This window comes from Lutra lutra, chromosome 5 (genome assembly GCF_902655055.1).
Source record: "Lutra lutra chromosome 5, mLutLut1.2, whole genome shotgun sequence".
Taxonomy (NCBI): Eukaryota; Metazoa; Chordata; class Mammalia; order Carnivora; family Mustelidae; genus Lutra; species Lutra lutra.
The window spans coordinates 148089577-148233755 of NC_062282.1; the positions used below are offsets into that span (position 1 = coordinate 148089577).

Below are 144179 nucleotides of genomic sequence, written 5' to 3' on the forward strand. Positions count from 1 at the left end.
CTCCACTGAGCCACAAGGCGCCCCTTAATGTCTTTTTAAAAAGACATTATAAATAAAGTCTTTAAAAAAAAAAAGGGCACCTGGGTGGCTCAGTGGGTTAGGCCTCTGCCTTCGGCTCTAGGTCATGATCTCAGGGTTCTGGGATCGAGCCCCGCGTCAGGCTCTCTGCTCGGCTGGGAGCCTGCTTCCTCCTCTCTCTCTCTCTGCCTGCCTCTCTGCCTACTGTGATCTCTGTCTGTCAAATAAATAAATAAAGTCTTAAAAAAAAAGACATTATATTAAAAAAAAAAGACATTATCATGATACTACATGCTCATACATGATGTTTACAGTCAGTACAGGTTTTTTTCCCCCACTGTTACGGACACACCACACAATTATTCATAAATCAGTCACTCTTTTAGGGGACATATTGTTCATACTCTTTATACACGTGTACCTGTATTTTTCTGGGGTCAATAAATTATAATCAGAATTTCCTAACTGAAAATCATGCACATGTAAAGTGTCGATCCTGGGGGGACCTCAGTGGCTCAGTCGGTTAAGTGTCTGCCCCACATCTGGAACCTACCATCACCAAGCTGAGAGCCTCGGGCAGAACAGCTCCCCATCTCTGCAGCAACCTTCTCCAGCAGTGTCTTCTGTCAATCCAATCCTGTCTTCTTTATGCCTCCCGGAGAGTCTGCAACATGTCCTCCATGTAATGACAGCTCTTGTCTTCTAGCATTGCTGTAGTATTTTTTTTTTCTTTTTTTTTAAGATTTTATTTCTTAGAGAGAGAGAGAAAGAGCATGAAGGGGTGGTGCAGAGGGAGAAGCAGACTCCCAGTCCCGATGCCAGGACTCCAGGATCATGACCTGAGCCCGAAGGCAGCGGCTCAACCAACTGAGCCACCCAGGTGCCCCAAGCATTACTTATTTTTAAAAATATATATCCTGTTAATTGAAAGGATTTGGGGAGGTGGGCCTCTGGGCTCAGGCTGACATCACACTCTCAGAACCGTCAAAAGAGAAACACTGGCTCTGGATCTTTACATAGAAACTCTCTAGGAAATTTTCCTCTTTTGGAAATCTCTGACCCCGAAACCCACCCGTGGGGTCTGTGAAACATCATGTGTACTGTTAGTTTTTCCGGTGAATGCCTCTAGCTGTGGGTCATGGAGCAGAGGATGGACATTTTTATATCACCCTAATGATGAATGGCTCGAAATCAAATCCTGACAGAGTATCAAAGACTCACATCCCAAACTCAAGGGTAAAAGTTCTCTCTCTTGAAAAGGTAGAACATTGAGCTTGTTTTTTGTTGTTGTTGTTATTGTTTTTAATGCAGAGTATATTTATCCTAGACTTTTAATCTAAAACCCACGGTGCCAGAGAAAGAAAGCCTCCAAAGAATAAAGAATAATTTTTTGGAAGCAATAGAATCTCCTTTAAAAGCTTTGCTTGTTTTAAAGAGCAGCAAAATCACCTCGTTTCCCATACAAAACTCTTTTTTTTAAAATAAAGATTTTTATTTATTTATTTGACAGACAGAGATCACAAGTAGGCAGAGAAGCAGGCAGAGAGAGAGGAAGGGAAGCAGGCTCCCCGCTGAGTGGAGAGCCCAACGTGGGGCTCGATCCCAGGACCCTGAGACCATGACCCGAGCTGAAGGCAGAGGCTTTAACCCACTGAGCCACCCAGGCACCACCCCCATATGAAACTTAAATCTGGACCCAGGCTTTCTGTTTTCTGTTTCAAGTCCTGTACAAGAGTCCAAGCAAATGTTTTGTCCCACTGGTGCCCTACCTTGAGCTTACCGCGGGATTTCACCTGCTCAAATCAGCAGAAGGGTTCTGGCCACAGAGCCCAGCCTCAAGGCTGGATCTCAGCAATGCCGAAAAGCAGAGTTGTTGTGGTTTTTTGTTTGTTTGTTGTTTGGGGTTTTTTTTTTTTTTGGTCTTTTTTTTTTTAATATTTTATTTATTTGACAGAGAGAAATCACAACTAGGCAGAGAGGCAGGCAGAGAGAGAGGAGGAAGCAGGCTCCCCGCGGAGCAGAGAGCCCGATGCGGGGCTCGATCCCAGGACCCCAGGATCATGACCTGAGCAGAAGGCAGAGGCTTTAACCCACTGAGCCACCCAGGCGCCCCTTTTTTGGTCTTTTTTAAGCACCCTGGTTCCCTACTTTGGGCAGTCTTTTTCTTCTTGTGTTTTCTTCTGTCTCCCAGCCCTTAAGAACGTTCAGATTCTTTATTAGATTTAGGAGCAAAGGAATGGCTTTAGCTTCAGCTTTCTACTGCTTGGAAAATGCCTGCTTGTTAACATACATGCTAGAATTACGGAAGCCTGGGGTGAGCAGGCAGGTGTGGAGCAGGTGCTGGGGACGATGTGGGCGCCCGGACATTCAAGCATGTGAGATGGTTAAAAAGTGCCCCCTTCAGCTGCACACCTGGGTGCCACTTCCAGTGTCTCCCTGGGGCTTTCATCCAGTTGTGGCCAAAACAGGGTGTTGCTTTTGTGCCTCTTAGGTTCAGAGATGAGGTGGATAAGAGTCAGCCAGGCCGTGGGCAGTTAACCGCTCAGAGATGAGCCTCTCAGAGGCCTCCAGGGGAGGAAAGTTGTGAGAATGGGTGGGACCTTGGGCCCCCCTCCATCTTCCTTTTTAAAAAATTTTATTTATTTATTTGAGAGAGAGAGAGCACGAGCAGGGGAAGGAGAGGAGGGGGAGGGAGAAGCCGGGAGCCTGATACGGAACTCGATCCCAGGACCCTGAGATCATGACCTGAGCTGAAGGCAGAGGATTAACCAACTGAGCCACCCCAGCTCCCCCTTCCTCTACCTTCTTCTTCAACCAAAACAATTCCTTATTTGTCCCCCCTTTTTTTCCCCAGTGTAAAATGTTGAAAAAGGGAGTTCTGTGTCCCAGTAAAGATGGAAAGTGAAGGTGATCATGTTTTCTGGAATGGAAAAGGGCTCTGCTTCCTTCTTCTCTGAGCTCAGGTGAGTTCAGTATGCAGATGCTACGATGAAATAAGTCTGGGTCAAAGAAGGCTTTGGCCAAAAGTCACATCAGGTCAAGGGTGATTGTGGTGGCCTACAGGAGGGGGCATGTACCTTCCACCCTTGGTGCAGGAAAGGTAACGTAGATGAGATACATTTTCGGTGACCATGGAAAATCAGGCTGTGGCAAAGGATATGTTGTATTTTAACCAACTCTCCAAGCCTCAGTGTCCTCATCTGTCAAATGGGAATGATGGCAGGCACCTCACAGGGCAGTGGGGACAATCGAACAAGTAATATATGCTAAGCTCTCTGTCCAGCGTTTGGCCCGCGGTCAACACACATGTGGGCCATTGTCACTAAGCATATGCTGGCCTGAGTCCCTCTCCTGTCCCTCATGGGGGAACCACATGGCACCCAGCTGGACAGGAGGTGCTGGATACCATTGTTCTTCTCAGCCTGTGTCCTGTGCCCTCCCATCTCTCCACCTGGCACCGTGTCGGGTGTACAGTGAGTTCTGAACGGGTTCTTGTCCGTTGCCTCCTAAGTTCTGCAGCTGAGCTCAGACACCCCCTTTTTCCCTGCAGCCCCCGAGATCCGGTGGCTCTACCTGCCCTTGTTTCTGTTTGCTCTTTTATAGAGAATGCCACCTGTGTCTAGGCACATTCTGACTTCTTTTTTTTATTATTTTTTTTAGAAAAAGAAATTTCTACAATTTGATCTTTTGGTCTACCTACATGAGGTCAAGGAAAAGAAAGGAGAAAAAAATCAAGTTTTTTTAAAGTGTACCTTTTGAGTCAACCCAGTAAGAACTTGTTTTTTCCTGCCCTTAAACTATAGGATATTGGGAGAAAAAAAAAAATGTGGTTTCACTTTGCTTTATATTCTCCACTTGGAAAAAGAGGAAAAAAATGGGTTTTTGAATGCAGTGGTGATTGTTGTGTTTTTATAAGATGATATCAATAAAGAGACATCCCATAAAGTGTATTTAATAGTAGGGACGTGAGGAGGATTGCATTTTTCTCCACCACTGAATGAATTTTAAGTTAAAAGTAGATCTGATATATGATGAATTTTGTACTTTATCAGATAGCAAAAGAAATCAGTGAGTTAAATCTTCAAATATGCATGATAGGTATTATAGTTAACGTTGAACTCACAAAGGAGTTTTTATGTTTAGCATATACTTTTTTTTTGAGATTTATTTATTTATTTGAGCTGGGATGAGCAGAGGGAAAGGGAGAGAAAGAAACTTAAGCAAACTCCCCGTTGTGCGTGGAGCCCGACGTGGGGCTCGGTCTCACGACCCTGAGATCACAACCTGAGCTGAAACCAACAGTTGGATGCTTAACTGACTGAGCCACCCAGGAGCCCCAGTTTAACTTATACTTAAAGGCAAATAAAAATGAAATAGTACAGTCACTTGGGAATACACTGTCAGTTTCCTAAAAATGAAACATGTACTTGCTATCATCTAACAGCTGTACTTATGGGTGTTTATTCCAGAAAAAATGAAAACTTACATTCACACAAAAACTTGCCCATGCATACGCTTTATTCACAATATATTGTCCCAAACTGGAAATGACCCCAGTGTCCTTCCCTGAGGCATGGTTGAACAAATCATGCTATGTCCATACTGTGGACCACTAGTCAGCCATAAAAAAGATGAATTCCAGATATATGCAGCAGGAATTCTGTGAAGGAAAGAAGCCAGTCTCAAAAGGTTACATACCCTCTGACTGTATTTATGTAACACTCTTGAAGTGTAACAAAATTACAGAGATGGAGAACAAATCACTGGCTGAAAAAACTGTGAAGGAGAGAGGTCTTAGCTATAAAAGGGTAGCACAAGGGAAGCTTGGGTTGATGAAGCCGTTCTGTATTCTGATTCTGGTGATAAAATTGCATAGAAGTGTACATGCACACACACACACACACACACACACACACACACACACACACCAGCATATAACACTGGTGATGCCTGGTGAAGCTCTTTGCCCTCTGCCAATATCAGTGTCCTGGTTTTGATGTAGAACTCAGCTCTGCAAGGTGGTACCATTGGGAGTACCATCCAAGCTGGGAAAAAGGCATGTGGGACCTCCCTGAATAGATATTTTCTAACTGCTGGTAATGCTCTAATTCTTCTCAAGATAAAAACTTAAAACAAAAATACGAAAAGGAAATACAGGAGTCCTGTGCAAGATCAATTTCCACTGCAGACGTTAGCTTTTCCTCAATAGACCTATCTAGAAAGGGAGCCTTATGGTATTAGAAATGATATACAGAACATGACCCTTGGGGGCGCCTGGGTGGCTCAGTCGGGTAAGCTTCTTTTTTTTTTTTTAAGACTTTATTTATTTATTTGTCAGAGAGGAAGAGAGAGAGATCACAAGTAGGCAGAGAGGGAGGCAGAGAGAGAGAGGGAAGCAGGCTCCCCGCTGAGCAGAGAGCCCGATGTGGGGCTCGATCCCAGGACTCTGGGATCATGACCTGAGCCAAAGGCAGCGGCTTAACCTACTGAGCCACCCAGGCGTCCCAGCCTCTGACTTTTGATCTTGGCTCAGGTCATGATCTCAGGGTCGTGAGATGGAGCCTCAGGGCTGGCTCTATACTCAGCACAGAGTCTGCTTGAAAGTCTCTCTCTCTTCCTCTGCCCCTCCCCCAACTCATGTGCTCACTGTCTCTCACAAATAAATAAATTCAAAATTAAAAAAAAAAAAGAAGGTAAGCTTTGGGGCTCAAAAATGTAACCCAACAAACTTTCTCTTTGACTTGTCTTTCTCTCCATCTGCACTTAGCACTTTACACAGATGGAGTTGATTTGACCATAAAAACTTGCTCTCCGGAGGGGAACCCTCCTATACTGTTGATGGGAATGCAAGCTGGTGCGGCCACTCTGGAAAACAGTGTGGAGGTTCCTCAAAAAACTGAAAATAGAGCTACCATATGACCCAGCGATTGCACTACTGGGTATATATCCTAAAGATACAAACGTGGTGCTCTGAAGGGGCACGTGCACCCAAATGTTTATAGCAGTAATGTCCACAATAGCCAAACTATGGAAAGAACCTAGATGTCCATCGACAGATGAATGGATAAAGAAGATGTGGTATATATATACAATGGAATACTATGCAGCCATCAAAAGAAATGAAATCTTGCCATTTGCGATGATGCGGATGGAACTAGAGGGTATTATGCTTAGCGAAATAAGTCAATCAGAGAAAGACAACTATCATATGATCTCCCTGATATGAGGAAGTGGAGATGCAATGTGGGGGGTTTGGGAGTAGGAAAAGAAAAAATGAAAGAAGATGGGATCGGGAGGGAGACAAACCATAAAAGACTCAATCTCAAAAAACAAACTGAGGGTTGCTGGGGGAAGGGGGGACGGGAGAGGGTGGTGGGGATATGGACATTGGGGAGGGTGTGTGCTATGATGAGTGCTGTGAAATGTGTAAACCTGGCGATTCACAGACCCGTACCCCTGGGGATAAAAATACATTATATGCTTATTTAAAAATTTAAAAACTAAATAAAAAAATTAAAAACAAAACAAAACAAAACTTTGCTCTCTGAAATAGTGATTGCATTTGAACTCCCAAGGATTTTGATTAATTTCTTAAAATCCAAGAGAGGGGCACCTGGGTGGCTCAGTGAGTTAAGTCCTGCCTTCAGCTCAGGTCATGATCTCAGGGTCCTGGGATCAAGCCCCGAATTTGGCTCTCTGCTCAGCAGGGAACCTGCTTCCTCCTCTCTCTCTCTGCCTACTTGTGATCTCTCTCTGTCAAATAAATAAATAAAATCTTAAAAAAAAAATCCAAGAGAGTTCCCAGCATAGCTGTTAAAGAACACACACACTTGTCCCTATTTTCAGAGAAAGAAAATGAAGCGTCAAGTTTCTCCCTGCATGCCTGCTCCATACTACAGATTTAAAATTCCTTATTCTCCACAGTTCTCTGTATTTCTTTCTCTTCTGTTTGATCCTTTTAATAATTGCATGAGGTGGGTAGAGGAAAGAACAGAAGCAGAAAAATCCCAGGCTGCTAATTTGACCATTCTTCGATGAACTGCCAAGATGATCACACGTCACCAGACAAAGGGGTCCCCAGTAATTCAGAGACTGCCCGCCCCCCGTTATTGCTCATATATTACACTAAAAGAACACAAAAATGTGAAATGACTTGACAACTCCCCCAAAGCACTATGCCGATGTAAACATTGTACTGTTTGGTCCATTCCATTCCGCAACATTTCATTCTGCTTGTTATCCTGTGAGGTAGGCATCTTATAGATAAAGAAAGCACATCACTCATAAATTTGCAAAGGAAGCCTAGAGGGGACTGAGTCTCCTCGTCTTGGCCCAACCAAGCTCACGGTGACTCGGCTGTCAGCTTCTGGAGCCGTGCTACGTGGTGTGAATCTCAGCTCCGCCACCTGTGAGCTGTGCCTTCCGGGCTGGTTACATGACTTCTCTGTGCCACAGGCCCCTCATCTGTAAATTAAGGGCAGTAGTAACAACCAGCAGATTCTGAGGATCAAATAACTTAATGGATATAAACCCCTTAGTCAGGAGCCACGGATAAGCAACAGCCTGCTGCCTGTTTCAGGAAATTAAGTTTTATTGGAACAGACCCACACTAGCTCTGTACGTGTTATCTGTGGCTCCTTTCTCACTCTAACAGCGACATTGAACAGTGCGACCGAGATCATGGCCCACAGAGCCCAGAACATTTCCCAGCTGGTCCTTTCAGAAAAGTTTGCCATCACCTGATTTAGTTCAGTACGTGGCAGAAGCTAAGTGCCGTTGTCCCTGTTGCTGTTAACGTTCACACTGAAGGCTTGGAGAACAGACTTCCCCATCACTGAGGGTCCAGCACCATTCATACCTCAAGGATACGTGTTCCAATCATAATTCACTTAAAAATCCCATGCACTCGGCCATGCCTTAGGCCTGTGTTGGGGGGAATCCTCCTGGTCCAACAGGTCTCTCCTTACTGAGAAAACTGCAGAGTCACTTTGGGTTAATCTTTGGGGGTATTTTTTGTCAAAAAATCTTGGTTTGGGGCAAAGTTGCAGCATGACTTTTCCGGGACACATCAACCAACGTGTTTGCAAGAGAGCGTGAGACAGTGGACTGCTCCCCCCCCCCCACCAACCTTCTGGCCACCTGCTGGGTCCCCATGGTCATGTTCTCTGGGGAGGGAAGCATCATTACCTAAAAGGCCCTGCTCTTTCCGGGGGACAGGTCTAAAGCTGAGGAAGAACAAAGGGGAGAGATCATAAACTCATCTGGATTTGCAACAGTTGGGAAATGAAATTCGGAATTCTGTTACTGGCCTAGGTAGATCTGGCTGAGTTCGTCTTAGCCTCATTCACAAGGCTGAAACAGATCTACTGCCTACTACCCACAGCCTGCAGGGTGAGCTATGAAACCACAGGTCAGATTATTTCCCTCCCTTGAGTAAACCTCTAGAGTCACCCACCGACTTCTCATTTTAGCATACCATCCAAATTCCTTGACCCTGCTCCATCTCCTTCTCTGACCTTAGTCTGCCCTGCCTCTCTCCACCTCACTCCCCTGGGCTGACTGTGGAGGCCTTCCTTGGTTGCCAACCCTTGTGCCTGCTTGGGTCCCTCTTGTCCCTGGTTCCTGCTCACGTTTTGGGTCTCAGCCCCAGCCAACTTTCTCTGCAGGCCACCCCCTGACATTTTCCAGCCCTCCTTCCATTTGAGGTCATTCATCACCCTCATCACCAGCTGAAAGGATCTTGTTGATTTGCTCGCTGACTCGGTGACGGTCTGTCTTCCTGCACTAACTAGCTCTGGGAGAGCCTGGAATTTCTCTTACAAAATCGGTACTTGATAAATAGTTGTTCAGTGAATGAATGAAATGGCGAGGTTTTTAACCCCACATAAAAACAAAACAAACAAAACGAAACAAAACAAAACAAAAAAACTGGCCGAGGTAGAAGATAAGAACGCTTCAGGGAACATTCATTTAGGTGAAGGAGCAGTATGTGGTTGGAGTACAGTCAAGGGACAGAAGAACGTGTCTACAGAACTATTTGGAATGTGCTTTCAAAATGCCTGCTTCTGATACATGCATCCTCTCTCTTGCCAGTTAGGCAAAGGACTTGGAAGGTCTGCGGAAATGTGTTTTAACCAGCAATGATACTCCTCCTTTTTAATCTTCCTCAGACTGCTGGGAAACCGAGCAAACGGTCGTAATTGCCCTGAGTGCTAAGTCCCCTGAGTGCCAGCAGGTCGCCATCCTCTTCCGTGTCTCTGGGATCACGCATGCTCCACAAGTCAAGTCCCTCCTTCAGAAGAAAGCACAAATGACACAAAAATGTTCTTTGAGCTTTTTGTTTATGGCTCCATTTCCTGTATTAAAAAAAAAATGTAAAGTTGGGGCACTTGGGTGGCTCAGTGGGTCGAGTGTCTGACTTCTGGTCAGGTCATGATCCCGGGGTCCTGGGATCGAGTCCTGCATCGGGCTCCCTGCTCAGCAGGGAGTCTGCTTCTCCCTCTCCCTCTGCCCCTGCTTGTGCGCTATCTCCCTCTCTCCCTCTCTCTCTTGCTGTCAAGTAAATAAATAAATAAAATCTTTAAAAAATATATGTAAAGTTATTAACATAGAGAAAAGACTGTTAAGGAAAATACCCTTGCACCTGACATTAGTTCTTCAATATTTTCACAAAAACTAAAAGTAGAATTATTGTAGGGAAAAAATGATGTCCATAGCCCTTGGAAAGCCCCTCTAAGAGAGTTCTGTTTCTTTTTTAAGTTTTGTTTAAGTTCTCTCTACACCCAGTGTGGGACTTGAACTCACAGTCACGACCCTGAAATCAAGAGTAGCAGACAGAGCCAGCCAGGGTCCCCTAGAGTTCTTTTTCAGTAATACTAATATTCAATAAACAGGGGTGCCTGGATGGCTCAGTGGGTTAAAGCCTCTGCCTTCGGCTCAGGTCATGATCCCAGGGTCCTGGGATCAAGCCCTGTATCAGGCTCTCTGCTCAGTAGGGATCCTGCTTTCCTTCCTCTCTCTCCTTCTGCCTGCCTCTCTGCCTACTTGTGATCTCTGTATGTCAAATAAATAAATAAAATCTTTTAAAAAATTAAATAAACATTCCACACAGAATCAGAGATGGAAAGAGCCCCTTCAATTACCTGCACCAGGGCAAACGAAGGCTGCAGTGAGAACAAGCATGGGGCCCTTCCAGATCCGCTCTGAGGACCAAGCATGTCCAGTGCACTGGACAACTGTACACAGATATCACATTGACAATATTTAAATTAACGTACAACATAAAATGCACAGGTCCATACATGTGGAAAGCTCTAGATGAACTTCACAAGTGAAAGGCAGAATTTAAGGGAATTCATTGAATTTAGAGAAAAAAATGCATTTTGATGTAACAAGCTCCTAAGTAGAGCCCTTTCTTTCTACTTCATACATTGTTTTTTCAGTTGTGCATTAAAAGCCTTGCTGCTTTATTCACTTGTTCATTCACTCATTCGTTCAACAATGACTTTTTTTTTTTAAGATTTTATTTATTTGAGAGAGAAAGAGTAGCAGAGGGAGAGGGAGAGGTAGGCTCAATCCCTCGATGTGGTGGTTGATCCCAGGACCCTGGGATCATGGTCCAAGCTGAAGGCAGACACCTAACTGACTGAGCCACCCAGGCACCCTGAACAGTGACTTCTTAACTACCGGTTACGTCCCAGGTTAAATTCTAGGCTCTCACAGAACTTACATACTGGTGAAGTGAGACAGGCAGTTATCAAATAGGAAAAAAAAAATTAATTCCAGATTTTAAAATGGAAGTTCTGAATGTCAAGCAAAATATCCAAAAGAATTATAGTCTTGACTAATCTTCAGTATTCTTCAGGTGAATTATTTAACATCTATCTGAACAGACCTAGGGAATATTAACTCTGGTGAGAATTCTGAATTTCACACAGACGCAGACTTGAGGGAGAATTTCAAAGTGGAGGATCACATTTGTACTGCACCGAAAGGATTGGGCTCGGATTTTTATGGAAGCGAAATAAATGCGGGGCATTTGTCCTCATCGTGGAGCAAAACGTATTTTCCAAATGGCGTTTATAACATAATATGGCTTTTTATGTATTTGGTGCATTAGAAAGATTCATGTTTTGTGGAGTGGCACATTTTGCGTTCTCCACAGGGCGCGCACTGAAGAAAAGCCCACCTGTACCCTAGAAAATGCGGGCCTTGTTTGCAGGTCACTTGGTCTCTGCTAGGTCCACGTGGGGACCTTATGTACACCCTGACCTCACTCAAACCATGCATACGGGAATCAAGGGGCTGGTTACCAGATGGAGAGGGCTTGGGGAGCAGGCAGAATAAGGGAAAGGAATTAAGAGGTTCAAACTTTCCAGTTATAAAATAAACAAGGCATGAGAATGAAAAGTACAGCCTAGGGAGTATAGTCAATAATATCGTAATAACTCTGTAAGGTGACAGGTGGTGACCACACCTATCAGAGGGATCATTTTGTAATGTGTGAAAATATTGAATCACTGTGGTGGACACCTGAAACTAATAGGATATTGTACGTTGATTATACCTCAATTTTAAAAATTTGTTTACGTGGTTTTTTTTTAAATTAACATCTAATGTATTATTTGTTTCAGGGGTACAGGTCTTACACACTTCACAGCACTCACCATAGCACATACCTCCCCAATGTCCAAAACCCCACCACCCTACCCCTTCTACCCACCCCCCAGCAACCCTCAGTTTATTTCATAAGATTAAGAGTCTCTTACGGTTTGTCTCCCTTCCTGGTCCCATCTGGTTTCATTTTTTCCCTCTTGGCCCCCCAGAACCACCCACCCTGCATCTCAAATTCCTCATATCAGGGAGATCATATGATAATTGTCTTTCTCTGATTGATTTACTTTACTCAGCATAATATCCTCTAGTTCCATCCACATCATTGCAAATGGCAAGATTTCATTTCTTTTGATGGCTGCATAGTATTCCTTTGTATGTATATACCACATCTTCTTTCTCCATTCATCTGTTGATGGACATCTAGGTTCTTTCCATAGTTTGGCTATTGTGGACATTGCTGCTGTAAACATTCGGGTGCACGTGCCCCTTTGGATCACTACATTTGTATCTTTAGGGTAAATACCCAGTAGTGCAATTGCTGGGTCATAGGGTAGCTCCATTTTCAACATTTTGAGGAACCTTCATACTGTTTTCCAGAGTGGCTGCACCAACTTGCATTCCCACCAACAGTGTAGGAGGGTTCCCCTTTCTCCGCATCCTATCCAACACCTGTCATTTCCTGACTTGTTAATGTTAGCCATTCTGACTGTTGTGAGGTGGTATCTCATTGTGGTTTTGATTTGTATTTCCCTGATGCCAAGTGATGTGGAGCACTTTTTCATGTGTCTGTTGGCCATCTGGATGTCTTCTTTGCAGAAATGTCTGTTCAAGTCCTCTGCCCATTTCTTGATTGGATTATTTGTTCTTTGGGTGTTGAGTTTGATAAGTTCTTTATAGATTTTTGGATACTAGCCTTTTATCTGGTATGTCATTTACAAATATCTTCTCCCATTCTGTCAGTTGTCTTTTGGTTTTGTTGACTATTTCCATTGCTGTGCAGAAGCTTTTATCTTGATGAACTCCCAACATTTCATTTTTGCCCTTGCTTCCCTTGCCTTTGGTGATGTTTCTAGGAAGAAATTGTTGTGGGTGAGATTGAAGAGGTTATTGAATTTTTAAAAAGATTTATTTATTTGAGAGAGAGTGCAGGCATGCACAAAAGGGAAAGGGACAGAGGGAGAGGGAGAGAGAATGTCGAGCAGACTCCCCGCTGGGCGCAGAACCATGTGCAGGACTCCATCCTACAACCCTGGAATCGTGACCTGAGTTGAAATCAAGAGTCAGATGCTTAAGTGATTGAGACGTCCAGGTGCCCCAATAAAAAATATTTTAATACATAAATAAACCTGACACACAATCTGACGAGGCGGGTAGGGAAACAAAAGGCAACAGAGGTAAGCAATTTTCCCACTGTTGCCACAGCTAGTAGTCAGCAAGTTTATGGACCCCACTCTGGGGACCATAAACGGTCAACCACTTTCCTGGGGTCTCTCTCTTAATTGGGAAATGTCCGTTAAACTTGAATCTGAATCAAGACAATGTTATGCGTCATTTGGCTGTTTCTCAAAAGTGAAGTGGTCAGACCCACTGGACGAAACTCTAGAGCCTTGGAAGGGCTCCTTTTTACAATGCCAGCAAAGGTGTTCGGTCTTCTTTGTGCCTTAGTCCCTCACTGTGGGTCATCATGCAAATGAAACATTGTCAATGAAGAATGCTCTGCATCGGAGGAGGGCTTCTGGGCAGAGGTATGAGGCATTGACACTAAGCATTCTTCTTTTTTAAAAGATTTTATTCTCTTATTAGAGAGAGTGAGAGAGCACAAGTGGGGGGGTGATGCAGAGAGAGAGGGAGAAGCACGCTCCCTGCCGAGCAGGGAGCCAGATGCGGGGCTCGATCCCAGGACCCTGAGATCATGACCTGAGCCAAAGGCAGAGGCTTAACCGACTGAGCCACCCAGGCGCCCCTACATGAAGGGTTCTTCTAACTTAAAATTTAATTATGAAACATTTCAAATACACAGACAGCTCTAGAAAATAATCTAACAGATGCCTGTGTAACCACCTCCGGGATTTTAAGGAGATGCTAAGTGCTGGGGAGAAAGTGGGTGCATTCTTTTTTTTTTTTTTTTAATTTTTTTTTAATTTTTTTTTTAATTTTTTTTTTAAAGATTTTATTTATTTATTTGTCAGAGAGAGAGAGAGCGAGCACAGGCAGACAGAGTGGCAGGCAGAGGCAGAGGGAGAAGCAGGCTCCCCACAGAACAAGGAGCCCGATGTGGGACTCGATCCCAGGATGCTGGGATCATGACCTGAGCCGAAGGCAGAGGCTTAACCCACTGAGCCACCCAGGCGTCCCAAGTGGGTGCATTCTTCTGCCATCCTAAGATCTCCTTCTCTGTGAAGGATGCCGAGTGACTGACACAGTCCTGGTCTCTTTGTCACGGGAGGTAGAGTGTCTGCCTTCCCTGGCAGGTTTATGAACCAGAATTACTCATGGCAACGGTTGTCCAATGCTCCCTCCTTCCTCTTGAGAGCATGTTTGCCGCCCAAAACCGTAATCTCTCCATGGCTTTGTGCCACGTAACAAGCCAAGTTTCAAAGGTGCCCATGTAGGGGTCCCTTTGGGGACACAGCCCTGTTGGTGACTGGATCAGTGCTTCTGTTTTGCGGTGGGGGGGGGGCCTCAGTATTTAGAATTCCAGAATTCCACATTTCCATCATCTGTTTAACTTAGTCATAAATGTGATCTTTTGTTGTTGATCATTCCGACTCTTCACCTTTCTTTTATTTGATTCAGAACTTCTGTGGAAAGAGGGGTGCTGTTTTGAGGGACCCCTCAAACCTCAGCATTACAATCTAACCATGCTAAGGACCCACCTTCTTTTTTTTTTTTTTTAAAGATTTTATTTATTTATTTGACAGAGAGAAATCACAAGTAGGCAGAGAGGCAGGCAGAGAGAGAGGAGGAAGCAGGCTCCCCACTGAGCAGAAAGCCCGATGTGGGGCTTGAACCCAGGACCTGGGATCATGACCTGAGCCGAAGGCAGCGGCTTAACCCACTGAGCCACCCAGGCGCCCCAAGGACCCACCTTCTTAAAATGAGTAACAGTTACAGGGGCATGTGGGTGGCTCAGTTGGTTGAGCGTCCGACCCTTGATGTCGGCTCAGGTCTTGGTCTCAGAGTCCTAGGATGGAGCCCCGTGTCGGGCTGCGCGCTCAGTGGGGAGTCTCTCTCTCTCCCTCTACCTCTACCACACCCCCACATAAATAAATAAATCTTTAAAAAAAAGGACAACAATTACAGTTACAGCTAAAGCTCCCCGCCCACCCCATTTGCCTTTTCTTATGCTGACCCCAACCCAAATGCTCCCTTTCCATACATGTTTCTGGTATTTTTACTATATCGGCATATGAGTGTGAACAATATTATGTTGCTTCATGTGCTTAAAAATTTTGTCAGATGGTATCATCCTCTGCACATTCCTCTGTAGCTTGCCTCTTCTGATCATTATCGGTTTTGAGATCTTTACCCCTCTCGATGGACCTGGAGACTCTTCCTTTCTGACCCCTCTGCCGTGTTTCATCGTGTGAGCCAACTGGAGTTGTGTTTCCCCACTTATTTCCCTCTGAGTGAGCAGTGCTACAGTTTGTTTTAATTTGAAGATCTAATTGGCTGTATTGATTGATTCAGGAGTCAGGCAGTGGCAGGGAGCCCCCCGAATGGTGCTGTCATTGATACTCACGTATCTGTTCCCGAGTGTAAGAGTTTTTCTAAGGCCGGTAGCTCTGTGAGTTACTACATGCTGGATAATATAACAGCCACACCCTGAAATCTCAGTGATGCAACATCTGGGAAGTTTATTTCTTGCTTATGTGAAGTCCTGAGTACAAGGTGGGAGTGAAGGAGGTAGGAGACTCTGTCCCAACAGAACCATCCCAAGACTAGGCTGAAGGACGTTCCGGCTCGGTTGGAGATCAGCCCGTTTGTTGGCATCTAGCCAGAAGATGGAGAAAGGGAAAGAGTGGGGGAAGGTACATAGCTCTTCGGCTGCTTTGGTCCAGAGAGTACACACCTGGCTTCTACGTACCACTGTCCACTGGTGAGAGCCAGTGCCCCTGCCTGCGAGCTAGCCAGAAAATACTGACCCCTGCCTACTGAGCATAGTGTTTCAGATGATGAATTAGAATCCCATGCACACAAACTTAGTAATTGCCACTTGAAATCAACAGAAAAGGGAGGGCATCTATGACAAGATATAGCCTCTATTTTTCCTAAGTTAATTCTGCTTGGTCTGGTTTTGGCCCAACACACAGAGGGTAGGATCTACACCATTGAAGAACAGCCAGTCCTCCTGAAAGTGGTTCTCAGTGGGGGTGCACATCCCTCAGGGCCAGGACAAGTAGCCTCGAACTTGTTCAAGGGGCCCCAGGCAAAGAGGAATGGAGCAGCAGAATACTCCCAGAAATGCGATCACAGAATGGTTTCCTTTAGAGAAGCACATCCTTATGAATTTATTAGACATACTTCTGCAAGAATGATTCACTTGTATCCCCTCCTGTACCAGTTTAGTTTATTTTTTTTTTAAATATGTCTATGTGAGGGGCGCCTGGGTGGCTCAGTGGGTTAAAGCCTCTGCCTTTGACTCAGGTCATGATCTCGGGGTCCTGGGATCAAGCCCTGCATCGGGCTTTCTGCTCAGCAGGGAGCCTGCTTCTCCCTCTCCCTCTGCCTCTCTACCTACTTGTGATCTCTGTCTCTGTCAAATAAATAAATAATCTTAAAAAAAAATATGTCTATGTGTTCTGTATGTGTTCTCTGGCATAGGGCCATGTGACCAGCTAATGCATTTAAATGTTTCTGGGCAGGGGCACCTGGGTGGCTCAGTCAGTTGAGCACTGGACTCTTTTTTTACACCCCCCACCCCCAGGTTGTTTTTTTGTGGGTCGTTTTTGTTTTTTTTTGTTTTTGTGTTTTTTTTGTTTTGTTTTGTTTTGGTTTGGTTTGGTTTGGTTTTTTGCTTCAAACACTGAAAAAGTCTTCTGGGCTCTCAGGACTCTTCATTTCAGTTCAGGGTCATGAGATCGAGGCCCGAGGGAGGTTTTGTGCTCAGTGGGGAGTCTACATGAGATTCTTTCCCTCTCCCTCCCCCTCTATCCCTACCCTCTCCCCATACCTGCTCATGTGCACACACTCGCTCTCAAAATAAAATAAAATAATAAGATAATAATAAAATAAAATAAATGTTTCTGGGTAGCCTGTCCTCAACCTAGTAGAGTACTCTGTTCCTTTGCCATCCTAACCTAAAGGGTAGTGTAGGAGAACCGCAGGGAAGGAGAATGGTGATAGTATCCTCTGGTGATTCTGAAACATACCCCAACCTAACACCCACACTCACTCCCTCAGCCACCCTGGGGGAATCCAATAGCTCTAAAGTAAAGATGCTGGCGGCCATTGGCCATGAAAATCTTCCCCTCAAGAGTGAAGTTAAACCAAATCAAAAGTAAATTCCACCATCTTCTTAATGGGCAAGAAGGGAAAACATTACCACCACTCTTTTAATCATTTGTGATCCTAGTACCATACAGTTGCGACATAAGTGGTTACTTTAAGGAGTCCCACTCTCCAAAGATTCTGGTGAGTTTTACCTTACATTTTTGTTTTCCCCACAACTTACGCATCAACCTTATCAAAAGGAAATTCGTGACAGAGCTCAACACTAAGAGACCAGGGAACAAACTCGGGGCTGGAAATAGTGACCTGGTTTCGCTAAATACTGCAGGAAAATTACAGATTTATAGGTCACTGTTTTGTTTTGTTTTTTTCCCTGCCAGAAGTGTCTGACTAAATTAGATGATGGCCTGCAGGTCCTTCACCTGTCTCTCACGCAAATAAAATTTCCCAAGAGTGCCCTTTCAGCCCTCCACGTTGGATGACTGGCACAAAGATATTTCGCCAGAATAAATTACCTTGTTTGTCTGTTTCAGCAGAAACTCGGTTCTCTCAAGTGAGGGATGTGGCAATATGAAAAATGTGCTCAGAGCCAAAGGTGAGGGATCAAATCCAGTAGTCTCTAAAAGGATCCTTCTGCCTCTAAGGCTCCAGAATCCTACGATTACAGCATGTGGAATGGAAATCAATGAGACCCACTCCCTGCACACTTGAGCAGATCGTGGGTGAGAGGTCTGCTAGAACTTCAAGACAACCTCAGATTTATTTTTAGTTTCTGCGAATCTTTCAGGGTTCTCGATTTCGGAAGCAAGACCCACTGTAGCTAGTTGAAGCAGAAAAAGAAGTTTGTTACAGGTTTCAGGTAAGCTGTCAGGGCTTCAGTGAGGGCCATAGCATCAGCCTTGGATGCTCCGAGACCAGGAGCCACGGGCATGTTACACAGCAGGATGGTTCCGAGTGACACCTCACTGTCCCAGGGCGGGGACAGCCTAGCTCTCATCCCCCAGTGGAGGGCACTGGAGGCTACAGCCAGCACCTCTGGCCGTGGTCCCCAGAGGGGCCTTCCTCTCCCTCCCCCTGCCACCATGGTTTCTGCTAGAGGTCCCCAGGAGGTGGGTCTGATTTGGTAGAACCTGGATCCTCCATCCTCAGATCGAAGATGTCACAGGAGGTTCTGACTGCTTTGGAGAGCAAGCGCTCTGAAATCAGGACATTCTCCAAATATAAAATGGGCTGAAAAGCAATGGGTGGCCAAAAAAAACCCATGTCAAATGCTCACCTGGGTAATGTAGCATCACTTGGGCTTCTGCTAGGTGCCCAGAAAGGCTAAGACACTCCTTGCCAGGGGACTTAATGACCCACTGGGTCAGGGTCTCGCCCCTGGGACATAGGCAGTGGAAAAGAGCCGGCAGAGAAATTCCTTTCCCTTCCTCTCTCCTGCCTTGATATGCAGCTGTTTTTTGGTCTTGTTGAACCCATCCCGGGAGATGGAGTATTAACCGCACACAACCAGTAAGAGGCTGACTGCAGCCTCTTTCGCATTTGCCCCGGACTCACTCCCTTCTCCCTCACTCTCACTTCCCTGGGCTTGCAGCTCCCTATAAAGAGACAGCTCATCAGCTTTTGCCTTGGGCTCTGGTTTCTCAGGGAACCCACGCTTGGAAGAGCAGCTTGTGGCAGATGCAACGCATTCTCCCTGCTCCTAGCTGGGTCTCCTTGACCAGCCTCAATTATTTTCCCTGGAAGACTAATAAGAGACGCTCGCCATAGCTATTGCTCATGCTGGAGGCTTCTCTCCTACTGTCTGTCATTTAGTGTTGCCCTATGTGCAAAAGGAGAGTTTCTCGTTGGGAGATTGGGGTTGAGGGAGTGGGGATGGAGGAATTCGCTTGCCAACTCACTCAGGATCCTGGAGAGTCTCCTAGCTTGTGGTTGAAACAGGCTCATGGTTAGAGACGTGCTGACTTTCTTTAGGTTCCCTAAACCAACCACTGTGCCCTTCCTCAAGCTGTTTTCTCAAAAGCTCTGCTTCCTCTTATTTCTACAACTCAGTGCTTCTCATCCTTGAAAACTAAGCTAGGGGTGTGTCTCCTCCTTAAGGAAACTCTCCCAAAGACCTGCAACCACGACTCCAATTTTTGTCGAGTTGTGTATTCCTGTAACACACTGTGCAGCATACGTGGGTCACAGTGGACTTCAGTGATGGCTCTACTAGCCCGTCTTCCCTCGAAAATGGCCAGCTTCTTGGGGGCCAGGACCGTGTCTCATTTCGCTTTGTAGCCCTAGCTTTAACCAGCATAACAGGCATGTAATGGTTTTTTAGGAAAAAGCTGTTGAATGAATGCATACAGTTTGCAGGATGACTGAGTAGTCCCAGTCAGAGTCCCTGTGTGATGTCATGCAGTGCCTGGAGAAATCCCCTTTCTGAGCCCTCCTCCCGGTGGGAGAGCAGCTCCGCCCTGCCAGCCAACTATGAAATAGTCCCACTGAGCTGTTAGATAGGCATGCATCGATTCCTGGATCCATTCAGCAACATAGATGCTAATAGTGCATCTCTATCAGGACTAGAGTTGCAACAGGACACAGATTGGAAAGATGAGGCTTCCCAGAGCTTGCATTCTAGTGGGGGAGGCACGCAAACATGGTAATCTGTATTCAGTGATTCTTTCTTTCAGCAAATATGTATTAAGGGCTGTTGGTTAATGGCAGAGACACAAGGGTGCCCGGTGGAGTAGGATCCCCCCCAGCTCACATCGTCACACGAATAGATCATAACCAATGGTGGCATCTGTTGTGAAGGAAAAGCAGAATGGAGGGACTCCAGATTTAAATGGCGCTGGAGGTGGTCAAGGAAGGCTTCCTTGGGAGCTGACATTCAGACTGTGTCCAGAAGGTTCATGACTAATAAGATGAAGGGAGGTTGGGAGGCTCATTCCTGACCAAGCCCCTAACATAAGCAAAGGGATGCTGGCATCTGGGATCTGTGATCTGAACGAGACCCAAGGCAGCTGGAGAGCCAGGAGGGAAAGAGAGGGAAGCAGGAAAGGTGGCCCGCACCAGATCATGCAGGGTTTTACAGGTCGTGGAAGGAATCTGGTCACACACAGGAGAAAATAATAGATTACAGAAGAGGGGCTGGGGTTGTTGGTAAAAAATTAGTTCACGAACTTCAGAGTTACTCGTCTCTATTCTTTTGTTTTACCTTCTGCTGTAATGTAGGTGAGTTTGGTCTTTTTAGATCACATGGAAATTGATAGCATTAAAAACTATTCCAGGGGCGCCTGGGTGGCTCAGTGGGTTAAGCCTCTGCCTTCGGCTCAGGTCGTAATCCCGGGGTCCTGGGATCGAGCCCCACATCAGGCTCTCTGCTCAGCAGGGAGCCTGCTTCCTCCTCTCTCTCTCTGCCTGCCTCTCTGCCTACTTGTGATCTCTCTCTCTGTGAAATAAATAAATAAAATCTTAAAAAAAAAACTATTCCAGTGACTTCCACTAAAAAGAACTCCTAGATTTTTGTATAACTTTTGGAAAAGTGACATCGATTTAAGAAATGAAACGTCAATTTGTATTTGAAAATCTGAATACGTGTAAATGTTTTTATTTATCTATGTTTCATACACCTTCCTACCCCTATGGCTGATATGTCTAATAAGGATATTCTAATTTTGATGCCTAAAAAATGAAAATTATTTTTCTTTTGCAAATAATCAAGTGTAGACTCTTGCTTTCTGTTTCTCAGGTGACACCTGGTGGTTAAAAAGTGAAATGCGGGTTTATGTAGTTAAGAATTCAGTGAGGTTCTCAAATTCTTTGCATAGGAAATCATTAAAGAATTTGAATTGAATTGGTTGGCGATGAATTTTGCTTGAATTTTTGATGTTGTATGATCCACAGTGAGTAGGCGTTATGGAATGAGATGTGATGGAGAGAACGGTAGTTCTCCCCTGGATTTGGCAGGCTTTCAGCCCTGCTCAAACCTGACAATTAATAGCTAGATTTGCTTTTGTGTTTGCTCTTCAAAAGGACTCAAAAGAGAAGCTGAATGAGCCAATCAGCTGCACCCAACCACTTCCAACATGGTAAATTATGTGGAATCATTCTTGCAACCCTAAGCGGGGAAAATCTATTTTTCTCTTATTTCTTCTAAGGTACCTTTGAATTCCGTTTGCTTGAACTTCGCTCAACATTTTTTGCATCAATGCTCATAATTGATTTTTACCAGCAGTTTCCTTTGTGCTGTTGCTGTCCATTGTTGGTAACAAGCATATGGTACGTTTACTACTATTACTACTAGAATTTGGAAGCTTTTCTCTTTTGTCTCTGTTCTGGAACAATTTTTAAAAAGCATCAGAACCTATTTGTTTCCTAAGATTTTGGTTAAGATTAGCCTGTGAAGTTTTCTGGGCCCAGTGTTCTTTGGGAGTCTACCAATTAAACTTTTTTTTTCCTTTTTCTTAGGTTTTTCATACTGTTTAGACGTTTCTCTTACCAATTTTAGCAGATTGTATTTGCTTAGAAAAAGTTTTCATTTCATCTGGATTTTTAAATTTATTTGCAGGGGCACCAGGGTGGCTCAGTGGGTTGAGCCTCTGCCTTTGGCTCAGGTCTTGATCTCAAGGTCCTGGAATCGAGCCCCACATCAGGCTCTCTGCTCAGCGGGGAGCCTGCTTCCCTCTCTCTCTGCCTGCCTCTCTGCCTACTTGTGATTTCTGCCTGTCAAATAATAAATAAATAAAATCTTTTAAAAAGCCTGTCAAGCTGGTGGGACAGGCAGTGCTAGCAACTTCCAGCTTATAACAACCCAGATAAATAGTTTTTCAGAATGTTCTGCAGGTAGGGATGGCTCTATGTGACTCAGTTATAGTTAATGATACATAAATGGAAGGCACTCTGTAGGGCTCTTAGGAGAGCTTCTTAAAGAGGAACGGATTGGGCCCCTGGGTGACTCAGTAGGTTAAATGTCTGCTTTCAGCTCAGGTCATGATTCCAGGGTCCTGGGATTGGGTCCCACATCGGGCTCTCTGCTCAGCAGGGGGCCTACTTCTCCCTCTGTCCCACCCCCACCCCCGCTCGGGCATGGACCCACTCTCTCCCAAATAAATAAATAAAATCTTTTTTCTTAAGAAAGACTTAAAAAAAAATAAAGGGGAACGATTCACTGTCATGCTCCTTTTGCTCTTTGCCTCTGTAGCAGATCTTGTAGGTGTACCTCCAAGTTAACCCATCTACACTGACAGCTTCCCACTTCTGCCCACGCCTCTCTGCTTCTTGGCTTAATGGCTCTCTCTGGGAGCTTATTTAGTCCTTGTGTGTGGCAGCCTGTGTACGCCGGAGTTTAGCGCCCCCAAAGAAGTCTTCAACCAGGGAATCTGAGGATTTGTTAGATAAATATCTCAGCTTCCCCATCCCTTGGTGGAGCAATTGTGAGAAATCTTCTGTGAGCTTCCTTAGGAGGTCTCAAGGTAGAATGAGTCCATGTGTCCACACCAATAACCACCAAAACCTCTTTGTAGGTTTTTCTTCCTCCCCTCACTGTCTCTACTCCCTCAGTTGGCTTCTTAGGACCACCTCCCAGATAAGCTCCTTCTGCTACCCAAGTCTTTGACTCATGATCTGATTTCAGGGAAACCTAAACCTGCAGTCTTCTTCTTTCTTCCTAGTTGGAATATAGGCATGAGAATTACAAGGGAAGATACACCATGATCTCTATTTGCAGGTTATATAATAGCATAAGTGGAAACTCTAAGAGAATCACTCTAAAAATAGTAGCAAAATTCAGAGAATTGATTAAAGTCTTAATATAAGAAACTAACGAAAATCTATTATCTTCCTAGATTCAAGGAATAACTAGTGAGATGATATGAAGGGAGGGGACTCACACTCATAGTTGCAATAGAAAACTTAGGAATAAACTTGAAGAAAAATATTTACTCTTCAAAGTCATGAAAGTACACATGAACAAATGTAGAGGCATACTTTGTTCATGGATAGGATAACTTTATATCATATATATGTTAATTCTTCCCAAGTTAATAAATAAATTTAATGTAATTGCAACAAATACCAGGACTTATTTTTTCCCCCAAAGTAGACTATTAATTCTAAATGAGAGAAACTAGACCTATAAGATACCAAAACATTTTATAAAGACGCTACAATTTTTTAAAAAAATATGTTATTTATTTATTTGACACAGAGAGAGGGATCACAAGTAGGCAGAGCAGCACACAGAGAGAGCGAGGGGGAAGCAGGCTCCCTGCTGAACAGAGATCCCAATATGGGGCTCGATCCCAGGACTCTGGGATCATGACCTGAGCTGAAGAAAGAGGCTTAACCCACTGAGCCACCCAGGTGCCCCGATGCTACAATTTTTAAAGTGTATATTCATCGGTACATAAATAGACACAGAATGATAGAATAGAAAATTCAGTGTAGGATTGCCTGGGCAGCTGAGTCAGTTAAAGGACCAGCTCTTTGATTTGGGCTCAGATACTGATCCTCGGGTTGTGAGCTGGGCCCTGCATCAGGCACTGCACTCAGGAGGTGGGGTTTGGGGGAGGAGAGTCTGCTTGAGATTCTCTCCCTCTCCTTCTGCCCCTCTCTCCACTTGTGCTCTCTCTCTCTCTCTCAAATAAATAAATAAATAAATCTTAAAAAAAAAAAGAAAATTCAGAATCAGACAATTATGTGTGCAAAGTTAGGTGACACCTAAAATCAATGGTGAAAATATACTGTTTTTAATAAATGTTGTTGGCATAACTAGAGAGCCATTTGGGAAAAGGCAAAATTGGATCCATATCTCATAAGGGATATCGAAATAAAGTTCAAGTAACCCAGATATCTACATGTAAAAAGTGAAACCACACAAGAAACCAAGAAATCATTTTACAAACTTGGAGTGAGGAAAGTCTTTCCAACTATGATTATAAATCCAGAAACATCAAAGACAATTTAAAATGTTGACAAATTTGACTACATAAAGATAAAAAGAACTTTATCGAGGCAAAAAAAAAAAGTCACAAAACAAATTAAAAACCTAGAAGGAAATCTTTGCAATTTATATCACAAAATTATATCAGAATCACCTAATTGATAAAGAGCTCTTTTAAAAAATGGAAAGAAAAGCCCAAGTACCGATGGGGAAGAATGTGAATAGAGAATTCAAAGAAAAGGAAAGTCGATGTCCTTCCATTTGTAAAAAAGGCTGACCTTCACTCTTCAGAGAAAGGCATATTAAAATTACGGAGAGATATCATTTTCTGCCTATTCAGATAGTCAAAAATCCAAAAAGTTGAAGAAACACAGTGATAGCAAGTGATAAAGAAATGGGCATCCTTAGGCTTCGCTAGTGGGAGTGCAAAATAATACAACTCCTATGGAAAGGAATTTATCAATACCTGTCCTGTGTTTACATTCAAAGAAACCCTTCCCTAATATGAAATACTAATGAATTATTACTTTTAGTAGCAAAAGATTCAAAATAACCCATCCATCTATCAGTAGATGGCTGGTTGAATGAAACAATGGAGTATGACACCTCCATTAAAAAAAAAAAATGGGCAAGATTTCTGTGAACTGATACCAAGTGAGTACCAGGAGATGTCATTAGGTGAAAAATGTAAGTTGTAAAGGATTATATATGTAATATGTGTTATGAGTTGAATTGCATCTTCCAAAGAGATGCTGAGGTCCTAATGCCGAGTACCTGTGAATGTGAACTTCTTCAGAAATAAGATCTTTGCAGTTGTAGTCGAGGTAAAGTCCTACTACTGGATTAGGATGAACCCTAATCCAAGGGCTGCTTACAAGAAGCGGGCAATTTGGGGGGCGCCTGGGTGGCTCAGTCGGTTAAGCCTCTGCCTTCGGCTCAGGTCATGGTCTCAGGGTCCTGGGATCAAGCCCTGATTCGGGCTCTCTGCTCAGCGGGGAGCCTGCTTCCCTTCCTCTCTCTCTGCCTGCCTCTCTGCGTACTTGTGATCTCTGTCTGTCAAATAAATAAATAAAATCTTAAAAAAAAAAAAAGAAGAAGAGGACAATTTGGATACAGAGAGACATCACACAGGGGTTGGGGGCTAGTGGGAGAAGTCCATGCAGAGATAGAGACAAGAGACAGAAGTCGTGCTTCCACAAGCCAAGGAACACTGCAGGTTGCTGCTAGGAGCGAGCCATGGGACTGACCCACCCTCCAAGCCCCAAGAAAGTACTTCTAGCCTCCTGAACGGTGAGGAAATAAATTGCTATAGTTAGAAACCACCCAGTTTGTAATACTTTGTCATGGCAGCCCTAAGATGCTGATAAAATATGCTACATATTTTTGTGAAGAAAGAAGGAAAATAAGAATACCTATAGGGGCACCTGGTTGGCTCACTCAGTTGGGCACCCGACTCTTGATTTTGGCTCATGTCGTGATCTCATGGGTCGTAGGCTTGAGCCCCAGGTTGGGCTCCATGCTCAGCAGGGAGTCTGCTTAAAGATTCTCTCCCTCTGTCCCTCCCCACTCTCTCTCTCTTTCAAATAATTTTTTAAAAGAATACATAGATTATACATATACTTACATTTATCTTATATATATATATATGAGTGTATATATATCTATGTATAAACTCATTTTTACAAAAAGAAACCTATAAGATGAGCCAGATATTAATAAAAATGGTTACGCATAGAGGATCATTTGAAATGGCATGGAGAAAATGTGTTAGCAAGCAAGACTTCTTTAAATAGACCTGGTTGTATTGTTTTGACCTTACATATGGTACACAAAATTTTGCATCTTAAAAAAAAAAAAAAACAGTAAACCAGAGAGAAAATAAAAAAGAGGAAGCCCTGAAATGGAACGCAAATACAATCGAAGAACCCAACTGTATACAAACTGATTCTATAACCACAGAGAGAAAACACAGATTTCACAAAACTCTCAAATACAGTAAATTCTCTGATGGGCTGTCTAGTGCAGGATGTAGTCTAAGGGCAAAAAGAACGCCAAATGGCTTTAAAACTTCACTCAGTAGATTTACTGTTAGTGGACATATTAGGAAGCAATTTGGAAGTACCCAATTCTTGCAAGAAAACGCAAAGAAGTACTGTGTTGGTAGTGTAAGGAGCCAAGATTTTCAGTGCAAGAGAGAAGAAATGTAAATACAAAAGAGGTTAAGGAAAGACAAACCTCTGATGTTAAACTAGAGTTGATACAAAATGTAAGAAAGGAAACCATATTTTGTAGCTCTGATCTCTGAAAGGGGTATGGACGTGAGGATCCAGGCAGCTGCCTGATCTCATTGCAGAGGTCTGCTCTGGTTTTCTGTTTGTGAGGTTCTTAATCACTTTTTGGAATTTTCCACCGTAATAAAGCATTGAAAGCCTTAAACAGCAGGCATCTCACTCGTGCCTGCCTTCCCTGAGAGTATCCATTCTGGTTTTGACCCATGCAGAGACCACGGAACTGAAGTTGTTGATTGACTGATTTCCCCTGAGGCTGCCAGATTTTTCTAGAATCACAGTTACAGGAGCTCAGGCGGTGCTATAGCAACAGACCTCATTTTGGACAAAATGTGCGTATATAAATTAGAAAGGTTTTACCTTCGCAATACACCCAAGCTGCCTACTTCCTCCTACTTAACAGGGAGAGGAGAGCAAGCCTTCTCCTCTCTCCATATCTACCAAATGACCTTTCGCTGCAACTCTCCAGTCAGGAAGATCCCACGCTCCTGTCAAAGACTGACCTTTTCCCTTGTGTCCCGGACCCCAGGGCACAAACGCCCTCCACTGTTCCTCACCTTAGAACACAACCCAGCAAATATCTCACATCTTCTAGCGACCACCTCCTTTGTCTGATCACCTGTATCGCAAAATCATGGAAATCCCTGTCATTTCTGTTCTTCACCTTCAGTATCTCCTTCCTCAGCTCTCTCCTGAGGCTTTGGTCCTCCTCACCATCCCACCGGAGTGCTCCTGCTGGGTTGGCCGCCGCTTCCCTGTTACCAAACCCAAGCAGCATTTCTGTTTTCACCTGACTGAGCCTCCCGATGGCAAACCCCACTGGGTCTGTGATCATTCTCTCCTCAAAATACTTTTTGAAAATGGAAACACTTTCCCATGGACTTCTCTGGTTTTCCTCCCTTCTCTGGGATCCCTCCTTCTGAGTTTCCCTCCTTCTCCTCCTGTTCTTAGACTTCAGTTTATCCCCCACCAGTGTGAGCTCATTCAGAGTTACGTAAAATATTTTCTACATGCAGGGCACCTGTGTGATTCAGTTGGTAAAGCATCCGACTCGATTTGGGCTGGGGTCATGATCTTGGCTTATGAGATGGAGCCCCAGGTAGGGTGGGGAGTCTGCTTCACCCTCTGCCCCTCCCTGCACTTGCACATAAAATATTTTCTACAAGCAGATGAAGACCAGAATCACATCTTTATCTCCAGTCTCTCTCTCTGAGCTCCAGAAGCATGTATCCAGCGGCCTGTTCAACGTCTCTACCCAGATGGGTCTCTGCAGTCAGACGCCTAGGTTTGTATCCTTCTCTGTGAAAAGAGATAATAGCAGGACCTACTTCACTGGGTTCCTTAGAACAGTGAGAGCACAAAGGAAGTGCTCAGTAAATACCCCGTGTGTTTACTTGTTTAAATTCCCTAAACGTTAGAAGGAACTTCGTGTGTGTGTGTGTGTGTGTGTGTGTGTGTGTGTGTTTCCGCGCGTGCGCACTCGTGTCTAACTCTACAGTGAATTCTAAAGACCTAGAACAGTGCCTGGTATCTAGTAGGAGCTGCATATTGATTGAATGAGTGAAGGGATGAATGAATCTTTATACGGGAGGAAAAGGCGGTGCGTCCGGGAACCAGGCGAATTGCCGCTGGTTGCCTGTGCTTTAATTGTGGGGGTCATCTATGACTTTTTTCCAACCACCCCCGCCCCCCCGACACAGTATCTTTGACATCGCTCTTCTTATGCTCAAGTGTGGTATTTCTGCCCCTGGTATCTGCAGTATAGGGTATGCCCTCTTCCGCTTCTTTGAAAGTATTAGTTAATAGTTAATCGTTCAAGCCTATAAATAAATCCTTTTTTCATTTACACCCAGTTTCGCCAGCGCTTAGTAGAAACCTAGAAAGAAGTTCTGTTACGTAAAGTATCTTTAGGTATCTATAGATAGAGCTGTATGCATATATGAGACAAGGAAGTTTGACAGTAAGAGGTGGGTGGGGGACCGGAGCTCAATGAGCGGTTTAGAAAGATTTTGCTGAATAAGAGTAGACAAGTGCACGGGAAAAGTTTACACAAACCTGCCGCAGCGCAGGGAGGCTCGGCGGATCTCAGACCCCCTGCATGCGGTCCACTCCTAGACTCTACTCCGCCCCGCCCCGCCCCCGCTCTGGCAGGCTCGGGGTTCAGTCCGGCCCCGCCCCGCCCCGCATCCCGCCTTGACCCCGTCCCACACTGCTCCCAGGTGTGGCTCTGGCAGGCGCTCCGGCCCCGCCCCACCTCTTGGCCCCGCCCCTCGACCCACCCTGCTCTCAGGCCCTGCTACACGTCTGGACCCCGCCTGCGCCCCCGCCCCGCTCTGCTCCAGCCCCGCCCGGCATCCTGGCCCCGCCTAGCATCCCCGCTGAGCCCCGCCTTGCCGCCCGACCCCGCCCCATACTCCGCCCCGGCCCCGCCCCACAGCTTGGCCCCGCCCCTCTCTGACCCACCCTGCGCACAGACCCTGCTCCACATCTCTACCCCGCCGGCGCTCCCGCTCCGCCCTGAGCCCCGGCCCCGCCCCCGCTCCTGCCCCGCCCAGCATTCCGACCCCGCCCTGCATCCCAGCAGAGCCCCGCCCTGTATTCCGGCAGAGCCCCGCCCTGCCCGCCCTGAACTCCGGCTCGGCTGCGCCCGGCAACCTGTCAGAGCCCCGCCCCGCGCCCCGGCCCCGCCCCGCGCCCCGGCCCCGCCCTGCGCTTTGGCTCCGCTGTGCTCTGCGTCCCGCGGAGACCCACCGTGCCTGGAACGGTCTGCAGGACCAGGAGCTCCCGCGGCCGGAACCCTCTGGCCCCGGGTGGCCGCTGCGGCCCGAGCGGCTGGGCGAGGAAAGATGGCCGCCCTGACGACGGTCGTGGTGGCGGCGGCGGCCACCGCGGTAGCCGGGGCTGTGGCGGGGGCGGGCGCGGCCACCGGGAGCGGAGTGGGAGCAGCGCAGGTGCCGCAACAGGTAAATCCGGGAGGGCCAGAAGCCGCTGGCGGCGGGCGGGGGCCTGAGGGAGAGGTGGGTGCCGGGTGCAGGACCGGGTCCCGGCCCTCGCCGAACAGGTGTCCTCTGCAGCGCGGTTCCGGAGGCGGGAGGCGCGGCATTAGCCTCCCTTTGCTCGCGGCCTGGCCCACGCCGGGCGCTGCGCTTTGTTGGCTTGTGCTTTCCGCTGCCTTTGCAGAGCCACCTCCATGTGGTTTGGGAATCGAGGGAAGATCTGGGTGGAAGCCCTGGCTCTGCCGCTTCCTAGCCTCGCGATGCGAGCATACCCTCTCCGCGACTCAGTGCCTTCTCCAAAAACTGGGTCTGGTAACGGCACCTTACCGAGCTCTGGTCCTCACGTCTGGGAAGGCCCTGGCACAGAGCGTGTTTGGAGAGACTTTCGTGCCCAGCAATGGGTGGCTGCTTTGTTATTGCCCCTGCGCTGGGGAACACAAGGAGGAATAAATACGGGGTGGTCCGAGGCAGATGTGTTTCCAAAGATCTGCCTCGACCCCTTTCTCTGGCGGCGTGGACCACAGGATCCTCAGGAATGGCTGGATCCAGTTGTTTAAGCCTAAGACCTTCCCTGTTCTCATTGTCTCACAGCCCACACCCAAAGCATGGGAAATTCCTCCGTGTTCTGTGTAGAACCCAGAATAAGCCGGGAATCCCACTCTTTAACACCCCCAGTGCCCCTGTTTTGTCCACATCATCATACCTTCCTGCCTGAAATACTTTCCTAGTTGGTTTCTGTTCCAACACTCTTGCCTTCCTAAAGGATTCCCAACAGCCAGGGAGATTCAGTCCAGCAATGACACTCTTTCTGCTCATAACCCTCATAGTCAAAGCCAGTGTCCTTACCATGGTCTGCAGGGCCTGTGAGCTACCCCCACCATCTCCCTGTTGGCTCTTCTCCAGTCCGTGGCTCTGAGTCTGCTGCAGTTATACACCCCTCCTGGTTGACCCTCAGACATGCCTGGTTCTCTCCTATCTTATAAGCTTTGTAATTGCTGTTCCCTCTGCTTGAAATGCTCTTCACTCTTGGTTCTACGGCTTACTCCATTTCTTTCATTTATCTTTGTTCCAATGCCATCAGCTCAGTGATTCTTTTCATGACCTCCCTAAACTGAATCCCCTTACTCAGCACACCGTATCTCCTTTTCTGGTTTTATTTTGCTCCATAGCACTTACTACTGTATGCTGTATTACATATTTTCATTTTTCCCTGCACCTCCACCCCCCTCATGGGAACGTAAGTTGTATGAAGGCAGAAACTTTGGAAGTCTTATTCACTATTGTGTTCCCAGTTCCACTTTTGAGTTTAGTCCTGGAACATAGTAGGCACTCACTAAATATTTAAGCATCAATCCAAACCTGAAGGAAGGCCATTGGGAGCTGAGGATAGGCTCCATCTTTTTCTTCCTCTAAAGGAATATAGCAATTTTCTGTCTTTACTTATATGAGCTCAGGAAATTCCATCTCAGGCAAACGTTTTCACACATCCTCTGTAATTCTCTTTATTATTCTAACTCTGGCCCAAATGTCTCAGGGGGAGAAAAAAGAAAGTAAAATATATAAAAATAGATAATGCATAAAATATTTTAAAAATAATTTTTAACATTTTGTTTAATGTATGATCCTAGTGGTTTAGCCATCTTTCTGGCTTTCTCCTGAAACCTTTCTGGCTTACTCTAGTTCAAATCGACTTGTTCTCTAAATTCTTATAACCATGTTTTGCCTCCTGGTTTGCATTTCTCACAGGTTGCATAATATTGTTATTAAGGAACCTTTTTTATCACTCCCTTTGGGTGATCCTCAGAGGTTTACCTTTCCAGGGCTTGGACCAAAATCACCTGTGGAGCTGTTTCAAATGTTTTATCTGTTCCCAACATTTAGCAATGTCTGGAGATGTTTTTGGTTGTCAGGACTGGGGTGGGGATGGGTTGCGGATGCTACTAGCATCTAGTGGGTAGAAGCTGAAGGACAGCCCCCCAACAACAACAACAAAGATTATCCAGTCCAAAATGTTGGGAGTGTTGAGCTTGAAACACCCTCCTTTCTGTGTTTCATCATTTTAGGGAAAGCAGAGCCTCGTAGTTGATGATGACGGCAATAACAGAGTAGACTCTCTCGAGGGTGTTTGGACTTTAAAAAAGAAATTAGAATCACAGCTGTGCCATATTGTGAGGTTTTTGAGGATTTTAACTAGGTGTTATCCATCTTTGGACTTCCCTCAGTATACAACAAACACACCTACACACTCAAATCCTCAGCCTACCGCTGAACTTGAATATTTGTCGTATTATTAAGTGAATGAGTATTCCCACTGACTCTAATAGTGAAACCAATTAATGTTTTCTTGAGGAGAGATTTTCCTGATGACAACCTCATAATGTAAGAGGTGTTCCCCAAAATATCTAAAAGCCCTGTATTAGTCTGTTAAGGCATCCATAACAAAATACCACAGACTGGGTGGCTTACACAATAGAAGTTAATTTTTGCACAGTTCTGGAGGCTAGACATCCAAGATCAAGGTGCCCACCAGGATTGTTCTGTGGTATGAGGTCTCTTCTTGTCAGGTAGATAGCTGCCTTCTCAGGTGTCCTCACATGGCCTTTTGTCTGTGCACACACAGAGAAAGAGAGAGAGATCACCGTTGTCCCTTCCTTTTCTTATAAGGAAGCAGTAGTCCTATTGGAATAGGACCTCACCCTTATGACCTCATTTAACTTTAATTATCTCCTTAAAGGCCCTATGTCCAAATATAGTCACAAAGCGGGGGGTAAGGCCTCAATATATGAATAGAGGTGGACATAAATCAGTCTAGAACAGCTCCTTTAAATTATTTTGGAGAAACTGTCTTTGAAGTTTTAGAAACATTGTATATTTTATTTTATTCTCCAACCTCCTTAGGGTGTGGAACCCTATAAAGTTCTTACCCATAAAGAAAAGTAATAACGTGCCTTGTCTGTCCTTTATAATATTTGTGTATTATTTGTTGATAATCCCCCTCACCAGTGCCTTTCAGGACTGGAGACTACAAATCTCTCTACCTTCCTCTCCAATGCCGTTTCCCTCTTCATCATTTTAATAGTTGAATTGTGAGTTTTTAAAGGTATCTCTAACAGTATCACACTAGTGCATGGCCCTGCTTTAAACCAGGATAGGGCTGGGTCTTCTGGGTTTTTTTTGTTCGTTAAGTGAACTTCCCTCTGATGGCCTAAATGTTATAGCCCTTGGCTGCTTGGAGTAGTCCTTCAGAAATAACTACATTTCTTCTCTAACTTGACATGGTTCCTCACAAGGGATTTCTTCTAGAAGATCGCACACATGCGTAGGGCTATGCCCATGTTCAGTTGTGGTAGGCTGAATAAGGGCCCCCCAAGCATATTCACATTCTAATCCCCACTACCTGTGACCCTATGACATGGTCAAAGGGACTTTGCAGATATGATTGAATTAGGGATCTTAAAATGGAAATTATCCTGGTGTATCTGTGTGACCTAGTATATTCACAAAGGTCCTTATCAGAGGAAGGCAGAAGGATCAGAGCCAGTCATAGGAGATGTGACGATGGAAGCAAGAGGATGCAGTGATGTGAGGAAGGGGCATGAGGCAAGGATGAAGGGGGCTTCTAAGGGCTGAAAAAAAAAAAAGCACGGAACTAGATTCTCCTCTGAAGTCTCCAGAAGGAACACGAACGTGTCAACACCGTAATTATAACTGGGTCCCCAGAACTGTAAGAGAATAAATTTGTGTGGTTTAAGCCAAAAACGTTGTGTTAAACTAATTTGTAGTAAGTTGTTGCAGTTGCAGTAGGAAACCAGTACACCAGAGAAGACCTGAGAAAGCGCTGAGCCTTCATCTTTGTCTGGCCTTGAAGCTCTGTGCAAGAGACAACAAGGGCTAAGGTTAATGTGTAAACTGCTCGCCTACGTGTTGAGGCTGTGTCCTGGTATGCACACAGACCCCTTCAGCAAGGGCTGGGATATGTACTGGTTACGGCATCTAGGAAAACTTCTGACCAGTCAACCTTTAGGTGATAACTGAGCTAACCAAGCAATGCCATACAAACAAAGAATATAGACTTCGCAGCATTAGTTCAGGAAGTTGACTAAACAGATGGCAACGACAACAAAGCTTGCGGTTGGAAGAGAATCTCACTTTCAGAGTTAAATTATTTTTTCTTAATAAAATTGTTATGTTTGTAATATAATAATAATTGTATATTGATATGATATTCAACTATATTAACCAAATTATAGCTTTTAACAAAAAACTGAGACATGCAAAAAAACCAAGGACATATGATTCACACACAAGATAATTTTTTTCGTAAGCAGTAAAAAGAAGCTATCTCAGAGGAAGACTAGATGTTGGAAATAATAGACAAATTCTTTAAATAAGCTGTTTTAAATTCATTCAAAAAACTAAAGGAAACCATGGCTACAGAACTAAAAGAAAGCATGAAGATGATTTCTCACCAAATTAAAAATACCTATAAGGAGATTAAAATTGTTTTTAAAAAATCAAATAGAGGGTCACCTGGTTGGCTCAGTGGGTTAAGCCTCTGCCTTCAGCTCAGGTCGTGATCTCAGGGTCCTGGGGTTGAGGCCTGCATTGGGCTCTCTGCTCAGCAGGGAGCTTGCTCCCCCACCCTGCTTCCCTCTCTGCCTACTTGTGATCTCTCTCTATCAAATAAATAAATTAAAAGTCTTTAAAAAATCAAATAGAAATTCTGGTGTCAAAAGGTACAATAACTCAAATGAAAACTTCATTAGAGGGGCTCAGCATCTGATTTGAGCTGGCAAAAGAAAGAGTCAGGAAACTTGAAGATAGGCCAATTCAGAGTATCCAGACTGAGAACAGAAAGAAAAAGAGAAAAATGAACAGAGCCTGTGAGACACCATGAAGGTCATACATACTGAGAGTCTCAGGAGAGGAGAGAGAAAAGGAGAGGGGCAGAATATTGGAAGAAATAATGGCTAAAAACTTCCCCAATTTTTTTTTAAGTAGGCTTCACAGCCAGTGTGGTGCCGGATTCAGGGCTTGAACTCACAACCCTGAGATCGAGACCGAAGCTGATACGGACAGTCAGAGGCTTAACCAACTGAGCCACCCAGGTGCCCTGAAAACTTACCAAATTTGATGAAAAATATTAATCTGCATATCATTAGAGTTTGATGAACTCCAAGTTAGAGTAAACTCAGAGATCATAGCTGGACACATCATAATCAAACTGTTGAAAGACAAAGACAAAAATTTTAAAAATCTTTAAATTTAAAAAATCTTGAATGCACTAGAAGAGAAACAACTCGACCCACACAAGGATCTTCAATAAGATTGACAGTGGACCTCTCATGAGAAACCTTGGATTCCAGAAGGCAGTGGGATGACAGTCAAATTGCTGAAAGAAAAGGACTGTCAATCAAGAATTCTATGTCCACCAAAATTATTCTCTAAAAATGGGAAAATTAAGACATTCCCAAACAGTAACATATATGCCCTACAAGAAATATTAAAGGAAGTCCTTTGAACTGAAATAAGTCTATATAGAAATTCAAATACAAATGAAGAAGAATATGAATGAAGAGTACTGGTAAAAAGTAAATGGGGAGATAAAGATAGAAGTCAGTCCTAAATGTACTTTTTTTTGTAACAAACTTTTTTCAGAAGATAGAGGAGGGAACATTTTTCAACTCATTCAACATTTTTCAACTCATTATTATTACCTTGATACTATAATCAGACAAAGAAATCACAAGAAAGAAAATAACAGACTAGTATTTCTTATGAATACAGATGCAAATTCTCCAACAAAACACTAGCAACCCAAATCTAACAACATATGAAAAGGATTACATACCATGATCAGTTGGGATTTGTTCCAGACATGCAAGGTTGGTTCAGCATATGAAAATCAATCAATATAATAGAACTTATTTATTAATAAAGGACAAACCTCATAATCATCTCAATAGATTTAGAAAGAGCAATTTACAAGAGCCAACACCTTTTCATGATAAAAGGAACATTCAACAAACTAGCAATATATGGAAACTCCTCAATCTGATACAGACATCTATAAAATGCCTGCAGGTGACATAATAGTTAATGACAAAGGATAAAAAGCTTTTCACAGGGGTGCCTGGGTGGTTCAGTTGGTTAAGCATCCACGTTGGGCTCAGGTCATGATTGGGGTCCTAGGATCAAGCCCTGCATCAGGCTCCCTGCTCAGTGGAGACGCTGCTTCTCCCTCTCCCTCTGACCTTCGTCCTTACTCTTTCTCTATAAAAATAAAAAAATAATTAAAAATTAAAAAAATTTTTAAAAGTCTTCCCACATAAGATAAGGACTAAGACAAGAATGTCTATTCTCACTACTTATCCACTGGGGAGTCTAGCAAGGACAATTAGGCAAGAGGAACAAATTAGAAAAGAAGTAAAATTATCCTTATTTGCGGGTGGCATGATTTGTATATAAAAAACTTAGAGGATCTAAGTAAAAACTGCTAGAGCAAATTAATTCAGCAAGATTGAAGGATTAAAAAAGCAATCAATAAAAAATGGTTTTAGGGGCACCTGGGTGGCTCAGTGGGTTAAGCCGCTGCCTTCGGCTCAGGTCATGATCTCAAGGGTCCTGGGATCGAGTCCCACATCGGGCTCTCTGCTCAGCAAGAAGCCTGCTTCCCTCTCTCTCTCTCTCTCTGCCTGCCTCTCCGTCTACTTGTGATCTCTCTCTGTCAAATAAATAAATAAAATCTTAAAAAAAATGGTTTTAATGCCATAGACTAGCAATGGACAAATCAAAAATGGAATTAAGAAAATAATTCTGTTTATAGTAGTATCACAAGACTAAAATGCATAAGAATGAATTTAACAACAACAACAACAACAAAAAAAGCAAAGCTTATACTCTAAAAATTCCAGAACATCACTGAAAGAAAAAAAGGAAGACCTACATCATTGGATATTTTAGGCTTATGAATATGAAGAGTTAAGATGGCCATAATCCCCAAATTGATTTACAGAGTTGAAGTCCCTCTGAAAATCTCAGTTGCCTTCTTGTGCGTAAATTGATAAACCGATCCTAAAATTCACATGGGAAATGCATGGGGCCCAAAATAGCTAAAACAATCTTGAAGAGCAAAGTTGGAGGACTCCTATTCCCGATTTCAAAACTTACTACAAAGCTACAGTAATCAGCTGTGCGGTACTGGCATAAGGATAGACATATAGGTCAATGACAGTTAATAGGCAAACCCTATGTATGGGCAGTTGATTTTCAACAAGGGTGCCAAGATAAATCAATAAGGAAAGAAGATTCTTTTCAACAAGTGGCATTGGGATAGCTGGATATGTACACACAAAATAGCCCAGTTAGACTCCTGCCACACACCATATATAAACACAAAAATCGATGGAGACCTAAATGTAAGACATAAAACTATAAAATTCTCGGGAAAAAAATATAGATGTGAGTCTTCATGACCTTTGAATGTTTTCTGTAGGCTGTCTAATGCACAAGCAGCCAAAGATAAAATGGATAAATGGGGCTTTATCAAAATTGAGAATGTTTGTGCTTTGAAGGGTGTTATCAAGAAAATGGAAAGATGGCTCAGGGAAATTGGGAAAATATTTGTAGGTCTTTTACCTGAGAAGGGAGTTATATCCTGAATACATAAAGAATGCCCCCAACTCAACAATAAAAAGAAAACCCAATTTTTATTTTTTTATTTTTTATTTTTTAAAGATTTTATTTATTAGAGAGAGAGATAGAGCACATGAGCTGGCGGGGAGAGACAGAGGGAGAGGGAAAAGCAGACTCCATGCTGAGCAGAGAACCTAACATGGGGCTCAATCCCATGACCCTGGGATCATGACCTGAGCCAAAGGCAGATGCTTAACCAACTGAGCCACCCACATACCCCAACAACCCAATTTTTAAAATGAGAAAGTAAAATGTTGGAGTTAACCCTAGGATCCAGAAATTCTGCTGTGAGTTGTATGCTCAAGAGAAAGCATATTCATACTGAAACTTGTACACAAATATTCAGAGTAGCGTTATTCATATTGGAAATATTGGAAAATAGCCCACTGTCCATCAGCGGATGAATGGATAAACAAAAGATGGTAGATCCACACAATAGAATATTACTCAGCCATAAAAAGAAATGAAGTACAGATTTATCTTGCAATGTAGATGAATATTGAAAATGTTATGCTAAGTGAAAGAAGCCGGACACAAACAGTTAACATGTTGTGTGATCCCATTTATATTAATTGTCCAGAACAGGCAAATCCATGGAGTCAAAAATAGATTAGACAATTGTCAGAGGCTTGTAGGGAAGAGGAGTGGGGAGCGAACTGCTGACAGGTATGGGATTTCTTTTTGGTATGACAAAAATTTTCTGGAATTAGTAGTGATATTTGCACACATTTGTGAATATCTTAAAAACCACTGAATTGTATGTTTTAGATGGAGATATGTATGTGTATATATATATATATATGTACATATGTATATATGGAGAGAGAGAGAGTAATGTGAATTATATCTCAGTGGAAAAAATATATCCTAAAATTCATTACTTTTTTTAGCTTATTTCTAGAAATGTAAAAGAAATGTAAAGCCTTGTTTCCCTTCTCTCTCATATAAATCGATCTGTCAGCAATTCCTCTTTGTTATAGATCCAAGATGGATTTAGTCTGACTTTCATTTTTTTTTTTAAAGATTTTATTTACTTGAGAGAGAGAGAACAGGGGGAGGAGCAGAAGGGGAGGGAGAGGGACAAGTAGACTCTGCAGTGAGCATGGAGCCCAACGTGGGACTCAGCCCCGGACCCAGAGATCATGACGTGAGCCAAAACCAAGAGTCGATTATTCAACCAACTGATCCACCCAGGCACCCCTCCTTTTTCTATCCACCTCCACCGCAGTGGTCCTAGACACCATCATTCTAGTGTTGCTGTACCAGCTGCTTCCTCCATCCTTCTGCTTCCAGGCTTGCTTTACCTCCTCTCCTTCCTCCCGCTAATTTATTCTCTGAAAATGGCCAGAAGGAGTTTCTTAAAAGATTACATGTATCGTGGTATTCTCCTAGCTCAAAACCCTTGAGTAAAATCCAGACCCCCAAGTGACTTAAAGTGCCAAAATGACGGGCCACATACCTGCCCGTCTACCTTCATCTCCTACCAAACTCCCCACCTTTACTAACATCATGTCACTTCTGCTCTTTCTCTGTTGAACCAGCCAAGGTCTTTCCTGCCCTGCCACTTTTGCACACACTGGGCCCTCTGCCTAGGGCTCCTGTCACTGCTGCTCTGACATGGCTGGATCCAGGCTTCCTTATTACATGTCATCCTCTCAATAGAACTTCTGTGGCCATTGTAACTGAAAAACAGTGTGTTAATCCATTATCTCTAACTCAGTCCTGTTTATTTCTTAAGTAGCACTTATTGCAATTGGTATTTTTTTAATTTATTGTTTGTTTACCCATTTCTGTGTAAATTTGTTTCCCCTACCAGACTTTAAGCCCGGGGCCCTGTTGTCGGGGTCATTGTTGTTTCCCTGGCGTCCAGCATACCACACATCACAAGTGTTCAGTACATATTGTTCAATGACTGAAAGAATTAGATCTTTTTGTAAAAATCCCCAGAGACTTAATATTTAATTTAGATTTTAAGGTAGATATTCCTTCCACAAAATATATTTTTAATTTTTAATTAAAATAAACAAAAATAATTTTTAATATATTAAATAAGATGGGCCCCCACATTATCCCCCAAGAGACTTCATTACCGATGCTTTCTCTCTGAAAAAAATCCTGTCTTCATCTCATGCCTTTTCTATTATCGATGGTAAATTTGTTTTTATTCTCTGTGTAGAATGACAGCTGTTTCGGTACTTCGGGTGGGATTCGTCCTTTTCAGCTTCAAAATTGGAAGCAGAAAGTTAGTCGGACAAAGAAAGCAGAGTTCATACGCACAGCAGAAAAATTAAAAAATCAGTAAGTATAAGAGCATTATCTTCAATTAACACTGCTCGCCATGTTATTGTGGACACCATGAAGTTCATTCTAACTCGTTCTAATCCTACTCTACGCCTTCTCCAGTCTCACATTAAGTTACAAAATTCTAGTCACTGGCTTTCCAGAGATGAACGAGAAAGGCAGGGGTATGAAAAAGACAAATGATAACAGACTATGTCACACGCAGTTTGAAGTAGAGTTCTCTCAGTTTCGTGTGTTATTTTGAGTCAGCGTATTTCAAGGGAAACAAAACGGTTATTTCCTTAGATTGCATACATCCATACATTTTCACTAACCAACGTAAGCACTTGGTAAATATTTTTGAGAGTCAGTAGTTTCAACGAAGAGTCTGTACCCTCGAGTTATTTTTCTTGAAATGGCCTTTTCATTGATCTCCCTCCCTTAGTCTCTCTCCTTTCAGATCCATCCAGCCCATCAAGACTAGAGTAATTGAGAAGTTGCCATTTGTTTTAACTGTTAGCGTGTGTGTACTTTTTTCTTTTAACAGCCAGTGATGTCTGTTGTATGTTCAGCCTTGTCAGTAGCGCCATGATACGAGAAATATTGTGAAGGAGGAGCAAAAGCCTTAGAGCTCACAGCACCCAGCCCTACCCTGCAGCTGCTTTGAATTTGTATGAGATCAATTTGCTAAAGAAGTCAGGAGAACTGGAGCCTGTTGTATAGGGAATGGTCTCTGGCCTGGGATTAGTGGCAGTTCTGTTTAGAAATTCTGCCAGCAAAAAAGTATACTCCTGCGTTGTGAAATGTTAGACCATAATGGAGCTTTCGGGGATTGAATGCTCTTCGCAGGGATGTACTACTTATATTTTTTAAAACTCAGAATTTCGGAAAATATAATTTTATTTTCTTTTTATTTCGAAAATGCATGATTTGAGGTAGGACTGGACTGTAGGTTGGGGGTCTGGCTTCTGTTTGTCCTTAGATGGGTAACCGGCCAAGTGGTTAATGGCCATGTCTACAGCAAACCAAACCAGTAGAGACTTTCTTCGCCAGTATGTACTGGTTTTACAGCTCTGATTAGGCTTTCTTCATCTTGTTCTAAGATTTTGCAAAAACTCATGGAAAGAGTATTAGAAAAATCCATCAGTAGAGTGTCTTTGGCCAAAAATTTTCATTGAATACAGAAAAAACAAACAGTTCAGAATATAATTCTGTTTAGTTTTCCGCATAGGTAACAATACAGTCACACAATTCAAAACTCAACACACACTGAGGGGTACATAGTGGAAAGTCTCTGTTTCACCCCTGGCCCCGGCCACCCACTTCCTTCCCTTCAGACAGCCGCTGTTTTTAGTTTCTTATGTATCCTTCCACAGGATTTTTATACGCTTAGGAGGAAATAAAAATATATATTCAGATTTTTCCTTTTTTATATAAATGGGAGCATACTGTACATACTACTGTGCGTTTTGCTTTGTTTTATTTTATTTTTAACCTACGAGTGTATCTTAGATACTAAGGACTTGTTGATTTTGTCAGACAGGATCGTGGCCTTCTAGTTCAGCATCCGTAGTCCCCAGAGACGCACACTCAGGTGTCCTGGAGTGGAATTATATCATGTAGTGGATTGATTTAGAATGCCTTCGTACAACACAGAAAAATATGAAAACGGAAAAGATCTAGGTGAAAAAGAGAGGTCACGTCAAATCAGAGTGGCATGAGGGTACGCGAGGGGCGTCATTCAGTCATTCTCTACTTTTGGGTGTGTCTAACATTTTCATATAAAACCTTTGTTAGAAGAAGAGTGCATCTTGGGAGCTCTTTCCCCCGTCAGCACACAGAACACGGTACTGCTGGGCTGTGTCCCAGGGTGTGAATATACCATGATTTATGTAACCTGCCCCCATAGTGGTGGGCACTTAGGTTCTAGTCGATCTTTGGCCACAACGAATCACAGTATCTGCGTAGGTCCGTGTCATTTTGTGTATGTCTAAGTGCATCTTTAGGAAAAATTCCTAGGGGGAGAAGTGCTCAGTCCAAGGCATGTGGGTTTGCAGATGTAATAAATATTGCCAAACAGAACACTATAGGCAATTTGCAATGCCACCAATAAGGTGTGAGAGGATCCGTTCCCCCACAGTTTCATCCACAGAAGATGTACTTAAACTTGGGATGTTCGCCAGTCTGAGAGGTGTATGATGTTACTGTGGTCTAGTTTTACTTTGCATTTCTCCTCTTCTGAGTGACGTTGAGCATCTTTCCCTGTGTTTAGCTGTTTGTCTCCATTAGTCCCTTTTGAGTGTCTTTACAGGGGCATATTTCTAAATCAGGAATCACAAAACGTAACTTATTTACCGTCCTAGCAAATCTCCTGTCCATGTAGACATTTCTGTCTGACCCTGTAATTTCCCCCACCAGCAACCAGAGCCTAGCTGGGCTTCCCAGTCTCAGCACAGGACTCCGGGAGCCATGCTTAGTCCTTAAGAGTTGACATGCAAACTGAGATCTGCTTGACAGCTCTGTTCTACCCTTCGCTTCCTCTCCTAAGCCCACATACTACTGTATGATCTTCTCGGCCTTTGAGATAGCCAGGTAGGGCCCAGAACAGTCCCATCTGTTTTCCCCACTGAACTTTATAAATATTAACTTTTTTTAATGGATGGCGAAGTGGAAAATATTGGGGAACACTCCCTTAGATAGTTACCCCTCAGGTTGTATGAAATTAAGTAAATGGCCTGAGACATTCCACTCTTCATTAAATACAAGATTCCTGGAGAAGAATTTGTGTTGATTTCTGGAAGAAGAAAATAAATTTCGTTGTCCAACCAGAAACTCTTCTTGTTAGTATCTGTTTTGTCTTACCCCAGGTTTCAAACTAACATTAGATCTCCTTACTGGAATATGGACTAAGTCCAAGGAGCAAAGATGGTACAGAAGAAGCTTTGTAGTCCTTGTAGACGATATCCCTAAATACACCAAAATTCCTGTCTATGTGGATTGTTTGCCTCTTGAAATTTTAGTTTTAGTCATTATATTAATAATGCACTTGCGTAGTACATTTTTAGCATATGGAGGTGTACCCTTATATAATTTAATCACAGCACTGTTTAGGGCTCGCATTTTAGTGAGGAGGAAGTTCACCCCAGCAGAGGCTGAAGGGCTTGGGTCCATTTACAAAGCTAACTGCATCTCCTGAAAGCAGCCATCAGCAACTGTGGCCATTTTCAGGCCACAGGAAGACTGACCTGGAATCAAGAGCCAGACCGCTATTATATTTTCAAAGCAAGTACGTGAGTGCCTTTTCTAAAACTCACGTTTTGTCATTTAAACAGCGATTCAAATTACTCACGATTATAGTTGAACTTGACTCTTTTCTAACTACTGCTCTGACTCCTTAGCCTTAATTAATTCTCATAATTATATTTGGGCTCCTCACATGCATTAACCTGTCCATAAGTATTGATTATAATGAGCATCTCCATATTTTAAACAATGAAAAATATACTCACATCACATTTATGCCATCTGTTTCTTTTCCTAAAGAGTGATTAACATAGAAAAAGATAAACATAGTCATTTCTACAACCAAAAAAGTGACTTCAGAAGTGAGCACAGTATGCTGGAAGAACTGGAAAATAAACTGATCAACAGCAGGAAAACAGAAAGTAAGTTGAGTTCACGAGCTATAAACTGTTGAGTGACATCAAGTTGTGGTTGTGTTGCTCTGTCTTTGTGGATTGACTCTGTTATATTCTCTGTCAAAATACTTTCTACTTGGTAATATGTCTGTCTGGTAGGGATTTGGGTCTGTTCCTTCCGGTCCCAGTTTGGTCATCCAAACTGGATTGTTTTCTATGTACATTTCTCTCTCCTTAAGAAGAAAAAGAGGGTTTGGGTTTTTTTTTTTTTTTTTTTTTTTCCCATTGCCAAACCTGTTCATGTCATTAAAATTTCTTAAAATGAAGGGAAATTGGTTCCTGGGCTCTCATGTCTTAGCTCCTCACCCTGGTATTAGTGAGTGAATAAGTCAACATCAGCGGATGCAGGAACTAGACTTAGTAGTGGTACGGAGTGGGGTAGGCACACAGCTGCTTAAACCTGAGTTTGCTTGTCTGTGGTGGAAAACCCACCATTTCTGCCTCAGGGGAGCTGTCTGGGCATCCCGCGAGGTAATACATGAGAAAGTGCCATATAAAGTGCATGATGAATTATGTTCTGTTGTTATGAATATTAATCATTGTTAACGGTGTACTAACTGTTGCCCTTCAGAAAAGAATTCTATAAAAATATCTGGTTTTGTTGTAGATTTTATGTGTTGCAAAATGAAAAAAAAAAACTGCTTCGCGTTGCATAAAGGAAAAATAATGGTTATCAACTAAGCCTTGTGAACCGTTAAGACTTGTATAAAAATCACACTGCCTCTACTCCTTTATAGTCAGTTAAAAGAAATTCTTAATAAATGTTCTCTTGCAGAGTCTAAGATTGTAGTATCGTAAAAAGTCATCTTCTGTCAGGTAGTGGCAAGAACCATTCTTCGACTTATGTTGGGATGACAGCAGGACCTAATATAATTACCAAATGTCCAGTTCTCCTCTTTGATTTATGGAGAAACTGAAACATCCCTAGTTTAACATTTCTTCCTTTCTCTCAGTTCTTTTATAGATGACTAAGAAACTTTTTAAAAAAAGATTTTATTTGTTTGTTTATTTATTTTAGAGAGAGAGAGCAAGAGTATGAGCAGGGGGAGGGGAGGAGGGAGAGAGAGAATCTCAAGCCAAAATCAAGAGTCAGACACGTAACTGACTGAGCCACCCAGGCGCCCTGATCTTTCTACCTCTTGATCATGCCATTCCTGGAGGGTCTCCCTTCTGTGCATTCCCTTTTGTAGGACAACTTTGTTTCTGTCTTTTCATTTCCCATTGTTGCACAGTTTCACCTCTCTTCATTCACACTTTGTGTTCATCTTCTCTGGGAGAGCATTGTCTCAGTATAAGTTTATAGAAATTTCTCTTTGCCATGTTACAACTTAGAAGAAGTAAATACCTTTTCCTTGCCTCAAACATCATGCCACAATTTTGGCCTGTGTTTATGTAATGCTGTCCTTAACGGTCAGCCCAAACATACTGTCAGTTCCAAATGAATAACTAAGGGATCATTTGCCCTGTGGCATTATCACTGTAGTTGATCAAACTGTGGCAAAAACGAAATAACAAAATGTTACTTCCCTAGTTACTACACTTTGCTAGAGAAGTTGCCTGACCTAGAGTTCCAACAGTGAATGAATGAAACCCCATAAAATACATTGGATATGTTTCTGCTTTTATGGAACTCTTGATTTTTAACAGAAATTAGAACAAACCTGGGGGCACCTGACTGGCTCAGTCAGAAGAACACACGACTTCTGATCTCAGGGCTGTGAGTTCAAGCCCCACGTTGGGTGTACAGATTACTGAAATAAAGAAACAGATTACTTAAAAAAAAAAAAAAAGAACAAACCAAAGTCACATATACATGCGTGATTTTTGTTTTGAATATTAACACTGGCTCTGAGCCTGTAGGTAAACTTAAAAAAAAAAATAATTGTTTTTAAGGGGTACCTGGGTGGCTCAGTCGGTTGAGCATCTGCCTTTGGCTCAGGCCCTGATCTCAGGATCCTGGGATGGAATCCTGCATTGCCCTCCCTGCTCAGCGGGGAGTCTGCTTCTCCCTCTCCCTCTGCCTGCCGCTCCCCCTGCTTTTGTGCTCTCTTTCTCTGAGAAATAAATAAATAAATAAAATCTTTTTAAAAATTGGCTTTAAGGACTTTTAGACAGCTATTGGGTGCCTCATGCTTATTTGTGGAAAAGTTGCAAAAAAGGAAGAGGGGCACATAAAGTATCCCAATGATGATGAAATAATATTATTGTATGAGTATGTATATGAATATGTGATACTAGCTTAATACTTTAAATAAACATTTGAAGTAAGGTGATTACTTCAGAAAGAAAATATGAAAGAAGAATCCAGTCTTTTCTGCTGCTGATATAGAACATCTGAAAATGTCTTTGTGAGACCTTCATTGGCTTTTACAGTGGGCCTAGGCTGTTCCTTCGGGCTAGCCCCTTGGTCAAACTTGGTGACCTGTAGCACAAGTACCACTACACGGCAGCTGGGCACCTCCCCAAGGCCATGACTGTGACACTAGTGGGTCTCCCTGACCCCGGTCACAGAGGCTGCAGTTAGATGACATTAATTCTCATCAGGAAGTTTGACGGTATGCATAGAATTAATATTGGGTAGACAGTTTTAATATTCCAACAGTAGAGATCAAATTGTATTTCCATAAATTATAACAAAAAACAACAAAAAAAAAACCTTTCTAAGAGCAGAACACGATTACATCTGAGCTACTGTTCCCTGTGTTTAGAACAGTGTCCAATCACTCAATCTCCTAAGAGTTAAAAAAAAAAAAAGAGAGAGAGAGAGAGAGAACGAACATTTCCTTTCATAGTAACACTTAACCCATTGTGCTTTTAAGTATTGGAGGAAACTGAGAGATGTTTTAGTTAGAGCAAGGGTACTTAAAAATGTTCAGGCTGTTTTGACACAAATAACCATCTTTTTTCCTTTATTTAATTGCTCTTGGCTATCTTTTACTGAGTGATGGTGATCAGTCTTACGTGAAGAACCCTGAGTTGTAACCACCTTTGTCATAGAGTTATTTGAAGGTACATACTTCTTCCTTGTAGGAGCAAAACTCCAGCAGCAATTGGCCAAAATACACAACAATGTAAAGAAGCTTCAACACCAGTTAAAAGATGTGAAGCCTACCCCTGATGGTGAGAGAATTTAGATTTCATCTTCTGACTTACATATTCATATTTGCTGTTCTCATTAGAAATATTTATATACTTGGGTCACCTGGGTGTCTCAGTGGGTTAAGCCTCTGCCTTCGGCTCAGGTCAAGATCTCAGGGTCCTGGGATCAAGCCCCACATTGGGCTCTCTGCTCAGCGGGGAGCCTGCTTCCCCCTCTCTCTCTCTGCCTGCTGTTTTGCCTTCTTGTGGTCTCTGTCAAATAAATAAATAAAATCTTTTTTTTTTTTTAAGAAATATTTATATAATCTCCTAATAAGCGCCTTTTCCCCCCTTTGGCCTTAATGGAGCTAGGTCATATTGGTTAGGGATCAGGAAAGATAGATTGGATAATTAACTGTGACAGGTGGTATTTATATAGTTCTTTACCTTTAAAATGCTATTGCATCCCCCAAGTTAGGAAGTGGATAGAATAGATCATAGTGTCACGTGCAGGATGGAAACTGGTGTGGAGGCATTCAGGTTCAGCTACTAAAGAGGAAAAGGACCAATTTCCTGATTCCTAGCCTAGTGTTTTTCCCACCATTTGCTTTTTGAAATAATCGCCTTTCAAATAATTGCATTTCAAATACAGAAGGAAAAGCTTAATAGTGTTGGGACAAATGCTAGCCATTTGGAAACAAATAGCATCCTTACCTGCCTGAGTACGCCAACATTCATTCCTTTTTTTTTTTTTTTTAAGATTTTATTTATTTATTTGACAGGGAGAGGCACAGTGAGAGAGGGAACACAAGCAGGGGTGGAGTGAGAGGGAGAAGCAGGCTTCCCGCACTGAGCAAGGAACCCGATGTGGGACCTGATCCCAGGACCCCAGGATCATGGCCTGAGCCGAAGGCAGATTCTTGACCGACTGAACCATCCAGGCGCCCCCCAGCATTCATTCCTGAAGGATCAGATCAAATCACTTATTACTTACATGCTTTTAGGCAAATGACTTGAACTCTCTGAGCTTTTATTTCCTTAGCTGTAAAATGGAGATAATTATAGGACCTACCTCAGGATTCTTGGGGAGATGAAGTGAGACAATGCGTATGAAGCACTTATCCAGTGTTTATAACCTAGGAAGCACTAAAAAATGGCAACTATGACTGTGCTAATTATTACTTACTAAAGTAATACACGAAGCCATAAAAATTTTAGAAAACAACAAGAGTTCATAATTTTACAGTTGTATTCTAGTTTGTAAGAGTGACGATCAGAAGCCATAGAGCCAAAAGTAGACATAACTGACTACTTCATACACACACAAAAAATCCCAGAACCATAAAGTTGACAAACAAATATCAACAATACGTATGTAACTTAAAAAACTAATATCCATAACATACAAAGAGTGTTGACAGATTGGAGCAACAAAGGTAAATAACCTAATGGTAAAATGGGTAAAGATTATCAGAGGCTTGTTTATAGCAAAAGAAATACAAAACACACATGAAGAAACTGCTCAGGCTCATTAATGATCACAAAATGTGAGTGAAATCAGTCCTGACCCATTTCTCTTCTCCTTTTGGAAATGGTCCACGGTGCACAGGAAGGGGGACGCTCAGGAGCCATAAGTGGTGTAGAGCACCCCCAGCAGGACAGTGCGCAGTCCTTGACCCTACCATAAAGTATGCATACTTTTTGGTGTGGCATTCACATTTTTCAGTTGTTGTCTAGGAACACTTGAGCGTACAAGATCACTACACATAAGTATTCACCCCAGCATTGTATCTACCGAAAGGTTCATCACTTGGAGAATTAATGAAAGACTTAGGGTAAATGTAGACAGCGAGATACCACGAAAAAAGAATGAGGGGGGGGTGTGTGCCTGAGTGGCTCAGTGGGTTAGAGCCTCTGCCTTCGGCTCAGGTTATGATCCCAGGGTCCTGGGATCGAGCCCCGCATCAGGTTCTTTGCTTAGCAGGGAACCTGCTTCCTCCTCTCCCTCCTGCCTGCCTCTCTGACTACTTGTGATCTCTGTCTATCAAATTTAAAAATATATATATATATTCTCTCTCCCTTTCTCTCTGCCCCCTGCCTGTTCTTTCTTAAAAAAAAAAAAAAAAAAAAGAATGAGGGGGGACATATGTATATTGACATGGGAACTTAACCACATGTATTTAACCCCATTTTGTTAAATGAAGACTGCTTGTCACAAGGCAGTATGTGTAGTAGTAGACATTTCTGTGGGAAAAATAATGATAGTACGTTTTAATAATACGTGTGCACAGGAATAAATCTATAATTGGGAAAAACACTGCAGGCATAAACATTAGCTTTATAAAAGCACAATTATCTTATCCTTTGGTTAAGAAATGTTTTGAAATTAAGATAACATTCCATTTTCTCCTAACATTTTATTCTTAGTCCTACTAAAATACGACATAAAAGTCTTTCCATGTTTGTTTGTTTGTTTGTTTTTACAGTTGTTGAAAAGCTCAGAGAAATGATGGAAGAAATTGAAAATGCGATTAACACTTTTAAGGAAGAACAGAGGTTGATGTATGTTTTAAATTAATTTTGATATAAAATTATGGACCTTTATCTTTTATTACCTCTCCAGTAGGTTGTTGTACACAAGGCATTTTTTTTTGTTCTGTATTTAATATTATTAGTCTTACACAAGAGCAATATAACATCTCTCTTCCTTTGTTTTGGGTTTTAGATTGCTTTTCATGTTTCAAGTGAATTTTCACTTATATTTGGACAAGACAGAAAACCCAAATAAGGATTTGAAAGATGTTTTTTTTCCCCTCTGAGGAAACTCTTTTAAGGCTTAGATTTATAATGTAAATAATTTTAATTCGAGAAGATGACACGAGAAGAGTCGGGAATAATGAAATTTGGTGCGGGGGGGAGGCAAGGTCCATTTGGATCGGTTTGTAGCTTATTAGTCAAAGTTTACCTTTAAAATTATAGATATGAAGAGCTTCTGAAAGAAGAGAAAACCACCAGTAATGAGTTGAGCGCCATATCCAGAAAAATCGACATGTGGGCTTTGGGGAACTCAGGAGCTGAGGCGGCCTTCAGAGCCACGCCAGGCAAGCTTCCTGTAGACAGAGAAATGCCAAGCACTCTTCCAGAAGAAGTGGTAGATTTCGAAAAATTCCTTCAGCAAACAGGCGGGCGACAGGGGGGCTGGGATGACTTTGACCACCAGAACTTTGTGAAGGTGAGAAACAAACATAAAGGGAAGCCAGCATTCATGGGAGAAGTTCTAGAAAACCTTCCTGGAAGAACGCAGGAGGAAGTTCAGCAGCACGAGAAATGGTATCAAAAATTTCTGGCCCTGGAAGAAAGAAAAAAAGAGGTAAAAATCATAACAATAGCTATTACTTGTTGTATGTTTCTGTCTTCCAGGCACTGTGTTAGACTCTTTAACATGGATCATTACTTTTACACCCACTTGGGAAGTGTGTTTATAGTCCCCCAACCCACTGTCCAATAAAAGAGAAACTGAGGCAATGAGAAGTTAAGTAATTTTACCCAACTGGTAGAGCTCCAGCTGAACGTCTCAAGACCCTGAGAAATACAACAGCGGGCCACAGACCTTCTGAGGGTGGGCAGAACCCTCCATGTCCTCTTGAAATGTGGGAAATCCAGAGCTACTTAGGCTTTTGGTAAAAGTCATCTTCCCACTCGCCCGGCTGTTTTCAACAGAAAATATAGAGGCAGTAGGGCAAAGACTCTTTGACTCTTAACAGTTTCTTGGAGTTTTGGCGCTTAAGCTTCATTGTTTATTTTAAAAGACTCAAGATGTTGGCTACCCCAGGGCAGAGAGTAACTATTACTGGTAGCAGATACCTTACAGGTTCCATTTTCACAATGATATTATTCTGGCTTTGGTTTAAATCAGGACTTCTCAGCCTTGGCTCTGTGGACTATTTGGGTTGGGGACTTTGCTGTCCTGTGCACTGTAGATGGTTAGCAGTGTCCCTAGCCTTGACCTTCAAGGTGCAGTAACACCCCCTTAGTTGTGATCATCAACGATGTCTCCAGACATGGCCCAGAGCCCCCTGCAGGGCAAGAATTGCTCCTGGTGGGGTGCCGAGGGCTTAGAGCTCCTGGTGGGGTGCCGAGGGTTTAGAGCTCCTGGTGGGGTGCCGAGGGCTTAGAGCTCCTGGTGGGGTGCCGAGGGTTTAGAGCTCCTGGTGGGGTGCCGAGGGTTTAGAGCTCCTGGTGGGGTGCCGAGGGCTTAGAGCTCCTGGTGGGGTGCCGAGGGCTTAGAGCTCCTGGTGGGGTGCCGAGGGCTTAGAGCTCCTGGTGGGGTGCCGAGGGCTTAGAGCTCCTGGTGGGGTGCCGAGGGCTTAGAGCTCCTGGTGGGGTGCCGTGGGTTTAGAGCTCCTGGTGGGGTGCCGAGGGCTTAGAGCTCCTGGTGGGGTGCCGAGGGTTTAGAGCTCCTGGTGGGGTGCCGAGGGCTTAGAGCTCCTGGTGGGGTGCCGAGGGCTTAGAGCTCCTGGTGGGGTGCCGAGGGCTTAGAGCTCCTGGTGGGGTGCCGAGGGCTTAGAGCTCCTGGTGGGGTGCCGTGGGTTTAGAGCTCCTGGTGGGGTGCCGAGGGTTTAGAGCTCCTGGTGGGGTGCCGAGGGTTTAGAGCTCCTGGTGGGGTGCCGTGGGTTTAGAGCTCCTGGTGGGGTGCCGTGGGTTTAGAGCTCCTGGTGGGGTGCCGTGGGTTTAGAGCTCCTGGTGGGGTGCCGAGGGTTTAGAGCTCCTGGTGGGGTGCCGAGGGTTTAGAGCTCCTGGTGGGGTGCCGAGGGTTTAGAGCTCCTGGTGGGGTGCCGTGGGTTTAGAGCTCCTGGTGGGGTGCCGTGGGTTTAGAGCTCCTGGTGGGGTGCCGAGGGCTTAGAGCTCCTGGTGGGGTGCCGAGGGCTTAGAGCTCCTGGTGGGGTGCCGAGGGCTTAGAGCTCCTGGTGGGGTGCCGAGGGCTTAGAGCTCCTGGTGGGGTGCCGTGGGCTTAGAGCTCCTGGTGGGGTGCCGAGGGCTTAGAGCTCCTGGTGGGGTGCCGTGGGTTTAGAGCTCCTGGTGGGGTGCCGTGGGTTTAGAGCTCCTGGTGGGGTGCCGAGGGTTTAGAGCTCCTGGTGGGGTGCCGAGGGTTTAGAGCTCCTGGTGGGGTGCCGAGGGTTTAGAGCTCCTGGTGGGGTGCCGAGGGTTTAGAGCTCCTGGTGGGGTGCCGTGGGTTTAGAGCTCCTGGTGGGGTGCCGTGGGTTTAGAGCTCCTGGTGGGGTGCCGAGGGCTTAGAGCTCCTGGTGGGGTGCCGAGGGCTTAGAGCTCCTGGTGGGGTGCCGAGGGCTTAGAGCTCCTGGTGGGGTGCCGAGGGCTTAGAGCTCCTGGTGGGGTGCCGAGGGCTTAGAGCTCCTGGTGGGGTGCCGAGGGCTTAGAGCTCCTGGTGGGGTGCCGTGGGTTTAGAGCTCCTGGTGGGGTGCCGAGGGTTTAGAGCTCCTGGTGGGGTGCCGAGGGTTTAGAGCTCCTGGTGGGGTGCCGTGGGTTTAGAGCTCCTGGTGGGGTGCCGTGGGTTTAGAGCTCCTGGTTGGGTGCCGAGGGTTTAGAGCTCCTGGTGGGGTGCCGAGGGTTTAGAGCTCCTGGTGGGGTGCCGAGGGCTTAGAGCTCCTGGTGGGGTGCCGAGGGCTTAGAGCTCCTGGTGGGGTGCCGTGGGCTTAGAGCTCCTGGTGGGGTGCCGAGGGCTTAGAGCTCCTGGTGGGGTGCCGTGGGTTTAGAGCTCCTGGTGGGGTGCCGTGGGTTTAGAGCTCCTGGTGGGGTGCCGAGGGTTTAGAGCTCCTGGTGGGGTGCCGAGGGTTTAGAGCTCCTGGTGGGGTGCCGAGGGTTTAGAGCTCCTGGTGGGGTGCCGAGGGTTTAGAGCTCCTGGTGGGGTGCCGAGGGTTTAGAACTCCTGGTGGGGTGCCGAGGGTTTAGAGCTCCTGGTGGGGTGCTGTGGGTTTAGAGCTCCTGGTGGGGTGCCGTGGGTTTAGAGCTCCTGGTGGGGTGCCGAGGGTTTAGATAGTCTGAGTCTGAGTCCCTCTTGTAGACTTGTGCTGTAATAAACATCAGCTGGTTTGGTTTGACAGCCAAAGTATGATTGTTCAACAGGTGATATACCTAAGGAGCATTGAAGAAATGTGGATTCCAGGTTTAATTTAAAATGTTAGAGAAAATAACTAGGGTTTGTGTGTTACTTTTTTCCCTGTGAAGTAAGTTGAAGATAGGAAAATTGGCATTTGGGACTTTAAGAAAATTCTCTTAAATAAGTCTTTTTTTTTTTTTTTTTTTTTTTTTGAGAGAGAGAGATTGCCAGTGTGCACATGCGAGATCATGCCAGGGGGACGGCGAGGGGAGGAGGGGCAGAGGGAGAGGAAGAGAGAGAATCTTAAGCAGGCTCCACATCCAGCACGGAGCCTATCACGGGGTTCAATCTCATGACCTTGAGACCATGACCTGCACCGAAATCACAAGTCAGACGCTTAACCAACTGAGCCACCCAAGCCCCTAGAAACAAGTCATTTTTAAAAACTCGAAATAATGAGCTGTTAAGAATTATTTGGGCTTTTTTTCCAGGATGCTGAAAACATGGGGTCCCTGGACCAGCAAAGTCAGCATCACCTGGGGACTTATTAGAACTTTCCGGGCCCCAACCCCAGACCTAATCTGAGCTCTGGGTGTGGGGAGCAGGTTGTGTTCTCACAACGCCACTGGGTTATTCCATTAAGAGCTCAAGCTTGAGAGCCACCTCCCTGGGGAAAAGGGGCAGGGACAGTGCTGCTTGTAATAAAGGTGAACCACCTGGATTCCAGCTCCCTCTTCTCTGCAGTCTGTTTCCTGATGTTTGACTCTTGATTGAATGTAGGAGTGTGGCTGAGTCAGGTTGAGAGTTGTTCACTGAAGTAGGACATGTTGGAGGAGAAGAGGAAAGTTTGGGGGAAAGCATCGGGAATGTAGTTTTAACTCTACAGAGTTTAAGGTGATGAGTAGGAGGGACACCTACCTGGCTGGCTCGGTGGGTGGAGCGTTCAACTCAGCATCTCAGGGTTGGGAGTTCGAGCTCCACGTTGGGTTTAGAGATTACTTAAAAATAAAGTCTTCTAAAAAAAAAGATGATGGGTAGGAAATTTTCCATTTTTACCTTGCACTTCATTTAACACGCCCTGTTTTGCCCAACTGAAGATAATGACTTTCAGACGTGCTCTGAACTTTCTGGCCCAAGCATCCTTGCTTATCTTGTTCTGTCTTTCTAGAGCCTCCATTCTTTCTTTCCCCTCCAATACCAGCCCATCAAAATCTGCCCAGATCAGAAGCTACTTCCTGTTTGCCCACTCAGACACAGAAGTTCCCTCAGAATTCACAGACGCCTTGTGTATACTTTTTTTTTTTTTTTTTTTTTTGAGAGAATGAGTGTGAGCAAGGGTTGGGGGGAGGGCAGAGGGAGAGGGAGAGAGAGATTCTCAAGCAGGCGCCATACCCAGCGCTGAGCCCGACTCAGGGCTCAATCCTACAGCCCTCAGATCATGACCCGAACTGAAATTAAGAGTCGGACGCTTAACCGACTGAGCCACCCAGGTGTCCCTTGTTTATACCTCTTTAGTGACATGCTAGGGTACATTCTATATGCTAGTGTTTAGGCATGTATCTTATCTCACCCCGAGCCGTGCTACTCAAACGTGGCCCATGGACTGGATGTCAGTTTGTACTGTTGCTGGTTTCCAGTAGGATAAATTATGCCTGAATCAGCTACTCAGTAAGCACCCTGTGTAGTTCAGTTCACTTTTTTTTCCATGGAAAATGTCCTCACTGAAGGAAGCAGTGCGTTTATTTACATTCTGGAGTGAACTCTCGGTATTTTTGAGGACCCGCACTCTGAGAGACTCTTGTAGAAGGCGCTTGGTGGTGTTTTAATTATCCGTGGCTCCTCTCCCACGGCCTTGCATACAGTGCACATGCCATGGGGATTTCTTTCATGAGTATATGCTACACCATGAGAAAAGATGAAGAAACAGTTTCCTGACTAGAGGGGAGAGTGTTTCAGGAGATGTCTCCTTTATGGCTGCTAGCAGGCTGCTAGAATTTTAAATAATATTTATATACCTACAAGTGCAGTACAGCAATTTTACTTTTCTTTTTTTCACACTCGTGAATCGTTAGGTGCCAGGCACTGACTCACTGAATCTTCACAGCAACCCTGTTTGAGAGGTACTCCCCCACCGGTTTACTGATAAGCAGAGTGAGGTCAGAGAGGTTCCGTGACTCATCCAAGTGCACACCTACTAAACGGCGAGGCCAGGATTTGGTCCCAGACAGCTGGCTTCAGACCCCATGCTCCCAAGCCACCCACTTTTAATTCCTCTTTTGATATTTGACCAGAAGTAAAGGTCACCATTCTAAGCCTAGACAGATGGTTTGTAAGCAGAGCGAGATGATTAGAAGAGATGTTCCCCATGAACATAAATGAAGAGGGTAAAGGAGAGGAAGCTACTTGATGAGGTGCCGTCCTTGTGAACCTGAGAATTAAGAGAGGAAGGGGAAGGCCAAAAGAACAAACCACTATTCAGTGTTTAAAAGATACATGATTTTTTTTTTTTAAATGTAGAAAAAAATTGCATTGGTTCAGGAAAAAAAATGCTTTAAAACCTAAGCAACCAGCCTCCTGCAAGCAATGTTCTTTCTAGAAAGATGGGTTTGGGGTTGCCTTTTCAAGTGCTCTTGGTTATTAAAAATGTTTTTCTCTTCCTGTCTCTCTCTCTCTCTCTCTTTTTTTAATCAGTCTATTCAGAACTGGAAAACCAAAAAGCAGCAAAAGAAGGAGGAAATTCTCAAGTTAAAGGAAAAGGCAGAGAACATATCTCTGTTCTTCCACAGTAAAAACGAAGATAATCAAAAGCGAAAAGAGGAGCAAAGAAAGAAGCAGAAGCTGGCCGTGGAAGCATGGAAGAAGCAGAAGAGTCTAGAAAGGTCCATGAGACGCGCCTCCCAGGTGAGAGAAGAGGAAGAGAAAGAGAAGAAGCAGCAGAAAGTGCGGCAACGCCAGTTTAAACTGAAATTGCTCCTGGAGAGTTACGCCCAGCAGAAGAAAGAGCAGGAAGAATTTCTGAGGCTTGAGAAGGAGATGAAGGAAAAGGCAGAAAAGGCAGAAAAGAGGAAAACGGCTGCTGAGGAGATCTCCAGGTTTCAAGAGCGAGTGAGTCAGTAATGGTTCCTGGGTCCATCTTCAGGGCCCCATGTAGGGGTGTCCCGCTCCAGACTGAGGTCTGCAAAAACGGGCCCGTACCCGGCATTCATGTGGTGAAAGTGAGGAAGCCGTGCTCCCTGAATCCTAGTGGGTTGTATAGCCCCCAGGGAAAGACAGACGTGAGACTGCGTAGAAGTAGAGTGATGGGTTCGCCGGGGACTTCGGGAGGCAGGCAGGCAGCAAGGGAAGTGTTCCAGAGCTGTGCGAGGTCAGACAGAAGGTGATGCTGGGGTGCAGTCTTGAAGGAGAAGAAAGGCAGGGATCCTTCCTGGCAGAGGGAACAGCATGAAGGGCAGAAAGAACGGCATGAAGGGTAGCCGTGTGGTTTGGGGAGAAACCTGTAAGATCCGCAGCGATCTCAGGGCACCAGACAGGAGCTGGGAAGCAGCCGGGGAGGACGCTGGAAAGGTAGTCACAGGTCAGGCCACACATGGGCTGTGTTCTCTGCCAGACCTGCTGGCCCTACGCCCACTGGTGATGCGCTCCCTTGTTCACTGTCCATCTCCCTACCATCATGAAAACTCCATGAGAGCAGAGGTCTTGTCCTTTTGGTTCATCCGTGTACCCTCAGGTCTGGTACGGTGTAGAAACTCAGTGTGTACTTAATGGAACCAAGGTAACTGCTGAGAGGTAGGGGAAAATAAAAAACATACACAAGAAAAATGCTAATCGAAGAAAAGAGTACAGTTTTACTATTAAAGTGGAATTCAGTCCAAAAAGATAAGGAAGCTTCTTTATTTTTTCAAGATTTATTTATTAGAGAGAGAGAGAGAGAGAGAGAAGGCAAGTGCACCATGCAGGACAGGCAGGGAGGGGCTGGCTGAGGGAGAAGCCCCAGCAGACTTCTTGCTGGGCCTGGAGCCCAGGGTGGGGCTCAATCTCATGACCCTGAGATCATGGCCTGAAACCAGGAGTTGGGTACTTAACCAACTTAACCCCAACTTAACTTGGGATGCTTAACCCAGGTTCCCAAGAAGGATACTTTAAGATGAAAAAGGGTTCAAATGAGATATAACTGGGGGAGCCTGAATGGCTCAGTGGGTTTAGCATCTGCCTTCGGCTCAGGTCATGATCCCAGGGTCCTGGGATCGAGCCCCATGTTGGGCTCCAGCCCCAGAAGTTGGCTGCCTGCTGCTGCTCCCCCTGCTGTGCTCACGCTCTCTCTCTCTCTGCCAAATAAATACTCTTTTAAAAAATAAGATATAACTATTATGAAGTAATTCTTATGAATTGTTATGTGCATCAAAAGATATAGGCGCAGCTATCATGAAGCAAAAAATAAGGGAAATGCAAAGAAAAATCATAGACAAAACCACACTAATGGAATTTCCCTTAGTCCATATGTGAAAATCTTCCTAAATAACAAGATAACGCAAAGATAAATAACGCAAGATCCCATGCGTTCTCCCCACTGCCCACCAAAAAAAGGTGAGCAGGCCACACAATAAAAGACCAAGAAAAAAACCAAGAAATCCTGTAAAATAGAACATATGTGAGAGATCTAAAACCAGATATATCTGTATTGAAAAGCGAAAATGGGCTTAGCTCAACTATCAAAGAAAAGGAGTTTTAGATTGAACTATAAAATAAAACAGCTAAAGAAAGCCATTCAGAAAGGATGGGCATGTGTTAGATTTATATTCAGGATAAAGATAGCTCTTAGCCTTTGTTGGAAAAGGTTGATATTGAACTATTGATATTTAGGGTAATTTGATTTTTCTTGCAAGCTACTGACCTTTGAAACAAATTCTAATGAATTTTGTTTTCTTAATGTTACCCTCCTATTGTTGGTGTATTTTTTTTTAGGATTTACATAAACTTGAATTGAAAATTCTAGATCGACAGTTAAAGGAAGATGAAAAGGCAGAAAAACAAAGAAAACTGGCAAAATTAAAAGAAAAGGTGCTGTGTGCTGAGATTTATTTTGTTATTATCCTAACGCCTTGATTGGTAAGGAGGCAAGCATGAAATCCATTTTCTTTATATCCAGAACTCTATTTCTGTATCGATTCCTCTAGATTTCGTACTTAACGGATTTACATATTACAAAGCACAGCTTTGCACAACTTAAGCAACTGTTGGAATTCTGCCATTTCACATTCTAAGCACCTTATTTTCTTTTACCCTGAATTAATTTTCTCTTCTTACTCTTCATTCTGTTTTTCATTTTCTTCCATACGTGCCTCTGTTTTAGACCTATAGTAGCTAGGAGCATTGCTTAATCTCCCTGAGAGTACACGGACTACGGATGTTGGTGACTCTCCTGGGAACGAAGGACTTTCCTGGTAGTTATTTACCCTAAATTCATTGTCTGGCTATCCCAAGATCACCCTTGGAGGCATTACATTTCCCTCAGAATAGAAACAAAAAATAGAACAACAGTGGAAGCAGAATACAATAATTGAACTAGAAAAAAAAGAAACTAAGTTAAACAGTTTATTAATAGATTAATGGAGTTCAGATTTTATGTTAGCTCTAGGAGCACAATCGGAAGTTTGCCAAAAAGGTTATTAACAGTTTTATTTCTGTTTAGCGAATTTCAAGGGTGTTTCTTATAACTGCTTGCTGTTGTTACTAAAGATCTCACTCACTAGCCCAAACTTAATAGCGCATATAAAGTAACTGGCACTCATTTTCTTTCTGATTACAGGTTGAAAACAACGTTGGTAGGGATCCCTCTAGGCTTTACAGACCTACCAAAGGTTGGGAGGAACGGACCAAGAAGACGGGACCCACAGGCTCCGGGCCACTTCTGCATATCCCACACAGGTAAAAAGGAGTTAAAGTGGGTGTCCACTTTACAATAACTTCATAGCTACATGTTTATATTTTATATAGTTTCTATTTGCATGCTCTATTTTACAGTTAAAAAGTTGATAAAAGTTGCTAAATAATGTTCAGTTATATAGATGTTCTATCATTCCTATGCGTTGAAAACGAGCTATTTACGCTTCTTACCTAATAACATAGAGTGGCATTTAAGTCACCCATGAAAAGCATTTTACTTACCTAGGAGGCGTAGTATATTACCTCTCAGCGAGTCCAACGTAGAATTTAATTAATTAGGATTTCTAAAAAATTCCTTTTGTATTTATAATTGCCCTTCTTCTTCTCCCTAGGGCTATTCCGACCTGGAGACAAGGACTTGAGAAAAGAATATGAGATAATGAAGTTGGTATTCAGTTGATGAAAGTGTCAGCATGTACAGACCAGGAGAGAGTCAGTGCCCATGTTAAGTAGTACTAGCCCCAGTCAGATTGGTAACCGTGTTGTTTGTGAACGCACAGGTACTGAGTTCCCTGCGGCGCTGTTGGAGCTCGTCTATACTCAGTGGGTATTTAATGTGTATGTTGGCCTATTATTGATGTAAACATTATTTGAATAAGTGTATGTTACACACATGATTTCATTTAAATCCTGAGAACATTTCAAAGGTATTTTGTTTTTGTCATGGCATAGCAAAATAAATTGGGTCAATCATAGAGTATCAATTTTTTTTTTAATTTTATTTTTTATAAACATATAATATATTTTTTTCCCCAGGGGTACAGGTCTGTGAATCACCAGGTTTACACACTTCACAGCACTCACCATAGCACATTCAATTTTTTTTTTAAACAAAAATTTTGTAACATTTATAACTTGGAGGCGAATGAGCTCAAGGAACAGAAATGTAAAGATTTTCCTTTCTGGGGGGAAATAAGTCAGTACTTTTCTAAGTTTAACAAATTGGTAGTTTGTCGGTTGCTACATTTTTGTGTAATAAATATTTTGTATTTGTTGGAAGCATGCTTTGTTTTATATAGAGAATATTTATTTTAAAAATATGCCTCACCTCGAAATATCCTATTATTTATATTATCAACATCTTTTTGGTTTCCTTTGGCTATGCCCGATTTCCCATTAGCCTTTCTGGATGTCACACATCTGTAAAGCCTTTGAGTCTTTCACATCTTCTGGCTGGTGCAGTTTTCTTTACTGCTTCTGTTTGGCTCAGAATATTTGGTCAAAAGAGGCAACTTTAAAATTCCCAAACTTTTCTACGTGAAAACACAATTTAACTTAATTTGGCTCAACTTTTCATATTATAAAATCTTAGTTCCTAACTTTAATCAGTCCCCATCTTATAGGAGAGGTATCATATATATAACAAATATGAAAGAACTTGCGTTTTTTATATTTTATCTTAGAATATCTTTAATTTATAACTTGAAACATCTAGGTCAAATGACTCAGAAGTTTACTGTTAGTAAACTGTCAGTAGTAACCTTTACTTATTTCACAGTTAATTGTCAAAGCTGATGGCTTCCAAATTTTGGAAACTGAATTTGATTACACAATTATTGGTGCAAAATTAGAGAAATAACATAAAACATCCTTAATTAGGGATGCCTGTTTTATTTGTAGCCCTCGTTCTCTTTGTTTTTAAATGGTTGGAGGCAGTTTAGAGACACAATATTGGACAACAGGTTTTTTTTTATTTAAAGATTTTATTTATTTGACCGAGAGAGATCACAAGCAGGCAGAGAGGCAAGCAGAGAGGCAAGCAGAGAGAGAGAGAGAGGAGGAAGCAGGCTCCCCGCTGACGGGAAAGCCCGATGCGGGACTCGATCCCAGGACCCTGAGATCATGACCTGAGCCGAAGGCAGAGGCTCAACCACTGAGCCACCCAGGTGCCCCTGGACAACAGGTTTTAAACACAGAATGGAACTACTATACTATAAGATACACAAAAGAAAGCCTTCTTATATATGGCTTTTGAACACTGCTTTTTGTTGCCACACAAAAGTAGCTTTCCATTTCCTGCATCAAAGGTAAGCATACTGGGTAGTGTGATTTTTGGCTTTTTGTCTGTTTTTGTTTGTTTGTTTGTTTCTTAATAAAAGTATGGAATTTTCTTTGACAAAACCAGTCCTTCTAACTGAATCTAAAACAAATGAGGGATGTATAAAAAGTATAGAATAAGCATAATTAATATTATCTTCAGTTGTAGGCTCAGAGAAGAGATAAATAAACATTTCATTTACTGGCTTAAAAAGGATCTGAGGGGCACCTGGGTGGCTCAGGGGGTTAAAGCCTCTGCCTTCGGCTCAGGTCGTGATCCCAGAGTGCTGGGATCGAGCCCCACATCGGGCTCTCTGCTCAGCGGGGAGTCTGCTTCCTCCTCTCTCTCTGCCTGCCTCTCTGCATACTTGTGATCTCTCTCTGTCAAATAAATAAAATCTTTAAAAAATAAAAAAATAAAAAATAAATAAAAACGATCTGAGTAAGAACTTTAGAAAAAAACCCTAAAGGAAAAATGTTAATAAAGCACCCTTGATTCCACCACTCCATGGTAACTTTTTCCAAAAACATACCTACATATTTTAAAATAGCTACAGTCATAGAGTATGTTTTATTTACTATACTAAGTTATACATACTTTCCTATGTTTCTATAGAATTCAAACATTTTTTAATGGCTAAATAATGTTTAATTATATAGATGTCTTATCATGCTATATCTTGAAAACCTAAGCTATTTACACTTCTTACCTAGTAACATAGAGTGGCACTTTGCATGGGGGTTGGCTTCTGTCATGCCTATGTCAACAATCTTGTGTGGTCAAAGTCACCCACGAAAACCCTTTTACTTACCTAGGAGGCATATTATATTATCTCTCAGCGAGTCCATCATGGAATTTGGATCAGATTGCTGGTTCCTGAGCTGAGAATCAAAGGAAAATTATCTGTGTTCTCTTTAGGTGGCGCAGTTGAACAGGATTGTCTTTCTGAGCATGTATAGACTGCATTGTCCATAATAAATAAAATGTGTGTGATATGACCCCACTTTCGACATTCTGAAACATTTGGTGGGGCGTGTTTGTAAGGGAGAGAGAAAGATCTTAACTTCATGACAATGAAAACTCCTCTAGACGAGGCATACCTGAAAAACAAGGAATGTGGCCTCCCTATTTGTAAGGAAGCCCAAAAACAGCCCGTGGCCTATACCCAGCCCTTTGGTCATGCCGCATTTGTTTCAGACATACAGGAATCCCTGTGATTGAGTAGTAACTGGAACCTAAAACTAGGCGCTTTGGGTTATTGAATAAGGAGAAGATAACTGCAGCCCACACAGCATGTATCTTAAATCGATTTTTCTAAAAAGGTAACAATTAAAATTATACTCAAACTTAGCTTAGCCGACTATAGAGAACCTAGGTTTGAGCCTGATCTTTCGGTGGATTTTTTCCCCCAGACTGCCTCGTGACCTTTTAAAGGGAATAATATATGGTTGAAGCAAATTAAGTTCCAACTTAAAAAAAAAAATTGCTAGAAGCATGCTATTTCATTTTAATATAGGGGTAGTTGGAGAACATTTGAGCTTGTTTGCCATGGCAAATTGATGCGACAACGATGCTAGATGAACACAGACTTAACATTAAGAGTAAAATCTTGCAAAAGAAAATGATGCAGTCACACATAGAAATATAAATGTAAATTGTGTATGTATGTGTGTTTATATATTTATTTGTTATTCATATATGTATATGTTTATATATTTATATTTGTTATTATTCGTGTGTGTATGTATGTGTGTGTGTGTATATATATATACATATATATACATATACATACACATATATATACATATATATATATATATATATATTTGCTGGTATCCTAGAGAGGACTAGGAACGTCTCTGAGCTCAGGAAGCGTCCGTAATTTTTAAAAAAACATTTATCTTCACAGCTTGATTTGAAGATCTAGCCTCCCTATCCATTCAGCTGAAAGCTGGGGACTTGCAGAAAGGATTTATTCTGATCCATCCATTTTCAAATATACCGTCCTTTAGGGCCGCGATCGTCTCAAAGCGAACTAGAAGTTTTTGATCTTGCACTTACAAATACCGAAGGAGGATCAAAGTTCTGGAGGGATTGGTGGATCTGTGGGCTGAATTTTACAAGGCTTGAGAAGGGTCTCCAAGCCTGCGGGGCTCAGACGAGAAAGGTGGGCTGTAGAGAGAAATGCGAAGGCACCAAGCGCTGCGTTAAGAGTGTGAACAGCGAGTCGTTTCAACCCCAGACGGGCGCGCGGCAGGCGCACTGCCCAAGCCCACGCGCCATCCCCGTGTGGCCCCTCGGGCTTCCCTCACGCCGCGCGCCAAGTGCTTCCGGGTCGCGGCGGACGTCGCTTCCGTAGCAGCATGGCGGCCACGGAGGAAGAGCGGCCGGCGGGGAGCGGTGAGGGAGAGCGGCTGGATTTCCTGCGAGACCGGCACGTGCGATTCTTCCAGCGCTGCCTCCAGGTCTTGCCCGAGCGTTATTCTTCGCTCGAGACCAGCAGGTAACTGGTGGCCACGGTCAGCGGGGTGGGCATGGGGCCCCTGGCCCCAGCGGAAAGGCTCCGCGGAGCCGGCCGGCTGACCCGGCGCTTGCGGGCCCTGCGCCATCGCCCACCCGGCAGTGCGAGGTGCTTCTCCTCCCGGGCGGATCTGCAGTCACCCTCATTCCCCCCGGGTTGTGGCGGGAGGATTGGGGCAGCAGTAAGTCGAGGGCTTGTGGACCCTCCGGTGTCTGCCTTTACCACTTCCCAACCATTTTTCCTGTCAGCTCCGAGCTTCCTCTAAATTCCCACTACGAGGCTGTGAATCACTTGGCCTCATTACTTCCGAGTACAGAAGGGAAAAGACGCATCACTTTGCCTTCGTATTTTAGATAAATGGCCTCTCCTGGGCTACCCTTCCCTCCAAAACGTCATTCCCTCTTGATGGAATATCCCTATGGTGTTGGATGGATAGGAGCGGCGCAGAGCCTGTCAGGTTAGAGTAGAGATTAACTTTCCAGGAATTGTAAATCTCAGGGTAGGAGAAGGTTGGCGGATGAGGTGCGGTGTTCCGTGAAGCAGCCTGTTAAAAGTGTATTTGCTGTAGCCTTGTGAGTTGGAGTTGGCTGAGGAGTGTGATTTGGCTGCGGCGAAAAAACTGTGAATTAGTCATTCGGAGTAGAAGTCTGGGGATGAGAAAGAGAAGGAGGCCGTCTTTGCTCTGTAGTGCTGTGTTTGGAAGGGAGGCTGCAAGGCTGCCTGCGACTGGGTACGAAGCCGATTGGGTTTGCTCTAATCTCTCCGTATTTTTTTGAACTCCGATTCTCTGGTGTATTTTGACCATTGCATGGCTGGGTCAGATTTGTGAGTTTTTTAGATTACTTCTGCCTGGTGCTCTAGAAACTCAGTATGATAGGTGCTGGAGTACAGCGGAACAAGACAAGTCGTTTCCCTAGAGTTCTTTGCAGCATAGGGTTAATGTGTGTTAAATCTGTGTTAGCATAGGGTTAGTGGGAGCACATAGGAAGGGCGATAACCTAATCCAGAATTCTTTAGAGAGGCCTTCCCAAAAGAGATCCGCCCCTTCCAGTCACTACCTGAAATTATATATTTATTGGTTTATTTGTTTAATATTTTTTTTCACGCAGGATTGTAAACTTCAGGAAAGATCTTTTTTCTAGTTTACTTGTATGCTACTAGAGTTGCTCTATCCGGTGTAGTAGTCACTAGCCACATTTGGCTCTGTTTAAATTTGGATTAATTAAAATAAAATCACATTAAAAATTAAGTATTTCGGTTTGCAGTAGCCACTGCATTTCAAGTGCTCAGTCACCACATTGGCCACTTGCTTTTGTGGCTGTTTCAACATTTCCATCATCCCAGAAAGTCTCTTGGGCAGTATTACACAAAGGAGGCAAGAAGTAAATTTGTTGAATAATGTGAGCTGAGCCCTGAATAATGGGCACATTTTTGCTGAAGAAAGAGTGAAGCATTATTTACATTCCTTTCTCTATCCATAGGTGTTGGCTAGCAGAGCACATCCCTAGACCTGAATTAAGGTTTCCAAAATTCCGTTGATTGGAAGGATATGTGGTGAAACAAAGATGTTAATAGATCACACATTTTATGGGATTGACTTTACGTAGATTCAGAGCATTTGGATAGAAATCTTCCATCTTATGGTGCTTGTTAAACAGTTGAACTTTGCTTGTAGCTATCATTTTAGGTCTGTGGTTGTATTTTCAAAATGCCACTGTTTGATTGCTCTATTTAAAATTCCAGCATAGGGGCACCTGGTGGCTCAGTGGGTTAAAGCCTCTGCTTTCAGCTCGGGTCATGATCTCGGGGTCCTGGGATCTAGCCCCACATTGGACTCTGCTTAGCCCGGAGCCTGCTTCCCCCTTTCTCTGTGCCTCTCTGCCCACTTGTGATCTGTCAAAGAAAGAAAGAAATAATCTTTAAAAATAAAATAAAATAAAATTCCAGCATGGACAAAACCATGTATACTAATGCATGTTGGTAAACTGTGTAATAGTGCCCATAGCATAAGTAAAACTTCAAAAATTTTCTGATTGGACAACTGATTTAATAATTTCAATGTAATCTTAGGATCTACACAAGGCATCATATGGTAGATGATAGTGTATAGGGTCATGGTACATTAGTTAAGAAATTTAATTATATCCTTTGTACACCTAATGTTTATCACTTGAGTAATTTTTTGTTTCTTGTTTTCTTATGGCATACGTAACCACATTTAAGCTAATGTGCACATAGCAGTTTTTGTAGTGTAAAAGTTTTTCAGTTTTTGTCTTCCTGAGTCAGTTTTACTTTCCTTAGTTTAGGGTTAAGTCCTTTTGTGGTGTCTGTGGTTTATAATTGTATGCTTACAAAGGAGCTCTGAGCTTCTAAGCAAAGGTGACTGATTGTGAAATTTCTGCTGTTGCCACTTTGCAGATAAAACAATGTGTTTGCTAAGTCACTGGTCTTAACTTGGTATTGCTGTTTAATTCCATAGACATTTGTTGAGTGCCTGCTGTTTGGGTACAGGGATACAGTGCAAAACCAGTGATTTTTGGTGTGCCTTTCTTCTTAGGAGATTCTTAGGAAGGCTGATAACAGACTAGACATTTAGACACTTTCTGACTCACCATTTTGGCAAAATTACTTTCATTTCCCCTTTGTTTTTAGTTTGACAAATAGGACTAAATAATTTTTATTTTTCTAATAACGGCTTTATGAAAACAAAATACTTATTTCACCTGTGACTTTTTTTATATTTCTGAAAGGTGGTAGTTATTAGTTACCTCATGTGAATATTAAACCTTGGATTGTGAGCTTTGTGCATTAACAAGTTTCTTTTTCGTGAGTGGTTTATATTTATATATTTATTTATTTAAAGATTTTATTTGTCAGAGAGAGAGAGAGCATGGCAGGGGGAACAGCAGGCAGAGGGAGAAGCAGGCTCCCTGCTGAACAAGGGACCTGATGTGGTATTTGATTCCAAGACCCCGGGATCAGGACCTGAGCTGAAGGCAGATGCTTAACTGACGGAGCCACTCAGGCCCCCATTTGAGTGGTTCAGAGAGTTTTTGGTTATAAGTTGTTACTGCCATTTGTATTTGGGTAACGGGAGTTAGAGTAGGTTTTTTTAACTGAAGAACAAAATACTGACCATTTTCTGTGTATGTTATTTTTACAGATCCAGCTGCTCTCAAAGAAGGGTTTAGATGTTTGGTTTTTATTTTACAGGACATCCCAGTCTACCTAGTCTTTTCTGTTCACATGTCCTTCCCCTGTGTAGCCTGTGTTATAAGTGCTCAGCTCACTACCATCTAGCCACTGTTCTGCTTTCATTCCCTCCCTTATCAGAAATCTGTTGCAATCCCATAGTATGTTTCTCAAAGTGTGATGGTCACGGCGGGAGGCTCTAAATTAATGACATCATCACATGCTTATAAGAATGCAAGTACCTGGGCCCCTCCCCAGTTCTGCCTCAGACTCTGCACGGGCTGCCCGTGTGCATTGTGACCAGCATCCCAGAGGGTGCTTAGGCACCCTAATGTTGGAGACTGCCTGATAGGAGAAACACATGTACAAACAGATTCTTAACACAGTGCCTCCCAACTCTAATGTGCGTATAAATCACCTGGGTATCCTGTTTAAACGCAGATTCTGACTGTATAGGTCTGGGAGGGGTCTAAGGTCTTGCAGGTCTAGCAGGTTCCCAGGTGCTGCCGGTGTTGCTGATCCCCTGACCACACTTGAACTTGTTTGCACAATGATTGTGGTATTTACAGGATATTATGGAAGCACCTTAGCTCAACCTGAAGAGGGACATGTCTCAGAGATGGCTTGTTGGAAGATGTAACCCTGAAGTTAAGTTAAAGAATGTGTTTAGTTTTGGGGGGATGGATTATAGGCAAATGGACAAGCCGATAAAGGTAGGTAAATGAGTGTTGAGCAGAGGAACTGCAATCATTTGTCCAGCAGTGGTTCAAAATGTAAGGCAGGTGTGGTAGGAATTTAGTCAGGAGGGCAGACATGGCCCATATTACAGAAGGCCTTGTGTGCCAGGTCAAGAAACTTGAATTTCGTAGCACAGAAGTGAAGGAAATTTGCCAAGCAGTGGATCTTCTGGTAGAAGTGGATCCTAGTGGATCTTCTGAAATATGCACTTCAGAGAGATCGTTGAATTTGAGATTGGTTGTTGTAGTAGTAAGTGAGACCAGATCGGAATCAGGAAGACCAGTTAGAGAGCGGTTGTAGTATGCACTAATCTGGGAGCCAGATGCTGGGGCAGAATGGGATAGAATGAAGGAGTTCAGGGAAAAGGAGGAGTTCCAGGATTCTGGGATTGGAACTGCCATGGTCTAGAGAACAAGAGGCAAAAGGAGTAGGTTTAGAAAGGGAGATTTGTTTTTGTTTTTGGTTTTTTTTTTTTTTTTGGGCAGAGCACTAGTGGCTTGGGGAGAGAGGATGGAAAGGTGGAGGGGAGAAGGGAGGGAGAGGATCTTAAGCAAGCTCCACACCCAACACCAAGTGAGGCAGGGCTCGATCTCACCACCCTAAGATCAAAAGTCAGACACTTAACCAACTGAACCACCCAGGTGCTCTGAAGATGATTTTCTTAAGAGTGCTTATTATATAGCTACTTAGTTATTTTTTCCCCATAATTTAGCCTGCTAAGGCTAAGAGGCTTGTTTTAATCATTTTTGTCACAATCTAGTCTGTAGTAGATGTTTGGTAAACATTTCTTATTGAAAAATTATTTTGCATGTAAAATAATTCCAAAGAAGTGTGACTGTACTTAAAAATACTTACGTCAAGCCAGCTACTGAAAAATATTAAGGATAAAGAGTAAGGCTTAGGAGTGACTGGGTGGCTCAGTGGGTTAAACCCTCTGCCTTCAGCTCAGGTCATGATCCCAGGGTCCTGGGATCGAGCCCCACATCGGGCTCTCTGCTCAGCAGGGAGCCTGCTTCCTCCTCTCTCTCTGCCTGCCTCTCTGCCTACTTGAGATCTCTGTCTGTCAAATAAATAAATAAAATCTTTAAAAAAAAAGGGGGGGGTGAGGCTTAAAATTCTAGCATTCCTGAAGCATTTCAAGTCGTTCATTCCAGAGTGTTTACTGAGGCCTGTTTGTGCTGTGTATTTTAACTTCGTGATTAATTTCCATCTGTCCTCTGAGTCTCTCTTATCATTACCAGTGTTAGCAAATTTATTGAGCAACTGTGTTCCTATTTCTAAATATTTTCTCTTTCTAAATGCTTGTTCATAATTTTAGAATTCTTTGCATTATGATTTCATTATAGCCTCTCTTAAGATCTAGGCAGGAATGCAGTCATGTGTTAAAGACACTTGGAGATGCTGGTAGAGACTACTGGCAGAAGGGAGCAGAGCAGGTGATCCAAAGTTTGGTAATCTAGTCAGTGCCTATACATCAGTGTTCGCGGTATACTGGCAAATGGTTACTTACCTGCTCTAGCCTAATGGTACACTACTCCTTTATTGGCACAGGAAATTTATTACTATTGCTCAATTCTTTTTCCACTGCCCAGACTGGTTGTCCCCCACCTCCCGCACCATGTAATCCTTGGGTTTTTGTTTTTGTTTTTTTGTGCTTTTTTTTAAGCCTGAAAATTTTATTCTTCAACCTGAAAAATTGGAGATCTTCTGAGGACATCATTTAATTGATGCCTCTTATCTGTGAATAAGAGTGGGGCAGCAATTTATTTAGAGGAGACAAACTTTACTACCTCATCCATGTAAGATGTGGTTTTCATATGTGTTGTTCGGAGTAAAAGAAGGGTCAGGAAGATGTAGCTGGTTTACTTTGCTTTTGCAAGCTATAGTTTTAGAGTTCAATTCTGGGTAAGAGGAGAATGGAAGAGAACAAACAAATGCTCTCCAAAGGAACTAACGTAGAAATACCTTCACTGGCCTGATTTTAGGCATACGTCTTGGCACGATTTCGCCTCTAGACACCTACCCTCAGGTGGGTTGCCAGCAATCCACACTCCAAGTAGCACTCACAGGGGCACCATAAAACCATTATTTCTCTCAGAGGCCCACAGCCCAAAATTGCTTTTTCTTATGCCTTACTTGATCCATTCCCTCTCAAGAGTTTTAGGACTGCTTGAGAACTCTGGTGTAGTGAGAAAGGAGTATTTTCCTGGCCTTAGAGGAACGCAAGACATTAGCTCCAAATTGACTTCTTGGTTCTGCCCGCCGCTGCTGGGTACCTCATTTCATAAGCATAAGCTTTTCTTTCTTTTTTTATTTTTTTAAAAGATTTTATTTATTTATTTGACAGACGGAGATTACAAGTAGGCAGAGAGGCAGGGAGAGAGGGAGGAAGGGAAGCAGGCTCCCTGCTGAGCAGAGAGCCCAAGTCGAGGCTCAATCCCAGGACCCTGAGATCATGACCTGAGCCGAAGGCAGACGCTTAACCCACAGAGCCACCCAGGCACCTCCATAAGCATAAGCTTTTAGTAGAGCTGTGTTAATCCTGTCAACTTTAGTCTAGGAGTTGAAAATAGTGTACTCTCGGGAACCTTTAATAATTAAGTAGGCAAGATTTTTAAGTGGTTTATCAGTATCTGACTTGATTTCTGGTACTTGCATCCATACTTAGAAGCAAATAAAATGAAAAATAGGTCATTCATATGACACTTACACAGAGCTAGCACTGGACTTTGGAGCAGGGTACTTAACCTTCGCACTGTTGACATTTTGTTGAATGGCGCTGCCCTGTGCATCGTAGGTGGGACAGTTAGCGGCATCCCTGGCACTTACCAGCTAGCTGGCATTGGCACCCTTCTCTCAGGACAACGAAAAATGTCTTTAGAATGTATCCTGGGGCATCACTGCTCTAAAGCAAGCCTTTTCTTTCTTTCTTTTTTTTCTTTTTTTTTTGTTGTTGTTGTTGTTGTTGTTTTAAACAGGCTCTATGCCTAGCATGGAGCCCAAACACAGGGCTTAAACGCACCACCCCGAGATTGAGACCTGAGCCGAGATTAAGAATCATACACTTGGGGCACATGGGTGTCTCAGTCGCTTAAGGGTCTGCCTTCAGCTCAGGTATGATCCCAGAGCCCTGGGATCCAGCCCCGCGTCTGGCTCCTTGCTTAATGGGGAGCCGGCTTCTCCCTCTGCCTCTGTTGTTCCCCCTGCTTGTGCTCTCTCCCTCTCTCTCTCTCTCTCAGAGAAATTTTAAAAAAGAAGAAAAAAGAAAAAAGCCATACGCTTAACTGACTGAGCCTCTAGGAGTCCCTAGAGCAGTGCTTCTAAAGCCTGACTGCACGTTACCTCACCTGGGAAGCCCCCCCCCCATACCAGGTACCCAGACTCCACTTCCACCTAGAATTTCCATTTCATTATCATAGAGTAAGACCTAGGCCTTCTCTCTGTTTTATTGGTGGTGTTTTAGGTGTGTGTTTTTAAGCCGATTCTAATGTGCAGCCAGGTTTGACAGACACCCCAGGGAGCCCAGCACCCTATGACTCAGAGCTCCTGAGTAGTTTCCATTGGTTATCTGGCCTTGCAAATTCAAGCAAATCACTTGGCGTTCTCTGGACTTCATGATCTTGAGCTAGAAAAATTTAAGAGAGTACTTAACTTAGAAAAGAATACGAGCTTCTTTTTGTAGCCCTGTAGATGTTTTCTGATCATATATTTTTTACTGACAGGAAGATCTTGGATATATCCAGCCTCCGTAGATTGTCTTGTTGACAGCCTCTTGTTGTCCTCCACTTTTCTGTCTTCCTTTTGGGTTTTTCTGTAACATTGCTTTAATAAACTAAATTATTGGATAATTTTAATTGATTATATCCAACTGTAACTATTTACAGCAAAACTGAGAACCCCAGTGAGAGCTCCCTAGCAGGGTTACGTGAAGTAATGCAGGCACTTATCACGGTGAGCTGAACTTAACCTCCTGAGACATACTGATCATGAAAAGCAGCGATTCTCAGACACCGCTGCTGTCAGAGAGAAGTTCTTCCCATTTCTAAAGTATCATTTTTGGGGGTAGGGGGAGCGAGCAGTGTCGTCTGGGGGAAGAAGGTTGCCAACCAGTGACCTGGAGAAAAGGCCTGTAGTGTGACAGCGTGTTTAGACGCTGGGGTCGTCATTAACGCCTGTCAAATTGATGAAGTTTTAGAGTTTAGGTGAGGTTCAGTGGGGTGGAGTCCGGAGCCGAAGACCAAGAAGGAATTCTTAAGATGTCACTGGTGCAGAATGGTGGTTTATTAAAGCCTGGGGACAGGACCCATGGGCAGAAAGAGCTGCTGCCCTGGGCTTGTGAGGGGTGGCTGGTCATATGCTGTGGGGTTGGGGGAGGTAAAGAGAAAGGTTTGGAAAGAACTTTCATATGCTAAAGAGGACCTACAAGATATGGAGGCCTTGAGGCCTTGCCATTGTCTTGCCATTGTCGACTTAAGGTTGTTTTTCCCCTCTACAAGGTATTAACATAAGATGGGAGATTCCTGGCACACTGTCACACATGTCCCATCCAGCAGTAGGGGATGGGGGCAGGTTGCAAGGTGTCAGCTTCTGCTTTGTCCTCAGCTTGCCTTCTGCTCCCTCATCAAAATCAGGGAAAATACCAGTCATGACAGTTTTCTGTTTGAGGAGTGATTGCTTGTGGCCAGGTAGTGCACTAACTGTGAGGGGTAATCATCAATAGATAAGGAAGGGACTTAGAAAAGATTTAGCAAAAGGCCTGCCTGGGTTATAAATGGCTGTGAATCAGCCAGCCTAGGATTTCACTCTAGCTCATTTGATGATGTAATCTGAACTCTGAACTGTAGCCTTGCACATAAAGGGGTTTCACTGACCTTACTTAATCCTGCTCGGATAAATCACTTCCCTAATTCTGGTGGCTCTCAGTGGTTTGTAGAATTAAATCGCGAGAGTATATAAGAAATTTTCTAGATCAGTGTCTAGTATACAGTAATAGTCTCTCAGCAATGTAAGTTTCCCCAAATCTCTTGTTCTTAAGTGTACCAATATTGCATTAGTTTTAGTCCTTAAGCTTTGGTTAGAATTACTCTCCTGATTTTTCCTCCTGTTATCTAATGTATGCCAGCCTTTTTCAACTAGGAATCAAAGAGAATTGTACCCTTAAAAAAGAAAAAAGTGACTTTTCTCATTTTTCCTTAAGTTGGTAGTGTTTTTGATAAATGCGTGGGAAAGAATTTAATTTATTACACACAGTGGATGCCTTAGGGCATTAAGGCTTATTTCTCTTTTGGAATCTTAGTTGAAAAGGTTACAGAATGTGTCCAGTGGCTTTGTTTCCAGATTTTAGACCAAATAATTCAACGTATTAATTTTGTATATTAGTCATCAGAATTGTTAGAATATGGAAATGAGATAACTGTGCTCAGACAGCAATACAGAATTCATCTCAGCCTGAAAAGAATTATATATAACAACTCTTTATTTAAAAAGTAATCACTAAGGTGCTAGCTTTTATGTGAAAACAAAGTTTACATTTCTCTTCAGTGTGCACTCTTGGAGGGGAATGTTTTGCCTTAACAGTTTCTCATTCCATCAAAGAATGCTCTCTGGGAAAATGGAGTTGAAACGCATATGTATTTTTAAAGTATTATTTCCCAAAATTCATTTTAAGTTTTTTCCAGTCACACTATTTATAAACAAATTTGAGTACAGATGGATTTATTCTAACATTCCTTAAGAATTAAGCAACAACTGTAAGCATAGTTGCTCTTGGCAAGTAAGTGGAAATAGGGATTTTATGTGTTTTCCAGCCTTTTGAACTTATTTGTACTAACTAGGTGCAGGGAATTCTTTTTTAAATCTGCTTTAGCCTTCAGGTTGTTTTAGTGAATCCATGTATGCATCAGATGAATGGGACTGGTTTTTTAACCCCTAAATGAAACAAAGGTTTGATTGATATTAAACTATAAGTATAAATAGGGCTTTTTGGCTTTTGCAAAATGAGAGAACTATTTGAAATTAAGTTTAAAATTAGAAAAACTTTATTATTTTTCTGAATCAGAAAGACTTCAGTGTTTTGACAGTTGAGATGGAATTTTACATTTTTGTTTTTTTTTCTTTTAGGCTGACAATTGCATTTTTTGCGCTCTCCGGGCTGGATATGTTGGATTCCTTAGATCTGGTGAACAAAGATGATATAATAGAGTGGATTTACTCCCTGCAGGTCCTTCCCACAGAAGACAGTGAGTGAGTTTTTAGCATTTTATTTTTAGTGTGACTAGTTAGTTGTACTTGGCATAACATGTGTCAGACGAGCAAATCTCAGTATGAATTCATAAACTCTTACCATATTTTATTCCGCCATGTTTTCCTTGCAACGCTGCACTCCCATCCTGTTCAGATCCGACACTTGAGAAGTCTAATCATTGGGGGCCCAGCTGACTCAGGCTGTGGAGCGTGCTACTCTTGATCTTAGGGTCATGAGTTCGAGCCCCACGTTGAGGGTAGAGATAACTTACAAAAATAAAAATAAATTAAAAATTAAAAAGTCTACTTGTTAATCGCTTGAGAAAACCACTGTGCGGTTGTCTGGAATTGGAGATTTGCTGTTGTAGCTGCATGTTATGTTCTTCTCTTCCACGGGGAGTACTGCTTATCAGTTATTTTATATTTGTCATTTTGATTGTTTAGTTTCATAACATTTGCTGTATTTTTCACTCCCAGCCATTCTTCTTGTCTTTTCAGTGAACTCTTTGGTGTTCTCTCCTGGTGGTTTCTCTCGGGTTTCGTTAGCCTTTCTCTGATGGTTTCTTAGAACTGTTACTAGCACTGTAGTCCTTTTTATGCTTCTTAAACTTCATGAATTTTGGTCAGTTAAATTCTTTTTCTTTTTTTAATTAATGTTTGAAATTTATATGTTACTTAATCAACTAAATGCACACAAGCTTTATACACCTTATTGTTCACACTGTTAAAGTGTAACATACTTAACATTGATTTAACTTGTAGGTGTTAGAAATTCTAACCTTGAAAAGAGAAATAGATAAACTCCCATAAAATGATAGTTTTTATCAAGGTCACCACTTACTTGGCTTTTAAGAGCCAATATTTATAAATCAACCATGCGTTTTGTTGGTTGGAGTAAACATTTATAAAGGTCTCACCTAGATGAACTTCAGGGAAATAGTAAGCTAAAGCTTTGTTTAGAAAGAAAGAGGTTTGATTTATTCTAACTTAACTGCTCCTCTTCGCTATATTTTCACATTTGGTCTATAGCATCATGATATTGTGATCTGTAAGAAATGTATATTTGGTCTTCAATCACAGTTCCTGGCTCACAGTTCCCTAACCCTCGGCATTTCCTAAGTCTTGAGAGTGTTACAAGTTGTCTTTTGTTATGTTCATGAGGTAACTTTTGGAAAGTGCCTGAGGATAGAGGGCTGTTGGCCCTTGGAGCCAGTCAGTGATTGGAGGGTTGGAACAATCAGTGCCACCACCTGACCTCCAGGGAGGGAAGGGGGGGGACCCCAGAGCAGTTGCCAGTGACCAGTGATGGACTACGATGGATTTCATAGTGTTCGTATTTATATGATTTTTAAAATCTGTGCCTGTTGATGAATTCTTGTTTAAAAATGATTAAGCATTTTGAACTAGGTTTGTCATACATAAATATCTACTCACTTTTCACCAGCCCTGTGAAGCAGCATAGGTGATACTCTGGTTAGGAGTGAGTGATTCTAGCATATTGGGGAGTAGGAGTTATTGAATGTCTTGCTAATAAACCTTTAGAGAAGGGCTGTGGCAATTACAAGATATGCTGCTCATTCTCTTGGAGCATGGCTGAGGTGAGGTCACAGTTCTAGACACCTGAAAACTGGAAGTAATTTTTGTTTTCCCTTTTTATTAGGGTTTTTTGTTTGTTTGTTTGTTTGTTTTTGGCTAGTGTAAGTGAGTCTGGGATTTTCTTTTTAAACTTTAAAAGTTAACTATTAGGGGGTGCCTGGGTGGCTCAGTGGGTTAAAGCCTCTGCCTTCAGCTCAGGTTGTGATCCCAGGGTTCTGGGATCCAGTGGGCTCTCTGCTCAGCAGGGAGCCTGCTTCCCCCTCTGTTTCTTTGCTTGCCTCTCTGCCTACTTGTGATCTCTGTCAAATAAATAAATAAAATCTTTATTTAAAAAAAGTTAATTATTAGATATGGTATTATTACAGATTTTAATTTTTGACTGATTATTAAAAATACATGTTCTGATTATACACTATAGTTTCTTTAAGGATGTGTCTCACTGCATAGGAAATTATACAGTGTGAGTCATAGAAAAGCTGTTCTGTATGTTTTTTGCTCAAATATATTTTATTTTTAGAAAAAATTTACTGATACTCATTTCCCTAGAATAAAGTAGCTGTTGCTACTCTAGAAAAATGTGGATCATAACATTAGGGTGAGAGAACTCATACTAGAAGTTTTAGTTACCAGTAATTTGTCATGTATTCACTGTGCTTTCTACTTTCTGTCTTCCTATTTCTCCCCACTCTTGAGGATTCTTTGCTGGCGTCCGTGATTGAACTGTGTTATTGTCTACCCTTAAAATATGTTTTTTCCTTCTACCATTTTATTGTTTTTTACAACAGCTTGATACCCGTTAATACATATATTCTTTTTTTTAAATGCAACTTACAGAATGGTTAAAATAACTGGTTAATTCTTCTCCCAGTGGAAAAGCAGTGGCCACGAAATAATGGGCTCCTGTTTTTACGCTCTTAAACAGGGACTTTATACATGTCATTTGTTATCGCTTGGGCGTGTGACTGAACAAGTCCGTGAACATTTTTTTGTGCAGTTAGTTTAATTAAAATATTCTTGAGGCATCTGGAGTCTCAGTCGGTTGGGTGTCCAGCTCTTGGTTTCAGCTCAGGTCATGATCCCATGGATGGTGGAATCGAGCCCCATGGGGGTCTGGCTCTGTGCTCAGCGGGGAGTGCTCAGCTAGTGATTCTCTCCCTCTGCCTGCCCTCCCTCCTGTTTGCACTGCTCGCTCACTCTCTCAAATAAATAAATCTTTTTTAAAAGCCCATATTCTTTCTAAAGAGTGCTTTGTTGTGAGAGATTTGCTATTATCTGAACTTTCATATTATAATAATTGTGTTTTCTACATACTCACTAGAATGGCTAAAATGGAAAAGGTAGAAAATAACGGCAGTTGGTGAGAATGTAGCATAACTGGAACTCTCACCAGGAGCTGAAGGAAAACTGCCCAACAGTTGGAAAACTGGCAGTGTTTACTAAAGCTGAATATCTGTGCAGTTCATGACCTAGCCCTTCTGCTCCCCAGTCCCCGCCCCCGAAGTGAAAACCTGTTCACCAGAAGATACCTACTAGAATGTTCATAGCAGTGTTTTTCACAAGAGCCCAGAAGTAGGAACCATAAAAACTACCCATCATTGGTATAATGGGTGAATGATGTATTAAAATATTCACACAATGGAATACTTTGCAGTGGAAAATGAGAAAGAAATTTTCTCATTAATATAACTTTAGTTATATTAAGTTCTATATAACTTATAGTCTATAACTATAAACAAAAATTTTGATGAACGTCACAAACATGTTTTGAGAGAAAGAAGTACCTAGTGTATTATATTCTCTTTATACAGAGTATAACAATAGACCAAGCCAGTGGAAGCTTTTGGGGAGTGAAGGAAGGAAATAGGAAGAAAAGGAAGGTAGGAACAAAGTAGGAGGGGGCGTTCTAGGGTGCCGTCATTTACTTTTCTTGAGCTGAGCACTGGTTATGTGGATAACTTTACTTTGCAAAAAGTTCATTGAGTTTTGTTATGATAATGTGCTTTTCTTATGTTTCTTACAGTTTGATGGAAGTTTTTAAATTTTCATTGAATTTGTATTGATACTCACCATCTCTTTTGAGACCTGTCAGAATTCTCTTTCACATTGTACTGACAGCTCCATGGAATTCATTTATTTGAAGCCCATTGCTTGCTTGCTTGCTTGCTCTTTTTTTTTTTTTCTTTCATTTGTCACTGCTTAACTGTTACTTAAAATATTTTGCTTGAGTCTGAATTGTAAACTAGCAGGGGAGAGAATGTGTCTGTCTTGGATTTTTCTTTCAGTGCCTAAGGCATTATTGTGTCTCAGGAGTTGTTGGATTATTAACTCATCCATACCTCTTCCAACTTACCTGCTCCTCTTCCGCTGTATTTTCACATTTGGTCTATAGCATCATGATATTGTGATCTGTAAGAAATGTATATTTGGTCTTCAATCACTGTTCCCGGCTCAGAGTTCCCAAACCCTTGGCATTTCCTAAGCCTTGAGAGTGTTACAAGTTGTCTTTTGTTATGTTCATGAGGTAACTTTTGGAAAGTGCCTGAGGATAGAGGGCTGTTGGCCCTTGGAGCCAGTCAGTGATTGGAGGGTTGGAACAATCAGTGCCACCACCTGATCTCTGGGGAGGGGATGAGGGAGGGCCCAGAGGTTGAAGCGGTAGCCAGCGGCCAGTGATGTAATCATTCTTGCTTCTGTCATGGAGCCTACGTTAAAACCCAGGGGGACAGGATTGAGAGTGCTTCGTGGTTGGCAAAAACGTCGCGGTCCCGGGAGAGAGGGGCTCCCGGACAGAGTGGAAGCTCCCTGCCCATTCCCCATGCCTTGTCCTAAGCATCTGGCAGTTTCTTAGTTACATTCTTTTATTGTCAGGTAGCAGGTTTTCACTTGAGTTCTGTGAGTTGCTCTGGGAAGTTAATTGTACCCACGGAGAGAGACTCGTGAGAACCTACGGTCCATAGCCAGTCGGTCAGAAGACCACAGCTAACCGGGCTGGCATCTGGTGGGGTGGGAGTTTGGTGTCCTGACAGACTGAGCCCCTCAGCCTGTGTGGTCCGATGCTGTCTCTGCATAGTGTCAGAAAGGAGTTGGTGGTATTGAGTTGTCTTCAGCTGAGTTGAATGAGTGGCTAGTGTTCCGAGAATTGCTTGCTGGAAATTGCATATCAGAACACCTAATTTAAGGATCCTCTGGCTCTTCAGATATTTTCTCATTTAGAAGGCATTTGCAGACCGAGTAGAAGGTGCTTTCTGTAACTCATAGATCTGTATTTGTCCTGCTTTGTGATATCACATAAAATCTTACGGAATTTAAAACTCTAGAAATGTTAAAAACCCAGGACCATAAAAGAAAAACACCGTAAGTTTGATTAAATAAACAGTATTAAATGTTGTGTAGTAAGAAGTAAGGCTGAATAAGTAGACAGGCTTGAAAATTGTGGCAATATATATAATAGAATATTAATGTCCAGACTGTGATGAATTCTTAATGACTGAGAGGAAAATGACTCATCACTGTTTAGAAAATGACAGAATTTAAGAATAGGAGGATCTCAAGTCAGTAACTATGTGAAAGTCGATTAACCTTGCTAGAAAAGTCAGAGAAATGCAGTAGAAACAATGGTGCGTTATTTTTTTTAACATCCTAATTTTTTTTTTCAGTGTTCCAAGGATTGGTGCATTGTTTTTTACCTAACTTGTCAATTTAGCTGGAAGTTTTGAAAGTTGGCAAGAATACAGGGGAAAGAACACATTTAAAAAAAATATTTTATTTACTTGTCAGAGAGCGAGCACAAGCACGGGGGAGGCAAGCAGAAGCAGAGGGAGAAGCAGGTTCCCCGCTTGAGCAAGGAGCTCTAAGTGGGACTCTATCCCAGGATCTTCCAGGATCATGACCTGAGCTGAAGGCAGCCGCTTAACTGACTAAGCCACCCAAGCGTCCCAAAAGAGCACCCTAATATCATTCTGGTGAAACTGAAAATCGTTGTAACCTTTGAGAGGCATTTTCAAGTATAATCTTTTATCTCATGTGACATACTCTCTTGCATGTTGTAGTGGGTTGAATAATGGCCCCGAAAGGATTGGTCTGCGCAGAATCACAGAATATGACCTTTGGTTGGAAAAAGGGCCTTTGCAGGTGTAATTAAGGTCAGCATCTCCATATGGGTGAGTGGTGGCATTCCAGGAGAAGGGAAGAGGAAGATGCCAGAGGGGAAGGGGAAGGCCCTGTAAGGGCAGGGGTGGGGGGGTAGGTTAGAGTGATGCTTACTGCATGGAGGAATGCCAGGATTCCCTGGAGCCTCCAGTAGCTGAGAGAGAGAAGCATGGAATGTGGGACGGTTTCTCCCTCAGAACCTCCAGAAGGAACCAGCCCTGCCAGCACCTTGATTTTGGACTTCTGGTTTCCAGAACTCCAAGAGAATAAATTTCCATTGTTGAAATCCTCCAGATTTGTGGGAATTTGTTACCTCTAGAAACTAATAACATGCACAAAAATCTGTGTAGGATATGTTTTGGCATTGTTCATTACACTGACCAATTAGAAGGGGAATAAATGTTCACAAAAGAGAAACAATAAACTGTGGTCCACAGAGAATACTATGCAGTAGTAAAGTGATTGAGGTAGGTCTGTGTATATACTGACATGGAAATGTTCATATATGGTTAAATTATAAATACCAACGTCTGCAGAGATAGTAATCTTTAGCTGTCAATATTTGGGGAAAACTCTGAAAGGACATATAGAAAATCTTTGTGGAGGGGGAAGTAGATGGGAATAGAAGTGGGGAGATGGCTGGATAAGGTAGTACTTTAATTTTATTCTCTATACCTGTATTGTTTGTGTATTCATAGTATGTTTCCATACTTAAAAGTTCAAGTTAGAAAAAGCTTTAACCTCTCTTCAAAACACAACAAAAATTTAAAAAACTAAAGTTAACGTTACAGGACTGTACACAAATACTGATATTTTGCTGATGCAGGAATAATGCTATACGTTAATTAAAATTTTATGATTTTTTAGGCACTGTCAAATACATTGTCAAATTTGTGCTTCCCCTAATCTGCCTTCCCCAGAAGAGGAATGTGAGAGACCTGCCTGAGGGCACACATAGCTATTAAGGGATAGAGTCTGCTGAAATTCCAGGCTTCTAACTCCAGGCCCTAGTGCTGCTTTGCTGGTGAAGTATATAGGTCCCTGGGGGAGACTTCCCTTGTGTGGCATTTAAGTACATTGTGAATATTTAATCAGAGTTAACCCTGGCTTTTCACTTAGCCCCAGGGTTGTAAAGACCCCAGTGGTATCTTACTTTAAGTGTGTGGTCAGACCATTGGAGGGTTGGGGCTCTTCCCAGCAACCTCCAGAAGTGTTTAGGAAACACACGGGATCAGGCTGGGAGTTGTGTTTTCCCTTCTCTCATCAAGGGCACAGCCAGAGAATATTGGAGCTAGAACAGAGGAAGGGATATTATAGTCTGTCACTTTACAAATGAGGATATTAAGATCCAAAGGAATGAATAATTTGTCCATGATAATAAACCTCGTTAATGCCATAAGCAAAATTAGAGAACAGTTTTCTGTTTTCTAGTCCTTTGAGATTCCCATTCCTGGAGATTTCCAATACTGATTCCGTATAATAGATGCTCTGTTTATCGTGTGTGTTTTCCTGTGAGAGTTTTTTTTTTTTTTAAGTAGATGAAAAATTTTAAGTCCCGTTGCTGCCTTTTATAAATACAGTACTTACAGGTGTAGGTATAGTCGCATGTGCCTAACCGAGCATGTTCACATTTCAAAAATCATAGCATATCTGTTTTGGAAAAATTCTAGATCAAGGATTTTTTTTTTTTTGCAGAGATAGACCCACAGTGATTATGTACTCAGCTGTCCCTCACCTGTATCTGGTGGGCCACACCACAGATCTTGTGAAAGTCCAACTGCAATTCTCAATTCTCCATTTACTGTTTTGTTGCATGAAACTATTAAGTCTCTAATTATCTGTCAAAGGAAGTCTCCCACCTGCCTTTTCCTTCGTTGGCCTAGGTCTGACTCTGAAACTAATCTGTGAAATTTAGAAAATAAGCATATAAACCCATTTTGTAGGCTCTAGACTGTCCCCCACCCTTGTCTGGGTCTCTTGACAGTGTGAAACTAGGAGTTGTGATGTGTATCTAAGTGCTTATGATACATTGCTGTCCAAATGACTTCCCTATAACAAGGTAAACTAGTTTGAGGCTGGCTCTCATAGTAGGGGGTACATTCACTACATCAGTGGCTCTCGATTCTGACTTGTCTGTCAAATAGGGATTGTTTATCTTCTTATGTATGATCGTCCAGGCCCTAACTGAGGGTTTTGATGTGGGCCTGAGCTAGGACCCCAGAGGCCTGTATGCTTTTTCAGACTATGCAATTGATCCTCTTGGGACCCAGACCCACCCTTCCAGTTTACCACTAGATGGCGCCATCTAACAGCCTCCAAGGGAACTCAGGCTATTGTGGACATGCATCCAGTTGTAAATTTGGAATGAATTATGCGTTTATACTTACTAATTATCACGAATAGGGAAGCTTACTAGAATTATAAAGGAAAGCACAATAGCAAATCTTGAAAAGAACCAGAAAGGATTGCCTAATGAATATTTTTTCAGTGACAGTATACACTCTTGAAAAAGGGGATAGAGGACGTCGTTTTCATTTTAAATAAACTTTTCTGGGGGCACCTGGGGGGCTTGGTCGGTAAAGCGTCTGCCTTCAGCTCAGGTCATGATCCCAGAGTCTGGGATCAAGTCCCGTGTCAGGCTCCCTGCTCAGCAGGGAGTCTGCTTCTCCCTCCGCCTCTCCCTCCTTTCCCCTCATGTTTGTGCACACTAGCTCTCTCAATAAGTAAAATCTGATTGTTTTGGGGCATGATAAGCCATGCCCATATAAGATGGCGCACTTCATTGATAAACGTGGGTGTTGTGACTGCTCCACTGACCAGCCATTCCCCTTCATCCCTCTCCTCAGGACTCCTTAATCCCTGAGATACAACAATATTGATAATTAATAATCCCACAATGGCATGTAAGCGTCCAAGCGAAAGGGAGAGTCGCACATCTGTCACATGAAATCATAAGCTAGAAATGATCAAGCTTGGTGAAGAAGGCATGTCAAAAGCCTAGACAGGCTGAAAGCTAGGCTTCTGGAGCCCGTTGTCCATGTTGTGTGTGCAAAGGAAGAGTTCTTGCAGAAAATTAGAACTGCTACTCCAGGAGAGCCTGGCTGGCTCCGTTGGAAAAGCGTGCAATGCTTGATCTCAGGTACATTAGTTTGAGCCCCACATGGCTTGAGCTAAGAGATTACTTAAGCAAAAATAAAACTTAAAAGAAATGTGATACTCCAGTGAACACACGAATGGTAAAGCAAAACAACCTGATTGCTGATGTGGTGAAAGTCTTACTGGTGTTCCAAGTTTTATTGGTCCTTCAGGCACCAGGCAATATAGACTTTGACGATGAAGTTAAGGTTACTAATCAGCTGACATCAAAATAGGGAGATTGTTTGCAGGTGTTGCATGTACAGGGAAGGGGGGGTTGCCTGGTACAACCATATGAGCCCTTTCAAAGAGAAGAAGGTCCAAGAGTCAGAGAGGTGCTGTAGAAGGGGAAGCCAGAGAGAATCTCAGCACGAGAAGGATTTCAGCCGTGTTGCAGGCCCTGCTGTGCAGGGGCCCAGATGCCAGCAGTGGCAAGAGTGGCCTCCGGGAGCTCTGGGGCCCCAGCGGACAGTGGAGAGCAAACACGTGGAGTCCTCAGTCCCACGACTGCTGAACAAGCTGAAGGAGCTTGAGGGGGATTGTTCCCCAGAGCCTCCGGTAGGGAGCGCAGCCCCTACCGCGCTCCACTCTGGCTTCGTGGACCTGTCTCAGACTTCGGAGTTTACGGAACAGTGCGATAGTAAGTGGTTGTGGTATCAAGGTAGTAAGTTTGTGATAATTTGTGAAGGCAAAAATGACTCCTACAAAGAACAGAATTCACGCTTCTGTCATACCACCCAGTATTATTTTGTTTATTCCCTTCTGGGTTTGCTGATAAGTGTCCTTTGCTTAACGACAAACATAATCACATAAACGTTTATGTCCTACTTTTTCTCTTGATCATTTCTCCATGTTGGTCCATAGTTTTCCCTAAGTGTTTCAGGAGATACAGTGTTGCATTTAACCTGTTGTACCTCTCTTTGCCTTGGGGTTTCGCCAGTGTGATACTGCATTGGGTGTTTCTGTGCATGTGGCCTTTTTTACATTGGAAGTTACTGGAGTAAATTCTCAGATGTATCATTACCCAGTCAGAGTCTGAGCCTTTTTAATACTCTTGTTATATATTGACATGTCTTAAGTGGTTTACCCATTTAAAAGTCTTTAGCAAAGATGGGAGAACTATTCATTATATTAGATAATACCGTTTTTCAAATAAGTTTTTTGTCAACAAGGAAAGGTAGTTAGTGGAAAGTTTTAAATTTAGTTGGTAAAGTTCCCTAAATTGTTCAAGAAATTAATGTTTAAGCTACTACTCTAAGTACTTTCAAGATATGAAGCTGGGTAGAGTACCTGATTTGAAGAAACAGAAGAGTGAAAACCAATTACTATGAATTAGTCATGTTCCAGTTGTAAGAGATAGGAAGCTAGTTTCTTAGATCAAAACCTATTTATAAATCTACTTGATCTTTTTTTAAAGATTTATTTATTTTTAGAGAGAGTGAAAAAGTGCAGGGGGTAGGGCAGAGGCAGAGGGAGAGAGAAACACAAGGAGACTCCATGCTGAGTCCGGACCCATAGGTGGGGCTCGAGCTCATAACCCTGAGATCACACTTGAGCTGAAACCAAGAGTCAGGCGTTCTACCAACTGCACCACCCAGGCACCCCAAATCTGCTTGACTTTTTATTAACAATGAATGCATGTACATTCTGTGGATAATACATTTCTGTCCTCTACATCTGTCATGCTGATTTCCTAATAGCTATCAAAACCTGAGTTACTTTCTTATTGTGGGTATAACTAGTTGCTCATTTTTTAGTTTTCTTATTTTTTCCCCAGCTTTGTAGAGGTATTATTGACATATATATAAGTGTAAGGTATATAACATGATGATTTGATACATGAACATATTGCAAAATGATTACCACAGCCCCCTCACAGAATTTCTTCGTGTGTATGTGTGGTGACATTCGAGATTTCTCCGTATAACTTTCAAGGATATAATCCAGTCCTGTGAATTAGAGTCATCATGGTATATATTAGATCCCCAGAACTTACTTGTCTCTCAGATAGACGTTTGTACTTTTGACCAGCATCTCCCCATTTCTCTCAGCTCCTGACAACCACTATTCTACTCTGTTTCTGTGAGTTCATCCTTTTTAAATTCCACATATAAGGAAGAACATAAAGTATTATAGTATTCATCTCTTCCTCTGACCTATGTCATGTGGCATAATGCCTTCAAGTTCCATCTGTTATGTCACGTAAGGCAGAATTTCCTCTTTTATGGCTGAATAACATTCTGGTTGTGTGTGTGAGAGGGAGAAAAATTTTCTTTATCCACTCATCTGTCATTGGATGCTTAGGTTGTTGCCATGTCTTGGCTATTATAAATGATGTCGCAGTGATCACAGGGCAACAAGACATCTCTTCAAGATGGTCATCTTGTTTCCTTTGGATATATACCCAGTAGGAGGATTACTGGATCATATGGTAGTTCTATTTATAGTATTTTGAAGAACCTCTATACTATTTTCCATAATGGGTGTACCAGTTTATATTCCCACCACCAGTGCACAGGGCTCCCCTTTCATGGATATGACTCATGTTTCCAGCCTGAGTCCATTTCCATCCAGGACATCAAAGCAAAGTGGGTTATTAGACTCAGAATAAAAGTTTGTCCCATACTAAAATACAAAGTACATATATTTTTTGCAACTAGAGGAGCTTATACCTTTAGTTTGTTCACATATAAAGAAGCAGTAAAGTAAAAAGACACTGGATGGGAAATTAGAATTCCAGATTTTGATGCGTTACGTTGAATATGTCCCTTAACCTCTAAGCTTCTACTTTCTGTTCTTTAGCATGGGGTTGAATATGTTGATCACATGAAAAATGATCATATAGAAAGGTATGGAAGCATTTTGTATGCAGTGAGGGAGGCTATAAACTAAAGGTGCATGGTAGGAAATCATTATTTTGTCTCTGGTTTGAAAAATAAACGAGAAGGGTATCTGGCTGGCTCAGTTGGAAGAGTGTGATTCTTGATCTCAGGGTTGTGAGTTTGAGCCCCATGTTGCTTTAAAAGGACTAAGTAGGGGCTCCTGAGTGGCTCTTTCAGTTAAGCATCTGCCTTTGGCTCAGGTCATGATCTCAGGGTCTCGGTATCAAGTCCCGCATTGGGCTCCCTGCTCAGCAGGAAGCACACTTCTCCTTCTCCCTTTGCTGCTCCCCCCTGCTGGTGCATGCGCTCATTCTCTCTCTCTCTCAGATAAATAAATAAAATCTTTAAAAAAAATAAACAAACTTAAAAATCTTTTTGAAAATTAAATGAGGAAATTCCCATAAAGAGAGAACAGCCCAGGGACATGGTGAGCGATAACCATTAGCTAGAATGCAAATGGACACAGTGACAAAGCTGTGGTACTAAAATGCTCAGTGCCTGAAAGAAAGTTTAATTGACCTGCTTTAGAGTCTGTACAGAAATAAAGTACATTCTAAATAAGTACATGTTTTTATTTTCTAGGATCAAATCTAAATCGCTGTGGTTTCCGAGGCTCTTCATACCTGGGTATTCCATTCAATCCGTCAAAGGTGAGTTATTCTCTGGGTCAGGAGGAAGGAGAAGGGAGGTGGGTGGATTTTAGTGCAAAAGAAAACTGAGAAATTATCCAGATAGACCCAAGCTTCCATGTTTTGATAGAGCTAAATACTATCTACTAATGTACATTGTAGCTACAGTTCCCCGTTTTTTTTCATGCAGTGTTTCAAAATTCTGGAGTAAATAGCAGTGATTTGGGAGAAGGCAACATATCACAGAGGCCCTACTTGAGCTTTCTTCCTCTGTCATAGGCTGTAGGTCCAATGCCTACATCAAGGTCGAATGAATTTGCTATGATTTCTCCAATCATGTGTGTCCATTGCTTTTAGCAGGGAATCTAAAAACAAAGGATTCGTAAACTAGGTTCTCTTTTTCCTATACATGTAATCTTTTCCAACAGATACCGGTCCTGAGGAAGGTTGCGTTCTCTTTACTCCTCATGGACAGGCTATCTGAGTGCCATGACACGTGCTCATCGTGACCGCTCTGTAGTGCCATACCTTATATATACCTGCCCTGGCTGAAATAAAACAGGGTTTTGAGAACATTACTTTTTTTTAAAAGATTTTATTTATTAATTTGACAGATCACAAGTAGGCAGAGAGGCAGACAGAGAAGAGGAAGCAGGCTCCCCGCCGAGCAAAGAGCCCGATGTGGGCTCCATCCCAGGACCCTAAGACCATGACTTGAGCCGAAGGCAGAGGCTTAACCCACTGAGCCACCCAGGCACCCCGAGAACATTACTTTTAAAACCCAGTCCCTTTCCTCTTGCCTCCTCCACCCCCAAGACATTTTTAAACTAACAAGAGTAAAATTGAAGAAGAAACCATTTTTGCCTTGGTTTACAGAGTCTCCTAACATCCATTTTTGGTCCTTACTCACCTAGACCACTGGCATCTTCTGGGGAGGCCAGGTCACACTCTATGCCACATTGTGCTCATCTGAATTTGAGTAGTGGAAGGAGCAGGAGACTCCAGGGGACTCATATTGGCCCCCCAGGAGTTGTCACTGGGAGTGGTTGGCTGAGAGTGCAGGAATCTGAGGAGGCACATAAGATTGTCCGATAAAGTATATAAATACAGTAGTGTCAGGAGCTTTTCTTCCAAAACCACCAAACTCAGCTGCAGGCCGTTGCCTTACTGGTAGATGCCCAGGACCTTTGGTGGCCATAGAGTACTTTTTGAGAAACACTTTTGGATCCTCTCAGCCCACTTTTCTCATTGTTTTCCTTCACAAACTCTGTATTCTCTGCTAAATTATGTGTTGTACCTTATATAAGCTAGATACCCAGAATTTTCTTTCTCCACTTTGCTTTTACTTTTAGCTTTTTTGCTTTTACTTTTTCTCCACCTAGAAAGCCTCCTCTCCTTTCCACCCACCAAGCTCCTCTTCAGCTATAGAAAAAAATCCCTTATTTAAATCTTTGTGTTACTGGGGTCTCTGGCTGGCTGAGTCAGTAGAGCATGCAAATCTTGATCTCCAGAGTGTAAGTTCAAGCCCCAACTGGGCATGGAGCCTAAAAAAAAAAATTGAAACAGTCTTCAGATTTAACTAACAGAAGATTAGATGACAATTAAAAAGAATAAATCTTGGGACACCTGGGTGGCTCAGTCAGTTAAGCATCTGCCTGCAGCTCAGGTCATGATCTCAGGGTCCTGGGATAGAGCCCTGTATGGGGCTCTGCTCAGTGGGAAGCCTGCTTCTCCCTCTCCCTCTGCCTCCTGCTCCCCTGCTTGTGCACACTCTGTGTTAAATAAATAAAATCTTTAAAAGGAAAAAAAAAAGGTGAATCTTGGTGTTACTCCAGCTCCCTCATGACACTTACTACATTCTACTCTGTATTGTAATTACTCGATCAGACCCTTTCTTCTGCCCTTACGGTTAAGCTCCACATTTGATTTCTGTTTGGATTCCCCACAGTGTTTTTTAACATGGTAGATGTTCAGTTGAAGTACCAAAAACTGAAATAATGCTGTAGGAGTTCTAGGCAGGCTATTATAAATGTGGAATGGAACAGCCGGGAGTGCCAGAGTGTGAGCTCTAGGGAGGAACACAGAATGAAAGGGTTAGCGAGATGAAAATTTTTTGATATGTATGTGAGACCACATAAAGAATTGTATATGTAAGGCCAGGTGGGTGGGGCAGGTTCCGATTAGAGAAGGTATTGAACACCTTGCATATCTGTTGCATGAGGAGCCACAGAGGGTGGGCGCGCAGGAGAACAATGTGATTCACTCCCTGGTGGTTCCAGGAACCTAGTTCATGACTCCTAAGAAGTAGTGGGCCCTTTGGATATTTGCTTTGTAATTGCATCATCACCAGGATAACTAGTATCTCTGTGATGGTAATTTTACTAAATTCTCACAGTAACCTTGTGAGGGAGGTGCTGATACCCATTTTCCAGAAGGAGGAAGTGAAGTGAGCCAATGAGTAGTAGAGCCAGGATTTGATGCATATCAGTGGTTGTAGAAGTGAACGTTTATTATAGTGGGTAGAGGAGTCTGCTTCAACCAAAACGGTACAAGTTTCACTTTGGCTTTCTAGTATGATAAACAATTTTTCTAGAAGTTGAAGCAGTTATTGATGAACCCAGACTCAAATAGAAGGGAAACCTATGACAGAGATGAATTTTAAAATATGCTTGTATTCTGTCAAAATTAAAATGTTCTTCATTGTGTGTCAGCTGTACTTCAATTTAAAAAAAAAAAATTAAGGGTGCCTGGATGGCTCAGTGGTTGGGCCTCTGTCTTCGGCTCAGGTCATGATCTTAGGGTCCTGTGATCGAGCCCTGCATTGGGCTCTCTGCTCAGCAGGGAGCCTGCTTCCCCCTCTCCCTCTACATACTTGTGATCTCTCTCTCTGTCAGATAAATAGATAAAATCTTTAAAAAAAAAAAAAAAAACTTAAATTATTCTTTTTTTTTTTTTTTTTCTTTATTTGAGAGTGCCTGGGTGGCTTAGTCCATTAAGCTCAGGTTGTGATCACCAGGGGCCTGGGATCAAGTCCTGCATCATGCTCCCTGCTCTGAGGGCAGCCTGCTTCTCTGCCTGTGCCTCTCTCTCGCTCTCTCCATCTCTCAAATAAATAAATAATTTTTTAAAAAGATTTTATTTATTTATTTGACAGAGAGAGGGAACACAATCAGGGGTGGGGGGAGCAGGAGAGGGAGAAGCAGGCTTCCTGTTGAACAGGGAGCCCAATGTGGGCCTCGATCCCAGGACCCTGGGATCATGACCTGAGCCGAAGGCAGCCACTTAATGACTGAGCCACCTAGCACCCTAAAGAAAATCTTTAAAAAAAAAAAATTTATTTATTTGAGAGAGAGGGAGAGAGAAAGGGGGAGGAGGGGCAGAGAAAGAGAGACAATCCTGAAGTAGACTCCCTGCTGAGTGTGGAGCCTGACGTGGAGCTCAGTCCTCCTACCCTAAGATCATGATGGGAGCCAAATCGAGTGGGCCATTTAGCCAACTGAACCACCCTAGTGCTCCAAAACTTAAAATATTCTTAAGCTGACAAATATGTTTATACAGTGTGAAATTTTACAAGTGAAATCTTTTTTTAAAAAATAATTGATTCATAGGCTTGGCTGATTATTTGAAATTAATTATAAAACTCTAAATGCTTGGGGCGCCTGGGTGTCTCAGTGGGTTGGGCCTCTGCCTTTGGCTCAGGTCATGATCCCGGTGTCCTGGATCAAGTCCCAAGTCGGGCTCTCTGCTCGGCGGGGAGCCTGCTTCCCCCCCCCCCTCCCGCCCTCTCTCTCTCTGCCTGCCTCTCTGCCTGCTTGTGATCTCTGTCTGTCAAATAAATAAATAAATAAATAAAATCTTTAAAAGGAAAAAAACTCTAAATGCTTTATATATGGTGGAACGTCAAGTTACTTGGTGTAATAAACACTTTTTATGTCCAGTTTTATCATTGCCGGTGCCAGTACCCTAGATTCTTTGCAGGATTTCCTACTTTGTCACGTATTTTGTAGCCTAAGAGATCTTTGTTAACTGTCGTTATCTTTTGTTAAAACAATCAGGTCCGTGAAACTAATCGAACATACTATGGGGTAACAGTTATTCTAAGTGCTGATGTTTTTTAGAAGCTCAAATAACTTAATTGTAAATGAGAGCTGAATAAGGTTTTTCAGTTGTATTGTTTTATAATATTTTTATATGGTGATTACTGTGGTATTGGAATTGTGCAGTAAAAGAATTTTTAGTTCTTTTATAAACCTTTTTTGATTGAAAGACTGTTTGATTGAAAGACTTTTCTAACTTCATGAGACTTAAGTTAAAAGTAATACGGTTGACTGCATACGGAGTTCAAATACTTTGGCTCGTTTGTGTATCAGAACTGCTTCCAAGAAGCTTGAGGTTTGCAGGATAAATTAAAAAATTGTGTAGCCTGGAAAGCCTGCATTCGTACTTACTCTGAGACCTACAAAATGGTGGTTTGTTTTTTTTCAGTCAGGTGTTGGTATAAGTCAGTACAAACATTTAATTTTACTAGTTCCTGAAACGTAGTGTCAGATTACTTAATGAAAGAAGTTTTCAGTTTACTAGTTAATTAACATTATGTTAATTTTGAATTTAGAATCCTGGAACAGCTCATCCTTATGATAGTGGCCACATAGCAATGACCTACACGGGCCTTTCATGCTTAGTTATTCTTGGAGACGACTTAAGCCGAGTAAATAAGGAAGCTTGTTTAGCAGGCTTGAGAGCCCTTCAGCTAGAAGATGGCAGGTATGGGTCCATCACTCTTCCGTTTTTCCCCCTTTCTTTTTTTTTTTTTTGAAAAATTTTATAGAACTGAAAAATGGGTATAATTCTTTATGAGAACTTTAGAGTTTATCATAAACCCTTTTAGAATCCTTTCAAGTTCACTGTATATTCCATCCCTAATCAAAAAATAATATAAATTTTCCTGTTTCAGTAGAAAGAAATCACAGTAGCAGAGCTCCTTGTTTGTTCTCTTGTTTTACCTGAGATAGTGAATACATTCATAAAGAAGTGGTTGAATGGTTTTAATATTAGGAACACTTTATTTACCTTCTGGGTGAAAAACTTGGATATTACAAAGTGAGCATACATTTAGTCTGAACTTCTCTGTTCCTTAAGACACAGTGACTGTGGGGAGAAAGGAAGGAACATTGACTGCTATATTCTAGCGTAGGTAGTTTCAGTGACATTTGTAAAGAATAGAAAAAGAACTTAGTAACAGTTGGTGGTTTATATGGTATGTCTAACGAATCTTCCTGGAGTTCCTAGGAGTTAGGTGAATCTTTTCCCCGCAAATCTAGGAAGTGGCAAAGCAGTAATGATAATGTCTAGGGAAAAGATTTTGCAGATCAATTCTGCTGTATTATGTCAGTGCTCCATATCTCTGTTTTTCTTTGAGGGTTTTAGAAAACACTGCTCTTGATGAGGGGAAAACTAATGTAGACTTGCAAGATAAATTGTCATTAGTTGGAAATACTGTAGAACTGAATCTTTACCTTAGCTAGTGCATGTGACTAGCATCTCAAAGTTTCCATATAGTCATTGATGACTGCAACCCTTTTCTTGTTTGTAAATAAAGGGATAGATAGCAGACTCAGACTGTTACCTTGCTAAACCTAATGAAATAGGTAAAAAAAAATTACCATACAATATTGTCAAATAGTGGTTATCTACATACACATTTAGAAGAAATTTCACATGTCAAAACTTGGGTTTAGGGATTTCTTACTACCCATTGGGTCCTAGGTGCTTTCCCCCTCATTAGTTCTCAAGCTAGTGTGCCACAACTGCCTGTGATAGGGAGCAAAGAAACTTTGAGTAGCTGGCAAGTGTGTAAAGCTACCCAGAAATCAGAACTTTGAAATGAAACAGTGATTTGGAAATCATTTACTATTATTCAAGTTAATAGTCCTGTTCTTTATTGACTAATACAAGTAGTATATGGTTTTTAAATCCGTCTTTAATCATGGGTTTTTCTGTGAGTAAAAACGTGAAGTAATAGGTGTTTCTCGACCCCCCCCTCCACAAAAGAAATAAAAACTAAATTATAGTGTGATGTAATTATAAATCATACTGTTACTCCTTTCAGCTTCTGTGCAGTCCCTGAAGGCAGTGAAAATGATATGCGATTTGTATACTGTGCCTCCTGTGTTTGCTATATGCTGAACAATTGGTCTGGCATGGATATGAAAAAAGCCATCAGTTACATCAGAAGAAGTATGGTGAGTTATGTTGATAAATTGACTATTTTGGCTATTATTGTTGCTGTATGGGGACGGCAGTATAATGCACGTCCCATCTCTCCTCCACCGAGAATCTGGAAAAAAGGGCAGTAAGGTTGCTTTTTGGATACCTTGTTTAATCAGAACGGCCATTTAATTGTAAAGGACAGATTGCTTCACTGGCCATTAAAATTCAAATGTCATTTGATTGTATCTAAGGAAACAGATGGCTTTACTAGAAAGAGATTGGTCAGCATTTAGAAGTAAAAAAAAAAAAAAAAGAAAGAAATAAAATCTCACAGGCCCATGTTTGATAGTCTTGGCTAGCAGGGGTCAGTGCAGAGCCCTGGCCAGGCAATGGAAAATGATGACACGTTGACGAGACTCTTTCTATATCTGGTGTGAGGTGGGAGTTCAGTAAGCCATTTGATGAGCAAGAACCAAATATAACAAGATTGACTGGGCTAACAATAGATTTTGGGATCTTTTTGTTAATACTTGTATGTGTGCATTTTTTGTTTTTAACCTAAGGTTTATTTTAAGGCAAGTATCAAATAGAAGTGCTGTTCTCTCACGATACAACTTAATCTTTTAATTGGCAGTAGTTAGTCTAAGCCGGAATTATCCTCGCTCTACTTTTTCATCTCTTCCGTGAAACCGAGACATAGAAACGTTACTCCCCAGGTTTATTACTTCCCAAATCTGAAGTTGTAGTTTTATAGATGAGACTATTTTAGGCTGTTAACTCAACTTCTACTAGTCAGTATTTCAAAATGAAAATTAAGTTCTTAGAAGAGTGACATTTTTTTAACTGAATGTGTGATTATGGGCTCAGTTCTTGTAGGATCTGCAAGAGCCCAAATTTTGGAGGGCCAGTGGAGCAGACAGAACAGGCCCTTTGAGGAGCTTCAGAGGGAGAGGAGGTTTCTGTTCAGTAGAAGGATGGGTGATGTGTGTTTTGGCGTGACTGATGCAGTGATGACAACTGGGTTCTTCTCAGTGTGTCGTATTTGGAAATACAGCCTGTCGATTTGCCCCGCTACCAGAGATGGTGACTTTGGATCACCGGTTAAGGCAGTGTATGCCGTGTCTTTCTCTCGAAAGTGAGCATTTCTCAGCTTGTCATTATGCAGTATCCTCTGGCGAGGGATTTGGAGACTGTTAAATAACCTGTCCCGAATCAGACTTTTATCTGCTGGTGGTGGTCTGCAGTTGATGGTCTTCCAGCTCCGTCATTCCTTCTGTAATTTTCAGTTGAAGTTCCGCTTTTAGAGAAAGCTTTCTCTTTACATCTGTCTCCATCACTTAGAACTCTAGATTCTTATTTTATCCAGTGGGCTGTTACATGTTACTGTCATTACTTATTCTGATGGCCATGTTGTCCCACATTCAGCCAATGCGAGCCCCTTCAAGGAGACGCTTGTGCCTTTTTTTTTTTGTCTCACCCCCTTCATTCTTTGAGAAGCAGTTTGCTTTCTGGCTCAAGATTTTCCAGGTTGATCTTGTACATCCCTAGCTGTAGTCCTGGATTCAGTCATTTCGGCAAGGAGGCCTGGTTCCTACTGGAGGGTGGTGTGTAGAAACAAGGATTTGGGCATGATAGCTGTGCTCATGGGTGTTGGGATACCATGGCTCCTAGTCTCTCAGCAGGCTGAGCGAGGAAATGTACGTATGCGTGTGTCTATGCACAGAACCCCCCGATATGCACCTTCTCCCCTCTATCTATTTCCTTATCTATATGGGAATTAAAAAACATATGAGTCCTATTGATAGCTCAAATTTCAGCACCACAGTTCTTTTTTATCTTCCTCCTTTCTTTCTGTAACTCCCTTCTCAGACAGTGAGCAGTCAGTCCGGTTCCCATCCAGGAGACATTGGCTCTTTTTGTTTTGAACCTGATATATATATATATATATAGATATCTATATATATATATATCTATATATATATAGATATATATATATAGATATCTATATATATATATATATGTGTGTGTGTGTACACACACACACACACACACACACACACACATATTTGAACCTGGTACATAGTCAAAATACCATATTAAATACTTTAATGGGCTCCTGGCTGGCTCAGTGGGTAGAGCCTACCCTTCTTGACTCTTGGCTATGCGTTCGAGCCCCGCGTTGGGTGTAGAGTTTACTTAAAAAGATTACTTAACTCTTAAAAAGAAAAAACTTGAGTTACTTCTTTTATTCCTCCCCCCCTTTAGTATGGTTATGTTTTTTTATTTAAAATACAGCTAAGTTTGTGTTTGGGTTCCATTTTGGGATTTTCTCCCAATTTTTTTTGTTTTTTGTTTTTGTTTTTTACTTGACAGACAGAGATCACAAGCAGGCAGAGAGGCAGGCAGAGAGAGAGAGAGAGAGAGGGGAAGCAGGCTCCCTGCTGAGCAGAGAGCTGGATGTGGGGCTCTATCCCAGGACCCTGGGATCATGACCTGAGCCGAAGGCAGAGGCTTTACCCCAGTGAGCCACCCAGGTGCCCCAATGTTGTTGATTTTTAAAAATTTACTTAATATGTGAAATACTGACTTGGTTCTGAAAGTCAGAAATACACAGAAAAGGATTCCAAGATGGGTTACTCCTCACCTCCTGTCCCTTCTCACTTGCCCCCTTCCTCACTCTCGTATTTGCCACCTTGTTCTGTTCACTCTGTAGGGAACCAGTCTCAATAGTATTTTCTTTGTCCTTCCTGTATTTGTTCTTGATGAGCAAGTATGTCCATTTTTGTTTCTCCTCCCTTCTTGCTCACCAGGTAGCACACCGTAGATGCTTAGTTTCATAGTACTCCATTTTGTGCACGTACCTAGTTTTTTGAACTGCTCTGTGCGTGGAACATGTATTTTCCATAGATAAACAATGTTGAAGTTAATAACCATCTGCATATGCATTTATGTATTTGTGGAGATCTTCAGAGTGAATTCCTAGTAGTGTACTTGCTGGACCAAAAGGTGAATGCGTATGTAATTTTACTAGACGTTAACCATTTTCTCTCCAAAAAGGGTGGACCAGTTTCTGTTCCCACCAGGGCAGGAGAGTGCCTGTTTCCACACCACCTCACCAAAACAGTGTGTCATCATCCTTTTTAATTTTTATCAGTCTCGTGGGTGAAGAATGATCTTTCAGTGTATTTATTTTTGTGTTTCTTTTCTTATGAGAGAGCTTGACCATTGTCTTTACTCCACGGTGATACAGGACCAGGCGGAGGCACCTGTAGCCTGCAGCCCAGTTTGCTAACTCCAAGCTCCAGTCCATCAGTTTGCTTTTTCCTGTAGGGACTCCAGTTCTGTGTGTGTTTTTTCTTCTCTGCTTGTCTTTGATTTCAGTCACTTTCTCTCTGACCCTTTTTACTACTATATCTTAGGTTTAGTCTCTTGGCTGTTTTCTGCCTTGTCGTCAGTGTCCCTTACTGTTTTTTTCTTTTGAGACTGTTATTCCTTGGTTGTCTTCTTCCTTATTTTCTTCCATTTCTTTCCTGAAGTCATTGAACTCCATTTATTTCTTCCTACTGTTTGTTCTTTCTGTTTTTAACTTTTAGTTTCCTTTTCATATTCCCAGGTGCTTGCTTGATAACATGCAGCCGAGTCTGGGCTAATGTATTACAGTGTTCTTCTGCTTTATGGCCATTTTGGGGAGGTGAGGGCAGATTTTCATACACCCAGATGTTTTCATTCCATTTGCTGTGTTTTCATTTCAAAGTTACTTTATATAGATTTGTCTCTTTGTTTAGTCATTTTGTGGATGTTCTTTTTTTTCTTAGAAAAATTTCTGTTTAAGAGTATACTCTTTCCAGTCAACAAAGCATGATTTTTTAAATTTAGAGTTTGTGTGGGGTTTTTTTGTTTTGTTTTGTTTTGTTTTGTTTTTTTCAAGTTGGGGAAAGTGTGTGTTTCATGATTTTCTGGTAGGAGAGAGGTTCTCTTGTTTCTCATGTCTCTAAGTATTGCTCCTTTGGTGTCCTTTATTACCTGATCTTTGGAGGGCCCGTCTTTCTTCTCTGTTGACTTGATTCATCAAAGTCACGCAGTCTGACCAGCACACCGTCTGAAGTCCCCTCCCTGCAGTCTGCACTCTGTTGTTCCAGAGCTCATGCAGTCACGGCCGCGCTTGCTTGGCATGGTGGGGCTGGCTGGTGACGGGGACCGTGACCCTGCCGGCTGACATGCAGCCCAGGATCTGAATCACTGGGGAGATCACCAGTGCTCTGGGGCCTGTGCTGCTTTTTGCCATCACATCACAAAGTCTGGGAGTTGGAAGTGTGTGTACAGAGAAGTGTGAAGTGGTACCACCAGTCTTTAGTATGTTGTACTATTAAAACATTAAAAATATTGAGAGTTAAAGTGTTTTCTTTGTAAAAAAAAAATATACATATATATGTGTATATATATGTGTGTGTATATGTATATGTATCTCTGAAGTAGTTTGGGCAGTGTTTGCTTTGTTTCCTTATGTAACTTAGGACAGGGAGGGAGCATCTTTTCTGTCTGGGTAAATGATCAGACTCCGTCCTAAGTTTATAGCAGTTGCCAACACTTTCTTCTTTGTGTTTTCGTCGTCGTGAAACATCTCCAAGGATTCCTTTCCCGTGAAGTGTTTTGGCAGCGTCTTCGCCCTTTGCGTCACAGCTGGGTTCCTCACTCGTGCAGGTGCCTGCCTTCACGGAGTTCTTCTGACGGCGGCTCCAGGGGCCTTGCCAGGAAGAGCCGTTTTTGTCTGTAACTCTCTGTTTGAGCTCAGTTTCACTTCTAGCGCTGCTGCTTTTCGTTTCTTGATTTGGTGGCCAGTCTTCTTTCAGTTCTGCCTTTTCAGAGAGCGTCCTGTGGGTTTATTACTAAGACAGAGGAGGAGACAGCACAGCCATACAGGTTGCCGGCTGTGCATGAACTGAGTGAACGATGTGTGCAGTGCCCAGTTACTAAGACTCTGAAAAAGGTGGGACTGGTTACTGATGGTGACGTGCACCTGTCGTTTGCATGGTGATCTGTGAACTGAGGTGCTCACCGCAGGTTGGTACTCTGTGCAGTTGCTCATAGTTAATATGATGTACTTGTGGAACTAGAACCATATTGTGTTGTTCGGCTGAGGAATGCTACTTGAATTTGTGCGCATCCGAACTGCACAAAGACTACCGGTGTTTCGCTCTTAGGGTGGACCTTCTCCCTCCGGTGGGAACTTTAGATCCATTCCATGCCTACCACTGGCTTCCTCCTCATTTTCCACAGACTTCCCTTGCTCTCTGCAAAGGGGTGTCAGGAGTGGGAGAGGCAGTTTGCTGGGGTTGGAGGTTTCTTACTCTGTAGACAGGTAATTTAAAGCTCATACATGTCTTCCAGCTTTGCTGAGGTTTCAGTTTTTTATAGTTGTGTTGTTGTTCTGTTTTGATTTTGTAGGATTTGTGGGGAGATCCACATTTAGGCAGGTGCTATTACTACCTCGGCTACCCACAAGCCTCAAAATAGACCTGTTCCATGTTTATAATAATTTATTAGTATTGCGTCTTTACATTTTCCTTAAACTTGTATAGTCTGGCAAGGAGGAAAAGAATGAGGGTTGGGGTTTTTATTGGGTAGAGATCGAATATCTAGATGCCATCTTTGAACAGTCTGTATCAGAATGTGCCTACTGTATGCATTTAGTGCTTTGACTTGATGAATAAGCCAAGACCAGGTACTTGAAAATGCCTACAACTACTCCTTTGTGGGAAAGTGAATATTTTAGGAGATATGAGGGAGAAACCAAAATCAGTCCAGAGACCACAAATTAGCACAGTGAGGACTTACTTATTATTTCCCTATTAAACTGAACAATGTTTTTCTTTTTCAGTCCTATGACAATGGGCTGGCACAGGGAGCTGGACTTGAATCTCATGGTAAGACATCTTAAAGTAAATGAACGTGTAGTTTCTTTTGTTCCTTTAAATATCATAATGGTGTCTATAACATAGAGGACCCTGGAAGTTTGCCTCAGCCCATGGTTGTTGTCTTTCCTACTTCTCTCCTTTGACACTTTATGCCACTTGGAACGTCTTCTAGGTCAGTCATCGGTCCGAGAATGTTCAGACTAGGATATTCATACTTTTCTAGTATTTTCAGGTTATGTATTTGACTATCAGCTGCATGGTAATGTCCTGGGGTGATTTCTTAAAATAGCACTAGAAGACAGTAAGTTTTCTTTTTTGGCATAACACCGAAAAGCTAGATGTAGAATATTAAGTGTGAATCAATGAATTTGTGAAGAAATGAAAGTGTTTTGTTTACTTTTCTTAGTATAATAATCCTTAGTCATTGCCATAAAACATTTTGCTGCATAGCAAAATGTTCCATACATAAATTAATGCGATTTCTCCTTTCACCCTTTTCCCCACTTGGGGTGGAACCAGAATAGGGAGATGATATACTTAGTCTATCTGTACATCAATGGCCTGAGGTTTTTCAAATTGAGTATGTCCATTTGGAGTAAGCTGCATGCTCCTTTTTATTTTATTTTATTTTTTGCATGCTCCTATTCAATTTTTTTTTAAATTTCTTTCTTTCCTTTTTTTTAAAGATTTTATTTTTAAGTAATCTCTACAACTAGCATAGGGTTTGAACTCACAATCAGCACTTGCATGCTCTACTGACCGAGCCAGCCAGGCTCCCCAGCCGTGTTCCTGTCTTTAAAAGGAAAGAGCCTAGATCAGGGAGGCACCCTGAGTGAACACCTTAAGTTTCCTCTTTATTATGGCAGTCTCTTTGTGCTGCCTTTTGTGTCCCTCCCTCTGGCAGCATGTGAGTGGCAAGAACGGATCTCAGAAAGTACCGGTCTAGCCTGATACCTGCTTGGGACCTGGCCCCCTGCTTATTCTTTCTGAGGGTTTCCTCGTTGAAAGAGGAGAAATAATTGGACCTTCCTTTAATTTTAAAATTGTTGCTAGGATTCTGAGATAAGGGGGGAATGTGGTTTGGAAACTATAAAACGTGTATAAAATGATATTTTTCACATACACTCCCTGATCCATATCCTTGTACTTCCCTGAGACCTTGTCCTGTCTGGTCTTCTTCCTCTCGCACATCTTCACTCCCTCCTTCAGTGTCGATATTTGCAGAGTGCTTATTGCGAAGGGCCATGTAGAAGACAGTCTCGATGTTTCCTCTGAAGCTGTGCTATAATCAGGACACCACAATTCCCGTGTGTGCCTACACTTGGATGAGACTGGGCTTGGGGCAAGCTGTAGTAGCAGTTCTGTCACTGGTCCTCACCACTTGGTGAGGAGGATATGTACTTGTAGGTGCACAGAGAGGAAATCTGGCATCTGTGAATTTCCGAGAAGCCAGGGTCTTGTGTTCAGTATTGGAGAGGGTGTTAACGGGCACTCTGGCCGAGGACAAACGTCACCAGTATTGGAGACTTGTGGAACAGATGCTGTGGGTCCCAGGAAATGGGGATTGCATTTGCTGGGACGTGAAGCAGAGGGCTGCTCAAACATCATTCTCGCTGACAGATCCTGTCAGGAAAACGTGTCTCGCTGAGTCACTCTAGTAGTGATTTTTAAGTCTGTATGACTTGAGTAGGATTACACCCATTGAGATCAGCAGCCGTGGACTGTGGTTGGTGCCAAAAGCTTCTGTCTGTCTTCATTTTCTCTTTGATTTGTTTGGTGGGCTTGAGACCCACAGCTCCAGAGGAGGGCGTCCTGCTCAGGGTGCCACAGTGGGCTGGCGTCCTGCGAATGGGCTGCAGGAACACCCAGGTACCGCTCCCTCCACCTTGCGTATCTGGAGCCCCCTCTCAGGACACCACAGTGTGCGCACATAAGTCAGGTGTCATGTTCTCTGGGTGCCGTGAGGTTTGATAGGCCGGGGAGCCTGCTCTGGAGGCCCTTGGTGTGCCTTCCTTCCCTGCCTTCTCTCCTCTCAGCACTGGCTGGCGAGATCTCCTCCTCAGAAGTCAGCCTGCAGGTTGGCTGCCCCTGCATGCCTTTGTCTTCTTCCTTCTTCTTCTTTGTCTTGTTAGTCTTTTCAGAGAAGCCAAATACACTCTTCGCCCTTCTCCACAAGTGGCTTTTCTTAAGCTTTCTGTATAAGCCCCAGCAGCTTATGGAGTTTCTTTTGTAAAATCCCTCATGATCGAGAGATTTCAAGCCCATTGTCACTGTCTCACTCCTCGCCTTGTGTTTCCTGAAGTACCGGAAGCTGTTAGTCTCTCCCCTGCTTTCTGGAAGTGTCAGGTTCCTCTTGCCGGCTTTCTCACTCGCTGTTTCTGGCTCCTTCACCACGCTTGTGTCTTCCCACTCACTTACCTGGACCCACCTTTCTTCTTGCCTTCGGGTGGTTCCTCTTTCAGAATCTCAAAGCTCTTCCTGGACTTGTGGTTCTTTGTACACAGAACCCTCCGCCCTCACCTCTAGCTTACACTCAGCTCTGTTTCATATCCCTCAGGTCCTGGCTCCAATGATTGCTTTTAATTGTCATTTTTGAGATTGCAAACCGCCCACACACACTCTTGCCCATCCCCCTCTGCCCTTGTTTTTCTCTATATTCTTTTTTATCGTGTGTGTATTATCCGTGTGCGCAAGAGGACAGAGATCTTTGCCTGTTTCAGTCACTGTTGTGTCCCCCTCACCTAGAACATGCGGTATGCGCTGGGATGAACTATGGTGGTTTTATTGGTCCCCTCTGTGTGGGTGGCACCAGAACACTCTTCCGGATCTGTCCTTTTGCTTCAGAGCTGCAGAGTGCCCTCCCCACCTGCCGGCCAGGTACATGCCCTTCCGTAGCTCTTCAGCGTCATAAGCTGCAGTTTTAAAGCCATCATTTTTTCGTTCCTTTCTCTGGTGCCTGCATTTGCCCCTCAGGAATGTGGAACAACTACTTCCAGATCTACTGGTTTTTCAGTTCATAGAAGCCAGAAGTCCGGAACTCGGGGTGTTTGATCTCACGTTCTGTTTTGTTTTGTTGTTTTGTTTGCCTGTTTGCAGTTATGCCAGTGTTCTCCCGTAGGTCGCCTGTTTATAATCCTTGATCTACAGACTGAAAGGACTGGAATTTACAATGAAGCAGTTGCTCTGTGCCAGCTACCAGTTAGTCTCATTTAGTCCTCGCACCAGCCCTCTGGGAGTGTGAATGGGAGTCACATCTTTGTGTGACTCAGATTCCACCAGGGACGCGAAACCCCATGAATAGTAAAGAACCTGGATTTATCCTGGGAATAAGATTGTACACTAATGTGGAGGAAGTCTGGAGAAAGAAGGACCTAAAGGGGAAGTTGGTGGAGGGGAAGTCACTGACAAGCCATCCTGCAGCCCTAGCCCTGGTGGACAGCAAGACCTGGCAGGAAAATCTGGAAGGTCAGGGGCATCCAGCAGCCAGAGCAGGGCTGTGGTAGAGATGTTTGGCGGGGGCTCTTGCTCCGGCATCTGACTGTGGGTGTTGGGTCACCAGGGCAAGAAGTAAAGCAGACTTGCATTCCAAGTATGTGGGAGAATCAGGGCAAGGTGCAGTCTCCTGGCACCTCTGTCTTTGTCTCTTGGCTCCTTGAACCACAGCCAGGATAGTGTCTGCTGCTTTCTCTCTTTCCACGGATCCCACCCAGACTTGGACTACAGACCCCATAGGGAAGCACTTCTGGCCAAGCCAGGTGGACACGGTAGCAAACCACCACAGTAACCATTGCCATTTTTCTCAGAGTTGGGACTTCCCAGTAAGCTCATCTATCTCATCTATCATGGGGTATGTGGCGTAGCCCGCTTGAAGCCCTGTGCATGCTCAGCAGGGCCTTTCTGCCTCCGTTTGCATCCCTCATTTAGTTCTCCGTGTCTGCTTCCAGCCTCGCTTCGTAGTCTCACACGTGAGCCACCCTTCTCTGCATCCCAGGCTGCAGGGAACATGTGTTCCCCAGATGTTCTCACGTGCCTTTTCCCCTCGGGACGTGGCTGACATTCTTCCCTTGCCTGAAATCATCCCCTTCCACTTGCTTCTCCTCTTTTCCCTTTTTCTCACCTTCTGAGTTTTGCCAATCTGCCTTTGGCTGATTCCATTCTCTCTGAAGCACTTCATCATCTCTCATCCCCTGGCCCGGAGCAGTGCCTCCCTTTTCTGTATTCCAGCATACTTGGTTCATACCATCTTCATGGCACTCCGTTTGCCTTAGCGTCTCTACCACATTGTGAGCCGGTAGGTCTCATTAGCGTCCAGCCCTGTACCATGCGGCTGGCTGTCCAGCAAGTGTTTGAAGTGGCTGTCCTCTCTCCCACTCGGCATCCCGAAGCTTGGGAGGCTGGGTGGGCTGCATGCTTCTGCTGCAGGCTGTTCTCCCACGACTGCTTAGCTGAGACAGCCCATTTGTCCTGCAGACCAGACAGGCACACAATACCCTTCTAGGCCGTGATCATCAGATGTGAGGATTCCTTCTTAGCCTAGTGAGACTCTTAAGCGTTAGCACAGTTGTACGGTAAAGTGGTCGTGTGTTTGGATTTGCTTTGCTAGGATAAAAGCTATTGTCTCCTCTCGGGATTCATGATGTAAAAGTAATATTCAGGCGCCTGGGTGGCTCAGTGGGTTAAACCCTCTGCCTTCGGCTCGGGTCATGATCCCAGGGTCCTGGGATCAAGCCTTGCATCGAGCTCTCTGCTCGGCAGGGGGCCTGCTTCCTCCTTTCTCTCTGCCTGCCTCTCTGCCTACTTGTGATCTCTGTCTGTCAAATAAATAAAAGTAAAATCTTAAAAAAAAAAAAAAAAGTAATAGTTCAGATAAATAAACTTGATTCCATGGTTTGTCAAAACTGTCTCTATTACTTAATCCAGAAGAGAAATACTCAGCTCTTTGCCCTAATTTCATGTAAGCATTTGGCTCCTTGAATTTTCCTCACTTTGCCTTTCCATGGGGTGTTTAAGTATAAAGTGGTGTAATTTTATTTGTATACCTACTTTTAGCTTTCTACTTCATCTCTAGCTATATGATTGTTAACCTTCTTAAGTTATGTATTTTAGAGCATATGGACTCCTTCATATAATTTGGTACATGCAAATAAATACAAGACAGTGCTTAAAATTGGGCCTTAAAACCTTATGGGAGCAGTAAGTTAGCTTACACCTGTTAAACACTGTTAAAATGTAAGTAAGTCCTAGCATCCATGACTAGAGGTAGAAACACTTCCTTCACCCTGCCCCCAGCCCCCGCACCGCCCGGGGAGCAGTGAGGTCGGTTGTTTGAGAGAACCAGCCTTGAGGGTCCTTCCATCTATGTGTGGTGTCCATGGCTGTGGTATTCTGCACACAGGAAGGATCCATATGACCAGAGCATCTAACCTCAGTTGACAGACTCAGCAGGGCAGTCTTTCTCTTGCTGGCATGTGCCTTAGTGTGCCTTGCTGGAAGAGCCTTCAGGACAGAAGGTTCTTTTCATACCTTCTCCAACCAAGGCATAATGAACACAACTTAACCTTCTCTTGATGAATTCAGAAACTTAGGAGAAGCGGTTTTGTATTGTACTTTAATGTAATGATGTGATACTCTTTTTTTTTTTAAGATTTTATTTATTTGACCCAAGGATAAAGAAAAGCATGTATTTCAGAGATGAGGAAGAACTGAGTGATTAAAATTATATTATGTAAATATCGTTAAAAAATTTTTGTTAAATCTTGGGGTACCAAGTTCAGTTGAAATTAAAGATTACTTTTAGAATTTGAGCATAAAAAACACTTAGTACCAAATAATTTTTTTACTATAAAATAGGTTCATAGGGAATTGAAAGTAATTTTAAAGTATCATGTTTCTATCTTGCCTTAGCAGAGTAATAAAGATCAAGATTTGCTAGTAACAATTAATTTTGAAAATAATTCATTTGAATTAAAAACAAATCTTTTTTTTTTTAAGATTTTATTTATTTATTTGACAGATCACAAGTAGGCAGAGAGGCTGGCTGAGAGGGGAGGAAGCAGGCTCCTCGTGGAGCAGAGAGCCCAATGTGGGGCTCAATCCCAGGACCCTGGGATCATGACCTGAGCCGAAGGCAGAAGCTTTAACCCACTGAGCCACCCAGGCGCCCCTGAATTAAAATAAAAACAAATCTTAATACTATCATAGTACTGCCAAGAAAAAAGACCAATATTAAAAAGATGTGTTTGAGAAGCTCATTATAAAAGTTTATTCATATATGATTGGTTTACATGAAGACATTTGAAGTAAATTTCATCTTTAAGACAAAAACTTCATGAAGACTGTGGAAAATGCTGACTGGTTTATCGTTGTTAAATGTTAATAAAATTTTTAAGAGAATTTTGTTTTAAAAAGAAAAGAATTTTATTTATTTGAGAGAGAGCTTGTGCATGTGGGGGGATGCGCAGAGGGAGAGGGACAAGCAGACGCCCCCCTGAGCGAGAAAGCCAAAGGTGGGGCTTGACTTCCTGACCTAAGCCTAGTCCGACGTTCAACAGACTGAGCCACCTGGGTGCCCCTGTAATTATGTAATATTCCTGAAATTTTTTGAAGCTTGTAGGAATCATTGACATAACCTTATTTAGCCCCTTTTGGTGTTAAATAGAATATGAGTTCCTGTGCCCACTTCTTTATATTTCTTAATTGACTTATTACGTTGTTACCTATCTTTTCTTGCTCTTTGTATCTGTGTCTAACACTCTCCTAAGTTAATACTCTTAGCCCAGGTTTTTAGAGTTGGTTTTTAAGAATTTTGTGTGAAATGAGAACCTCTCAGGGATAAATGTTGGTAAATGAATTTTAGCTTAAAGCATAGACTTTGCAGTAAGTATTCTTAGCTATTCAGACCTCAGACTTACTTCAAAAGTTATCATTGTGCAAAGCTGGTGATTTGGGCAAAGTAGAGAGTATTTTTACTTTGAATTGTGCCAGTGTCCTTTAAAGAATCCTAACAAGTAATTTGGAGAGTAACAATTAGATGCCTCTTTTTACCTTTTGGTAGGTTTTTGTTGTTTTTTTTACGTTTGATTTATTTAAGTAATCTCCACACCCAACGTGGGGCTTGAACTCACAACGTTGAGATTAAGAGTTGCATACTCTTCCAACTGAGCCAGCCAGGCATCCTTACTCTTTGGTAGTTAGTGAGTATATATTATCTGTTGGAGATTTTATATTTAATGATATAATAATACCTAAAGTCCTGGCCAGATTGTCATGAAATAGAAATTGAAATTGGTGGGTCACTCAAGAGGAAGTAAGATTGGTAGTTGTTTAATAGAAATTATTCTAGAATGTTATTATAAATTTGTTTTATTTTTCTGTTTTTATTAACTTATGGCTAATGTAGATCTCCCAAGTCACTGGGAAAATTCTGAAGATTAAGTAGTTCTTAACTGACATTGACCTTTTCAATGTGATAGCTGCCTTGAGTTTCCTAGAGGGAATGCTCACTTGTCTTCTGCCAGAGAATGCATGAGGACTTACACAGTAAAAGGGAAGTTGTAGGATGAAGCGTATTATAAACTATCCATTTCCGTAGCAGAAATTTATCAGTAGGCAAAGTCATGATAAATTAGAATAAGTATTTTTGTATTGTTTGGACTTGACCAAATAGTGCCAGTGAAAAGTGTTGTTTCTTGTTCCTTTGTGGACAAATACAGACTTTTCAGTTCCTGAGGAAAGGAATCACTTTTGCGAGTGTATTGGTTTCCTGCTGCTATTGTAGCAATTTGCTGTGGACTTAGGGTATAAAACAGTGCAAGTCTATTCTCTTCCAGTTCTGGGAGACAGAAGTCTGAACTGCACTTCACAGGGCTGGTTCCTTCTAGAGGCTCCAAGGAAGAGTCTGTTCCTTTGCCTCTGCCAGCTTCTGGTGGCTGCCGACATTCCTGACATGTTGCCAAGTCATTCCAGTCTCTACTTCGTACTCACATCGCTGCCTCTTTCTGTAATCCCCTTCCGCCCCCTTTGTAAGGACACTTGTGGTTGCATTTAGGGCCCACCCAGATAATCCAGGAAAATCTCTCCCATCTCAAAATCTGTAATCACATTCATGCAAAGTCCCTTCTGCTCTAGGAGGGAACATTGACGTATTCCAGGCATTAGGACGTGGACATCTGAATCTTTGCAGGCCATTATTCAGTCTGCCACAGGGAATGGTTTCTCCTCGCATGTCTCCTTCCTGCCTCCTGCCTCCTCCTCCTCCTTCCCCAACACCATCTCTCCCTCATCCCTTGCTTTCTTTAAGTTTTTTAAGCTGAGTAGTATCTTACCTTACAAGCTTCTAGCTTGTCTCTCATCTGTGAAAACTAGTCTGGTCTCAGGCAGATGGAACCTTAGTTCATGAGCACTGTACGGTCTTTACGGGAAAGAAGTCAGACTGGGAGGGCGACAGAGTCCTGGATAGGGAGTAGTACTAGGTTTCAGTGTCAACTCTTCCATTAAACCATGTAATTTTGAACATGTTCCTTAAGCTCCAAAGTCTTTTTTTTCCCATAAGTGAAATATTTCTTAAAGCTTTAAATTATTTTAAATTCTTGTCTTTTTCATCAAGTTAATATTGAAGGCTAAACACTGAAGACTTCAGTGCCTTCTGGTTATTTTTAAAGGTATAATTAATTGTCTTCTAAATTTATTTGACTTATTTCCAGAATTATATAACCATGGTTTTTTTTTTTCTCCAGCCATTTATGCTATTTTCCTAGGCATCTGATTTGACGTGTGAAGTATTGTGTGGTTTCGATTAACAGGAGGATCGACTTTTTGTGGCATCGCATCACTGTGTCTGATGGGTAAACTAGAAGAAGTTTTCTCAGAAAAAGAATTGAACCGGATAAAGAGATGGTGTATAATGAGGCAACAGAATGGTTATCATGGAAGACCTAATAAGCCCGTAGACACCTGTTACTCTTTTTGGGTGGGAGCAACTCTAAAGGTAAGAGAAAGAATAAAATTGAGAAACCTATATTCTGTTGATACAAACTGTGCTTCAAAAGGTTTGGTCTTTGTAATGTTCATTGAGTACCGTGGACTTAGGCTGCTGAGTGTTTTCTGTTGCTCTGGCAAAGCTAATCAATGTATGGTTTTTGCATAGATTTCACGTATTCGTTGTGTACTTGAAAATTGCCATTCTTATAAAACTTAAGTGGCCCAGAGCATACATAAGAAAGGATAAGGTTGTAAAAAATCTTGTTACCAAAACTGACCGGTAGTCAATCTAGAGCAGGGATCTGTCTGAACATAACAGTAAAGGCTTTATAGGAAATTAATATTCTTAAAAGATAAACCATGGGTATTTCTTTGAAAATAGTTTGTGGTTTTTTAATTTTTTATTGATTTGTTTGGCTAACCCTTCTGACTGACTCAACTGATTGACACATTTGCACATTTCTCTTTATCTCTTACCTTGTGACATGCCCAATTTCATAACTTATTAACCACTAAATACCCTCAAGTTTGCTCTGTTTTTTTTTTTTTTTAAGATTTTATTTATTTATTTGACAGAGAGAGATCACAAGTAGGCAGAGAGGCAGGCAGAGAGAGGGGGGGAAGCAAGCTTCCCACTGAGCAGAGAGCCCGATGTGGGCCTTGATTCCAGGACCCTGAGATCATGACCTGAACTGAAGGCAGAGGCTTAACCCACTGAGCCACCCAGGCACCCCTAGTTTGCTCTGTCTTAAAATTGCTTTTCCCTTGGGCGCCTGGGTCACTCCTTTTTCACATCTGAAAAATCAGCCATAATTCCTTGACAACTAAGTATCTAGTCAGTGGTTATGTGTATTTCCTTTTGCATCACATCAAGAGGCACATAATCTCTGGTTATCTCCTTTTGTTCAAAGGGCTCCAGAGCTATCAAACCTGATTTATCCACTATAAAGCCCCCCCATCAGCTTTTTATTTTATGATGGCAAAATATACATAATGTATTATTTATCAGTTTAACTCTTTGTAAGTATATAATTCAGTGGTATTAATTACATTCACAATGTTACGTAACCCTCACCACTATGCATACCCCAAATTTCATAAACTCTCTACTCCTTACCATTCTCCTCTCCCTCTGGCCCCTGGTCATCTCTATTCTGCTTTCTGCCTTTATGAATTTGCTTGTTCTTGCTACATCATATGGGTGGAATCACAATATGTGTCCTTCTATGTCTGGCTTATTTTGCTTTGCATAATGCTTTCAAGGTCCATCCATGTTGTAGCATATATCAAAATTTCATTCCTTTTTATGGCTGAGTAATATGCTATTGTATGTTTATACCACATTTTGTTTATCCATTTATCTGCTGATGGACACTTGGGTTATTTCCATGTTTTTGCTGTTGTGAATAAGTCAGCTCTGAACATAGGTGTACAAATAACTGAGCTGATATTTTCATTTCTTCTGTATATTTACCTAGAAGTGGAATTGCTGGATGATATGGTAGTTCTTTGTGGAACTTTGTGAGGTACCACTGTGCTTTCTACAATGAGGGTGTGTGCCATTCTACATTCCTACGGGTGTACCAGGGTTCCAGTTTCTCTATACCCTCAACAACACTCAACTTTTCTGTCTGGTTTTAGTTTTTATAATAGCTTAGTGAGATAGCCTAGTGCTATCTCATTGTGGTTTTGATTTGTATTTCCCTAATGATTAGTGATACTGAACATCTTCTGATGTGCTTATTGGCCATTTCTGTATCTTTGGAGAAGTGTCAATTCAGGTCCTTCACCCATTTTTTTATCATGTTTTTTGTTCTTCAAGTGTTCTGGATATTAATCCCTTGTCAAGAATATGGTATGCAAATAAATTTTCCTATTCTGTGGTTGTCTCTCACTCTGTTGGTAATGTCCTTTGATATACAAAAGTTTTTAATTGTGATCAAGTCTAGTTTATCTGTTTTTTCTTGTTTGCCTATGTTTTTGATTGTCACAGCTATGAAATCATTGCCAAAGCCAAAAGATTTTCTCCGCTATTTTCTTCCAACAGTTTTACAGTTTTAGCTCTCAAGTTTAGGTCTTTGATTCATTTTGAGTTAATTTTTGTATATGGTATAAATTAAGGGTTCAGCTTCATTGTTTTACATGTGGATATCCTGGTTTCCCAGGATCATTTGTTGAGAAGACTGTTCTTTGACCTATTAAATGGTGTTGGCACCCTTGTGGAAAATCAACTGAACACATACGCATGGGGTATTTTTTTATGGGCTCTCTCTTCTATTCCATTGGCCCATGTGTCTGCCCCTGTGCCAGTACCGCCCTGTTTTAATTCTTGCAGCTTTTATAGTAAGTTTCAAAGCCAGGAAGTGTGAGTCCTTCAACTTTGTTCTTTTTCATCATTGGGCTGTTCAGGCCCCTTGCATTTCATAGGAATTTGAGAATCGGTGTTTCCATTTTTTATAAAAAAGGCTGTTACATCGAATCTGAAGATCACTTTGGGTAGTACTGACTTTTAACAGTGTAAGTTCTCCTACAGTGAGCATGGGATGTCTTTCCATTTATTTAGATATTTAATTTCTTTCAGCAGTATTTTGTAGTTTTCAGCATACGAGTCTCTCATGTCCTTGATCAGGTTTATTCCTAAATACTTAATTCTTTTATACTCTGTTTTAAATGGAATTGCTTTCTTAATTTCTTTTTTGATTGTTTGTTGCTGTCATATAAAAAACTTACACGGTTTTTTTACAGAATCATTTTAGTGGCCATTGAGGTTAACATATGTTTTAATCCGTTGTATTGTTCTTTTTGATGCTCAAAATATCCCATTTTTAGCCAGTCAAAGCCCCTTCAAGTAGGCTCTTGAGTCTTTTCTTTTCTTTTAAAAGATTTTATTTATTTATTTGACAGAGAGAGATCATAAGTAGGCAGAGAGACAAGCAGAGAGAGAGGGAGAAGAGTCTCCCCGCCAAGCAGAGAGCCTGGTATCAGGCTCAATCCCAGGACCCTGAGATCATGACCTGAGCCGAAGGCAGAGGCTTAGCCCACTGAGCCACCCAGGCGCCCCTCTTGAGTCTTTTCAATATGACCTTGGTAGTCTTTGAGAACTTTCTGAAAGCAACCATTTTTACACATTTTAAAAATTCTTAATTCGCTATCACCATAAGTTTAACTGATTTTGTTGTTGTTGTTTTTAGAAATATTTTCTATTTTATTTTTTTAACTAAGTTCTGCACCCATCATGGGGCATGAACTCATGACCTTGAGATCAAGAGTCACACGTTCTACTGACTGAGCCAGCCAGGGACCCCAACTTTCAATGATTTCTTAACTTCTCTTTAGACATATCTTTGATTCCCAACTATGGAGAATGAAGATTTAAACTCCCTTTTTTCAAGCAGATTGTTACTGGTTATATAGTTTTTAGTTCTGAACTTTTTCTCTTCCTCTTCCACCTTCTAATTCTGTCATATTACCTTTACTTTTATAATGTCAAGTTAAGTAGCATTTATATTTTATTTAGTAATAATGTTCACGTATTTTATTCTTTGCCTGTAAGTTGATTCTAAAATTTAAAAACCAAGAATCAGCACTTAACTATGATCATGTAAATACTGTTTGTTGCTGAACCAAGTACAGTCTTAAGATTATAGTTTCTTCTTACATAATGACCCATAATGCCACTTGATGGAACATGTTTCTAGCTGATGGATTCTAAAGGGTCTCTTTCCTTTTTATTGTATTGACTAAACTAAAATGAATTAATAAGTTTGTTTCTTATTTGTATCGTAATTCTTTTAGGCTTTGTTTTTCTTTTTGAGAAATAATGCTTCTCTCTTTTTTTTTTTAAGATTTTATTTAATTTGACAGAGATCACAAGTAGGCAGAGAGGCAGGCAGAGAGAGAGGGGGAAGCAGGATCCCTGCTGAGCAGAGTGCCTGATGTGGGGCTTGATCCCAGGACCCTGGAATCATGACCTGACCTGAAAGCAGAGGCTTAACCCACTGAGCCACCCAGACGCCCGAGAAATAGTGCTTCTTTAATCATTCGTATAGTGCTTCTTTAATCGTTCATATCTTCTGTGGCTCTTTGATTCATTAACATACTTTTAACTGCTCTATGTCTTTTTTTTTTTTTTTAAGATTTTATTTTATTTATTTGACAGGCAGAGATCTCAAGTGGGCAGAGAAAGAGAGAGGGAGAAGCAGGCTCCCTGCTGATCAGAGAGCCGGGTTCGGGGCTCATTCCCAGGACCCTGGGATCATGACCTGAGCCGAAGGCAGAGGCTTCAACCCACCCCTTGACTACTCTGTGTCTTAACAGAAATTGTTTGAACTCTCTTGTCTACTTGTCTTGTTTCACCCTCTCCCACACCCCTTCTCATAGTTTGGTTTATCCTTTATTTTTCCTATTTAATGGGATCTTGAGAGACAGAATAAATATATATCCTAAATTTTAAAGCTACGTAGTTTTTTTATGCTAAAATTGTATTTGTCTCACCTTTTACCTTTCCTGATTAAAAAGCTACAATTTTTTAACTGTTCTCAAATAGAACTGTCTCTAATCATCTTGTTAATAATGTTTGTTGCTCTTTTTTGAAATATTTTTGGTTCAGCTTACTACCGGTCTATAAGTAATAGTTCAAAGGCCTATCATAAGAATTAAAATATGGGTAGATAAAATTGTCCTTTTTAAAATGGTTGATTAAGTTGAACAGTTGACAGAGTTGTGTTTTGAACCAAGCTAAATGTGGTGCAATGAGATTAGTTGGGCGTGGTTCAGAAGAAGGAAATAGTGAGTAGGTTAGGTAAAGGAGAGTAGCTGTGATATGACAAAAATAATAATAATGTGGTTGATTGATTCTAAGTGCTGAGGTCTCCAGAGGCTTGCTTTGAGAGCCTTAGCTAAAGAAAAGCATATTTAATTGATGTGTAACTGAGAATTGAGCCAAAGGTCAATAGGAAAGTTTGATGTCAGTAAATTTATATTTGTTCTGTCATTTTAGCTTCTGAAAATTTTTCAGTACACCAACTTTGAGAAAAATAGAAATTACATCTTATCAACTCAAGATCGCCTGGTAGGTGGATTTGCCAAGTGGCCAGATAGTCATCCAGGTAATTTATTTTTTGTATGAATCTAGAACAACTTTATTTTGTTTCTTTCTTGAGTAGACTCTCAGGCATCTTTGCAGTAAGGGCATAAGATAGAAAATTTAACTACAGTTGTAAACTTAAAGAATATGTTTTTTACAAAGGTATTTTTTAAGTTTAGGGGAAGTTTGGCATGTTGAGGGGTATAAAAGAAGGGTTGGATTATCAAGATGTATTGCTATAGTATGCCTTTTTTTCCGTATATTTTGCTTACCCATGTTTTATTTCATTTGAGGCAATGAGGCAGGTGGTTTCAATGGCACCTGTCCAAAATAGAGAATCATTTGGTCCAGCCAGAATCTTTAGGATTATTACCTGTCACTGGAGCTAAGTAGAATGAACTAGTCCAGAAGGGAACCTGTTCTTAATCTGTTCAGAAGCCATTAAATAAATTTCTCTAATTATGAAGGTAGTTGTCTGTCACTGTCCATACCCTTGTTCTCTGAATTTTAGCAGATTCGGGTTGTTTTTTTTTTTTTTTTTAGAAGGATACTTTGCCAATCTGAACTCTTATTCACTGTCTACAACTCAGGAGCCAGATAGGTTCAGACAATGTGATATTCATTGCTTTCCAAACTCAGGAATGGCAGAGAAGTAAAGAACAAAAGATTCTTAGATTTAATAAGTACGGTTGATCCTTGAACCACACAGGTTTGAATTGTGCCTATCCACTTATAAATGGATTTTTTCTGATAAATATTATATTATATTATAAATGGATTTTCTCTTCAGTGCTTTTCATTTCTAAAGCCAAAGAATGTTTTTTCCAGTTTTATTAAGAAATCCTTGACAGACATCACTGTGTAAGGTAAAAGCACACAGCATGATGGTTTGATGTACATCTGTTGTGAAATGACTACCAGAGTGGGCTCAGCTAGCACCTGTCTCCTCACAGCGATACTGAAGGAAAGAAGGCAGTAGTAAAAGGCAAACAATTTATTTTTGTGCTAAGTCTTAGGATTAACTGTCTTAACATGTTTCCTGTATATTGTACAGCAGGGTGAGCGGTAGTCTCACATTGGGTATTACACCTCTAGTACTTACTTATTAGTGGAAGTTTGTTCCTTTTAACCCCCTTCCTCCAGATCCCCCTCCCCGACCCTCACCCCCACTAAGCACAAGTCCAGCCTCTTTTTTTCTGAGTTTGGTTTTTTGTTTTTGGTGAGATCACACAGTATTTGTCTTTGCCTGACTTATTTCACTTAGTATCACACCTTCAAGGTCCATCCATGTTGTTGCAAATAGTTGGATTTCCTCATTTTTATGGCCAAATCATGTTCCATTGTGTATGTATCTACCACAAATTCTTTATCCATGCATCAGTCGGTGGACACTCAGGTTGTTTCTGTATCTTGGCTATTGTACATAATTCTGCTGTGAACATGGGGGTGTCGATTCCAAGTTAGTGTTTTCATTTCCTTTGGGGACATTACTGGATCATATGGCACTTCTGTTTTTAATTTTTGAGGCTTCTCCAGGCATTTTTCCATAGGGGCTCTGCCAGTTTACATTCCCGCCAACAGTGCATGGGGGTTCCCTTTCTCCACATACATGCTGGCATTTGTTATCGCTTGTCCTTTTGAAGATGGCCATTCTAGCAAGAGTGACGTAGTATCTCCCTGTGGGTTTATTTTTTTTAAAGATTTTATTTATTTATTTGACAGAGAGATCACAAGTAGGCAGAGAGGCAGGCAGAGGGGGAAGCAGGCTCCCCGGTGAGCAGAGAGCCCGATGCAGGGCTCGATCCCAGGACCCCAAGATCATGACCTGAGCCAAAGGCAGCGGCTTAATCCACTGAGCCACCCAGAGATGCCCTCTCCCTGTGGTTTTAATTTGCATTTCCCTCATAGTTATTGATGTCCGGCATCTCATCATGCACTGGTTGGCCTTTTGTATATCTTCTTTGGGTTACTTGGGTTTCTTTTTTCTGTTGAGTTATGGGAGTTCTTTCTGGTTTTTTGTTTGTTTGTTTTATGTTCTAATTTCTAAAGCAAAATAAAATTTTTAAATTTTGCTATGTGTTACCATAGCTAGAAAAATGTTAGAGCAGTACCTCAAGAAAACTGAGAATTGTCTTGACGTTGTTTTTCATCAGAGCTTGTACTATTTTAACAAATACTGTACTATTTTAACAGATGGGAATAGGGAAATGACAATATCTTGGAAAACTTGTCTGGTACAAACATACTGAAATACATTTTCAGTATTTACAATAGATATTTTTTAAGATTTCTTTATCTTAGCAAGTGTGAGTGGGGGGAGGGGCAGAGGGAAAGAATCTTCAAGCAGACTCCATGCTGAATGCAGGGCCCACGAGGGGCTCGATCTCACTACCCCTGAGACTTATGACCTGAGCCAAAATTAAGAGTCAGATGCTTAGCCAACTGAGCCACCCAGGCGCCCCAGAATTATTATTATTATTATTATTTTTTAATTCTTGAAGGTTTTTTCTGGCACTTAGTTGCTAACTTTAACATATATGTAAGAACTTGGATGTAATACTTTTTACAGATATAGTAAAATATCTTCAGAACCTGTAAACTGCAGAGCATAGAAAGTCTTGTGTATCATAAGTTGAATTTATGTGGAAAGGCCTTTTTAATAGGACCTTTGGGGAAATCATTTTTTAAGAGTTTTTAAAATTAGCATATTCTTGGTTCTAGTTAATTTAGTAGCAGATTTGACACAAAGTAATTCTTATATATTTACAGAATAAACTTAGGAAAATAATGCACTTCTATTATGAAGAACCAAATATTTCAGCATTTGATATGCTTGAATACACCTACAGATAAGGAAGCTTAAAAGAAAAGCTTTGAGCTTTGGAACAATTAAGTTCTGGTTCATTGGCTTTTACAAAAAGCTTTTTGAGGAAAAAAATGCTTTATTTTTACATTATGTGGAAAGTAGAAGATCCTATTTATGTTATCCTGGATGGATTTTATTTCTCTTTTAGTTGAATTTTTTTCCTAGAAAAGTTTCCTCATTTCTAGTCAATAAAATACGTTGCTTTGTACCTTCTGTAATTTTAGAATAACTACAAGGAAAATTTCATAGTACAGGGGAAATCAGATTTATTTTTTGTGGTCTGAAAATGAGAGAAAAGTGAGCCAGAGGAAACCTAAGCATTCTCTTGAGAGGCCATGAAGGAGGATTGACATGGGCCTCCACTACTGAGCTAAAGTTTTCAGAAATAATCTTGACTAAGCACAACTGTCTGTCCTTCTGTTTTGAAAAGTAGATGATGGTCATGTAAGTAAAACTTTCTAATTTTCCTGACAAAGTTTAAGTCAGTAACGTGTTCTGAACTTCAGTAGCTCCTGAGGCCATAAATGATGGCCAGCACACACACAAAAAAATGATGGCTAGGAAAAATGCCTGATGGCTGCAAAATATATTTTTTTGTAGTATGCCCATAACGGCAGAGCTCTGAGCTCTTCAGAGTCCATATATGGCTGTCCAGCAGGCAGCAGCCATGTGATTCTTGTGGCCACTTGAGTGGAAGAGGGTCACTGCCCCCTGAAAGACAGGGAACAGTAGTGAGGCCAGTATAGAAGAAAGGTTATGGTATTTATAACCACAGAGAATGTGAGTTTGTTTTTACTGTCAGGTCAGCCATTTTTTGGATGACTGACATTCCCCTAAATAGGAAAACTAAATTTGGTACAGCATTCCATAACGGATTATTCCGTTTAGGCATCTTTCACTGAACACAGTAGTGAGGTAGTATTGGTCACGGAAATGTCAGAGGTAAAATTTAGTGGGAAGGGGTATTGCTACTTAGAGTTAGAGGTTTATTTTCATTTTTCAGGAAAATTTTTCCTTTTATGATACAGAGCTAAAGCCTCTTGTTTCTGTATTGTGTAGGAAGCAAAGGGAAAACACCCTAAGTGAGAAGTCTTGTATTACTGCTACTCTACTTTGTTTTTTAATCACAGAGGATGTTGAGAATGTCACCTTTTCATTTGAGAACTATTTTCCTTTGTTAATGATATTTGCTTGGATAAAATATCTGATTTTGATCATCTGTGTTTTTTTTAATTGGTGTTTTGAGACTTTGAGAAAGCACATGTTTCAAAACCTGTACTTAACATTTTTCTAAATTTAATTTTAATGTGGTGAATAGATATGTAGCTATGGTACTTTGCAGCATGTACAAATAAGAATGCCTATTATGATAAAAAAAAAAATACCTCATTTTCAGATGCTTTGCATGCATACTTTGGGATCTGTGGCCTGTCACTAATGGAGGAAAGCGGAATTTGTAAAGTTCATCCTGCCCTGAATGTAAGCACACGGACTTCTGAACGCCTTCGAGATCTCCATCAGAGCTGGAAAACCAAGGACTCTAAACAGTCCCCAGAGAATGTGCACATCTCCACATGACTGACTTCACTTAGGTTGGGAGGGTGGGGGGATTCGTAGCATAACTGTAGCTCAAGGTTAAAAGCCATGTATAACCAAGTGTGCTCTTTTTCTAAGAGGTAGTCTCACAATCAAATCTCGTGCCGATGTCACTTTGGAATATGGTCTTGAGCCAGTAACCTTTGTACTGGGTTTCAAGAAAATCTTTGTTGAAGTTGGAACCACAGTGGACTCTGTTGTGGTTCTTAAATGTTTATACTGTATTTCTAAGAAGTTCTTTGAGGCAAATTAACTATATGTATGTAAGTTATCTTTTTAAAAAACTCTTCAGTACAAATTGTATCATACTATAAAGTGGACACAAATCTTCAAAACAAGTTTACAGTTCACTTAGCATTGATAATCTTTGGGTGAACACTTAGGGATCATTTAAAAAGCTTAATAGCTGATGGTAGGAAATTGCTTTAATGAATTAAGTATCTAGGATTCTTCTTTGAAAACAGATGGTTCCATAATTTTTAAAAAGAAGAATGACTTATTTTGGCTTATTAAGTGTGCCAGTTAAACTTATGTGGCCTATATAAATGAAATTAACTTCATAGCAAGGATGAATAGGCTTAACTAATACAGTAATTTTCTAAAAGGACATTGATTTAAGAAGACTTATATAATTGAGGGAAAAATAATTTTAACTGTATGTGATCGTGAATGAGAAAGTTTTGTGCTGTGTGGGTCACTTACTTAGATGTTGTGAGGGTGAATAACAGCTGTGTCTGATTTTTTAATTTCATTAGTTGCTTTTTCTTCTTTCTGGGGGGAAAATAGTCACCTAGAAGGAAAGAGATATTGAGTGGTTTGGTTTATTTTTCTGAAATACGTGATATTGTAAATTGTACTTTTATAAGGGAGTTTTTTTAGCCATTTGGTTTTTTTTTAGTTTGTTGTGTCCAGTGTGTTAGTGGTTCTAATTTCAAAATGACAATTTTCTAATTTTTTCAAAATAAGTAAAACTCTCAGTAAAAAACAAAACCACTAAAGTAAATTTAATGGTGCAGCTCCATACATGGTCATTTATATTTTTATATTTTCAAGTAAGTGGAAGGGAAGTGTTCTGTTAGGTGTTAAAGGGTGTCACTTTTGTTCTTTTTGTTTTGTTCATTCTGTGAACTAGCTAATTATAAAGGAAATAGTGTAAAAACTCATCTTCATTAGTAACCAATTTATCAGTAAATCACATCCATCACTGTTGTTGAATGTCGTTCAGAGATGTGAGACAAGTACTGAAATGGAGAAGAAAATCTCTTCACTGCAGGAGCTGGGTTAAAGTTAAAGTCTTGGTGATAATAAATGTGGAACTATTCTACAACTATGAGTGTAAAAACTAAATTACTAGTATAACTGTTTAGGAATTATAATATATAAATTTTAATTTCTTTCCTAAATTTTAGGGGGAAATGCCCTTAAATAATGATCCTTCCAAAGGAAAATCTGGTATGTGCTTGGGAAAAGCATTTTGTTTTGTATGTGCTTGGGAAACACATTTGTTATTGGATCCTTAGTTTTAAAATTCCTCTTGCCAGCGTCAACTTTATTATTTTTTTTTATTAGAAATAAAATCCGTTTTCTGATTGTGGGGAAAATATAAGCTTAACAGCAGATGTTATCTTTCAGCAAGTTATTTCAGTTGCTTCTATTTAAATCCTGGCAAATTAAGACATCCCTATCTCAAACTAAGTCACTTCCTAGACTTTGAGAGTTAAAATAGCCTGTATGGAATGGCTTTAGAGCTATTATAAAAAACCCAGATTGTTTTTCTTGAATTGCCACTAGCAGTTAGAAGAAAGTTAGTAATAATAGTAACCATATCCGCAAAGGGAAGAGAATTCCAAGTTTAAAAGTATTTCATAGAACTATTTTTTTAAGAGATTTTATTTTATTGACAGAGAGAGAGATCACAAGTAGGCAGAGAGGCAGGCAGAGAGAGAAGGGGAAGCAGGCTCCCCACTGAACAGAGAGTCTGATGCGCGGGGCTCAATCCCAGAACCCTGAGATCATGACCTGAGCCGAAGGCAGAGGCTTAATTAACCTACTGAGCCTGAGACTCAGGCACCCCATTTCATAGAACTATTAAGAAATATTTCCTAACTCCTATAATTTAATAGTATAAGACTATAAATTACAATATGATTCAAATTGGTACACATGTGAGGGGCCTTTTTATGAAATCTTGTGGCCCAGTTGAGTGTTTACCTTCTATCGTGGTGTGCCAACCAAAACACACAGGCCAGAGAACTGCAGAGAAATGACTCTTGTTTCTAAACAGTTATTTACAAGAGCAGTACTTATTAATAGACTAAATTATAAGTAATATTTCACATACTTATTCTTTGGTAGTGGTGTCATAACGAGCAGGGAAATAGGAAGTCCAGAATCTCAAATAACTCTATGTTCCGCCCCCACCTTCATTATGGTATTTTTCAGAAGTTAGTAGGAGAAGCTTTGTTTTGAGCATTTGCATGAAAATAAGATTAATCAGATCATACAACACAGTTCAAGTATTCATCATCTACAGTGTTTTTAGATTTGACCTGTAATATGTATACATTGTTGTTAGATCTTTAAATAGTTAATACTTAATTTCAGTTCACATAGAGGTTTTGCTTACAGTGGTCCCTAGTTTGGAAATGGTCGGATCTGATGATACTCGAGAGTCTCTCATGTAAGGAGTTGCTCTGGGGTCTGTGACTTAGGCTTAAATCCCAGATCTGCAAGTCGCGCAGTGTGATCTTGGGCCCTAACTTTCTCATCCATAAAGTCAGGGAGGGGGGCCCAACTCCTGAGGTTATTCAAGGATGAAATACAAAGCACTTGGCACATAGGACCTGAAATACAGTAAATTCCTAATTAAAATTTCTATCCTAACCATCATAAAATGATTGTTACTAAAATCTCTCTTCAGTAATAGAGATTCCCACAGGGGTTAAGCTCGGGGACAATGATGGCAACAGTGTACTTCTGAATCTTCCAGCCAGAATACAGAGTAATCAGTGTAGCCCCAGAACCGGTTCTACAAAACTAGATGACCGTTGTCCCCATGAACTTCAAAGCACAAGTAAGGAAGGACAGACCACTGGCCGACACAGTTTCATCATCTGTGTGTGGGGATGGGGAGCGTAGGCAGCTGTGTTCTGACAGCCCCCCCCCCGCCCCCATTTTTCAGCCAACTGGCAGGGGCCAGTCAACAGAAGCTGGAACTGGGCAGGCTTCAACAAGTTCCATTTGCAGGGGAGCGTCATGGCAATGTAGCCAGGTTTGATGAGTGTGCCCAGTGCTGTACATGTTTCACAGCTGATGAGACAAAGCCTAGCCCTGAGGAGAAACTGCTAGAATTAGGATTTCAGCCTGACAGGACAGGTACGATAGGGCAAAGAAAAGAGAAGTCCTGGTAAACGTTGGGAAGGAAGGTCAGTAGCAATGTCCTGTCACTTTGTGGAAATGAAAAGGGAGCTTCAGGGCAGTGGAGCTAAGAAAAGTCCTCGTAGAGCACACCCCTCCCAAAAAGTACAGGAAAAATCTCTTCCAAAGAAAAAAACAAAACAAAACTGTGAGGATTACAATCAAATCTCATCCAGAAGTTAGAAGAAATAAGAGAACAAGCAAGGCAGCATCCCCGAAGACAGGGAGAGCACACCAGAAAGATACGACCACGAGGCTGATGCAGGCCTCAATCTTTGTTTAAAAAGCATTTATGACAGGAAATGTATAGTGTTTAGAACTGTATCATTAAAAATGGGAGAAGCTGAAAATCATACAACCAAGCCTTAAAAACTGGAGGAATAAAGCAAAGCAGAAGGAAACAGAAGGAGGAAATTGTAATAAGGGAGAGAGGGAGTGAATTAAAATAGACAAACCACCAGCTAACCCATTCAAGAAAAAAGGGAGGACGCAGAAAAACACATTGAAATGACAACGGGAGAAATAAAACAGGAAATTTTTCAAAGTTACAAGACTAATTTTATATAATAAATTGGAAAAATAACTGGCCTAGAAAAATGCAGATTGCTGGGGTTTACCCTCATAGACACAGAAATTTAAACCAATTACCATAGAAGGAACTAATAAAGGACTCCTTACCAGAAAATTGTAAGGCCTTGATTATTTCAAGGGATTTCTGCTAAACCTTTAATACAATGTTGTTGATACAATTCCAGAAGCTAGAAAAAGAATCTTAAACCAGAAGTGCCAAAAAAATTTTTTAAGACTTCTGAATTGATTTTATAAAGTGAGTACAATAGCGTTTCTAAAACTTGACAAAAGGTTGTACCAAAGAGGAAGTTATAGACCACTCAAAATATGCATTGTGTGTTTGCATTAGCAAACACTCCAACAGCACTTTAAAGAAGTAGTAAATCACGACAACGTTGGGTTTGTTATAGGAATGCAAGGATAATTCGGTAGTAGACAATCCACTAATATCCATCATATTGAAAGAGTTAAGGAGAAACTCATTCTCCATTTTTCAGAAGAGGCATTTGGCAGAATTGAGACTTCAGTCCATGCTGAATGTACTCAAAAAACAGAAACCGATGAGTAAGTCGTTCACATTGTACCTCTGTCCAAATGCCGGCATCTCAACATCGAAACAAAAGAGGCTTTCCACGAAGTGAAACAAGACGTACCTCTGTCTCTGTCTACCACTTAACATTGTATTGGTTTTAGCCAGTGCTATTTGACAAAACAAAGCCATGTGAATTTCATGGAAAGGAGGAAGCATTTGCAGATACACATATCTGGAAAACCTGAAGAAATTTGTTGAATAACTGTAAGAGAACTTGACTAAAGTAGCAATTACAAATAAACATTCAAATATCATACTTGCATTTAAGCGTCAGCACTCACCAGACACAAAAGAGTGTATGTAACTAACTCCATTTCAATGAAGTTCAAAACAGGCAAAACGTATCTATAGATGGCAAAAATCAGCATCGTCTTTCAGTCACTACCCCGCTCGCCCAAGGTAAGCACTGTCATGACGAAGTCACCATCGGTTTTGTCTGTTTTTAAACTTTACATGTAAAGTGGAATCATATACAATATTTTTCATCTGGCTTCTTTATTCAGCAAGGCCGGGGAGAGTAGAGGCAGCTTCTATGGTGCTGGTTACATAGGTGCATTCATTTTATGACTACTTCTCAAGCTGTATACTTAGGATTTGTGCACTTTTCTGTATGTATAGTTACAGTTCAATAAAAATGTTTACTAAAAAGGATAAAAGACTTTATATATATACAAACCTAGTTAGAAGATGCCCTTGAAGAGAGAAGACCCCTTTTGCGATTACAAAAAGAAACGTACGTGTAACCCTTTTTTAAAGTTCATTTTTTCAATCTCTACGCCCAACGTGGGGCTCAAACTCATGAACCCGAGGTCAAGAGTCACATGTTCTCCCGACTGAGCCAGCCAGGTTCCCTTATGAGGAAAACTTTTAAAAAATAAACTCTTGCTTGAAAATTAGACTTTAACAATAAAAATATGTATCCTATTCTTAAGATTCAGCATGAAATCCCAGTAAAAATGATCATGTTTGCTTCTATTTGAAAGAACATGCTAGAAAAGCTATGGAAACTGAAAAGAATGAGAGGGATTAGCCCTACCAGACATTAAAACATAAAAACACTCTTATTAAATCCTCCATAATTAAAAGTTTGGTACTGGCGCATGAATAGGCAGGACAGAGGAGAAATTCCAGGAATAGACCCAATAATGGTAGCCATACTGTAAAGGCAGAGTCTCAACTCAGAAGATGAACTTTTTTTCTTAATTTTTTTAAAAAATTCTATTTTTAAGTAATCTCTACACCCAGTGTGGGGCTCGAACTCAAAACCCCAAGATCAAGAGTTGCATGCTCTACCCACTAAGCCAACTAGGCATCCTGAGAAAATGAACTTACTTTAAAATAAATCACATGGGAATGACCAGTGATTGATTACTCAGATATCTGCATACATTGTTAAAGAATTTATAGCTTCCTTCCTTTTGAACATTTTTTTTTACAATGAACATTTTTTTTTCTTTTAATTTAAAAAATACAAAAAAGTGGTAGTCCTCACCCCATCCTACCCCCATCCTATCATTCTGGAAGTTAATAACCACTGTTGTATGAATCCTCAGTCTTTTCATCTTGTTCCGTACACATGTATGTTTATACAACTGTATTTAAGCAGTAGTCATTCCAGCACTACATGTGTACATAAAGAATTACATGAGTTGCCATACAAACATGAGATACTATGTATTAAGTATTGCAGATTATTTCCATTCAGTGATATATTAAGAATGTCTTTCAATATCCATACTTTGTTTTCAACTGTTGTGTAATAGTAGTAGTATTACTAGCATTATGTTGCATAAATGTATCATGATTAGTATCGTTTCTCACGATTACAAAAATGTCGTAAGATCCTTAAAAATGTATCATCACCTACTTGGGTGACTCTTTGAGCTAAGTTTATGGATGTGGAATGGCCGGGCAAAGAGTACGCACATTTTAAATTCTGACAGCTTTTCCGAAAAAGACGTTGTTTTCAAAGATTGTACTGGGACATGCTTCTACCTTGACACTGAGATTTTAAATAACAGAAAATAATCTTCAAATAATAAAACACCATCATGTGATTCAGACTTGTGCCATTGGAAAAGACCTTGGTGGCTTCATTCCTCACTCTGATTTTACAAACTATAAATCTGAGGCCCAAAGACAAAAGCTCTCATGCAAGATCATATAGGTACCATATTCTTAGATAAGAATGTCTCTATCTCTAGAACATATATATCTATGTATAAATAGAGACATGCAAGACAGAGAGATGTTTTCTAACATATGTATAGTTAGTGGCGGCGCTTTCCGTCTCCAGTACAGATATCCTCTCCCACAGTGACGTTCCTTTGACTGAGGTATGTGTCCCCTTGCCCACTGTCAGGTTTTTCCGGATATTCAGTTCTAGAAACTTTTCACTGAGGTTCCCAAGGCTTTGACTAAGAGTTGCCGTTAAAACTGCACATGGGATTCCCTGAACTGACATGAGGCCCTGCCATTCTACACCACTGATGTGCAGGAGTCGTCCTCATAGTTCACTCACAACCTACTGTGAGTTCCTAAACATTTCAAAAAGTTTTTTAAAAAGTATCTGCGGGAACACGAAAGGCATGTAAAATTCACTAGAGGAACTCCAAGCCCCTTTTGCTTTCCTGTAATCCTAGAGACGCAAGTCAGGGAGATTGGTAGGGCCTTATGAACTCTCTGAGGAGCGAAAGAAAATCACTAAAAGAATCAATTTGATAAAGGACAGAAGTCACTTGCTCGAATGTTAATGGATTTTCATCTTGCATTTGAATTTCAGCCATTGACTTCCACGCGAGAATATCCACAAGCGATATTCTGCTACAGAGTATCTTCTTTTCTGCTACAGAACATAAATATAGAAAATTACTCAGTGGTAAAGTTATAGAGACATGCATAGAAGAAGCATCGTTCAGGTAATACCTTTTACTTTTAAGACTCTTGGTATTGATGTTAACATTTCTTATTCAGGGACATTTGATTATTTCCAACTTACAAGTGTTGCTGTGAACATCATACATATATATTTTTTTTTTCCTGTGGGATTTCTACCAGGCAATTTCTGGATTAGAGGATGTGTGCTTAAAAAGTATTGGTAGTTGCCAGGTTGTGGCACCAAAAAAAAAAAAAAAAAAAAAAAAAGTATTGGTAGTTATTGTTAAATTGGATCCAAAAAGAGGCTAGCCATTCAGAAGCTCATCAACAGGAGATTGGGATACCTCTTTCCTCATATCCTCTGCAACACTGGATGTTAATCAGTCTTAAAGTTTTCCCATTCTGCATACTGAGAAAATTGACATTCCCTTGTTGATAAAAACCACGTGTAGCAAACAAGCACTGCTAAGTCTGGGCGAGGTTGATTTGTGCTGTAGGAGTCAAGGCTAATTGTTTCATGTCTGTAAGAGTGAAATCAGAATAATGTTTCTCCATTAGCGTAGGCTTTTAGCAATAGTCTTTGAAGTATCTGGCCGGCAGTCAGGAGCTTTGGCATCCATCATCTAGGAGCTTTTAGAAATGCAAATCCTCTGGTCCCACTTTCAGCCTATTGCCTCAGGAGTGGGGGGAGTGGGATGGGGAGAGCAGCCATATGTGTTTTTAGCAAGCCCTCCGAGTGCTTCTGCTGTAATGTCAAGTTTGAGAACCAGCCACTGATGTGGAAAAAGCAGCTTGGGCAGGAGAAGCAAATGAGAACCCCATAAGTTATTGCAAATATCATTTTTAAAAGACAGTTTTGTTTTTTTAAGTTTAATTTATTTAAGTAATCTGTACACCCAATGTGGGGCTCCAACTCATGACCCTGAGATCAAGAGTTGCATGCTCCTCTGACTGAGCCAGCCAAGCTCCCCAAAAAAGATAGAGGTTTGAGTCAACAGTCAGCTCAGTGTGTGCTCAGCAATGTGGTCTTTACTCCCAGCCCAAAAAGTTGATGCTTTCTTTGTGTGTGGTAGCAGGGCTGCAAAGGCAGTTAATGCTCGGATGTGCAAAGAAAACATTTCTCAAATGGACCCAATCTTCATTTGTGGAAAACTTTGGCCCTCAGAGTGGGGCAGGCCCAGGAGTGGAGCCATTTAAATTCATCAGCTGACAGTTTTCAGTCTCAGCTGACATCAGGGGCTGCTTCCCCTCCTTGCTGTCCGGATGTATGTGCCTCCTGGAGCTTGATGGCATCTCCTATAGGTTGCCATTCTGATCCCGTCCCTCACCTGGCACCCACTGAATGTCTGCTGGTCTAGTGTGTGCATTCCAGGTGGGTCACTGCCATTTGCCTCTGATAACACTGTCTCAGCACTGTGGCCTCTTTGCTCTCAGGCCAGTCTGTATGCCCAAATCTCTGTCCCCATTTCCTATTATCTAGCTACCTCCCCTCTCACTTTGGTGCTGGACGTAGAGCGAAGGAAAGTATGGTTCTTCTAGGACTCAGCATCTTGGAGGCTGTGCCTGGAGAGAAGCAGGTCCCAAGGTAACCCCATTACCCCACGTGTAAGTATCTAAGAGTTACACATCAACCTAGAAAACTACGATGTTCTTCCTGGTTGACAAATACACCTTATGACAGATTTGGAAAAACAGCAGGTCATACAAATAACTGTAAATAACACAAATCCATGATTAACTTCATTTTCCACCCTAGGCCGTGATCTGGTGGTCACCGACCTAGAACAGAGTTCGCCGCGTGCAAAGCTGTCTCCCTGGGGTGCTGGTTGGCCGGTCCTGGCTTCCTGCGGTCCCTGGGGAGATCCACAAACTAAGCATCAGCTTTCTCCTCTTTTTTTTCTGTTTATTTTTTAAGCAAACTCTACCCAGCGTGGAGCTTGAACCCTCCATCTCAAGATCAAGAATTGCATGCCCTACCCACTAAGCCGGCCAGGTGCCCAGCTTTCTCCTCTTAGAGGGGGTGTAGGAGCAGCTCCTCGCCCATCTGCACACTATCTGAGACGCCACACGGTCTGAGTCAGGCCATCTTTGCTTACCTGTCCCCAGCCTCCCGCTTCATGTCATCACCCTTTCAGGGAAAGGAGCTGGGAAGTGGGTGGGTTCAGTCAGGAGCACCAGGATCTAGAAAGGGGCCCCACCAGTTCCTCATCTTACAGAGGGTTGGGATGGGGTCCCCTAAAGTGTGGGGGGTTTGATCTCAGGGCGGGACTGGCAGACCACCAGCAGGGCCCCCCCCCCCCCCCCCCCCCCCCCCCCCCGTTCATGCATGTGAGGCCCTTGGGCATCCTGACACCTCCCCTCCAATCCTCTGCCCCTGCCTTCCACACCATCCCAGGGCCCGGGGTCCCAGAACTAGCCCCCTCCCGGGTCCTCTCTGCAGCTGACTTGTTGTGTTTGTTCATTGGACTTGTAGGAAATCTGGGAAATCCTCTCCTACGTGACAAAAGCCTGACTTTAGGAATCTCGTTTTGCTATAACCTCAATAGCTGCGCCTTTCTTCCCTTTCTCCATGCGGAAATACTCTAAACCTTTCAAGGCAAATGAGTGCCTCTGGGGGAACAGGAAATGCCGAGGCAAATGCATTAAAATTTTTTGGCATTGGCTAGAATGCAGGGAAGAGGCGACATCAGCGAGCTCTGTACTTTCAGGACACCGCCGTCCGTCCAAGCCACCCCACATTCAAAAGGTCAAAAGTGGGAAGATCAGGTTTTGGGGGAGGGGAGAGGGGCAGGGGGAAAAATAGCTATTTGTCATTTCAGGGGGCTTGAACTCACAATCTTGAGGCAAGGCCGTGAGTAAGCAGGTGAGGCCTGGAGGACTTGCCTGGAAGGAGATTTGCCTGTCGTTTGCTCTCTTTGTATTTATGAGGCGTTTATGTCAGGTGGCTTTAGAGGGAGCAGGGGAGGATTTAGGTCAGTCTTAACCACACTCCCCTGCTTAGCCGCACTCCCGCTCCACCAGCAAGCACACACACCCCAGAACACCTGTGCAATGATGGAGTTCACCTGTGAATAGCTGTGTGAGAAACCTACAGAACCTGGACACGGGAGCTGCAGGAAGCACGGCTGGGGAAGCCCCAGTAAGTCCCCTGGTGCTGGAGAAGGGGAGGCTCGGTGGGAAAGCAGAGATGGAGCGCAGGTCCGCAGGCTGGGGGGGCACAGCGAGACCCACTGGCAGAGGGCATTTGGGCAGGACAGGGCGGTGTTTCATGTGGAAACAAGCACACGCTTGTCTTTATTAACCCATGTCCCTAAAAAGCAAGCATTGAGACTGCATTTTCAGAGCAAACATATTATCCTAAGGGGTGAGGGGAAGTTCCCTTTGTCAGAAAAATGCTCAGCTCATAATGGAAGAAGAACGGTGCGGATAAAAAAGAACTGTTCTGCCAAGGCTAACGCGGTCTAGGCAGCAAGTGTCAAAGCCAGTGGGAAAGAAGTTTGTGGAGAACCTGACAGTGGAAGGGCCAGTGCCAGATCCCCGAGTCCCCAGCCTCGGAGAGGACAAGCTGACATCGCCTGCCTCCCGATGAAATGCTCTGAGAAGTAAGAGTCTTATCTGTGAAGTATCGCTAATCCCAGAAGGTGAGACTAAATCTTCACCAGTCTACTAGATCTAACCTCTCCAAGGGGAAAGTAAAATGGCCCCACACAGAAGCCATCAGCCACACCCAGAAGACAGGCCATCCTCAAGACAAGCCTGGTTTCTTCAGGTCAGTAGCATAAAAAATATGGGGGGTCAGGGATGAGGTCGGCAGCTCTAGATTAAAAGAAAATACAAGAGACAGAGCAAGCAAAGGCAACACGTGGGGTTTGTTTGGGTCTTAATTTGTCCAAACTTTTTTTTTTTTTAAAGATTTATTTATTTGAGAGAGAGAGGGAAAAAAAAAAAAAAAACAAGAGCAAGGAGAGAGAGAGAACCTCCATCAGATTCCATGCTTAGCCCAGAGCCTGACTCAGGGCTCTGTCTCACGACCCTGACATCATAACCTGAGCTGAAATCAAGAGTCAGACACCTACCTGGCTGAGCACCCCCAGGCGCCCCTGTACAAATTAACTTTTAAAAGATGTTTCTTAGATGGTTAGGGAAATTTGGTTGTGAACTAGATCTTAAGAGAATATTAAAGAATTTTTAAATTTCATTTGTTGTGACAACAGCTTCTTATATAAAAATTTTCTCTTATTTTAGAGACGTAATACTGAATTTGGGTTGACAAATTACAAACTTTGCTTTATTTTTTTTTAACATTTTATTTACTTATTAGAGAGCACACACAAGTGGGGGGAAGGGCAGAGGGAGAAGCAGACTCCCCACTGAGCAGGGAGCCTGATACAGGACTCCATCCCAGGACCCTGAGATCATGACCTTTAGCTGAAGGCAGACATTTAACCGACTGAGCCACCCAGGCATCTCCAGAACTTTTCTTTAAAAAGACTGTGGGGTGGCGGGCGAAGGTTCCTGGGTGGTGCAGTTGGTTGGGTATCTGCTCTTGGTTCCTGCTCTGGCCTCCATCTCAGGTCTGGGATCAGGTCCTGTGTTGGGCCCCGTGCTCAGAGGTAAGTCCACTTGGGACTCTCACTCCCTCTACTTTTGCCCTTCCCTCCCTCATGTGTTCCTACATGCTGTCTCTCTCTTAAGTAAGTAAATCTTTAAAAAAGGAAAGATGGGGGGGTGGTGCCTATGTGGCTCATTTGGTTAAACATCTGCCTTCACCTTGGGATGACCTCAGGGTCCTGGGATCAAGCCCCACATTGGGCTCCCTGCTCAGTGGGGTGCCTGCTTCTCCTTCTGCCTTTACCCCTCCCTGGCTTGTTCTTTCTCTCTCTTTCTCAAATAAATAAAATCTTAAAAAAAAAAAAAAAAGACTATAGTGGGGTGTGCCTGGCTGGTTCGTTGGTGGAGCATGAAATTCTTGATCTTGGGATTGTGAGTTTGAGCCCCATGTTGGGTGTGGAGACTACTTAAAAATAAAATCTAAAAAAAATTAATAATAATAATAATTAAAAATAAAAAAACTAGTGGGACTTACCTCCAAAGCTTTTTATTCAGAAAACTACAGTAGAGACAAGAATCTTTTCGTTTTTTTAAGCTCTGTGGGGGCACCTGGGTGGCTCAGTGGGTTGGGCCTCTGCCTTGTCTCGGGTCATGATCTCAGGGGTCATGATCTCAGGGTCCTGGGAGTCCTGGGATCGAGCCCCGCATCAGGCTCTCTGCTCAGCAGGGAACCTGCTTCTCCCTCTCTCTCTGCCTGCCTCTCTGCTGACTTGTGATCTCAGTCTGTCAAATAAATTTAAAAAAAAAATCTTTAAGCTCTCTGGGCAATTTTGATGAGAAGCCGGGTTTAGGATCACTATATTAAATAATTCAAAAGGTTCCCTCTAACAAGGAGAGTGTATGGCCTTAAGGTGACCTCAAGCTCATAAATGCATTGTCTCTTAAAATATTGGTCAGGAACTGTGGCTTTAGGAGGCTGTTAAGTTTCTGGCAAAAGGATCCCTTTTCTGGAAGGGGCATCAATAGTAGGAAGCCTGGAGATTTGAAAAAAGAAAGAAAAAAAGAGAGTAAGGGAGGGAGGGAGGAAGAAAGAAAGAAAGCTCAGCTTTCGATTTTCCACTTCAGGCCTCATTGGTCTAGGCTGTGTCCACCACTGGAAAAGGAAGAAGCTGTTATTGAAAACATTTCACGCTGGAGGTTGACTCTAGGTTATTTGTCAACAGAAAACACTTCTCTCTCTCTCTTTTTTTTTTTTTTTTAAGATTCTATTTATTAATTTATTTGACAGAGAGAGTGAGAGAGCACAAGCAGGGGGAGCAGCAGAAGGAGAGGGAGAAGCAGGCTCCCCTGCCCAGCAGGCAGCCCAACGCAGAGCTTGATCCGAAGACCCTAGGATCATGACCTGAACTGAAGGCAGACGCTTAACCCACTGAGCCACCCAGCCACCCAGGCACTTCTCTTTTATCTCTGAATACCTCAAGGATGAAACCGGCAAGGGTAGGAAGCATGTCTAAATGGAAGGTGTACTTAATATGTGAACAGACAAATAGAGTTTCAGGAAACAGGGCTCTTAAGCGTCTTACCCACCAGGAGGAGAGGAGATAGGGGACAGCGTGACAGAGCTCTAAACCAAATGATTTCGGCTCCTGTTCCTTCAAGGGGAACAGACTTGCATTACTGTAGAGTCTAGAGGAGCCCATGAAACTCATTCCAGTTTATTAAAACGAGGTTGCATTTAAATCCTAGAAGATTACAAAGTGGGTTCTAGCTGTTGAATGTTTGTCATATTTATGAGACACGAATATGCCTCTTCCCTGCTCATAAATATATAACAACATAAAGCAGGTTCTCTATTCAATGTTGAGAGCAAAGATGACTTATCTCTGGGCCGTGCTTTCCCCCCACAGTTCTGCAACAGTGTATTTGGGGACAGAGAGAGGGTGGTGGGAGGGGCATCAAGGAAGAGGCTTGCTTGTGTTAAAAACAAATGTTTTCCCTCCCATTCCTTCTTATTTTGTAATATTGTATCTCCTTTCGCTTATGGGTTCACTGCTGTCGGAAGAGAGTGCAGAAATCATCAGCCGGAGTCGCAGCTAAAACCACTATGACTTGAGGGGAATTTGTAATTTCAGAGGCTTCTTTCCTCACCAGCAGACTCTGGATAACGTAGCAATGTGGGTGCAGACACAGGAGAGGGAAGGACTTTCATCTCTTCCCCTGAAACGCACAGAGCAGGAGGAGACTGGAGATGAGATACACTCGGAGGAAAGTGAGTGTTTCTACCCAAACCAGCACAACCAGTGGCTGCTTCAAATGTCCCCATGCTTTCCACACAGCAACACGCCTCTGTCTTCTCTGTTTTTGTTTGTTTGTTAGTTTTGTTTGTTTGTTTTAGAAAAGGTAAACAAGCATGTCAGAAAAGTTGTTGCAGGACAGGACAGAAGTCAGTGTGGACAAGAAGGCCCCCAGGGCCCCTGGCTGGCTCAGTTGGAAGAGTTTGTGACTCTTGATCTTGGGGTTGTGAGTTCAGAGCCCACATTGGGTATAGAGATTACTTAAAAAGAAAATCTTTTTTAAGAAAGTCGGGGAGGTGCCGACTGAGGTGGCTCAGTAGGTTAAGCGTCCGACTCTTGATTTCAGCTCGGGTCATGATCTCAGGGTGGTGAGATCGAGTCCCAGGTTGGGCCCTGCACTCAGTGCAGAGTCTGGTTGGGATTTTCTCTCTCCCTCTCCCCCTGCTCTCTGTCTCTCTCTAATAAATAAAATCTTAAAAAAAAAGACCTCCCTCCATTTCTTTTCTAGAAATAGACCTGGAAGACATAACCAACTATACATACTTTCTCACAACAGTGACCCAAAGACCAACGACCTCAGCAGAAATTCAAATTGGCATTCATTTGACATAGACTGGCATTTTCCTATGCCAGAGGGATATCTACTACTTCATTAGGAGAAATGGCCAACCTAATCATCTTGGTTCTGTTTTGAGAATGGACAAAGAAATGACTGAAAGGATGCTGGGGTGGCTCAGTCGGTTAAGCATCTGCCTGCAGCTCAGGTCAAGATCTCAGAGTCCTGGGATTGAGTCCGGCATCAGGCTCTCTGGTCGGCAGGGAGCCTGCTTCTCTCTTTCCCTCTTCCCTGCTTGTGCGCTTGCTCACTCTCAAATAAACTCTTTAAAAAAGGAAAGAAAAGAAAAGAAAAAAAAAAAAAGACTTAAAATGACATATAAAGCCGTAACTATAATAATGAAGCACTAAGAACTGGGAGGTTCCAGAATGAGATTCTGTGTTTTCCGTCCATCATTCCTTGGCCGCCACCACATGACAGGGTCTTGCCACTTTGAGAGGCAACAGGGGCCGCTACGAAAACCACCACAGGCCGGGGTGAACTCAGCGCCACTGGCAGAGATGATTAGGAGTTGGGATTTCAGTCTCCAAACACTGAATGCTGAAGGAGAGGAGGCTGTTGGCCACACATGCCAACAGCCCCTGTCAGCGGCTTTGGGCAACAGGAGGTGTTGCAACACTGGGGGTTCTTAGCAGAAAGCTAGGTTATGGCTCCGATAGTGTGCACCTGCTTATTCGAACCGGCACTCTTTCTCCCTTTCCTGCCCATCGCAGAATGCATGGAAAATATTACTTGCAGTGCACCTGCCGTAAACCCAGGACACAGCTTATGGGCACAGCCCAGAGGATGTGGTGGCCCAGGTCCCACTGCGCACCCCTCCTCTCAAGAGCAGAAGGTATCAGAGCTTAGCACACACAAGGAGTCCATTCCTGGTGCTGGAGTCTGTAATGATTTGCTCCCTCAGTGAGGCCTGCAGGCCGTCTGATTGTAGAGTACCTGGGGCTCGTTAGAGATGGGACACTCAGACCCATCAAATGTCATTTTATTTATCTTTATTTTTTTTTAAATCATCTATTCATTTGAGAGAGAGTGAAAGAGAGCAAGCAGGGGGAGAGGGAGAGAGAGAGAATCCTGAAGCCAGTTCCCTGCTGAGTGTGAAACTTGATGCAGGGCTCAGTGTGGGGCTGGATCCCAAGGCCCTGAAATCATGACCTGACCTAAAATCAGAAGTTGGCAGCCCAACTGACAGAGCCACCCAGGCACCCCCACAGAGTGCTGTTTTATTTTATTTTTATTTTTATTTTTCCACCATCATTTTAAAATAACTCCTTAAAGGAAACTTGTGGACACTGAAGTTGGAGAAGTGTTGGTCTACAGGGTAATGTCTAATGTCTGCCTTCTTTGCGTGCTCTGTCAGGCCCTATATAAGGAGAGCTAGGCCCTACGGACCTTCCCAACCTCGCCTTTGGTCATTCTTCCTCCCAGCCGGATCACAGGGAAGTGTTGGTATCGCTGGAAGGCACTCTGCACTCTCTTCTTTGCATGGTGGGTTCTCTGCCTAGAACACGCTTCCCCGCCCTTCTCAATACTTGCTCACGCTTCAGCTGTCAATTTATGTATTTTTTTTTATTTTTATTTTTAAAGATTTTATTTATTTGACAGAGAGAGAGGTCACAAGTAGGCGGAGAGGCAGGCAGAGAGAGAGGGAAGCAGGCTTCCCGCTGAGCAGAGAGCCCAATGCGGGACTCGATCCCAGGACCCTGAGATCACGACCTGAGCCGAAGGCAGAGGCTTAACCCACTGAGCCACCCAAGTGCCCCTCAGCTGTCAATTTAAAAGTCAGGCGTCACCAGCCTCAAGTGAATTAGGCAGAGCAGGACACCTTATAAAGTCTTCCTTCCACTTGCTGTTCCCACAGTCTCTGTGACTGTTACAGAACGCATCATATTAGACAATAATCATCTGTTTACTATCTATTTTCTCAAGCAGACCGCAAGCTCTTGGTGTCAGCAGCTCGGATTTACTCATCTCTGAATTTCTGGGAGGTACCACAGCACATGGTAGGTGAAAAAGTCATGCTTATTGGATCCATCAATCAGGGAATCTTGCTGCCCGTGTCTTCCAGAAAACCATCTCCTCTAAAGGCCATAGCGTCGCGTATGATACATATAAATCAGTTAAAGATAATTCTGTTTGTACCCCTCTGATTTGTAGCCAGTTTCACAAAATGCAAAATAACATGTACACGCATTTCTTATCCCTCAAGCCAGATGTAAAATTATGGCCCTCACTTTTCAAGACTGACTATATTTTAACTGTAATAAAGGTATTGCAAGGAGAAGTTACATCTCATCTAAATAAGTTGCAGAACAAAAACATCTTCTGATAGGACCCCTACCAATCACCATTCAGTGCTTATTTTTTTTTTAAAAAACCTAAGCCTAAGTATTGATCCTGGTTTTCTTTCTGTAAAGATACTAAGAAGTCCTTATGATAGTCGATCTGTATCCACCTTAAAAAATCACACTCTCAAAAAAATCATGTTCTCCTATTATGTCCTTTTTCATCCTCAGTAATTGTAAACTTATCTCTGCACACATCCTCAGCTGGGCTTCTCCACACACCGCTTTCTAAAGATTTTTTTTTTTTTTTTTTTTTTGACAGATCACAACTAGGCAGAGAGGCAGGCAGAGAGAGACAGGAGGAGGCAGGCTCCCTGCTGAGCAGAGAACCCGATGCGGGACTCAATCCCAGGACCCTGAGATCATGACCTGAGCCGAAGGCAGAGGCTTTAACCACTGAGCCACCCAGGCACCCCGCACACCGCTTTCTAAATCTTCATCTGGATACCTCAGCTGGATACACCATTCCTTGTGTTGGGGAGATCCACAAAAGGAAGATGTCACAGAATACCAGTTTCCCCCCATAGCCGGACAATTATTGGCATAATTTACCAAGGAATTCCAGAATGGGAGACCACACCATGTGCTGAATAAAGCCAGGCAGAAAGAGTTTCTTTCCTCTCCTGAGTTTAGGAAAGTGGGCGGGAAGGGGAAGGATGTGGACTCTGTCAGGAGATTATGTGGGCACCCATCTTTGAGAGGGAGAAGGGGACGGGGTGGTGATGGCAAGGACTCCAAGCAGAGAGAGAAGAGGACCCAACAGGGGGCCGCCCACCAGCCCTCAGAAAACATGGAAAGGGAGGAAGTAATTTCAAAATGTGCAGAATAAAACTTGGCACAGATGACTGATGAATAATCCCCAGTTTAGAAAATTGCTTATTTTGATGCAGAGACTTACTATTAAAAAGAAAGAAAAAGAAAAATCTCTTACATGTGCAGAATGGGCTTATACGGAGCTCTGACCTGAGGTGGAGAGGCCCAATGAGTAAAGGTGGCTCCTTTTACCTCCCATAGGGACCTAGGGGGGGCCAGAGAGTGTCTTCCAGACCTGGTTCACAGTGTAAAGGAGAAAGGGCTATGCTTTACTATCACAGGGTATAAGAAAATAGCACTCATCTCCCTTGTTCCGTCTAGCTAATCTGTCCCCAAAAGCATACACAGAAAATTCCGGGCTGTCCTATCCCAGGAGCACCAACATATTTCTCAGACAGACCAGGAACCCCTGCGAAGAAAAATCTCCCTTCTCCCTTCTCCCTTTGCACCTCAGAGACACAGGAGTAAACTGTTATGCGGACCGTGATTTGGCTCTGTGTGAATACCAAAGCCTTCTCGCCTTCTCACAGGACCTGGGCCACTGAACGTCAGACTTAATGCTACGCTAAGCAAAATAACTCAAGCAGAGAAAGACAGTTATCCTATGGTTTCGCTCATATGGGGAACGTAAGGAGTAGCATGGAGGACCGCAGGGGGAAGGGAAGGAAAACTGAAGGGGAAGAAATCAGAGGGAGACAAACCATGAGAGACTCTGGACTCCAGGAAGCAAACTGAGGGTTGCAGAGTGGGGTGGGGTGGGGGGGGGGGATGGGGTAACAGGGTGTTGAGTATTAAGGAGGGCACCCGAAGTGATGAGCACTGGGTGTTATAAGCAACTAATGAATCACTGAACACTACATCAAAAGCCAATGATGTACTGTGTGTTGGCTAACTGAACATTATTATTTTTTTTTAAAATGGATCTGGAAGGGCAAAAGAAAGAAAGAGAAAGAACATGGGCTTTAATGCCCAGCCCGTCCCACCACCAAGTGAAACTGTAAGAAATCAGATGCAGCAGAGCCCCTACAGAACCAAGAAACACCTTTTCCTCTAAAGGGGATTCACCTACTCCTCAGGCTGAGGTGTCCGCCCCCCCCCCCCCCACCCCTGCCCCCAGCAAGGTGAGGGGCTGCTGTCTGCAGGGACCTTTTCTCCCCTCTCCCTCCAGGCTTATTCATGCGTGGGCCAAGGTGCTTCCCCTCTTGTATTGAAATTACTTTTTTCTTTTTTAATTTTAAAAGACTTTATTTATTTATTTGGGGCACCTGGGTGGCTCAGTGGGTTAAAGCCTCTGCCTTTGGCTCAGGTCATGATCCCAGAGTCCTGGGATCGAGGCCCCGCATCAGGTTCTCTGCTCAGCAGGGAGCCTGCTTCCTCCTCTCTCTCTCTCTCTCTCTCTCTCTGCTTCCTCCTCCTCTCTCTCTCTCTCTCTGCCTGCTTCTTTGCCTACTTGTGATCCCTCTCTCTGTCAAATAAATAAATAAAATCTTTTTAAAAATGTATAAAACAAGAGATTTTATTTTTTTATTTGACAGAGAGTGTGAGTGCAAGCAGGGGGAACAGCTGGCCAAGGGAGGGGGAGAAGCAGGCTCCCTGCTGCGCAAGGAGCCCCGATGCGGGATTTGATCCCAGGACCGTGGGATCATGACCTGAGCCAAAGGCAGAGGCTCAACCAACTGAGTCACCCAGGCGCCCCTGAAATTACCTGTTGCTACTATTATTTTGCTCCCCAGCTGCAGCACAAGGCCCTCCAGCGGGCATCTGAATCTTGCTCAGTTTCAGATTTCCATGCTTCCAGTACAGAAAAGGGGCAAGTTCACTTTTGTTGAATTGAATAGAATCGCATTCCTACCAGTGCTAGGGCACAGCCTGCAGTGGTCCTGGGAAAGGTAAACAAACAGGGCTCCCCACCCAGCTCTGCCCTCATCCTGGCAGCTTCCAGCCTGCCCTTCCCTGTGTTGGACTGTGTTGGATCTTGTTACCATATAACGCGGGAATCATAAAAGGTGCCACCTGGCTCAGCACAAACAATAAAAACTGGCGTGTCCTTGTCTGGAAAGTGCCCAAAGCTCTTTAGAGTTGAGAGGGTGTTTGGTTCAGGGTTTTCATAAGAGGACGGCACGTCAGCCAGCCCAGGCAAATCTCAGAGAGGACAGGACTTACGTCTTTTTTTTGTTTGTTTGTTTGTTTTGTTTTTCCAATAAACTTTCTATTTGGGGAGTTTTAGATTTGTAGAAAAATTACAAAGATAGTACCAAGGTCCCAAATACTCTGCATCCAGTTTTCCCTATTTTTTTTTTAAGATTTTATTTATTTATTTATTTATTTATTACAGAGATCACAAGTAGGCAGAGCAGCAGGCAGAGAGAGAGGGGGAAGCAGGCCTCCTGCTGAGCAGAGAGCCCGATGCGGGGCTCCATCCCAGGACCCTGGGATCATGACCTGAGCCGAAGGCAGAGGCTTAACCCACTGAGCCACCCAGGCGCCCCTCCCCTATTTTTTTTTTTTTAAGATTTTATTTTTAAGTAATCTCTACACCCACTGTGGGACTTGAACTCACAACCGCAAGATGGAGAGTCACACACTGTACCAATGGAGCCAGCCAGGCACCTCAGTTTCCCTATTATTAACATCTGACATTAGTGTGGTAATTTGCTACAATTAATTAACCAGTCTCAGTACATTATTACTATTATTCTTTTTAAGATTTTATATATTTGTTTGACAGAGACAGCGAGAGAGAGAATACAAGCAGGGGGGGTGGGAGAGGGAGAAACAGGCTCCCTGATGAGCAGGGAGCCCAATGTGGGACTTGATCCCAGAACCCCAGGATCATGACCTGAGCTGAAGGTGGACGCTTAACCGACTGAGCCACCCAGGCGCCCCTCAGTGCATTATTATTAACTATATTCTGATCTCCTTGGGTTTTACCCAGTGTCCTTTTTTCTGTTCCAGGGTCCCACAAAGGACAACATCTTACACTTAGTTAATCATGTCTCCTCTTGGTTGGGACAGTTTCCAGACTTGCCTTGTTCCTGACGACTTTGACGGTTTTGAGGAACGCTGATCAGGTATTTTGTAGAATGCCTGTGTCTAACGTTTTTCTCCGTTTTAGATGGATTATGGGTTTGGGGAGGCAGATCACAGAAGTCCATTTCTTATCCCTTTCTCCTTCTTAAAAATCCTCTGTCAGTCCCAACTCCCCACCACCCCCCATATTTCCTCCACCTTCCCCACCCCCACAAAAAGCTGTTATTGCCTTGAGAGTGCCTGATAGGACCAAGGAAATGAGGTTTGATTCTAATAGGTATCCTAGGGAGTCATTCTCACCTAGCTGGATATCCCTAGCAGGAGTGGCTCCCTCTGAAAACGATTTCTTGTTAGAGCCACAGACCAGAGGCCCTTGTGGGCTTTGGACAGTGAGCTTAGCTGAAGGACCAAGCAAAGGCAGGAGGCCTCTGGCATAGAGAACAGACCTGTTCTTGTGGTTGCCTGGCCTGGCGGAAGACACTAAGCCTGAAGGATTTTATCATCTCTTGTGAGCAGTAAGACCCTGGAACACAGAGCAAGCAACAAGTGATGAAAGTATGGCCCCCGTCAGAGACGCACCTGGTCCAAGAACCATCTCTACTTCCTTGGCAGTTCCTGAGGCCTGAAGAAGAAAGGCAGGACGTGGGGAGGTTATGAATATGACAGCTCCCACAAGGTGACGAAGAGCCCGGGCCCTCTCCTGGCTCTGATGCCACCTTTCCCCAGGGACTTTGGGCCGAGTCATCCCACCGTTAGCATCTCTGCGGGGGGCACGTAACAGGACATACACGCCTCAGCGAATTCCGCAGAGACCCAGTTGATGGCATGTGGGGGCCGGGAGCAGGGGGTCTGGAAAGGATTTTCCATGCCAAAATGGTGGTTTTATTAAAGCACGGGTATAGGACCCGTGAAAGAGCTGTGCTTTGTTTGTAAGGAGCGACTGATCCTATGCTTTTAAACTTGGGGTAGAGATAAAGGAAGTTTCCAACAGGATTGTCATAGGTTAAAGAAAACTTCTGCAGGACCCTGGAGGTTGGGCTACTGTCCAGCTAAGGTTGCCTTTTGCCTCCAGCAGAGCATCCCCAAGAAGGCAATTTTGAACTCCTCGAGGAATGTCCTGTTCTGCCCGTCTCAACTGTTTGTCCATGGGCTGGCTACAAAGTTGTAAGGAAACTTAATTTTTATCTACATTTCTTTGGCCTTTGTTCTCCCCATCCATAATTTCTTAAAATAGTGCACGACCCATAGTGAGCACTCATTACATAGTAACCATTATCATCATTATAACCTGATGATCGGAATGGAAATAATTTGGCAGTCATCCTAAAGTTCGAACTCTAAGGCCCAGAAGTCTTCTAAATAAACTAGCTGAAAAAAACAAAATTCAGATTTCTGGAAAAGAGGAAGCCGCTCTCTTAAAAAAAAAAAAAAAAAAAAGTCTCTACTTACACCCACCTGCACACCTTCTGGCAGATGAAAGAGACAGAGGGTTAGGGTTTCTCCAGAGCATGGCTGGGTTAGACTTCCTCATGTCCCCTCCTACATGCTTTAAACTTGGAATTATGTTCAGAGGGCAGTTAACCAGGGCTGAGTACGCTGCACTGTGTAGGGCTGTGAAATGGCCCTTACTGCAACAGTGAACTTGGACGTCAGCCCCTGAGCCACCAGCGAACCGACCTACCAATGCAAACAATCTCCAGCCTTCACTCCATCCTAGAGCTCTGGTAAGGAGAGGAGCTGTTGTTTCTGAAAGTCGCTCCGTATCATCTGTGCCACTATTTACTTATTTGTTTGGGTATATAATTTCTTAATTTATTCTTTAATTTCCAGTGTAATTAGCATGATGAATTAGTTCACCTTGTTAATTAACAGTATTACACAATTTCAGGTGTACAGTACAGTGAATCGACAGTTCTGTACATGACTCAGGGCTCATCGTGGTACGTGTGCTCTTAATCCCCTGCACCTGTCTTCCCCATCCTCCCATCCTCTCCCCCTCCCCATGCCCTCTGGTAACCACCAGTTTGTTCTCAATGGTTAAGAGTCAGTTTTTTGTCTCTTTTTTGCTTTGGTCATTCGTTTTGTTTCTTAAACTCCATGTATGAGTGAAATCGTATGGTGTCTTTCTCTTACTTATTTTACTCAGCATCATACTCCCTAGATCCATTCATGTTGTTGCAAATGGCAACATTTCATTCTTTTTACGGATGAGTAATATTCCATTGTGTAAATCCCTATATCTATATCTCTCTGTATATAGATACCACCTCTTCTCTATCCATTCTTCTATCGATGGACTCTCAGGTGGCTTCCATATTTTGGTTATCGTAAATGATGCTGCAGTAAACACAGGGGGTGCATACATCCTTTAGATTAAGTGTTTTCTTATTCTTTGGACAAACCCAGGAGTGGAATTACTGGATCATGTGATAGTTCTAGTTTCCGTTTTTTGAGGATCCTCCATACTGTTTTCCCAGAGTGGCTACCCTGGTCTGTGTTCCCACCAGCAGTGTAGGAGGGTTCCCTCTTCTCCATGTTCTTGCCAATGCTTGTTTCTTGTGTTTTCGATTTTAGCCGTTCTGACAGGTGTGAGGTGGTGGCTCTCTGTGGTTTTGATATGCATTTCCCTGATGATGATTGCTGTTGAGTTCTTTTCATGTCTGTTGGCCATCTGGATGTCTTCTTTGGAGAAATGTCTGTTCATGTCTTCTGCCCAGTTTTTGATCAGATTATTTGCGTTTTTTTGGTGTTGCATTGTGTAAGGTATTTATGTATTCTGGATACTAACCCCTTATCAGATCTATCATTCGCAGATATCTTCTCCCATCTGGTAGGTTGTCTTTCTGTCTTGTTGCTTGTTTCGTTTGCTGTGCAGAAGCCTTTTATTTTGCAGTCCCAGTAGGTTTTTTGTTTTGGGGGGTTTTTTTTGAGTTTTTTTTTTCTTTTTAACAAGTCACTACCCTGACGCAAACAAATTTTGATGTCTACTCTACTTTCTTTTTTTTTTTTTAAGATTTTATTTATTTATTTGACAGACAGAGATCACAAGTAGGCAGAGAGAGAGGAAGGGAAGCAGGCTCCCCGCTGAGCAGAGAGCCCGATGCGGGGTTCCATCCCAGGACCCTGAGATCATGACCTGAGCTGAAGGCAGAGGTTTAACCCACTGAGCCACCCAGGCACCCCTCTGAGCCCCATTCTATTATAAGACTCCTATTTGCACAGAGGAGTAAGCCAGGCCATGGAGAAGTTAAATGAATTGCCGAAGGTCAAAGACCTACCCAGTGGCTCATTCGGCAGGGACTAGGTTTAGTTGCAAATGAAAATAAAAATTCAAATAACAGGGTTTAAATGGGTGAATGGGAGTAGGCAGTATAGGTTTCCAGGTTGAATAAGTCACGAGGATGAAAGGTGCAGCATAGATAAGACAGTCCATGGTGTTGCAATGGCGTCACACAGTGGCACATGGTCACGATCCTTGGGAGCGTAGCGTAATGTCTAAAGATGTCGAATCGCTGCGTTGTACACCTGAAACCAATATAATGTTGTGTGTCAGTGACTTGCAAGGCTGCAATGGCAGCCCTGCCATTCTTAGAGACTTAGGTTCATCCCTCTTTCTTCTCTGGTCATCCTGGAGCATGACTTCTATCCTCTGGCTCTCCTCAGGAGTCCACGCTGGGGATTCCCTGGAATGCCAGACATCAGATGGGTGTGTCAGTCAAAAGAGAGGGAATTAGGGGCTCCAGGGCTGGCTGCTTTGTGGAAGATGTGACTCTTGACCTCAGGGTTCTGAGTTCAAGCCCCTCATTAGGTGTTGTGTTTACTTAAAAAAATTACAATAAAGTAAAATATTTGTTAAAAAGGGGGTGCGTGCCTGGGTGGCCTAGTCATTAAGCGTTTGCCTTCAACTCAGGTCCTGGTCCCAGGGTTCTGGGATCGAGCCCTGCATCGGGCTCCCTTCTCAGCAGGAGGCCTGCTTCTCCCTTTCCCCCTGCACATGTTCCGTCTCTCACTGTCTCTCTCTCTGTCAAATAAATAAGTAAACAAAGTCTTAAAAAAAAAAAAAAAGAGGGGCACCTGGGTGGCTCAGTGGGTTAAAGCCTATGCCTTCGGCTCAGGTCATGATCTCAGGGTTCTGGGATGGAGCCCCGCATCAGGCTCTCTGCTCAGCGGGGAGCCTGCTTCCCTTCCTCTCTCTCTGCCTGCCTCTCTGCCTGCTTGTGATGTCTGTCTGTCAAATAAATAAATAAAATCTTTAAAAAGGGAGGGAAGAAGCAGCCAAAAGTACTTTCCAGGAGCCTCGCCTAACAACTTCCGTTGACATCTCACTGGCCATACCTACTTGCAAATAATGCTGGGAAATTTGTTTTGTTTTTTAGATAGGCACCTTCATCAAGGTTCTGTAACCAAAAAAGGGGGGAGAGAAAAAATTTCAGACACGTGTATCGTAAAATATAATTTCTCACACTGGAACAGTGGTGTCGGTTGGCAGGTGAAGAAAGGGCTGAGTTACCGTTTTTATTTCCCACTTGTGGCAGTCACTTAGAAAATCAAACAAAGGCGATGTCCACATTAGAAGAAAAAAGTCAAAAATTTACTAAGATTTCCAGTTTCCCCTTGTCCCCAGTTTAGAGTTATAATGAATGAGATTTTTTTTTATGAATAAACTTTTGTAATCTCATAGTATTTACATGTTGTGTAGGCTCTTAACAATTAAGATTAAAAGCAAGACAGAGTGGTATTTCCACAAAATAATTTCCTTTCATATTGTTATTCTGAAAATTTTGTTAAAGATTTATTTATTTATTTGAGAGAGAGAAAGAGCAGGGGAGGGGCAGAGGGAGAGAGAGAGTCTGAAACAGATTCCCTGCTGAGTGTGGAGCCCAGACCAACCTGGGGCTTGATCTCCAGACCCTGAGATCATGACCTGAGCAGAAATCAGGAGTTGGCCACTCCTTTGACTGACCCACCCCCACTTCCCTTTTTATTCTGAAATTTTAATCTGAAGGCTTTTTTTTTTTTACCTCGAGATATTACTCTCAGATTTCCCTTTCAAAGAGTAAATGTCCAGTATCAAAGCTTTCATTTTTCTTTCAAGGAAAGAAAGGAAAAGAATATTTGAATTAGCTGTTTAGAGGATTTCATAATCAGATTTGATACAATACTTGATAAATGGTCCAAACCTTTCATCTGACCTCAGTTCCTCCAGTTGTAGATAAAGCCATTTGTTCCTTGAAGAAATACATGTGTTGGATGCTTTATATGTGATGATCGTTGTCCTATCATCATTAACAAAATAATGGATTAATATGTAACAGGTGGTTTAAAGTTTGTTTCTCAGGGTGCCTGGGTGGCTCAGTCAGTTAAGCATCTGCGTCTGGCTCAGGTCATGATCTCAGGGTCCTGGGATTGAGCCGCACATCGCGCTCCCTGCTTAACAGAGGGTCTGGTTCTCCTTCTTCCTCTGCAGCTCCCCTCCCTGCCCCACTTGTGCTTGCTCTCTCTCTCTCTTTCAAATAAATAAATAAAAATCTTAAAATAATTAAAGTTTTTCAATGACAGCTTTTATGGTTTTATGGTTAAATTTTTTTTTTTAAAGTATGCCTTTTCAGGGCGCCTGGTGGCTCAGTGGGTTAAAGCCTCTGCCTTCAGCTCAGGTCATGATCCCAGGGTCCTGGGGTTGAGTCCCGCATCGGGCTCTCTGCTTGGCGGGGAGCCTGCTTCTCTGTCTCTCTCTGCCTACTTGTGATCTCTGTCTGTCAAATAAATAAAATCTTTAAAAGAAATAATAAAGTATGCCTTTTCATACAGATAAACCAAATTTGTGACATTACGAAAAAAACCTTTAAACTCTGTTTTTGGAATCATGAGGTGCAAATATTTCAACTAAGTATACATTACACATAGCAAAACGTATTAGGAATCTTTGTACATAAGTATCCAGGAAGATAAATATTAACTATTTTTTGTTGTTGTTCTTTAACATTCTTTTCTTTTCTTTTTTTTAAATTTTTTTCATTTATTTCTTTTCAGTGAACGATTTTCTTTTGTAAGAGCAAATGATATGCTCTGAAATGCCTTTATGAAATACAGTGCTTTCTCTCTAGCAAGCTGGTATAACTCTACAATGGATATATTTGCAGAAAACGTTCTTCTCATTTATATTAATGTAGTCGTATTGCTTCTCTAAGGAAATATTTATAAATATTACTCCTGCATTCCACAAATGTATTAGGAAGAAAATCAGAGCAGAAGACTCCATTATGATGGAAAATATTATAAAAATGTTTCCCCTGATAGAATTCAGAATTGTGCATGTCTCAGTAAATTAAGAGACATGAATTCAGAGTCAGAGCCTCAGGCCATGGCTGCGATGTCCTAAGTTGTCTTCAGTTGGTTGCGAATTCTGATTACCTCCTGAACCTAGACAAGCCCTTCAGACCGTTGAATTGTTCCCCTTTTGTTTGCCAGGGCACAGCCTGCGTGGGCTGTGGGAGGAGCCTCAGAGCGCGAGGAGCTTTGGTGTACCAGTTAGAGACCTATCTAAACGAGTGGGCATTGGACTCCCTTTCTGTTGAAAGGGAGTCAGTATGGCAGATACACGAATGCAGCCAACAGGTTCATAAATATACTTCTCAACATGCTTTCCCTGTGGTGCCCTTGATCTTACCCAGACAAAGGTGATACATTATTTTAAATCTATACCGTAGCTCCTCCCCTTGCCTTGGCTTATAGTTTGGAGAGAGCTGAAAATGTGCCTCCCTCTTGGCCAAAAAGGTTGTCCTTCCTGCTCCTCAAAGTCAGTGTTATTTTTATCATGTCCCTTCCTTAGCATTTGTTTCTACTCTGCAAATTCCTTCCCAGCTATTTCCCTCCCTTATGACAGAACAGCAAGCTTGAGCCCCAGCAAATACTTCAACCCACAAATCAGCCTGTATCGTGGTGTTCATATTCCTCATTTCAAAATAACAGAGGTAGGAAATGTGCTCTTCGTTGAGGAACCCCAGGACAATAAGGAGATTTTTAATATATACGTTGGTGGCAAAATTAGAACAAGAGACACGCCTTGTCATCTTTCACCAGAGCCGGTCAACTCCTTGTCTGATAATTAGGGGCCAATCCTATACTGATTGATACCTCTTCATATACCCTGTCTCCTCATCTCACTGCCATCAAAAACAATACCAGATCAGAATCTGGGA

At 42.4% G+C, this 144179-nt stretch overlaps 2 protein-coding genes across 3 annotated transcripts; both read left to right on the plus strand.

Moving 5' to 3' along the window:
• Positions 1 to 28923: 28923 nt before the first annotated feature.
• On the plus strand, positions 28924 to 58819 carry CCDC112 (coiled-coil domain containing 112). 2 transcript variants are annotated; one of them, XM_047730971.1, is made up of 10 exons: positions 28924 to 29261; positions 39166 to 39287; positions 42813 to 42934; positions 45998 to 46087; positions 48532 to 48607; positions 49025 to 49415; positions 54852 to 55265; positions 57123 to 57218; positions 57967 to 58085; positions 58436 to 58819. In XM_047730971.1, exons 1-10 carry the CDS (start codon positions 29145 to 29147, stop codon positions 58476 to 58478), a joined length of 1590 nt encoding a protein of 529 aa, XP_047586927.1. In that variant the 5' UTR covers positions 28924 to 29144; the 3' UTR covers positions 58479 to 58819. The 2 variants fall into 2 exon arrangements, with proteins under 2 accessions (XP_047586927.1, XP_047586928.1); XM_047730972.1 differs by lacking the exon at positions 57123 to 57218.
• A 3657-nt stretch (positions 58820 to 62476) lies between these two features.
• On the plus strand, positions 62477 to 121500 carry PGGT1B (protein geranylgeranyltransferase type I subunit beta). The gene is made up of 9 exons (XM_047730157.1): positions 62477 to 62644; positions 72713 to 72831; positions 85180 to 85247; positions 89839 to 89990; positions 91336 to 91468; positions 97315 to 97360; positions 106153 to 106337; positions 111330 to 111438; positions 115679 to 121500. The coding sequence occupies exons 1-9, from the start codon at positions 62505 to 62507 to the stop codon at positions 115858 to 115860; spliced, it is 1134 nt and encodes a 377-aa protein (XP_047586113.1). The 5' UTR covers positions 62477 to 62504; the 3' UTR covers positions 115861 to 121500.
• Positions 121501 to 144179: the final 22679 nt, after the last annotated feature.

Bases quoted from the DNA above. Each gene is read 5' to 3' on its own strand.
- CCDC112 (XM_047730971.1), top strand. From the start codon at position 29,145: ATGGCCGCCCTGACGACGGTCGTGGTGGCGGCGGCGGCCACCGCGGTA. The intron at 48,608-49,024 runs GTATGTTTTAAA...TTAAAATTATAG, and splicing joins AAGGAAGAACAGAGGTTGAT to ATATGAAGAGCTTCTGAAAG. The intron at 58,086-58,435 runs GTAAAAAGGAGT...TCTTCTCCCTAG, and splicing joins CTTCTGCATATCCCACACAG to GGCTATTCCGACCTGGAGAC.
- PGGT1B (XM_047730157.1), top strand. From the start codon at position 62,505: ATGGCGGCCACGGAGGAAGAGCGGCCGGCGGGGAGCGGTGAGGGAGAG. The intron at 72,832-85,179 runs GTGAGTGAGTTT...TTTATTTTCTAG, and splicing joins GGTCCTTCCCACAGAAGACA to GATCAAATCTAAATCGCTGT. The intron at 106,338-111,329 runs GTAAGAGAAAGA...CTGTCATTTTAG, and splicing joins GGGTGGGAGCAACTCTAAAG to CTTCTGAAAATTTTTCAGTA.